The sequence below is a fragment of the Hyla sarda genome, chromosome 8 (genome assembly GCF_029499605.1).
Source record: "Hyla sarda isolate aHylSar1 chromosome 8, aHylSar1.hap1, whole genome shotgun sequence".
Taxonomy (NCBI): Eukaryota; Metazoa; Chordata; class Amphibia; order Anura; family Hylidae; genus Hyla; species Hyla sarda.
This window is the reverse complement of record NC_079196.1, coordinates 45,736,022-45,862,944: the sequence shown is the minus strand read 5'-3', so window position 1 is coordinate 45,862,944 and position 126,923 is coordinate 45,736,022. Positions and strand designations below refer to the sequence as shown.

At 42.8% G+C, this 126,923-nt stretch overlaps 1 protein-coding gene across 2 annotated transcripts; it reads left to right on the top strand.

Moving 5' to 3' along the window:
- Positions 1-11,103: 11,103 nt before the first annotated feature.
- GRB14 (growth factor receptor bound protein 14) lies at positions 11,104-89,096 on the top strand. Of its 2 annotated transcripts, XM_056534072.1 has the most exons (13): positions 11,105-11,281; positions 36,853-37,009; positions 39,238-39,359; positions 48,733-48,804; positions 50,146-50,283; positions 56,773-56,883; positions 58,021-58,116; positions 63,401-63,478; positions 65,700-65,816; positions 67,739-67,811; positions 78,829-78,916; positions 87,436-87,529; positions 88,661-89,096. In XM_056534072.1, exons 1-13 carry the CDS (start codon positions 11,219-11,221, stop codon positions 88,805-88,807), a joined length of 1,356 nt encoding a protein of 451 aa, XP_056390047.1. In that variant the 5' UTR covers positions 11,105-11,218; the 3' UTR covers positions 88,808-89,096. The 2 variants fall into 2 exon arrangements, with proteins under 2 accessions (XP_056390048.1, XP_056390047.1); XM_056534073.1 differs by lacking the exon at positions 58,021-58,116 and having other exon boundaries at positions 11,104-11,281.
- Positions 89,097-126,923: the final 37,827 nt, after the last annotated feature.

Genomic DNA, 126,923 nt, shown 5'->3' with positions numbered 1-126,923 from the left:
TTCAAAAAATTTCCAAACTCACAATTTTTCATGGACCAGTTCAGGTTTGAAGTGGATTTGAAGGGTCTTCATATTAGAAATACCCCACAAATGACCCCATTATAAAAACTGCACCCCCCAAAGTATTCAAAATGACATTCAGTCCGCGTTTCAACCCTTTAGGTGTTTCACAGGAATAACAGCAAAGTGAAGGAGAAAATTCTAAATTTTTTACACTCGCATGTTCTTGTAGACCCAATTTTTGAATTTTTACAAGGGGAAAAAGGAGAAAATGTATACTTATATTTGTAGCCCAATTTCTCTCGAGTAAGCACATACCTCATATGTCTATGTAAAGTGTTCGGCGGGCGCAGTAGAGGGCTCAGAAGCGAAGGAGCGACAAGGGGATTTTGGAGAGTACGTTTTTTTGAAATGGTTTTTGGGAGGCATGTTGCATTTAGGAAGCCCCTATGGTGCCAGAACAGCAAAAATCCCCCACATGACATAACATTTTGGAAACTAGACCCCTTGAGGTACGTAACAAGGAATGAAGTGAGCCTTAATACCCCACAGGGGTTTCACGACTTTTGCATATGTAAAAAAAATAAAAATAAAATTTCACTAAAATGTGTGTTTCCCCCCAAATTTCACATTTTTGCAAGGGTTAATAGCAGAAAATACCCCCCAAACATTGTAACCCCATCTCTTCTGAGTATGAAGGTACCCCATAAGTTGACCTGAGGTGTACTATGGGTGAACTACAATGCTCAGAAGAGAAGGAGTCATATTTGGCTTTTTGAGAGCAAATTTTGCTCGGGGGCATGTCGCATTTAGGAAGCCCCTATGGTGCCAGGACAGCAAAAAAAAAAACACATGGCATACCATTTTGGAAACTAGACCCCTTGTGGAACGTAACAAGAAATAAAGTGAGCCTTAATACCCCACAGGGGTTTCACGACTTTTGCATATGTAAAAAAAACAAAAAAAAAAATCACTAAAATGTGTGTTTCCCCCCAAATTTCACATTTTTGCAAGGGATAATAGCAGAAAATACCCCACAAAATTTGTAACCACATCTCTTCTGAGTATGGAGGTACCCCATAAGTTGACCTGAAGTGCACTACGGGCAAACTACAATGCTCAGAAGAGAAGGAGTCATATTTGGCTTTTTGAGAGCAAATTTTGCTCGGGGGGCATGTCGCATTTAGGAAGCCCATATGGTGCCAGGACAGCAAAATAACCCCCACATGGCATACCATTTTGGAAACTAGACCCCTTGAGGAACGTAACAAGGCATAAAATGAGCATTTACCCCCCCACTGGTGTCTGTCATATCTTTGGAACAGTGGGCTGTACAACATTTTTAATTTGCACAGCCCACTCTTCCAAAGATCTGTCAGACACCTGTGGGGTGTAAATTCTCACTGCACCCCTCATTACATTCCGTGAGGGGTGTAGTTTCTGAAATGGGGTCACATGTGGGGTTTTGTTTTTTTTGCGTTTGTCAAAACCGCTGTAACAATCAGCCACCCCTGTGCAAATCACCTCAAATGTACATGGCGCACTCTCCCTTCTGGGCCTTGTTGTGCGCCCCCAGAACACTTTACGCCCACATATGGGGTATCTCCGTAGTCGGGAGAAATTGCGTTACAAATTTTGTGGGGCTTTTTTCCCCTTTACCTCTTGTCAAAATGAAAAGTATAGGGCAACACCAGCATGTTAGTGTAAAAAGTTTATTTTTTTACACTAACATGCTGGTGTAGACCTCAACTTCACCTTTTTATAAGGGGTGAAAGGAGAAAAAGACCCCCAAGATTTGTTAGTCAATTTCTCCCGAGTACGGCGATACCCCATATGTGGCCCTAAACTGTTGCCTTGAAATACGACAGGGCTCCGAAGTGAGAGAGCTCCATGCGCATTTGAGGACTAAATTAGGGATTGCATAGGGGTGGACATAGGGGTATTCTACGCCAGTGATTCCCAAACAGGGTGCCTCCAGCTGTTGCAAAACTCCCAGCATGCCTGGACAGTCAACGGCTGTCTGGCAATACTGGGAGTTGTTGTTTTGCAACAGCTGGAGGCTCCATTTTGGAAAGAGTGGCGTACCAGGCGTTTTTCATTTTTATTGGGGAGGGAGGGGGGCTGTGTAGGGGTATGTGTATATGTAGTGTTTTTTACTTTTTATTTTATTTTGTGGTAGTGTAGTGTAGTGTAGTGTTTTTAGGATACAGTCACACGGGCGGGGGGTTACAGCGAGTTTGAGCTGCCGCGCAAAATTTGCTGCATCGCAAACTTGCAGCCCGATACTCACTGTAAGCCCCCTGCCCATGTGAATGTACCCTGTACATTCACAGGGGGGGGGACCTCCAGCTGTTGCAAAACTACTACTCCCAGCATGCCTGAGAATGTTTGGGAGTTGTGGTTTTGCAACAGCTGGAGGCACACGGGTTGGGAAACACTGAGTTAGGAAACAATGTTTCCCAACCAGTGTGCCTCCAGCTGTTGCAAAACCACAACTCCCAAACATTCTCAGGCATGCTGGGAGTAGTAGTTCGGCAACATCTTTAGAGCCAGATGTTGCCAAACTACAACTCCCAGCATGCTTGGAGTTGTAGTTTTGCAACATCTGGAGGACTACAGTTTGCAGACCACTAATACAGTGGTTCCCAATCTGTGCCCTTCCAGATGTTACATAGTTACATAGTTACATAGTTAGTATGGTTGAAAAAAGACATACGTCCATCAAGTCCAACCAGGGGATTGAAGGGAAGGATGTAAGGGGATAAGGGAAAGGGATGTAGTTTTATAATTCTGCATAAGCATTAATGTTATTTTGTTCCAGGAATGTATCTAACCCTGCTTTAAAGCTGTTAATTGTTCCTGCTGTGACCAGTTCCTGAGGTAGACCGTTCCATAAATTCACAGTCCTCACGGTAAAGAAGGCGTGCCGCCCCTTTAGACTAAACCTTTTCTTCTCCAGACGGAGGGAGTGCCCCCTCGTCCTTTGGGGGGGTTTAACCTGGAACAGTTTTTCTCCATATTTTTTGTATGGGCCATTTATATACTTATATACGTTTATCATATCCCCCCTTAAACGTCTCTTCTCAAGACTAAACAATTGTAACTCCTTTAATCGCTCCTCATAGCTAAGATGTTCCATGCCCCATATTAGTTTAGTCGCGCGTCTCTGCACCCTTTCCAACTCCGCAGTGTCCCTTTTATGAACAGGCGACCAAAACTGAACAGCATATTCCAGGTGAGGCCGTACCAATGCTTTATAAAGGGGGAGTATTATGTCCCTGCCCCTCGAGTCCATGCCTCTTTTTATACATGCTTTGGAAGCAGCAGCCTGACATTGCATGCTATTCTGTAGTCTGTGATCTACAAGTACACCCAGATCCTTCTCTACCAGTGACTCTGACAGTTTAATCCCCCCTAAGACATACGATGCATGCAGGTTATTAGTACCCAGATGCATAACTTTACATTTATCCACATTGAACCTCATTTGCCAAGTGGATGCCCAGACACTTAGTCTATCCAAGTCATCTTGTAACTTATGCACATCCTCTATAGACTGTACCGTGCTACAAAGCTTGGTGTCATCTGCAAAGATAGAAATAGAGCTGTTAATACCATCCTCTATATCATTGATAAATAAATTAAACAGCAGCGGGCCCAGTACTGAACCTTGGGGTACACCAGTAATAACCGGGGACCAATCAGAGTACGAATCATTGACCACCACTCTCTGGGTACGATCCATGAGCCAGTGTTCAATCCAGTTACAAACTAAAGTTTCCAAGCCCAAGGACCTTAACTTACCTGTCAGATGTCTGTGAGGGACAGTATCAAACGCTTTGGCAAAATCCAGAAACACTATATACACAGCCATTCCTCTGTCAAGGCTTCTACTCACCTCTTCATAAAAGCAAATTAGATTGGTTTGACAACTTCTATCCTTAGTAAACCCATGCTGGCTATCACTTATAATACTATTATCCCCTATGTATTCCTGTATGTAATCCCTTATAAGTCCTTCAAACAATTTACCCACAATGCACGTTAGACTTACCGGTCTATAATTGCCTGGCGAAGACCTAGAGCCCTTCTTGAAGATTGGTACCACATTAGCCTTGCGCCAGTCCCTTGGCACAATACCAGACACCAGAGAATCTCTAAATATCATGAACAAGGGTACAGATATTACTGAACTTACCTCTCTAAGAACTCTTGGGTGTAGTCCATCCGGCCCTGGAGATTTGCTTACATTTACTTTACTTAACTTACCTTGTACCATCTCTACATTAAGCCAGTTCAGTACATTACATGATGTGTTCCCAGCACTGACCTGTCCAATGTCAGCTCCTTCTTCCATAGTATATACAGAACTAAAGAACCCATTCAGTAGCTCCGCCTTCTCTTGATCGCCCGTGACAACCTCCCCATTATCATTATTAAGGGGTCCTACATGCTCTGTCCTTGGTTTTTTTGTATTTATATATCTAAAAAAATATTTAGGATTAGTTTTGCTTTCTTCGGCCACCTGTCTCTCATTTTGAATTTTTGCTGTTTTTATTACATTTTTACAGATTTTATTAAGCTCCTTGTACTGTTTAAATGTTATCGCTGACCCATCAGATTTGTATTTTTTGAAAGCTATTTTTTTGTTGTTTATTGCTCTTTTAACCTCATTTGTCAGCCATGTAGGATTTAGTTTTAATCGTTTATATTTGTTCCCCTTTGGTATATATTTAGCTGTATAGTTATTTAGAGTTGATTTAAAGATGTCCCATTTACCTTCTGTATCAGTATTTGAGAACACCTCCCCCCAGTCTATGTCCTGTAGTGCAGCCCTCAACCCAGGGAAGTTTGCCTTTTTAAAGTTATATGTTTTTGCTTTCCCCGTCTGTCTTTGTTTTCTACATTTTAAGTCAAAAGTAACTATATTGTGGTCGCTATTACCAAGGTTTTCCCTCACAGTTACATTACCAACCAGCTCTGCGTTGTTGGAAATGATCAGATCCAACAAGGCATCACTTCTTGTTGGGTCTTCCACAAACTGGCCCATAAAATTATCCTGCAATAAATTTAGGAATTGTCGCCCCTTTGTAGTTTTAGCCAACCCCGGACCCCAATCTATATCTGGATAGTTAAAATCTCCCATTATTACCACTGTACCTGCCCGGGCGGCCCTCTCTATTTGTTTATGCAGCCGACCTTCTATCTCTTCAGTGATATTAGGGGGTCTGTAGATTACCCCAAATATTATTTTTTCAGTATTTCCCTCCTTTTGTAATTCTACCCACAATGATTCCACCTCCTCAGAATCATCACACACTATGGCATCGTTCACACTGACTTTCATACCACTTCTTACATACAGACAGACTCCACCACCTTTTCTGTTCATTCTATCCTTGCGAAACAATGTAAACCCCTGCAGATTGACAGCCCAGTCATGCGAGGAGTCCAGCCATGTCTCAGTGACCCCAACTATATCAATATGTTCCTCCAGTATCAAGGCCTCAAGCTCCCCCATTTTATTTGCTAGGCTTCTGGCATTTGTGAACATACACTTTACATTTCCATTAAGTTTTACACATATAGTCTCACTAATGGGATTTTCAGAGTTATTGGGGTTAATGTCATTTTTTGAGTTATAAGGGCTAATTGTACTATTTAAGTTATTGGGGCCAATGGGATTTTTTGAGTTATTGGGTCTAACGTTATTATTTAAGTTATTGGGGCTAATGGGATTTTTTGCGTTATTGCGTCTAACGTTGTTATTTAAGTTATTGGGGCTAACGGTATTTTTTGAGTTAATGGGGCTTATTGTAGTTATTGAGTTATTGGGGCTAATGGAATTTTTTGAATTATTGGGATTACAATTTTTCGGGCTACATTTATTTTTACAGCTGGTTTGTAACGCATGAATCTCCTTATCCACTGTTCTTAACCTCCCCCCACAGGACTCATCTCCACCCGCCATTATGTCCTGACCCCTCTCTAACCTATCCATCCCACTGTCTGCTTTCTTTGCTTTATTATCCTCCCCCCACTCACCTAGTTTAAATACTCAGCCACCCCTTCCAGGATTCTCTCCCCCAGCACAGCGGACCCCCTTCCATTCAGGTGCAAATTATCCGTAGAATAGAGTTTGTACCCCAATGAAAAGTCAGCCCAGTGCTCTAAAAACCCAAACCCTTCCCCCTCACACCACGACTTAAGCCATGCATTTAACTCCCTAAGCTCCCGCTGTCTTTCCTGCGATGCGCATGGCACAGGAAGTATTCCAGAGAACACAACCTTAGAGGTCCTTCCCTTCAGCTTGGCACCTAGTTCCTTGTAATTATTCTTCAAGGACCTCCACCTACCATGTATTCTGTCGTTGGTTCCCACATGGACCACGACAGCTGGGTCATCCCCAGCCCCCCCTAGTAATTTGTCCACCCTTTCCACCACATGCCGAACCCTGGCACCAGGGAGACAGCAAACCATTCGGTTGAGGTGGTCTTGGCGACAAATTATTCTATCCGTCTTCCTGATTATAGAGTCCCCTACCACAACTAACTGTCTTGGCCTACCTGCGTTACCATCCCCCACACTACTAGTTGAGCTGTTCCCCCGGCTGTTAGGGAGACCAGTATCCACTAGGGTTGCCATCTCTGATACTGAGGCCCTCGCATCATCACCCAACTTGGCAATTTTACTTGGGAGATCAGAAGCAGAAGTGACCTTCCTTTTCCTTGCCCCCTTTCCAGTCCCTCTAACTACATTAACCCAACTCCCTATTTGGGCCTCCTGGCTAGTTTCTCCAACCTCCATTTCTACCCCAGATGTTGCAAAACTACAACTCCCAGTATGCCAAAACTGTCCAGGCATGCTGGGAGTTGTAGTTCTGCAACATCTGAAGGGCCAGATGTTACAGAACTACAACTCCCAGCATGCCTGGACAGTAAGGGCATGCTGAGGACGTGTAGTTTTGCAACATCTGGAAGGGCACAGTGGTCTCCAAACTGTGGACCTCCAGATGTTGCAAAACTGCAACTCCCAGCATGCCCATACGCCAAGGGCTGTCTGGGCATGCTGGGAGTTGTAGTTTACAGGGTCCTATTACAGCAATGCATGTCGCTTTACGGCGACATGCATTGCTGTAAAGGGCCCGACCGCGGCTGAAGATCTACTCACCTGTCGCCGCCGCCGCCGCCGCCATCTTCATCGTCTGGATCCGGGTCTTCAGGGACGAGGTAAGTACCGGGGCCGGTCCCCAGCACTCCCCCGTCGCGTCCTCCGGTCTTCCTCCCGTCCTCTCCGGACTTTCAGGGGCCGGGCAGGACGGGAGGAAGTAACCGCCCTCCCCCCTGCGATTGGTCGGTTAACTAACCGACAGATCGCAGGGTATAGGAGGAGGTGGCAGGTTTGCCACCTCGCTCCGATACTTCAGCATGGTCCTGGCTGTCTGTGACAGCCGGGATCATGCGAAATTACCGGGTGGTCGGGTCCCAGAGACCCGATCAGCCCGGTATCGCCGCAGATCGCAAGGGCGATTTCCCTACATGGCCCCCCTCAGCGTTTGCCCTGGATGCCTGCTGAAGGATTTCAGCAGGCATCCGGTTCCGATCTCTGCCCGGCGAGCGGCAGAGACCGGAAAACGCCATGACGTATGCATACGTCATGGGTCCTTAAGAGGTTAAAGCGTACTCGCCAGATCCAATAAAAAAGCATTTTTTTAAATATCACTTAGTACCCAATCCTGACCATGTACATCTATCACATTTTTATGTGTCTAGCACCTTAATTTATTTTTTTATCACACTTTTAATTTAGCTCACTAGTCTGAATTCCTCTCAAAGGGAGGGGCGTGGCCTCACTTTGCAGGTCTTTTGGACCTTGACATTTTTTTTTACATTTACGCTGTTCACCGTACGGGATCATTAACATTATATTTTTATAAATCGGACATTTACGCACGCGACAATACCAAAAACAATTTTTGCGCTTTTTGGGGGCAAAATGGGAAAAAGGGACAATTTTCGTTTTTATTTTGGGAAGGGATTTTTACTTTTTTTTTTTTACACCTTTTATGTCCCCATAGAGGACTATCAATAGCAATCAGTTGATTCCTAATACTGTTCAGTGCTATGCATAGGGCATAGCATTGATCAGTATTGTCGGCTATCTTCTGCTCTGGTCTGCTCGATCTCAGACCAGAGCAGAAGACGCCGCGAGATGGCAGGAGGCAGGTGAGGGGACATCCGGACGCCATTACAGATGATTGGATCCCTGTGGCAGCTCTGCGGGTGAGCCGATCATCTATTTTAACATGCGCATTGCCGCAGATGCCATGATCTGTATTGATCTGAGGGGTTAATGACAGACATCTGTGCGATCGCGGATGTCGGCATTACCGGCGGGTCCCCGGCTGCTGATAGCAGCTGGGACCTGCAGTGTATGACACGAGCACCGCTCCGATGCTCGCGGTCATACACAGGATGTAAATGTACGTCCTGGTGCGCTAATTACCACCGCACCAGGACGTACATTTACATCTGTGGTCATTAAGGGGTTAAGTGGGAGAACTTGCACAATTGGTGGCTGACTAAATAATTTTTTGTCCCACTGTATACACACACATCAGACCCCTCTGGGGGAGATTTATGAAAACCTGTCTATAGGAAAAGTTGCTGAGTTGCCCATAGCAACCAATCAGATTGTTTCTTTCATTTTTGAAAAGACCTCTAAAAAATGAAAGAAGTGATCTGATTGGTTGCTATGGGCAACTCAGCAACTTTTCCTCGCCACAGGTTTTGATACATCTCCCCCAGAAACCTCACCAGAAAAACTGTGATAAATAAAAGAAATATTGCAGAAATGTTCATGAAAATAATAAACCTTCTTCATAGTTTATGCTTTGTGGATTTTCTAAGGCAAATTTTATGTTGCCTAAATTAATATAAAGAACACTGCATACAATTAACAGCATAAAACCGGGGAAGCATAAAATCTACAGTATAAATTCTGCGGTGTCTACAGATTGCTTCTTTCATTTTTCAGAGGCCTTTTCAAAAATGAAAGAAGTGATCTGATTGGTTGCTATGGGCAACTCAGCAACTTTTCCTCTGCACAGGTCCTGAATAATCTCCCCCAGTGTTTTCATCAGTTCGGCTGTGTTCACACAGCAGACTTTTTGTGGCATGCCCATCGGGAAAACACATACAGACATTTTACAAATAGCGGGCATCAGCAGAACAATGCATTTCCGAGCAGATTCCGGCAAAAGAATTTACATAGAATTTCTTTTGGCAGAGGCCGGAATCAGGATTTTCCGTTGTGTGCACAGTGCAGCAGAATCCTATTGAAAGTAACAGAAATTCTGCTCCTAAGTTCCCTACTGTGAAAATTTCCACAAAGGCGTTTTTGGTTCAGAGCGGAAAGATCGCTGACAGCATGGACAGGTGAGAAGAATATCGATGAACGTTTTATGTATATATACTGTTGTATTATCATGTAATGTTAAGCCTGATGAAGGAGGTATGTTTAACCTTGAAACACGTGAATAAAAGAGTACTAGAGATGAGCGAACTTACAGTAAATTCGATTCGTCATGAACTTCTCGGCTCGGCAGTTGATGACTTATCCTGCATAAATGAGTTCAGCTTTCAGGTGCTCCGGTGGGCAGAAAAAGGTGGATACATTCCTAGGAAATAGTCTCCTAGGACTGTATCCACCTTTTCCAGCCCACGGGAGCATCTGAAAGCTGAACTAATTTATGCAGGAAAAGTCATCAACTGCCGAGCCGAGAAGTTTGTGACGAATCGAATTTTCTGTAAGTTCGCTCATCTCTGAAGAGTACCTACAACGCTTTCACTAGGCACTGAGGCAACAAGATCCGGCAACGACAGGAAGGGGAAGTGGGTTTAAATAGGCCTGGAGCAGAAGGAAGCTAATTACACTGATTGGGCCAGGCACCAATTAGTGGTGCACTGGCCCTTTAAATCTTAGAGAGCCGGCGCACGCACGCCCTAGAGAGCGGAGCCGCGCGCGCCAGGATGTGACAGCCGGGGAAGGGGACAGGTGAGTAGATTGACAGTGCAGCGCTCCCGGTCAGCGGGTAAACAACAGGGGAAGATCTTTTCTTTTTGAATGTCTTTTCTGTCTGACCACATTGCTCTCTGCTGACACATTGGTCAGTGTCAGGAACTGTCCAGAGCAGGATAAAATCCCCATAGGAAACCTCTCCTGCTCTGGACAGTTCCTGACATGGACAGAGGTGTCAGCAGAGAGCATTGTGGTCAGATAGAAAAGAAATTCAAAAAGAAAAGAACTTCCTCTGTATCATATAGCAGATAATAAGTACTGGAAGGATTAAGATTTTTTAATAGAAGTAATTTACAAATCTGTTTAATTTTCTGCCACCAGTTGATAAAAAAAGGTTTTCCACCAGAGTACCCCTTTAATGCGACCGCGGAGGCCTCTGTGCGCTACCCACAGCAGATTTTCACCAGTGGAATCTCCGCTGTTGAAAATCCACTGCAGACCCCATTGACTTCAATGGGGTCTGCCGCGGATTTTCAACAGCGGAGATTCTGCTGGCGAAAATCTGCTGCAGGTAGTGCACAGAGGCCCTGGCAAAATTCTGCTGCGGGTAGCACCCCTTTTCAAACTCGCAGCGTGAGATCCACTGGAGGTTTGAAAAGAAATCCGCTCCTGTGAACGAGCCCATAGTGAACGTTTACACGAGCAAATTACCTGCGGAAAGTCTGCAGCGGATTTTGCCACCTGGGTCCGAAGTAAAATCTGCAAATCTGCCTCTATTGCAGACTTTTTTGCTGACCCATTGAAGTCAATGGTAGCAAAATCTGCTGCAGATTTTCTGCAGCAAATACGCTGCGGAAATTCCTCAGGTAATCCGCCCGTGTGAACGTACCCTAAGGGTTAAAAGACCTGCATTTATCCCTTTGTCTCTTTCTCTTTGTGACAATCGAGTGTTTTTTTTTTTTCCTTAAGAATTACAAACAAATGTATCAGAATGTGCTTCCAAGGACAAAATAGGAACACCGAGACGCCTGTGATTGGCCGGGCGCTGGAGCTCTCCCACAGTTACTTGTAATTGGCTTCGAGTTAGACTTAGGGACTCCGAGTAGTTGAGTTAGTGCAGTGTTTAGTGCCCTATCTGGCGTGACCAGCACATCCTGGACTATTACTCCCAGTGTAAACTACTTTATGAAGCGCAAACATGAGTCTGTATACGAGGAGAGTGACGCTGCCAGCCATCACCCCCCTGGTGCTCCAGAAAAGGGTATGACAGCTCCTTGTTTGTCTTGGTTTAACTCTTATTTTACTAAAGGAACATAAAGTCATTATAATTGCACTTTATATATCAGTGTTTTCCAAGCAGTGTGTCTCCAGCTGTTGCAGTGTGTCTCCAGCTGTTGCAAAACTACAACTCCCGGCATGCCCGGACAGCCAAAGGCTGTCCGGGCATGCTGGGAGTTGTAGTTTTGCAACAGCTGGAGACAAAATACTTGGAAAATGCATGCTGGGAGTTGTAGTTTTGCAACAGCTGGAGACACAATACTTGGAAAACACTGCTATATATTATATTGTATTATTAATGTATTATTGTTGTAGTTTTGCAACAGCTGGAGACACAATACTTGGAAAACGCTGTTATATATTATATTGTATTATTAATGTATTGTTGTAGTTTTGCAACAGCTAGAGACACAGTACTTGGAAAACGGAGGCTGGGAGTTGTAGTTGTGTAACAACTGGAGACACGATACTTGGAAAATGCTGTTATATATTATATTGTATTATTAATGTATTATTGTTGTAGTTTTGCAACAGCTGGAGACACAATACTTGAAAAATGCTGTTAAATATTATATTGTATTATTAATGTATTATTGTTGTAGTTTTGCAACAGCTGAAGACACAATACTTGGAAAACGCAGTTATATATTATATTGTATTATTAATGTATTATTGTTGTAGTTTTGCAACAGCTGGAGACACAATACTTGGAAAACGCTGTTATATATTATATTGTATTATTAATGTATTATTGTTGTAGTTTTGCAACAGCTGAAGACACAATACTTGGAAAACACTGCTATATATTATATTGTATTATTAATGTATTATTGTTGTAGTTTTGCAACAGCTGGAGACACAATACTTGGAAAACGCTGTTATATATTATATTGTATTATTAATGTATTATTGTTGTAGTTTTGCAACAGCTGGAGACACAATACTTGGAAAACGCTGTTATATATTATATTGTATTATCATTGTATTCTGTTTCTGCGCTTACTAGCAAAATTCCAGGCAAGCATAGCAGAGCTGAGTTTGTCATTTTGAACCAATCTTCATCATATCAAAGGAATCCATGTAAATTTATTACCTAGATATCTAATCGCTTATCAGAACTCAAATTACTTTGTCGATGTAGCAGAGCAGAGTTTGTAGTTTTTTTTACCCAATCCTCATGATATCAAAGGATTGTATGTAAGTGTATTACATAGATATCTTATAGATATTTTTTGCCGATGTAGCAGAGCTGAATCTGTCATTTTGACCAGAAAGATGAACAGATTTGTAAATTACTTCTATAAAAAAAATCTTAATCCTTCCAGTACTTATTAGCTGCTGAATACTACAGAGCAAATTCTTTTCTTTTTGGAACACAGTGCTCTCTGCTGACATCTCTGCCCATTTTAGGAACTGTCCAGAGCAGCATATGTTTGCTATGGGGATTTTCTCCTACTCTGGACAGTTCTTAAAATGGACGGAGATGTCAGCAGAGAGTACTGTGGTCTTGATGTCAGCAGAGAGCTCTGTGTTCAAAAAAGGAAATAATTTCCTCTGTAGTATTCAGCAGCTAATATGTACTGGAAGGATTGAGATTTTTTAACCCCTTAAGGACTCAGGGTTTTTCAGTTTTTGCATTTTCGTTTTTTCCTCCTTACCTTTTTAAAATCATAACCCTTTCAATTTTCCACCTAAGAATCCATATTATGCCTTGTTTTTTGCGTCACCAATTCTACTTTGCAGTGACATTAGTCATTTTACCCAAAAATTCATGGCGAAACGAAAAAAAAAATCATTGTGCGACAAAATCGTAGAAAAAACGCCATTTTGTAACTTTTGGGGGCTTCCGTTTCTACGCAGTGCATATTTTGGTAAAAATTACACCTTATCATTATCCTGTAGGTCCATACGGTTAAAATGATACCCTACTTATATAGGTTTGATTTTGTCGCACTTCTGGAAAAAATCATAACTACATGCAGGAAAATTTATACGTTTAAAAATGCCCTCTTCTGACCCCTATAACTTTTTTATTTTTTCACGTACAGGGCGGTATGAGGGCTACGTTTTTTGCGCCGTAATCTGAAGTTTTCATTGGTACCATTTTTGTTTTGATCGGACTTTTTGATCCCTTTTTATTCATTATTTAATGCTATAAAAAGTGACCAAAAATACGCTTTTTTGAACTTTGGAATTTTTTTTACGTGTACGCCATTGACCGTGCGGTTTAAAAAAATGGACGGGGGGTGATTCAAACTTTTATTAGGGAAGGGGTTAAATGATCTTTATTAACACTTTTTTTTCACTTTTTTTTTGCAGTGTTATAGCTCCCATAGGGACCTATAACACTGCACACACTGATCTCCTATGCTGATCAATGGCGTGTATTAACACGCCTGTGATCAGAGTTATCGGCGCTTGACTGCTCCTGCCTGGATCTCAGGCACGGAGCAGTCATTTGCCGATCGGACACCGAGGAGAGAGGGAAGGGCCCTCCCGGTGTCCTGCAAGCTGTTCGGGACGCCACGATTTCACTGCGGCGGTCCCGAACACCCCGACTGAGCAGCCGGGATAGTTTCACTTTCGCTTCAGACGCGGCAGTCAGCTTTGATCGCCACGTCTGAAGGGTTAATACAGGGCATCACCGCGATCGGTGATGTACTGTATTAGCCGCGGGTCCCAGCCGTTGATGGACGCCGGGACCGACCCGATATGACGCGGGGACAGCGCGTGACCCCGCAGCATATCCCGGCAGAGGACATAACGTCCTTCATCGTTAAAGAGTTTATAGAAGTAATTTACAAATCTGTTCAACTTTCTGGTACCAGTTGATTTAAAAAAAAAAAGTTTTCCACCGGAGTACCCCTTTAACCCCTTAAGGACGCAGGACGTAAATGTACGTCCTGGTGCGGTGGTACTTAACGCACCAGGACGTACATTTACGTCCTGTGCATAACCGCGGGCATCGGAGCGATGCCCGTGACATGCGCGGCTGATCCCGGCTGCTGATCGCAGCCAGGGACCCGCCGGCAATGACCGACGCCCGCGATCTCGCGGGCGTCCGCCATTAACCCCTCAGGTGCCGGGATCAATACAGATCCCGGCATCTGCGGCAGTGCGCGATTTGAATGAATGATCGGATCGCCCGAAGCGCTGCTGCAGGGATCCGATCATTCAGAACGCCACACGGAGGTCCCCTCACCTTCCTCCGTCCGGCTCCCGGCGTCTCCTGTTCTGGTCTGTGATCGAGCAGACCAGAGCAGAAGATGACCGAAAACACTGATCTGTTCTATGTCCTATACATAGAACAGATCAGTATTAGCAATCATGGTATTGCTATGAATAGTTCCCTATGGGGACTATTCAAGTGTAAAAAAGTGTTAAAAAAAGTAAAAGTTAAATTTAAAAAAAAGTGAAAAATCCCCTCCCCCAATAAAAAGTAAAACGTCCGTTTTTTCCTATTTTACCCCCAAAAAGCGTAAAAAATTTATTTTATAGACATATTTGGTATCGCCGCGTGCGTAAATGTCCGAACTATTAAAATAAAATGTTAATGATCCCGTACGGTGAACGGCGTGAACGAAAAAATTTAAAAAAAGTCCAAAATTGCTACTTTTTTAATACATTTTATTTAAAAAAAAATTATAAAAAATGTATTAAAAGTTTTTTATATGCAAATGTGGTATCAAAAAAAGTACAGATCATGGCGCAAAAAATGAGCCCCCATAAAAAAGTTAGAGGTCATCAAAATAAAGGGATTATAAACGTACTAATTTGGTTAAAAAGTTTGTGATTTTTTTTAAGCGCAACAATAATAGAAAAGTAAGTAATAATGGGTATCATTTTAATCGTATTGACCCTCAGAATAAAGAGCACACATCATTTTTACCATAAATTGTACGGTGTGAAAACGAAACCTTCCAAAATTAGCAAAATTGCGTTTTTCGTTTTAATTTCCCCACAATAATAGTGTTTTTTGATTGTGCCATACATTTTATGATATAATGAGTGATGTCATTACAAAGAACAACTGGTCTCGCAAAAAACAAGCCCTCATACTAGTCTGTGGATGAAAATATAAAAGAGTTATGATTTTTAGAAGGCGAGGAGGAAAAAATGAAAAGGTAAAAATTAAATTGTCTGAGTCCTTAAGGCCAAAATGGGCCAAATTGTCTGAGTCCTTAAGGGGTTAAAACAACAAACTCACTCTGCTATGCACTGTATTTGCTGTTTTTCTATCTTGTTTTCTTAGTTTAGTATTCTTCTTCTGTTGTGTGATATCCCGCATTGTTCCGCATATGTGTTTGTATTTAGAAGCAAACTAGAATACTACGGAAGAAATACGGAAAAAGCAGCCAATGCGCCAAGCAACAAACAAAGGGGAGGATCTATATAGGAATTTGCTAGATGAAATGATGACAACTGGTAATAGTTAAAGATATCCGATAAATCCACTTGATGCAAATAAAAAAAAAAATTTATAAAATTATTTTATGTTTCTTTTTTTTTATTTTATTCTTTTGTTTTTTTCATTATTTATTTTTAGGTAGCATTTTTTTTATTTTTTACATTAATATGTCTCTGAATTTCTCTAGTGTTAAAAGACAGAATTGTGGAATTCTGGAATAAAAATAACTCAACATAAATTAATTCATTTCTTAACCTCTTCATGACCGCCGATTCGCCTTTTTCGGGCGGTCATTAAAGTTTCTTATTCTAGCCGCCATGTTTTTACGGCGGTGGTAGAATAAGGCAGTGCAGCTCTCCCGAGCAGGGACCGCAGGAGTGGAGAAACCTCCATCCCGGGTAGTTTAACCTTTCACATAAAAAAAAAATCTACATTAAATAAAATGTAACCCCCCCCCCCAGAAACAAACAAACATTTCTTTTATATCCTTTTTTGAAATAAAAAAATAAAAGTAAAAACACACGTATGATATGATATTGCCACAATCATAATGATCAGAATAATAAAATAACATTACCGTACGTTATTATGAGTACATTTTAAATGCAAAAAAAAAAATTATGATAAAATTGCTTTCATTTGACCAGCCAAAATAAAGTTAAACAAAAATTTACCAATAAACCGATAAAGCCCAAAATGGTGGCATTAAAAAGGACAACTTGTTCGGCAAAAAACAAGCCCTCATTTGGCTTTGGCGATAGAACAATAAAACAATGAAAACAGAATTTGAAAAGTGACAATTGAAAAAGAAAAAAAAGATAGCTTGAGCATTAAGCCCAAAAGGCATGCCAGGGGAGGAGCTTAAAGGGATTTCTTTCAAGTTTGGATTGACCAAGTCCATTTGACCCCCTCGAATTGTTTCTAGGGTATTTACGGAAAGGTGACCTTGGGTGCCTTCCCACACACGGGATTTGGCTGCGCGTTTAAACACTTTTGTTGTGTATCAAAAATACACAATTGCCTTGCAGATCCGTAATTGGGAATTTTACAACTTAAAATTGGCAGCAGATCCTGTGTATGAATGTACCCTCATACCATCACTCTCTTTTGAGAGCAATACAATGATTTTAATGTTTCTTTAGTTATTGTTTTTATTATTATTGATGATTACAGTGATTCCTCAACATACAATAGTTTCAACATACAATGGTCTTTTCTGGACCATTGTAACTTGAAACCAGACTCAACATACAATGCTATGGAATCTGCAAAACGTGTCAATAGCTGGAAGAACTGACCAATCAGAATGGACATTCACTGGTAAAACCCCTGTATTACTAAAGTGCATGTCTGGTGTCTGGTAGCGCCCCCTACAGTACAAGGAGGTATTACATGTTCTGCACTACTTTTAACCTATGCCATGATTAGCTGCTCCTTTGGACACCAAGTAAGGGCGGCTTCATTTTACTTTTTTTTTAGGACATTGCGTATACTGTACCAGACCCTGGAGAAGCTCCTGTCTAGAGATGAGCGAACTTACAGTAAATTCGATTTGTCACAAACTTCTCGGCTCGGCAGTTGATGACTTATCCTGCGTAAATTAGTTCAGCTTTCAGGTGCTCCGGTGGGCTGGAAAAGGTGGATACAGTCCTAGGAAAGAGTCTCCTAGGACTGTATCCACCTTTTCCAGCCCACGGGAGCACCTGAAAGCTGAACTAATTTATGCAGGATAAGTCATCAACTGCCGAGCCGAAAAGTTCGTGATGAATCGAATTTACTGTAAGTTCACTCATCTCTACTCCTGTCCTCTACATAGAGCAGTGTTTCCCAACGAGGAGGCCTTCAGCTGTTGCAAAACTACAACTTCCAGCATGCCTGGACAGCCAAAGGCTGTCCGGGCATGCTGGGAGTTGTAGTTTTGCAACAGCTGGAGCCACCCTGGTTGGGAAACACTAAAAGCAGATCTTTCTTACTTTTATATGTAAGGATTTGCTTTTTCTGTATTAGTCATCTACTTGTTTTTGTTTTAATTCTCACTTTTTCCTATTTTTGGGTGACATTTTGGTGGCTTCAGAACCAATTAATAGGGTTCCATAGAGTTATGGTCTCAACATACAATGGTTTCAACATACAATGGTCGTCCTGGAACCAATTAATATTGTAACTTGAGGGACCACTGTATATTATTATTATTATTATTATTATTATTGATGATTATATAATTATTATTATTTTCACCTTTTCATATCCAATCAGTACAAAGCTGCTTCATTCTAAGGATTGATAATGTTTTCGATTTTAGGCTTGTTTCTATTCATAGGGGCTGAATGTGTTAATTACTAATATGTAGCAATATGAATGATTCTGACCCTGGTTTAGCATTACCTTATAAATTAGAATCATTCACTGGTAAGTTCAATGCACCTTACAGATGAAAATCATTAAGAGCAGCTAAACCAGACATTATGTGGCCAAACACTGCGCAGCAAAACTGTAGAAATTCGTAGTAAAATGTGCTGGGTTTTGCAGCATGATAGTTGTACACATGGTACAACACTGTTTGGAAGCAACTAATGCATAAGAATTACATTACAAAAATCTGAATTTAAACAGAATGTGGAAACAATTATTTTAAGAAGTAACACTTTTGATTGATGATTTTACACACCTCACTTTTCTGTGATCAGAATTTTAAAGGGGTACTCCGGAGGGAATAAAAATCAGATCAACTTATGCCAGAAATGTATACAGATTGGTAAATTACATCTTTTTCAAGATCTTAATCCTTACCGTACTCATCAGCTGTTGTATACTCCAGAGGAAGTTGTGTAGTTCTTTCCAGTCTGACCACAGTGCTCTCTGCTGACACCTCTGTCCATGTTAGGAACTGTCCAGAGCAGGAGCAAATCCCAATAGCAAATCTATCCTGCTCTGGACAGTTCCTGATATGGACAGAGGTGGCAGCAGAGAGCGATGTGGTCAAACTGGAAAGAACTACACAACTTCTTCTAAAGCATACAGCAGCTGATTAGTACTGGAAGGATTAAGATTTTCCAATGGAAGTAATTTACATTTCTGTATTACTTTACAGTTCAGTAGAAAACCTGTTTCCTTCCTAATATTCATTTTGAGAAATTTGCTGCTTCTCTGGTTACAGTGATAGGTCAGTTTCAGATGGCTGTAATATGGCCATAAAGGTGATATACATTCAGTAAAAATGCAGGTAGTTTGGGTACTGCAGCTGTGATGCCAGAATTAAAATGCGGCCATATAGTATGTAAACCATCTGCGGTGTGGTCTGTAAGCATGATTTTATTATGTTCTTATCTAAGTAAACACAGCCGCCTCTGTTGTAGAATCTATGAAACTATTGACTAGAAACTATTGGACTAGATTAACCCTTGAAGGTTTGATATGACTGGCCTATGCTCTGATATGATATTGGTGTGGGTCTGCAGAGATCAGCTGACTTAACCCCTTAAGGACGAGGCCATTTTACACCTCAGGACCAGAGCGTTTTTTGCACATCTGACCACTGTCACTTTAAACATTAATAACTCTGGGATGCTTTTAGTTATCATTCTGATTCCGAGATTGTTTTTTCGTGACATATTCTACTTTAACATAGCGGTAAAATTTTATGGTAACTTGCATCCTTTCTTGGTGAAAAATCCCAAAATTTGATGAAAAATTCGAAAAATTTGCATTTTTCTAACTTTGAAGCTCTCTGCTTGTAAGGAAAATGGATATTCCAAATAAAAAAAATTTTGATTCACATATACAATATGTATACTTTATGTTTGCATCATAAAATTTATGAGTTTTTACTTTTGGAAGACACCAGAGGGCTTCAAAGTTCAGCAGCAATTTTCCAATTTTTCACAAAATTTTCAAACTCACTATTTTTCAGGGACCAGTTCAGGTTTGAAGTGGATTTGAAGGGTCTTCCCATTAGAAATACCCCACAAATGACCCCATTATAAAAACTTCACCCCCCAAAGTATTCAAAATGACATTCAGTCAGCGTTTTAACCCTTTAGGTGTTTCACAGGAATAGCAACAAAGTGAAGGAGAAAATTCACAATCTTCATTTTTTACACTCGCATGTTCTTGTAGACCCAATTTTTTTATTTTTACAAGGGGTAAAAGGAGAAAATGTATACTTATATTTGTAGCCCAATTTCTCTCGAGTAAGCACATACCTCATATGTCTATGTAAAGTGTTCGGTGGGCGCAGTAGAGGGCTCAGAAGGGAAGGAACGACAAGGGGATTTTGGAGAGTACGTTTTTCTGAAATGGTTTTTGGGGGGCATGTTGCATTTAGGAAGCCCCTATGGTGCCAGAACAGCAAAAAACCCTCACATGGCATACCATTTTGGAAACTAGACCCCTTGAGGAACGTAACAAGAAATTAAGTGAGCCTTAATACCCCACAGGTGTTTCACGACTTTTGCATATGTAAAAAAAAAAAAATTTTTTTCACTAAAATGTGTGTTTCCCCCCAAATTTCACATTTTTGCAAGGGTTAATAGCAAAAAAGACCCCCCAAAATTTGTAACCCCATCTCTTCTGAGTATGGAAATACCCCATGTGTGGACGTCAAGTGCTCTGCTGGCGCACTACAATGCTCAGAAGAGAAGGAGCGCCGTTGAGCTTTTGGGAAAAAAAATTGTTTGGAATGGAAGTCAGGGGCCATGTGCGTTTACAAAGCCCCCCGTGGTGCCAGAACAGTGGAACCCCCCACATGTGACCCTATTTTGGAAACTACACCCCTCACAGAATTTAATAAGGGGTGCAGTGAGTATTTACACCCCACTGGCGTTTGACAGATCTTTGGAACAGTGGGCTGTGCAAATGAAAAATAAAATTTTTCATTTTCACGGACCACTGTTCCAAAAATCTGTCAAACACCTGTGGGGCGTAAATGCTCACTGTACCCCTTATTACATTCCATGAGGGGTGTAGTTTCCAAAATGGGGTCACATGTGGGTATTTTTTTGGGGGGGTTTATGTCAGAACCGCTGTAAATTCAGCCACCCCTGTGCAAATCACCAATTTAGACCTCAAATGTACATGGTGCGCTCTCACTCCTGAGCCTTGTTGTGCGCCCGCAGAGCATTTTACACCCACATATGGGGTATGTCCGTACTCAGGAGAAATTGCGTTACAAATTTTGGGTGTCTTTTTTTTCCTTTTAACGCTTGTGAAAATAAAAAGTAAATGGCAACACCGGCATGTTAGTGTAATTTTTTTTTATTTTTTTACACTAACAAGCTGGTGTAGCCCCAACTTTTCCTTTTCCTAAGGGGTAAAAGGAGAAAAAGCCCCCCAAAATTAGTAGTGCAATTTCTCCCGAATACGGAGATACCCCATATGTGGCCCTAAACTGTTGCCTTGAAATACGACAGGGCTCCAAAGTGAGAGAGCGCCATGCGCATTTGAGGACTAAATTAGGGATTGCACAGGGGTGGACATAGGGGTATTATACGCCAGTGATTCCCAAACAGGGTGCCTCCAGCTGTTGCTAAATTCCCAGCATGCCTGGACAGTCAGTGGCTGTCCGGAAATGCTGGGAGTTGTTGTTTTGCAACAGCTGGAGGCTCAGTTTTGGAAACACTGCCATACAATACGTTTTTCATTTTTATTGGGGGGACAGTGTAAGGGGGTGTATATGTAGTGTTTTACTCTTTATTAGGTGTTAGTGTAGTGTAGTGTTTTTAGGGTACATTCACACTGGCGGGTTACGGTGAGTTTCTCGCTAGAAGTTTGAGCTACGGCGAAAAATTTGCCGCAGCCCAAACTTGAAGCAGGAAACTTACTGTAAGCCTGCCCGTGTGAATGTACCCTGTACGTTCACATGGGGGGGGGGGGCAAACCTCCAGCTGTTTCAAAACTACAACTCCCAGCATGTACTGACAGACCGTGCATGCTGGGAGTTGTACTTTTGCAACAGCTGGAGGCACACTGGTTGGAAAACCTTCAGTTAGGTTCTGTTACCTAACTCAGTATTTTCTAACCAGTGTGCCTCCAGCTGTTGCAAAACTACAACTCCCAGCATGTACTGATCGCCGAAGGGCATGCTGGGAGATGTAGTTATGCAATAGCTGGAGGTACGCAACTACAACTCCCAGCATGCCGAGACAGCTGATTGCTGTTTGGACATGCTGGGATTTGCAGTTTTGCATCTGGAGGGCTACAGTTTTAGAGAACACTGCAAAGTGATCTCCAAACTGTGGTCCTCCAGCTGTTGCAAAACTACAATTCCCAGCATGCCCTGACAGCAAACAGTTGTTTGAGCATGCTAGGAGTTGTAGTTTTGCAAGATCTGGAGGGCTACAGTTTAGGGACCACTATATAGTGGTCTCAAACTGTAGCCCTCCAGCTGTTGCAAAACTACATATTCCAGCATGCCCAAACAGCAGTCTGGGCATGCTGGGAGTTGTAGTTTTGCAACATCTGGAGGGCTACAGTTAGAGACCACTGTATAATGGTCTCAAACTGTACCCTCCAGATGTTGCTAGGCAACTCACCGGCTTCCGTCGGATCCAGCCGCACGTCATCGCCGCCCGCCGATCTCCGTCGCCTGCAGCCTCCGACGCCCGCCCGGATCGGTAAGTGGATCTTCGGCGCCGGTCCCCGTCGTTTCCCCGTCCTGCCCTGCCTATTGTGGGAGGGCAGGACGGTTAAAACGAAAGTAAACCCCCCCGCCCCAGATCTGCTATTGGTGGTCGCGTCTAGACCACCAATAGCAGGGATAGGAGGGGTGGCACCCGTGCCACCTCACTCCTATCGCTTCAGGGGGATCGTGGGTGTCTTAGACACCCGCGATCCCCCTTACATTCCGGGTCACCGGGTCACTATAGACCCGTAATGACCCGGAATCGCGCAAATCGCAAGTGTGAATTCACTTGCGATTTGCCGCGATCGCCGACATGGGGGGGTCTGATGACCCCCCTGGGCATTTGCACGGGATGCCTGCTGAATGATTTCAGCAGCCATCCCGCTCCGATCCCCGCCCGGCGCACGGCGGGGACTAAAACTGCCCATGACGTAAATGTACGTCCCTGGTCCTTAAGACCCAGGGTGTCGGGACGTACCGTTACGTCATGGGTCCTGTAGGGGTTAAAGGGCTCCACCGCTCCAAAGAGTGCTGTGTCCTTTTCACTGTTTAACACACATACATCATAGCATGCGGAATAATGTAAATAGAACATACGGTATAAGTAATCCTGCCATGGTGTATTAAACCTCTTTGGGACGTGCCATCAGGACAGGGCATATTTTTCCATTTTTGCTTCACCACACATGTAGAGCCTTCATTTTCTGAATTTATTTAGCTTATGTTAGTGTGTGAGCAGTGCTGGTGCTACCATAAGGCAGCTAAGGCAGCTGCCTTAGGGCGCCGATACCGCTGAGCAAGGGGTGGAAAAATATGAATCTTCAGCCACTCACTTGCAGGGGATTTAGGCACACCAAATTGTGGGCAGGCATGTTGGTCCGGTCTAGAACACCTTAGTGCTGAGGTGGCTGTGGTCCGGCAGCAGGGCTGAGCTGCGCATGATAGATATTATGGCCAGAGTAAAGAGGGGAGGGTCATTCACCTGCATGCATTAACTGTGCTGACACTTTCATGTGACTAGAGGGGCAGAGCAGCAGCAATGTCCCTTGAGTGACTGTAACATCATGATCAGAACTGTATTATGGAGGATCCTGGTCTGAGGGGTGCCTGACTTAAAGGGGTAGTCCAGTGGTGAAAAACGTATCCCCCTATCCTAAGGATAGGGGATAAGTTTGAGATCGCTGGGTCTCTCTGTACGGGGGCCAGGCTCTTCGGCCAGATAGCGGGTGTCGACCCCCGCATGAAGCGGCGGCCAACACGCCCCCTCAATACATCTCTATGGCAGAGCCGGAGATTGCCGAAGGCAGCGCTTCGGCTCTGCCATAGAGTTGGATTGAGGGGGCATGTCGGCCGCCGCTCCGTGCAGAGGTCGACAAGCCCCCTTCCCGCGGGGTGTCGGGGCTCCGTACAGGAGATCGCAGGGGGCCCCAGCGGTCGGACCCCCCGCGATCTCAAACTTATCCCCTATCCTTAGGATAGGGGATAAGTTGTTCACCACTGGGTCACCACTGGACTACTCCTTTAAGTTAGACTCAAGGAGTCAGTCAGGCTCAGGAGGAACTGGGGAGCACTGAGCAGCAGAGCAGAAGGAGAGGCCAAAGGTGCGCGAGTGGTGGGTGGATTAATGGGTGCATCGTGGTGCACATTCATTGAGTCACACTCATACAGAGTAGAACAAATGGGGGAAGATTTATCAAAACCTGTGCAGAGGAAAAGTTGCCCAGTTGCCCATAGCAACCAACAAGATTCTTAAATTTTGCACAGGTCCTTTTAAAAATAAAATAAGCAATCTGATTGGTTGCCATAGGCAGTTGGTTAACTTTTCTTCTGCACAGGTTTTGATAAATCTCCTCCTGGGTGTTTTGGTGCATGAATAAATTACGAAATTACTGGGAACACTGAAATTATGTCAAGGTAGCCCAGCATACCTAGCATCTAGCAGCAACATCACATGACCCCAGGTTAGTCAATCATTGCTTGCATTATGGGAAATGAGGAGACAGCATAGGGATGGGTTTAAGAGGCTGATAACCCCCTATGCCCTGCATTGTGGCCACCATCTTGCAGGAAAACCTGAGAGAGACAGTGTTTAGGAACTACTGATCCCAGAAAGCCTTCATCCAATATTAAGCAAGCTGAGCGAAGAATTGAGAAGTGGACTGACCTCAGAGAGTAACATCCTGTCACCTGCATTTCTATGTCCAGTTGTTGCACTACAGATCCCAGCAGTGTCACTGCCTGAGGAAGTAATTGAATTATTGTGAAACACGCTGCATTGTGGGAAATAAACCTATGGTTTTTACCTGAGTCTACCAGCTCCTGATTACCCTTCTGTCCTTAGAGGATTTTCTTGGTTTGATGTCCGTTGCTTGTGAATGGGAAGGCTGCAGCAGATTTACCTGTTTACATATTCCAAAGTTGTGCTTGGGATTGCACAATGCTATCTGGTAAGCGATATTCCATCTACACTTACCGGTGTCTTTTCTGTTGTTCCAAAACATAACAATAAGCTCTACCTTTTATTTTTATACAAAAAATATATATATGCCTGAAAAAGGAATTGTTGGATGGGGTAGAGGAAAGGAGACCCCAGCCATGTCCTCTGCCAGTAAGAATGTTGGTGGCAGTGCCAGCACCAGTACTGGTAGCAGCAGCAGCCGGGTGGTAGTAGTAGCAGCCATGTCAGTAAACTAAAGTGGATCAGTGGATTCCTCATCGTCTATACTTACATGGCGCAGTGAAAATGTCCATCCTAGATGCTCTTGTGGTGAACCAGGAGAGTAACAGTGACTGGGGTTCTGCAGTGTAGTGTAGGGTCTGGTGGTATTAACCCTTAAATGTCGTAACGCCAGGGTGAGGTTTCCTCAATAGTAATGTTCCTACCACCAACTGTCCCAGAAACGGCAGGGAAAAATAACGGAATGTCCACAGCAGATTTTAGGAATAAACTGAAGAAACTTTACTTGCAGATTTTATGAAGCAGTCTTTAACATAACAGTCTTTTCAAGAGTTGGAGCTTTGAGTAACTAACGTTTAGTGGCTGCAGGTTCTTTTACGCTTTGGCCTAGCTGACTTGAATTGATGCTCATGAGAGGGCTTAGATATGCTTGGCTTTGAAGTGCAGGACCAAGAGCAGGAACTAAGAGAGCGAATTGATTGACTACAGCCATTTATATAATAAGGGGCTGGACTAAGCTCATTGGCTGGCAAACCTGTAAGTCCTGAACCCAGTGAACTCTGGGTACATCACATGACCTCTAAGGTCCTTGAACATTTTATACATCACAACCGTACATCATGTGACCACTAAGGTCCTTTACATATATTTTCCATACATTAAACAAATATAAACACACTTTACATGAGGCGACCAAGGGCAAGCCCTGCAGGAGAGCCCTATATGAATGGAGGGACTCTAGCTGAGGGGACTTTAGACAAGGGACAGGACAAGGTCCTGTACCGGGACACCACACTCTGTTCCATTGTCTCCTTCTTTGCTTCCCCCCCCCCCCCCCTTGTGCTAAGCAGAAGGATAGCATTTGCCGCGAGAAGGTATTGAGTCACAGTCAGGCTTTGACGAGTGTTGCTGTTGCTGAGGTGAATGCAGTGGCCGAGCATAACAATAGTGGGACTGGTCGTGGTGAGACTAGAAGGCAACATGATGGATATGCTGGGGGGGGGGGGGGCAGGGAGGCTGATTATCAGACACTACAAGTTCATACTAAGAGGATGGTGTGGATGATAAAGAGAAGCTTAAAGGGTACTCCGCTGCTCATCGTTTGGAATTTTTTTTCTTCCAAACGCTGAGCAGCGGAGTACCCCTTTAAGCATGAGGATGTCAGCAGGCCTGTTGGTTTGAGCAGCTCAGGAGAAAGTGATGGCAATGCTGCCTCTGCAGGCTTCAGAAAGAGCCTTCCAGAGGAGGGCCACAGTCGGATAGTGGTGTACCTATCAATTTACAGTATCCTGCCATGTTGAAATTCTTTTCCACCTTACCAGATGCAGGAAACTGGACACAGTACCGTCTTGCAAAAAGAAATTAAGTTATAGGCAGCGTCAGAATTTAGGAATTACAGCTGTTCATAAGCACATGGATACAAGCACTAGTCCATCCATGCATGCTGTCCACTGGCTACTACGAGCACTAGTCACCATTGCCTGCTGTTCACATGGTTCCATGGTTCCAAAAAAAGGGAAATTTATTTTTGATTTTCCTACAATACCTTTTTCTGCTTTCCCATTTTTGGACACCAATCCTGTTGCAACTCCCAAAAGAGTGAATTTTTAGAATTCTAAGAAAAAAACCAATGCATCTTCTTCACTTGCCAGTCATAAAACCTGTTGCAACTCCCAAAAAGAGAGAATTTTAAATGTTTTTTTTCTACTTTACAATATTTAAAAAAGCAATTTCTTCACTTTTTAATGTTTCTTCACTACTTTGAGACATCTTCCAATACCATGTGCATTTTAACACATGCATTTTAGCAGGCATCTGCCAACAAAAAGGGATGCTTTATGCAGATTTGTTTTAGTGTTAAAAAACATGCAAAATCCACTTGCAAAGTGTGTTTTTAAACAAGCTGTTATCATGGGTTACTGAGTGTTGCCATAACTTAGACATTAACTTAGCCTTAAATGGGTACTCCGATGCTTAGACATCTTATCCCCTATCCAAAGGATAGGGGTTAAGATGCCTGATCGCGGGGGTCCCGCTGCTGAGGACCACGTGATCTTGCATGCCGCACCCCGTTAGAATCAGTCCCCAGAGCGTGTTCGCTCCGGGTCTGATTATTGTCGATCACGGGGACGGAGCATTGTGACGTCACGGCTCCGCCCCCGTGTGACATCATGTTCCGCCTCCCTCAATGCAAGCCTATGGGAGGGGGTGTGACAGCAGAGCTACTTTCCTTCCCCCCCCCTCTTGTCTGCTAAGGATAAGAGTAAGACCATTAATGTGAATAAGGGGAGCTGATGATAGTATTGTTAATTAGATTTTAAGGCAGCAGGAAGCCTTTCTCAGTCACAAAACAAGTCATGTCCACTGCTGTCTCATCTGGGAAAGGCTTCCTTGTACCTTAAAATGTAATGAGTGGTACTATGAACTCCCCCTCTTCACATCAATAGTCTGGTCCTCAGCAGATAGGTAGGGTAGTGGGAGAAGGTACAAGCCACACACAGCTACAAGCCCCACAACTCGACTGATAATGGCAGTATGACTAATAACATCACATTAGTAAGTTGCTTTATTCTACTCTTTGACACCATACACAGGTTGTTTATTTTGCTGAACAACCCCTTTAAAAATGGAAGGTGCAAATGAATACTGTTTCAAGCAGAAGCTGTTAGTATAATACACCAAAATAAGCATTGCAGGAAAGGCCCCTAGGTACAGTGTGTCGCCAGAATACAGTAAATGTTTGATCAGAACAGTATTGAATTGTAAACAATGGTAATGTAATGGAAAACTATATGGTGCTTTACTTTCCTTTTAAGTTTCCTGTCCATGCAACAGTTATCTGATATATGGGAGTTTATATACATGGGTGTTACTATTTTAGTGCTACCTATCTGGATGTACTATCTTCTTCAAATAATGTAATAATGTGATTTACTTTGCTTAACCGAGGAAAGACAAACAATGAGACAACACAGAAGTTTTGTACAGAAGTTTCTAATAGTTAAAATAAAACAAAAGCAGAAAAACAGAACAGGATGTTAAAGAAAGACCTTTAGCAATAAAAAGCATATAGTGTGTGCGGAGTATGAGTAATTATACCGTTCCCTGCTTGATACATGTCGCCCACAACTAAGACCAAACAAGGGCTGCATTGTGATGTTTTCAAGGAAATCCGTGGCAGTGACAGGGGTTGAGAAATGAGAACGTGAAGGTCAGAGAATGGAAGATGTTAATGGCAACTGGACACATTTTGTGAGGAGTAAATGGTGTTTGTATGTAGGATGGGATCTAACTAGAAGTCAGCTTTGATGAATTAATTATACTAATATAAATGTGTGTATAGGGATGGTGCAATCAGGAGTACTTAGCGGATGTAACATGCTAATATATAGAAATGAAAAGTTCCTGAAAGGATGTTTCCAGTTTGTGCCACCATTAAAGGGGAAATCTGGAGAGAAACAAAAAATCTAATTCACTGGTGCCAGACAATAATACAGATTTGTAAATTACTTCTATTGAAAAATATTTTAAGGGGTACACAGGTGGGAATTTTTTTTCTTCCAAATCAGCTGGTGTCAAAGTGATTAATATTTGTGAATTACTACTATTTAAAAATCTTAATCCTTTCATTACTTATTAGGTGCTGTATGCTCCAGAGGAAGTTGTGTAGAGCTTTTCTGTCTGACCTCAGAGCCCTCTGCTGCCAAATCTGTCCATCTGGAGCAGGAGAGGTTTGCTATGGGGATCTGTTCCTGACACAGACAGAGGTGTCAGTAGAGAGCACTGTGGTCAGACTTGAAGTACCCACTTTAAGCCTTCCAGTATGCTACAGAGGAAGTTGTGGTGTTCTTCCCAGTCTGATCACAGTGCTCTCTGTTGCCACCTCTGTCCCTGTCAAGAACTGCCCAGAGCAGGAAAAAAATCCCATAGTGATCCACAGTTCCTGACATAGACAGAGGTGGCAGCAGAGAGTGCTGTGGTCAGACTGGAAAGAACTACACAACTTCCTCTGGAGCATATACCAGCTGATAAGTGCTGGAAGGCTTAAAGTGTACCTGTCATTAACAAAACCTTTTTATGTAATGTAGATAATATTATTATATTTATATATGTGATGTATATTGGTTAAAAATATGTGTATATTTTTGGGTGAAAAAATGCTTTCCCTGCGGCTGTTGCCTGTGTGTCTCTGTGGGGAGACCAAATACAGGAAGTGTGGGTGGACAAGCAGGGCTCTGTGCACAGAGGACAAGCAGGGCTCTGTACACTAAAGACAAGCAGAGCTCTGTACACTGAGGACAAGCAGGGCTCTGTGCACTGAGGACAATCAGGGGTCTGTACACTGAGGATAAGCGGGGCTCTGTGCACTGAGGACCAACAGGGTTCTGTTACTGAGAACAAGCAGGGCTCTGTACACTGAGGACAAGCAGGGCTCTGTACAATGAGGACAAGCAGAGCTCTGTTCACTGAAGACAAGCAAAGCTCTGTGCACTGAGGACAAGTAGGGCTCTGTACACTGAGAACAAGCAGGGCTCTGTGCACTGGGGACAAGCAGGGCTCTGTACACCGAGGACAAGCAGGGCTTTGTGCACCGAGGACAAGCAGGGCTCTGTACACTGAGGACAAGCAGGGCTCTGTTCACTGAAGACAAGCAAATCTCTGTGCACTGAGGACAAGCAGGGCTCTGTACACTGAGAAAAAGCAGGACTCTGTGCACTGAGGACAAGCAGGGCTCTGTACACTGAGGACAGGCAGGGCTCTGTACACTGAGGACAAACAGGGCTCTGTACACTGAGGACAAGCAGGGATCTGTGCTCTGAGGACAAGCAGGGCTCTGTATACTGAGGACAAGCAGGGCTTTGTGAACAGAGGACAATCAGGGCTCTGGACACTGAGGACAAGCAGGGCTCTGTACACTGAGGACAAGCAGGGCTCTGTACACTGAGAACAAGCAGGGCTCTTTACACTAAGGACAAGCAGGGATCTGTGCTCTGAGGACAAGCAGGGCTCTGTATACTGAGGACAAGCAGGGCTTTGTGAACAGAGGACAATCAGGGCTCTGGACACTGAGGACAATCAGGGCTCTGTACACTGAGGACAAGCAGGGCTCTGTACACTGAGGACAAGCAGGGCTCTGTACACTGAGGACAAGCAGGGCTCTTTACACTAAGGACAAGCAGGGCTCTGTGCACCGAGGACAAGCAGGGCTCTGTACACTGAGGACAAGCAGGGCTCTGTACACTGAGGACAAGCAGGACTCTGTACACTGAGGACAAGCAGGGCTCTGTACACTGAGGAAAATCAGGGCTCTGTACACTGAGGACAAGCAGGGCTCTGTACACTGAAGATAAGAAGGGCTGTGTGCATTGAGGACAAGCAGGGCTCTGTACACTGAGGACAAGCAGGGCTCTGTACACTGAGGACAAGCAGGGCTCTGTACACTGAGGACAAGCAGGGCTCTGTACACTGAGGACAAGCAGGGCTCTGTACACTGAGGACAAGCAGGGCTCTGTACACTGAGGACAAGCAGGGGTCTGTACACTGAGGACAAACAGGGCTCTGTACACTGAGGACAAGCAGGGCTCTGTACACTGAGGACAAGCAGGACTCTGTACACTGAGGACAAGCAGGGCTCTGTACACTGAGGAAAATCAGGGCTCTGTACACTGAGGACAAGTAGGGCTCTGTACACTGAAGATAAGAAGGGCTGTGTGCATTGAGGACAAGCAGGGCTCTGTACACTGAGGACAAGCAGGGCTCTGTACACTGAGGACAAGCAGGGCTCTGTACACTGAGGACAAGCAGGGCTCTGTGCACTGAGGACAAGCAGGGCTCTGTACACTGAGGACAAGCAGGGCTCTGTACACTGAGGACAAGCAGGGCTCTGTACACTGAGGACAAGCAGGGGTCTGTACACTGAGGACAAACAGGGCTCTGTACACTGAGGACAAGCAGGGCTCTGTACACTGAGGACAATCTGGGCTCCGTACACTGAGGACAAGCAGGGCTCTGTACAATGAGGACAAGCAGGGCTCTGTACACTGAGGCTATTTTTCCTCCTCGCCTTCAAAAAATCATAACTCTTTTATATTTTCATCCACAGACTAGTATGAGGGCTTGTTTTTTGCAAACTTTTTAACCAAATCAGTAAGTTTAAAATCCCTCTATTTTGAAGACCTATAACTTTTTAATTTTTCCGTATAAGCAGCGGTATGAGGGCTCATTATTTGCGCCATGATCTGTACTTTTTATTGATACCATATTTGCTATATAAAACTTCTAATACATTTTTTATCAATTTTTTTTTTAATACAATGTTATAAAAAGTGCAATTTTGGACTTTTAAAAAAAAAAATTTATGTTCACGCCGTTCCCCGGACGAAAAATAAAAAAGTGACAGCTGTTGGAAAATGAATGGCAGAAAAAAATGTTTTCTCAGAAAAGGAAAAAGAACATAGAAAGCTATATAATATGGGTATTGTCATAATCATACTGAACCACAGAATAAATATGACATCACTTTTACCACACAGTGCACATCATAAAAAAATAATAAAAAAATACACCAGAAATTTTTCAGTTTTTCACAATATTCTGGAGTTTTTCACCAAAAATGCTGCATGTGTCAACAAATATGCACCACTTATATAAAATGCAATATGTCACAACAAAACAATCTCAGAATCGCTCCGCTCAGAAAAAGCCTTCTAAAGTTATTACCATTTAAAGAGACCCAGTCAAAAAAAAAAAAAAAAAGAGCCTGGTCATTAAGGTAAAAAATGGATCCGACCTTAAAGGGGTACCCCGCTGCTCATTGTTTGGAACAAACTGTTCCGAATGCTGGTGCCAATGCCAGGAGCTCGTGATGTCATAGCCCCCTCATGATGTCACGCCCCCTCTCATAGACTTGCATTGAGGGGGAGGGGTGTGACGTCATGAAGGGGTGGGGTTATGACATCACAAGCTTTCAGCGCCGGCTCCAGCGTTTGGAACAGTTTGTTCCAAACACTGGGCAGCGGAGTACCCCTTTAAGGGTTAACACTCATCCCCTATCCATAGTATAGGGCAGTGTTTCACATCCACGCTTCACACTGTAGTTTTCCAAAAGCTGGAAGGCTTTTGCAAAACTACAACCCCCAGCATGCCTGGACAGCCTTTTCCAGGCATGGTGGGAGTTGTTATTTTGCAACAGCTGGAGGCACGCTGGTTGGAAAACACTGATATAGTGTACAGTGGTCCCTCAACATACGATGGTAATCCGTTCCAAACGGACCATCGTTTGTTTAAACCATCGTATGTTGAGGGATCCGTGCAATGTAAAGTATAGGACAGTGGTCTACAACCTGCGGACCTCTAGATGTTGCAAAACTACAACACCCAGCATGCCCGGACAGCCAACGGCTATCCGGGCATGCTGGGTGTTGTAGTTTTGCAACATCTGGAGGTCCGCAGGTTGAAGACCACTGTTAGAGGAAGTTGTACTCACCTGTCCCCGCCGCCCTGGACCATCACCGCTCGTCACCGCTGCCCGGGATGTCGCCGTCCATCGCTGTCGCCGCATCCCCGGGGTGTCCCCGAAACTCCGATAAGGCCTCTGCTTCCCCGGCATCCGCTCTCTCCGACGCCGCCATCACGTCGCTATGCACGCCGCTCCTATTGGATGACAGGAAGGCGTGCGCAGCAACGTGATGACGTCGATGGAGAGCGCCGACGATGCAGGGGATCCCGAAGAGGACGCGCCAGAGCCCCGAGGACAGGTAGGAGACCATCACAGGAGCTCACGGGGCATCGTAAACGGCTATCCGGTGGCAGCTGAAGCAGTCAGCGCTGCCGGATAGCCGTTTATGCGATGGCCCCGACATAAAAAAGCATCGTATGTTGATGCTGTCTTCAACATGCGATGGCCTCTGAGAGGCCATCGCATGTTGAAATTATCGTTTCGGGGCCATCGTTAGGTCGAGGGGTCACTGTATAAGTATATAATTGCAGGGAAATGGCAGCTGAGACCCATTGAATCTGATCTTGAGATCAGTGGAGCTCCCATCTGAATAGAGTGGTGGTTGAGTAGGCACACAGCTTCATTGGTTGTCTATGGGACAGTCTGTACTGTCCTGACTGATACATTGTAGCAGAGAGTCTTCATATTTAGCTCTGTGATACCAATGTATCCATCTGAGAGCAGGGCTAGCTATGCAAAGGTTTGCAGCCTCTGAATGTAAATAAGACTGTTTTATTAACATCAGTCTTGCATTTTGTGATGCACTGAAACAAAGATTATAGTAGAAATCCATGTAATCTTTTTCAGTGATCCCTCATCTTACAATGGCCTCAACATACAATAGTTTCAACATACAATGGTCTTTTCTGGACTATTGTAACTTGAAACCAGACCAGACAGTCCAGATCTGCGAAACATGTCATTGGCTAGAAGAACCGACCAATCAGAATGGATATTCACTGGTAAAACCCATGTATTAGCGCGTGCACTGTAGTACTGAAGCGCATTCACTGAATTCCTGTCTGGTAGCGCCCCCTACAGTACAGGGACGTGTTACATGTCTATTCTTAACCTATGTCACAGCTGCTCCTTTGGACACCAAGTAAGGGCGGCTCCATTTAACTTTTTTAGGAAATTGCGTGTACTGTACAGGGCCCTGAAGAAGCTCCTGTCCTCATAGACAGTGATTTACAGCTTATTTTTCTTTAGTCCTCACTTTTTCCTATTTTTGGATGACATTTTGGTGGCTTCAGAACCAATTACCAGGTTTCCATAGAGTTATGGACTCAACATACAATGGTTTCAACATACAATGGTCGTCCTGGAACCAATTAATATTGTAACTTGAAGGATCACTGTACTTGAATAGCTAGTAAGGCTTCATACACATCTGTGTTGGAAGGTCTATTGCAGATTCCATTAAATAATGGGACAACAAGTTAAAGGGGTTATCCAGGAAAAACTTTTTTTTATATATCAACTGGCTCCAGAAAGGTAAACAGATTTGTAAATTACTTCTATTAAAAAATCTTAATCATTTCAGTAGTTATGAGTTTCTGAAGTTAAGGTTGTTCTTTTCTGTCTAAATCCTCTCTGATGACACCTGTCTCAGGAACCGCCCAGTTTAGAAGAGGTTTGCTATGGGGATTTGCTTCTAAACTGGGCGGTTCCCGAGACACGTGTCATCAGAGAGCACTTAGACAGAAAAGAACAACCTTAACTTCAGAAGCTCATAAGTACTGAAAGGATTAAGATTTTTTAATAGAAGTAATTTCAAATCTGTTTAACTTACTGGAGCCAGTTGATATATATAAAAAAGTTTTTTCCTGGATAACCCTTTTAAGCTGCATACAGTATTTTATTTTGTTCCGTTAGAATCCAGCAAAATAACTGACCACAGATGGAAACCGGACAGACCACATTAAAGTCAGTGGGGGTCTCTCTGTATCTGTTGGTGTCTGGCATGTAGTGGATGGTCTGGCTTTGTTTACTGCTGCAATGGAATCTGAACCTAGCCTAAGCTTTACTTACAGTGGGTGAAATAAATATTGAAGGTCAATGTTTGACTGAAACATTATCTATTTTTTTGGTTGCACATGAAATAAATCACACATTCGCAGTACTGAGCGCCAAGTTTTTCTGTCTTATGAGTTAAAGGAGTGGGATCCTACTTGTACACCAACATTTGATCAAGAGTGCCATACTCTACTACTGAATAAGTAGTGAACACGTCACCATTTTTCTCCCTAAACATATTTTCTGGGGCTATTGACATGAAATCTTTACCAGATGTTGGTAATAATCCAAGTAATCCGCACATACAAAGAAACATAAACAAATAAACACAGAAATAATGTTTTGTGTCATAATGTAAAATGACACAGGGAAAAATGATTGAACACTCTTCCTGATATTTATTTCTTTGCACAAAAGCCTTTGTTGGTAATGACATCTTTAAGATGCCTCTTGTATGGAGAAACTTAGTGGCATGTATTGCTCTGGTTTGATTTTGGCACATTCTTTTACATCAACAGTCTTTAAATCTTAAAGGTTCTGTGGGCCTCTTCTATGAATCATGATCTTCAGTTTTTTCCATAGATTTTCAATGGGATATAAGTCAGGTGATTTGTGGGGTCCTTCTAGCAGTTTTATTTTCTTTCTTGGAAACAATTAGAGTTTCCTTGGCTGTGTATTTGGGATCATTGCCTTGCATGTAACTTTACATGAGTTTCAATGTGCTTTTTATTCAGCAATGAAGTCTTGTGTGGTGAGCTGCATACAGACCATGGCGGCGGAGGGCATGACTTACTGTTTTTTTTTTTGAGACAGAAGTACTTGCTAATTCCAGGTCTTTTTGTAGATCTCCACACATGTCCTTGGCTCTTGGACAACTCTTCTGATTATTCTTCTCACTCCTCTTTCAGAAATCTTGTGACGCGCACCTGGTCAAGGCAAATTTATGGTGATAAGATTGTCTTTCCACTTCCATATTATGGCCGCAACAGTGCACACTGCTACTTCTAGAAACTTAGAAATGTCCCTGTAACCAACACCATTGTAATACTTTGTAAAAATTAGGTTCTTTAGGTCTATAGACAGCTTTTTGCTTTTACCCATCATGAGATGTGTCTTGTGTGACACTTTGGCAAGAAGACCTTTTTGTAGCCATCAGTTGGGACTTAACCAGCGGATTTTAATTTGCACTGACAAGGGAGCTGGATTGCTTTTTAATTACCTATACATATAAGCTGTTGTCTTGGGTTTCCATGCCTGTTTGCACATTCTTTTCTTAATGTGCTCAAAAGAAAGGCAATAAATGGTTTTAAAGAAAGAAATTAAAACCGTAAGAATGGTCCAGCTAATCATCTGACTTCCGATCATAATTCATAGAAGAAGCCCACAGAACTTTCAAGATTTGAAGAGTGTTGATGTAGAAGAATGGGCCACGTTTTTCCATATTGGAGGTGCTTTGAAGCTGTCATTTCCAACAAAGGCTTTTGTATAAAATATTAAATAAATATCAGTAAGGCTCCTTCAGGGGAGCCGGGGAGAATAGCCAGAGAAAAAATATTGCTTGTGCCGTCTTTTTCTTTCACTATTCCCATCAAAAAACAACAGCGCCCAACGGACTCCATAATAGTAAATGGGAGCCATCAGGACCTGTTGTTCCCCGTTGTGCCCCGTCACGAGAAAGGCTGTTAAAGGCACAAAAAAACTTTTTACATATGTCATTTCACATGATTACACACAGCTTAATTTCTGAATGCATTTGCTTTGGTTTCTTTCTATATATGAAATTACTTGGGTTGTAACCAACATCTGGTAAAAACTTCATGTCAATAACACCTTTGAAAATATTTATTAATTAAAAAAAATGGTGACATGTTCAATACTTATTTAAAGGAGTTATCCAGAAATAGAATAAACACAGCTAATTTCTTTCAAAAACAGCTCCCTTTCTGTCTCCAGGTTGGGTGTAGTTTTATAACTTGGCTCCATTCACTTCAATGGAACTAAGCTGCAGAACCACACCCAACCTGGAGACAGACAGGGCATGGTTTTTGAAAGTAAGTAGCTTTGTATTTCTATTCCTGGATAACTCCATTAATCTACCGAAATGACTAAATCGACCTGGAAAATAACAGATTTCTATATTGACACACCAGTTGGCCCGGAGGCATTAACCCAAATTTGTCAATTGCATAATAAAAGTCTATTACTAAAATTATTGATGATCTAGAGTGGACCATGAGTTATCTAGGATGAGGAAGTCTTTATTTGTAGTATCTGATTTGTAGGTATCACATAGAATGTTCACGTTTAGAGCAATACTATGTATCATATAATTGCAGGTGATTAAAGTTTTCAGTGAAGATGGAACCAGCAGAGCCCTGGAGGTGCCAAATGATACCACTGCTGTGAATGTGTGCCAACTTTTGATTCAAAAGAATCACTATATAGATGACCAAAACTGGACAATGTTTGAACAGCTGCCTGCATTGTGTTTAGGTTAGTGGTCATGTTCATCTATCTATCTATCTATCTATCTATCTATCTATCTATCTCTCTATCTATCTATCTTATATCTATCTAGAAGGTAGAAGAGCTCACTATGTCATTTGGCCCAACTTATTATGGATCTATCTAACTATTCATTTATCTATCTCATATCTATCTATTTATTTATCTATCTCATATCTATCCATATTTATCTATCTATCTATCTATCTATCTATCTATCTACAAGCAAGAGAATACAGCAGCACACTGCTAGCACAAATATATATGAAATATCAAATGCTATATTGAAAAGTGAAAATTGAGGTGCTTAGCTTACCATTTGGCAAAATAGTGTGTACCATCCCACCACGATAAGGTGACCTAATTGGCACTGACCCTACACTATGAATATGTCACTGAACAGTCAGTTACCAGGCTTGTAAGGTCTGGGACGTCCAGCACCTTATAAAATGGGTGGGGTGCAGGAACCAACATGGAGGTAGCCACTCCCCCCATATATGCAATACAAAAAAAAGGATAAGTTGGCCAGCACATACTGATACACAACTATTGCATGGACCCGGCATACAGGTGCACACTGCTAGGCTAAATATACACAAGCAGGAGAATGCAGCAGCACACTGCTAGCACAAATATATATATATGAAATATGAAATGCTTTATTGCTATTATGAAAAATGAAAATTGAGGTGCTTAGCTTACCATTGGCCAAATAGTGTGTACCATCCCACCACGATAAGGTGACCTCATTGGGTCGGACCCTACACTGTGAATATGCCTCTGAGCAGTCAATTATCAGACTTGTAAGGTCTTTGACATCCAGCACCTTATAAAATGGGTGGGGTGCAGGAACCAACATGGAGGTAGCCACTCCCCCCATTCTCCTGCTTGTGTATATTTATATATTATATATGCATTCTCCTGCTTGTGTATATTTAGCATGCACCTGTATGCTGGGTCCATGCAATAGTTGTGTATCAGTATGTGCTGACCAACTTATCCTTTTTTTGTATTGCACATATGAGGGGAGTGGCTACCTCCATGTTGGTTCCTGCACCCTACCCATTTTATAAGGTGCTGGATGTCCCAGACCTTGACTAGGGGAGCTTCTAGCTGCTTGGTCCTCACCAACCTTACCCACCAAACCTCAATCCCATTAATGACAGACACAATATGTTGGTGCAAAGGCCTCAGCAGCCCAATTTTATTTAACAGAACAACTAAAACATTGTAACCACAACTTTTGTTTGAACATCATACATCAATATAAACAAACATACTTCTTTCTGGAACGATACGTAGTATGTACGTAGCAGGAGAAGAACCCAGAGGCACCATCCACCTTTAATCTCCATAAACCAGTAAGTATAGGGCCTCCTACTTTACTCCAAGCCATACATCACCTAACCCAGGAGCACCAACTTCAGAGCCCCGAATCCATCCCTGGGGCCCATGGCCGCTGAGACTTTACCACCGAGCTGTGTACCATCCACGCCCACTTTTTCCCTCCAAATTCCATCAAGTCCACTGATGCCTCCAGATCACTCTTCTGCCCCCTCTGCTGTGACAAAAATCATACAACAGGGCGGGAGGGTGATAATCTTCTTCCTTGATTAACGTGCCGACTGACTCCTCCCCTTTTCCCTATAAATACCCTCCTAACTCCTCCTACTTCCCCCCTTCTCCTCGCTATGTGACTTAACCCCCATTAACCCATTCCTACCCATCTCATTATCCACCTGTCATGTGCCCCTCCAGTCCGAAATTCTTCCCTCCAGGGCTTTCTTACAAGCTTAGCAACTGACTGCTCAGAGGCACATCCACAGTGTAGGGTCCATCCCAATGAGGTCACCTTGCCATGGTGGGATGGTACACTCTATTTTGCCAAATGGTAAGCTAAGCACCTCAATTTTCATTTTTCATTATAGCAATATAACATTTTATATTTCATATATATCTTTGTGCTAGCAGTGTGCTGCTGTATTCACCTGCTTGTGTATATTTAGCCTAGCAGTGTGCACCTGTATGCCGGGTCCATGCAACAGTTGTGTATCAGTATCAGTATGAGCTGGCCAACTTATCCTTTCATCTATCTATCTATCTATCATCTATCTATCTATCAATCATCTATCCATCTATCTATCTATCTCATAAAATATCATGTGTACAGACCCATTAACAATGGAGTAAGTCAGCACTGTATTATGTATTTTCAGAAAGAATTATAGAAGATCATGAGCTGGTGATCGATGTGCAGTCAATGTGGGACATGGAGGAAGACTGCAGATTTTGCTTCAGAAAATATTATGCAAAATATGAATTTTTCAAAACTCCAGAGGTAGGGTCCTTACTTTTCCTTACTAAAATGCTTTATCACATTAGCAAATTGCTGATAACTTTACCCACTACCTATATTCTTTACCTTACCCAAGAAATAGATCACCATGTCACATGACCTAAAGTCGGTATGAAAGGGTAGATATTGGATTTTTGTCTTTAAAGGGAACCTGTCACACTAAAAAGTAATCTAATCTGCAGGCAGCATATTATTATGCAGGAGGAGCTGAGCAGCTTGATATATAGTTTTGTTGGAAAAATTCCAAAAATTTTAATGTAAACCTCTACTTGTTCTGAGTTGAGTAGTCAAGTGGGCAGTCTCATGAAATCATTGACCGCTCTCTTTATATGCATACTTATATACAGATAGCTGTCAATCACGGAGTAGGACCGCCCATTTCAGTGAGGCTCTGTACAGTTTTCAGTGTGGCTCTGTGCAGCTTTCAGTGAGGCTCTGTACAGTTTTCAGTGAGGCTCTGTACAGTTTTCAGTGAGACTTTGTGCAGCTTTCACTTTCTGTGCAGCTGTCAATCAAGCTCAGTGAAGAGAGAAACACTTCCTGAGTTTGGTCTCCTGCCAGGCTGGGAGGAGACTAAACTCACTGTATTAATTATGTGTCTGCTAATTACACAAGGAACACTATATCAAAAGTTTTATTTGGTGACAGGTACTCTTTAAATTACTAAAGATTTACATGAATAAATAAAATGTAAATTTGAGACTTTTTACACAAAACTATTTTTCAATCTTCTCAGCTCCTCCTGCTCAATAACATGATGTATGCAGACTGGACTGAACTTTCAATGGGACAGATTGCCTTTAACAGTGGGGCTGTCGACTAGAATTTAGATAGCTAGATGTGGATTTAAGAGCTTTTCCTTATCCTCCTCGCCTTCTAAAATTCATAACTCTTTTATATTTCCATTCCTGATGAGGGCTTGTTTTTTGCGTGACCAGTTGTACTTTGTAATGACATCGCTAATTTTACCCTAAAATGTATGGTAAACCCTAATTTTTTTTGGGTGTAAGGAAATTTAAACAGAAATCATAAGTTTGCAATTTTGGGGGGTTCGTTTTTGCACTGTACACTTTACTGTAAAAATGACATGTTTCCTTTATTTTCTGGGTCAATATGATTAAAATGATACCCATAGTTACATACATTTGTATTATTGTACTGCTTTTCAAAAATCTCAAACTTTTTTTTGCAAAATCAGTATGTTTAAAATTGCCCTATTTTGACCACCTCTAACTTCCTTATTTTTGTGTATTCAGGGATGTGGGCTTATTTATTGTGCCATGATCTGTAGTTGGTTTTGGTACCACGTTTGCGTATATGTGACTTTTTGATCTCTTTTTATTAAATTTTTTTTTTTATTATTTATCTTTTTTTAATGCTTTTTTTTTGTATTAATATGGAGAAAAGGGGTGATTTAAAACTTTATTGGGAGAGGGGCTTTTAAAAAATTTTTTTACTTACTTTAGGTACCTCAGACTCTTGAAAAAGCCGGGTCCCACCGGCGAAACGTTGATTTAGAGGAGAACAGATTTTAGCTCAATCCCGGCAGCAATATATGGATGGACCACGGAGCTCTGAGATGCTAAGTCAGTAGACGGCATTGAAGCAGAGCACTGCATACAGAGCCCCCTGGTCAGATACATCCAAGCATAAATATGCCATAAAACTAAAATAAATTCACACGGGATTGTAATTTTAATCTCACACTGCCACCTAGTGGGCAACTTTGAGCACGTTAATACAGATTATTATTTGAACAATTAAAAGTTAAGTTTTAGACTAGAGAGGGTCTTTATTCAGGGTTTACCCTGAGGGGAGTTGCATCCCCAAGGTTTTTTGTTTCTGATATAAGTGCCCGTAGACCCTTTAGGAGGTATTTTGGATATACATGTGACACATCAAACTTATTGGGAATTTCACAAGAAAAACAATGATGTGCTTTGTTTTAACGTAACTTTATTCTTTCATGAGTTATTTACAAGTTTCTGACCACTTATAAAATGTGATCAATGTGCTGCCCATTGTGTTGGATTGTCAATGCAACCTTCTTCTCACACTCTTCACACACTGATAGCAACACCGCAGGAGAAATGCTAGTACGGGCTTCCAATATCTATAATTTCAGGTGCTGCAGAATGGGCAAAACTAAAACTGGAACAGGACCCTCAGTTTAAGCAGAAGATTTCATTCAGTGATGAGGAAAACTTTTAAGTGAATGGTGAAGTAAACAAACAAAACCACCGCTATTGGTCTGACACTAACCCACATTGGATAGATCCCTCCAAGACTGTTGGAACACAAGAATTGATGGTATGGTGTGGTATATGGGATACAAAGATAGTGGGGCCATTCTTCATCAATGGAAACCTCAAGGACACTGGATATGCAAAATTACTACATGATGATGTGTTTCCCTCTTTATGCACTGAAGCTGGCTCGTTCCCTGAGTTTTCCAGCAAGATGGTGCACCACCACATTATGGGTGTCAGGTCCGAGCATTCCTAGATAAACAGTTTCCTGGGAAGGGGATTGGTCGTCGTGTGCCAGTTGAATGGCCTCCAAGGTCTCCCGATCTGACCCCCTTAGACTTTTATCTTTGGGGTCATCTGAAAGCAATTGTCTATGCTGTGAAGATACGAGATGTGCAGCACCTGAAACTACAGATACTGGAAGCCTGTGCTAGCATTTCTCCTGCGGTGTTGCTATCAGTGTGTGAAGAGTGGGAGAAGAGGGTTGCATTGACAATCCAACACAATGGGCAGCACATTGAACACATTTTATAAGTGGACAGAAACTTGTAAATAACTCATGAAAGAATAAAGTTACGTTAAAACCAAGCACATTATTGTTTTTCTTGTGAAATTCCCAATAAGTTTGATGTGTCACATAAACCTCTTCCTATTGAAAAAATTAAAGTTGGATTCAAAATGGCCAACTTCAAAACGGCCGCCATGGTCACCACCCATCTTGAAAAGTTTCCCCCCTCACATATACTAATGTGCCACAAACAGGAAGTTAATATCACCAACCATTCCCATTTTATTAAGGTGTATCCATAGAAATGGCCCACCCTGTACAGTGTCTGTAATGCAGCCTACGTTTCCCATGAATCCTTTGTCTTTGGGGGATCAGTTTGATCATTGAAGCTGGTAATATAGTTAAGTTACCAGTGCTGGAGATCATCCAGCTGAATTTATTAGACTCACAAGTGGGTTGGTGTCAGTTCAAATCATTGGAGTTTTGATGCGTTTTCTTTTATCCAAAGTGTGTTTTTAGAGAAATATTGCCACAACTATATTCACAATTACCCCTTAAAGGGGTACTAAACTGGAAAACTTTTTTTTTTAAATCAGCTGGTGCCAGAAAGTTAAACAGATTTCTAAATTACTTGTAAAAAATCTTAATCCTTCCAGTACTTATCAGCTGCTGTATGATCCAATGGAAGTTATTTTCTTTTTGAATTTCCATCATCACCTTCTAAAATGCTTTAAATTTTCCACCTACAGACCCATATGAGGGATTGTTTTTTGCGCAACCAATTTTACTTTGTTATGACATCAATCATTTCATAAAAAAAAAAAAATAGGCTAAAACTAGAAAAAATATATTTGTGGGGCAAAATAAAAAAAAACCCACAATTTTGTAACTTTTGGGGGCTTCTGATTCTACGCAGTACACTTTATTCTTTATTCTGTAGCTCCATACGGTTACAGCAATACCTAATTTATGTAGGTTTTATTTTATTTTACTCCCTAAAAAAAATAATAATAATAATAATAACTACATGCACCAAAATTAGTATTTTTAAAATTGTCCTCTTCTGACCCCTATAATTTTTTTATTTTCCATATAAGGGGATTAGAGATGAGCGAACTTACAGTAAATTCGATTCGTCACAAACTTCTCGGCTCAGCAGTTGATGACTTATCCTGCATAAATGAGTTCAGCTTTAAGGTACTCCTGTGAGCTGGAAAAGGTGGATACAGTCCTAGGAGACTCTTTCCTAGGACTGTATCCACCTTTTCCAGCCAACCGGAGCACCTGAAAGCTGAACTAATTTATGCAGGATAAGCCATCAACTGCCGAGCCGAGAAGTTCGTGACGAATCGAATTTACTGTAAGTTCGCTCATCTCTAAAGGGGATGTATGAAGACTCATTTTTTGCGCCGTGATCTGAAGTTTTTATCGGTACTATTTTTGTTTTGATGGGACTTTTTGGTCCCTTCCTATAAATTTTTTTAGTGTATACAAACTGACCCAAAAAAATTAAATTTTGGACTTTGGTAATTTTTTACGTGCGGTTTAATTAACTTCATATATTTTTATAGTTTGGACATTTGCGCACAAGGCGATAACACATATGTTTATTTTTATTATGTTTATCTATTTTTTATATGAAATTTGGGAAAAGGGGGGTGATTCAAACTTTTAATATGTGTGTTTTTTTTTTTTAAAGCATTTATTCACCTTTATTTTACACTTTATTAGTCCCTTAGAGGACTTTTAGGAGGAATCATTAGGAATCATTCCTAATACAGATCAATGTAGTACCATAGAACTACATTGATCTGTGTGCTCTGTGCTTGATTGATAAGATTTATCAATCTCAGAGCCGGGACCAACACAGGAAGAGAGGTAAGTCCTCCGGCTACCTCAGAAGTGGATCGCTCCCCTGCTGTGTGTGTGTGTGCGTGGGGGGGGGGTGTTGATCCACCTCACCGGACCACCAGGGACTGGTTAAAGGCCCCTTTAGACGTCGCTGTCAGCTTTGACAGCGGCATTCTAAAAGTTTAATAGCAGCCCGCGGCTGTCAGCTATTAACGGCAGCCTCAAGCTACAGGAATCAGCTTGGGGTCGGCCGGATTGGCTCATGCTCGAGTCAGGAGCCTGCTCCATACACTGCTTGCCATCTCAGGACCAGCCGGCTGGTCCTTAGACATCAGTCGATGAAGGTGTTTTATGAAGATTTTAAGTTTTTAGGCTGTGTTTGCATGTTGAATTTCTAAAGCTTTTTTCACAGATTTTTACAGCATTTTCCCCCCACCCCCCCTACAAAAAAATATAAATTGTGGTCAAATATTGCTATTTTTGCCACAATGTTTGGAAAATCATTGCACACAATGAAAAAAAAATGTAGCTAAAAATGCGTCAGCATAGCCTCGGGGGACTTATAACTACTATGTATCCTGATTCCATAGAGATAACAACAGCATACAGATCTGGGAGGGGAGGGGTCTGTGAGCTACTAGGAGGGGATCTAGTTGGTGATGTCATCCTGTATTTCAAAGGGAGTCAGCTGATCCAGGACAGACCACTTCCCCTGACACACATTAAGAATGGTAACATTCTGGTGATCACATGATCAAGTTACAGTAATAAAACACAGGGATACAGCTGTACTGGAATAAAACAAATGCCTCTGTAAGCATAGCAATGGTGACTGTGCATGATATTGGTGGAAACAGTGCGTCTTTAAAGCGCAACTGTAATCAGTTTTTAACCCCCCCCCAGATTATTACAATGTTGTTACTGATGACCATAAAGGGCATGTTGCCATACCTTTATTGCCGCTTTTCCTTCTTTTATAACTTATGAAATCATTTTTCCAGCATTCAGACACAGTCAAATAGGCCTGGCTTGGGGTTTGCAAAGCCCCGCCGCTGCCACGCCTATCCTCTCTTTCAGCGCTGGGACCGCTGTGTAGTAAGACACATCGGTTCACAGCGCATGCTCCCTTCCAAGCCAGCTCTGACGTGCGTGTCGCAGTGAATTGACAGAGCGAGCGGGCTATCCCTCACTCCGCAAGCGCTCGCTCCCGCCGTCTAAATGCTCGGTGCTAGAGGCAGGGAGTGAGTGCTCACTCTGTCAATTCATGGCGGTGCGCGCATGCCAGAGCCGGCAGGGAGGGGTGCATGTGCTGTGGACCGCTGTGTCTTACTGCACAACGGTCCCAGCGCTGAAAGAGAGGATAGGCGTGGCAGCGGACCCCAAGCCACGCCTATCCGACTATGCCTGACCGCTGGATAAAATCATTTTATAACTTAAAAGAGAAGGAAAAGCAGGGATAAACGTATGGCTGCATTCACTTTATGGTCATCAGGAACAACATTTTAGTAGTCTGGGGGGGGGGGGGGGTTAAAAAATTATGACAGTTGCTCTTTAAAGGGGCATTCCGGCCCTAAGACATCTTATCCCCCACAATCTTGCATTCGGCACCCACCTCTTTGAGCTGCACGCCTCGGCGTGCAGCTCAAAGAGGTGGGTGCCGAATGCAAGATCAGACATCTGATGTCTTAGGGCCGGAGTACCCCTTTAAAGTAGAGTATTAGAGCATTGAGACCCCAACCATAATAATGTCTCTAGGACATATCAAAGACAGGTACAGTTTCAATATGCTAAATGTACTTCTTATATATGCAGTTTAATTTATAGTTAGTTTTGTCTATTGCTAACAAACTATAGCCCTAATTATTCTGAACAAAGTGTAAAGGTGGATGTTAGAGATGAGCGAACTTACAGTAAATTCGATTCGTCACGAACTTCTCAGCTCGGCAGTTGATGACTTATCCTGCATAAATTAGTTCAGCCTTCAGGTGCTCCGGTGGGCTGGAAAACGGTGGATACATTCCTAGGAAAGAGTCTCCAGCCCACGGGAGCACCTGAAAGCTGAACTAATTTATGCAGGATAAGTCATCAACTGCCGAGCTGAGAAGTTCATGACGAATCAAATTTATTGTAAGTTCACTCATCTCTGGTGGATGTATAAAATTGATTACAAAAAAAAGGAAAACCATAATGGTTTACAATAAACATATTGGAGAATCAGTGTCACATTGGCCCTCATTTACTATTGTAAACCTGACATGTTTTGTCAGGTTGTGCACCAGATTCTGTTGCACTGCGCCAGAATGTGTGCCAGATTATGCGCCAGAATTGAAAAACCCCTGACTAACTCTCCATTTTGCTAAGAAAGCCCGGAAAAGGGGCGTGATTGCTGGGGAAAGGGGGCGTGGTCTCCAAAAAGGGGCGTGTTCCCGACATTTTCACACAAAAACAACATATTTACCAAGGTTTCCACATAAAATGTGGTGGATTTGAGCTGAGGAAAACCCTACAGATCAGAACATGTGTAAAAAAAAAAAAAAAGGAAAATGTAGGGAAACCTTAGTAAATACCATTAAAAATAAATTGTAGGGAATTAAAACCCACAAAGAAACCTACACAACACTCTTAGTAAATCAGGGCCATTGTGTACCATAAAAACCATCCTATTAATCAATATTGATAAATTCCTAATTATTTTTATTTCTTAAAACTCGGGACACTTCATTTCCTATACAAGGCAATACTTGCACCGCTGAGTGACCGTCTCATTTTGCCCGGTTTTATAGTCTGGCCGTATTGATTCCTGGTCATTTCATCCTATATAATTCAGGGTTTATGGACCAGAACGGTGATTTACTTACTGTATCCAAAGCAAAAAGGACGACATCGCATTTAGTTCAATCACCTAATTCCCGTTATAAGTTCATAAGTATTTTTCGAGATTTTCTTTCTCACTCGTTCCCATTACATTCTCTGGAGGAGATCAGGAGATTTTTTTGCTACGTTTGTCACATCTGCACCTGGAAGATTTTTCTTCTAATAATTTTTTCACTGCAAAGGTGACCTGGTTTATACAAAAAGTATTACTATAGAAAAAGTATAACATGAAGCCCAATTACCCGCACCTCCAAGGACAGGGAGAAGAAAGGTTATTATTCAAGGGAAGGTGGGAAGGCAATATGAAGGACGAGGCGAAGGATCAGATATTTTAACAGTCTGACAAAAAATATCACTGGTCCTAGGAACAAATACTAAAACATGATGTGTGCTGTTATAGTCAATGACACCATTTACTTTGTTGCCGCATGTAGCCCAATTACTTTTCTTATCGCTTAATTTAATAAACATAGAGGCATTCACATAGGCATAAGAGCGTTCACACGGGTATGGGGTATATAGGTGGTAAATAGGTGGGTCTATAGGTGGTTAAATAGGTGGGGTCTATAGGTGGTAAATAGGTGGGGTCTATAGGTGGGGTCTATAGGTGGTAAATAGGTGGGGTCCATAGGTGGTAAATAGGTGGGGTCTATAGGTGGTAAATAGGTGGGGTCTATAGGTGGTAAATAGGTGGGTTCTATAGGTGGTAAATAGGTGGTAAATAGGTGGGGTCTATAGGTGGTAAATAGGTGCAGCCTATAGGTGGGGTCTACAGGTGGTAAATAGGTGGGATCTATAGGTGGTAAATAGGTGGGGTCTATAGGTGGGGTCTGTAGGTGGTAAATAGGTGGGGTCTATAGGTGGTAAATAGGTGGGGTCTATAGGTGGGGTCTATAGGTGGTAAATAGGTGGGGTCTATAGGTGGGGTCTATAGGTGGTAAACAGGTGGGGTCTATAGGTGGGTCTATAGGTGGTAAATAGGTTTGGTCTATAGGTGGTAAATAGGTGGGGTCTATAGGTGGTAAATAGGTGGGGTCTATAGGTGGTAAATAGGTGGGGTCTATAGGTGGTAAATAAGCCATCTCCTTCACATGGATGAGAAATTACTGACTTAAAGGGGTACTCCGGTCCCATGGCATCTTATCCCCTATCAACCTGTAAGCACTGCTGGAAGCGCTGGAGGCTCTCAGTGTTATGCCTCTCGACCACGGGGACGGAGTATCGCCCCTTCCCATAGACTTGCATCGAGGGGAAGGGGCGTCACATAACACGGGGGTGGAGTCGTGACAGCACGATACTCCGTCCCTGTGGTCGGGAGGCGCATAACACTGAGAGCCTCCAGCGCTTCCAGCAGTGCTTACAGGTGGGTGCTGCATGCTAGATTGCGGGGGTCCCCAGTGGCAGGACCCCAGTGTCAAGACATCTTGTCCTCTATCCTTTGGATAGGGGATAAGATGTCTTGGGGCAGAGCACCCCTTTAATGTGCCTCCTTACAGGGTATGCTGGGTGCCAAGGAAGAAAAACTACCCTAACATTTTGGGTAAGAGAAAGGTCCGACATGCTGGATTTCAACTGCCCAACCCTTTAGTCCTCAGAGAGATAAGACATCTGGCAGTGGTGTACCCCTTCTATTGAGAACACTTGAACATTTGACCCTGGCAACATTCCTGTGTATAAGGAGATCCGCAGAGATAACCGGACGAATGTTCCATTGCCGACAGCTATTGAAGGTGTATGGCCACCTAAAGGCTACACTAAGACATTAGTTGAGGAGACATCCATAGCAGTAATAGGGCTACATTACATTTGATTACATACCCTTATAGCTGTGGTGACCTTACTGTATCTGCATTTAATGATTTCATGTTATTAGGACTATTTTCCAGATTTTATGCTGTCTTACAATGAAGTCAATGGTGCAGCCAACTCTTCGGATACATTAAAGGTAAGTAATGATCTCCCAGGAACCTATGGGGTAGATTTATAAAAACCTGTCCAGAGGAAAAGTTGCTGAGTTGCCCATAGCAACCAATCAGATCGCTGCTTTCATTTTCCAGAGGCCTTTTAAAAAAGGAAAAAAGCGATTTCATTGATCAACTTTTCCTCTGCCCAGGTTTTGATAAATCTCCCTATATATGTTTTTTTTTTTTTTTTTTTAAGTTTGAGGTTACGTGTACAATTCCATTTACATAACCCCTATTTGACAGTAATAAAATAACTTTTTGTACTTAAAGGGGTACTCCGGCCCTAAGACATCCAAAGGATAGGGGATAAGATGTCAGATCGCGGGGGTCCCCCACAATCTAGCATGCAGCACCCACCTGTGAGAACTGCAGGAAGCGCTGGAGGCTCCATGACTTATGCCTCCCAACCATGTGGACGGAGTATTGTGATGTCACGACTTCGCCCCCTGTGTGACGTCAATCCCCGCCCCCTCAATGCAAGTCTGTGGGAGGGGGCGTGACGGCTGTCACGCCCCCTCCCATAGACTTGCATTGAGGGGGCGGGGAATGACGTCACACGGAGACGGAGTCGCGACGTCTTGAGTCAATAAAGTTGGACGATTTTTATCTGCCATCGGGTGCGTGTAACCTACTTTTTTCTGCTTGCTGGTTATTTCGTGGTTCTTTAAAAGGGTATCCCGACCATTAAAGGGGTACTCTTATGAAAACATTTTTTTTTCAATCAACTGGTGCTAGAAAGTTAAACAGATTTGTAAATAACTTCTATTAAAAAATATTAATCCTTCCAATACTTATCAACTGATGTATGCTACAGAGGAAGTTGAGTTGTTCTTTTCCGTCTGACCACAGTGCTCTCTGCTGACACCTCTGTCCATATCAGGAACTGTCCGGAGCAGGAGAGGTTTGCTATGGGGATTTGCTTGTACTCTGGACAGTTCCTGACATGGACAGAGGTGTCAGCAGAGAGCACTGTGGTCAGACAATAAAGAACAACTCAACTTCCTCTCTAGTATACAGCAGCTGATTAGTACTGGAAGGATTAAGATTTTTTTTCATAGAAGTACTTTAAAAATCTTTTTAACTTTCTAGCAGCTGTTGATTTGAGCAAAATTGTATTCCACCAGAGTACCCTTTTAATTCTCCCTCCTTCCCCCCCTGCTCTCATTATCCAACACATTTTCTGACTTCCCAAACAGAAGAACCAATGGGACTGGTCTTGGGCTTCCAATGACAAGTTGGAATACCCCTTTAAAATGACTTTTATTTATGTGGTGGATGTGCCTACTCGTTATTACAGAGTTGATGGCTTATCTCTTATCTAGATGTTTCTTAGTACGAACACCTACCCTGAAGTCCACAGCTACCTGTATGTGTCAGAGAAAGGGAAGAAGTCCTGGAAGAAACTGTTTTTTGTGCTACGACGCTCTGGACTATACTTTTCCACAAAAGGAACATCTAAGGTAAAGTGGACGCTGACAATAAAAACCTAACTCTGTCATATTTGTATTCTATATCAGCTTTGTATTCTATTAATCGTTTAACCCCTTAATGACATTGGAGGTAAATGTAGGTCCTGGTGCCGTGATACTTAAAGGGGTACTTCGATGGAAAACTTATTTTTTTTTATTAACTGGTGCCAGAAAGTTAAACAGATTTGCAAATAACTTCTATTAAAAAATATTTTGCCCTTCCTGTACTTTTTAGCAGCTGTATGCTACAGAGGAAATTCTTTTCTTTTTTTTTTTTATTTCTTTTTTGTCCACAGTGCTCTCTGCTGACACTTGATGTCAGGAACTGTCCAGAGCAGAGAAAATCCCCACAGCAAACCTATGCTGCTCTGGACAGTTCTTGATACGGGCATCAGGTAGCAGCAGAGAGCACTGTGGACAAGACAAAAGAAATAAATATAAAATAAATAAAAAACATAATTTCCTCTGTATAAAACTGCTAAAAACTGAAGATTTTTTTAATAGAAGTAATTTACAAATCTTTTTAACTTTCTGGCACCAGTTGACTTATAAAGACCTAAAAAAAAAAGTTTTCCACCGGAGTACCCCTTTAATGCAACAGGACACACATTTACATCCTGTACATGAAGTGGATGCAGGAGCAGCAGTTGCTTCATGCACAGCGGATCCTACCAGTAGCCGGGGACCTGCTATTAAAGGGGTAAATCGCTGCTCAGCGTTTGGAACAAACTGTTCCGAACGCTGGAGCCGGCGCTGGGAGCTTGTGATGTCATAGCCCCGCCCCCTCATGACATCACACCCCACCCCCTCAATGCAAGTCTATGGGAGGGGGCATGACAAATGTCACGCCCCCTCCCATAGACTTGCATTGATGGGCGGGGCATGATGTCATGAGAGGGCGGGGCTACAACATCACATACTCCCAGCGCCGGCTCCAGCGTTCGGAACAGTTTGTTCCAAATGCTGAGCAGCGGAGTACCCCTTTAAGATATCAGCAATCCTGCTGATTTCCACCTTTAAATGCTTTGGCCAATACTGATCATGACACCTAAAGCAGTTGTGGTAAATGCTGAGACTTCTCGATTTGCTAACAGCAAGATGGCGGCCTGTGCTCACTTCACCAGCTCCATGGCCGGCTCTGGTGATCTTCTATGGTCTATCTTCTGGCAGATCATACCAGTATATTACCAATATCTCTAATTAGTGCTATGCCTATGCAAAGCACTGAACAGTAAAAACTATCAAAATATTGCTGTAAATGTTGCTATGGGAACTTAAAAAATTTGAAAAAAGTAGTAAAAATGTAAGAAGTAGTAAAATAAAATTTGTTAATCACTGGTTTTGCACGATGGAGATGGGACCCGACATACCCTGCATCCCCGCCTCATCCCCTCTGCTCCGATATGCCTGTCCACCTTATGAATATTTATGGCGGACCCTTCACCCATGAGAGTGAAAGGTGGGCAGGCATATCAGAGCAGAGACAACCCTTGATGAGACAACCATTTTAAAGGGGAGTACTCCGGAGGAAAATAAATGTTTTCAAATTAACTGGTACCAGAAAGTTACACAGATTTGTAGATTACTTTTATTGAAAAATCTTAACATTTACAGTATTTATCAGCTGCTGTATGCTACAGAGGAAGTTGTGTTGTTCTTTCCAGTCTGACCACAGTGCTCTCTGCTGACACCTCTGTCCGTATCAGGAACTGTCCAGAGCAGGAGAGGTTTGCTATGGGGGTTTGCTCCTGCTCCGGACAGTTCCTGACATGGACAGAGGTGTCAGCAGAGAGCACTGTGGTCAGACTGAAAATAACTACACAACTTACTCTGGAGTATACAGAAGCTGATAAGTACTAGAAGGGCTAAGATTTTTAAATGGATCTAATTTACAAATTCATATAACTTTTTTTTGCCCCTCCTGGGTGCCCCTTTAACTTAGATACATTGGATGGTTTTCTTGAGCTTTTCATTTCAGGCCCAGGTACAGAATCTCTACTGGATGGACAATTTTAAAACTTTATTAAAGGGGTTATCCAGGAAAAAAACTTTTTTTTATATATCAACTGGCTCCAGAAAGTTAAACAGATTTGTAAATTACTTCTATTAAAAAAATCTTAATCCTTTCAGTACTTATGAGCTTCTGAAGTCAAGGTTGTTCTTTTCTGTCTAAGTCCTCTCTGATGACATGTGTCTCGGGAACCGCCCAATTTAGAAGCAAATCCCCATAGCAAACCTCTTCTAAACTGGGTGGTTCCCAGGACACGTGTCATCAGAGAGCACTTAGACAGAAAAGAACAACCTTAACTTCAGAAGCTCATAAGTACTGAAAGGATTAAGATTTTTTAATAGAAGTAATTTACAAATATGTTTAACTCTCTGGAGCCAGTTGATATATATATATATAAAAAGTTTTTTCCTGGATAACCCCTTTAAATCTTCTGTTCCAATCCCCAATTATTTTTCTTGTACTTACAACTATTTTATGTTTGAACATGGCAGTCACATGATCATCTACCAAATGTACTATTTTTTTTGTTCCAATTTCTATGTACATAGTAGTAAGTTCCAGATGCAACACGAAATAAAAGCCACATATTGATCTTTTGTTTCTTGTCTTCGCCCCGCGAGGGTACAAGTTGAGTAAAAACATGACCACAAAACTTTATAAGTAAAACTTTAACATGAATACATAATACTGCGAGGGATGTTTTGCCCTATTACCATCCAAACTTGGCAGAAAACAATGCTTATTGCTTGTTTAATAATCCATGGAGTCGGGGTTATGCAAGAGTCAGCCAGCATTGTTTCCTCTATGACGGATGGAAATTCACCCGCATTCATCGCGCGTTCAGGAAAACTCAAGTTATTTCAACTAATAATCCATTTTTTTCAGTTACGCAAACATATAGATGCATAAGTACTTTATAAATTATGTATAGAATAGCATAGCTTCCCTATGTCTGCCTGAGATTGTGAAGGGTTGGTAATCTGGGAATTCTGGAATTTGCCTATATATATATATATATATTTTTTTTTTTTTTATTTGATTTTTTTTTTTTATTTATTCATTTTTTTTTATCTACCTAATGTGCCCAGAAAATGGCCAAAATGTTTTGTTTGAAGCCCATGTGGACTGTAAATTTTAATGAGGCTAGATCTATAATCAGATATGTAACACTATCCCTATATAAATTGATTAAAATAATTGTGCAATGTACAAATGACTACGTAAGGCAGTGTTTCCCAACAAGTATACTTCCATCTGTTGCAAAACTTCAACTCCCAGCATGCCCGGACAGCCAAAGGCATGAAGGGAGTTGTAGTTTTGCAACAGCTGAAGGCACACTGATTTGGAGACATTGTCTTACGTAGTCATTTGTACATTGCACAATTATTTTAATATATTTTTTTTTTTTTTTGCAATGCCTTATTTGCCCTGTAGAGGCACTGCAGAGGAATTGTTCTCTGTATTGTCACCCGGAGCTTCAGGCTATGACTGGCCGAGGCGGGACATCGCTGTGGCCGGTGATAGGCTGAAGCTCCGTGTGACGTGCCGGGCTAACAGGAAGTAAGAAGAATACAGCCCGGGGACCGAACACCTGTACCGGAGTGTACCGGAGCACCGGGGGAGCGTAGGCTGGTAAGAGAAAGTTTGTTTTCTTTTATTTTGCAGCCCGGAACGGATACAATAAGAAAAGTGAGCACCGGACATCTCCTTTAAAACACACCTGTGCTCCTTTTCATGCATAGATGAGTGTTTTTTCACCAGGGTGCCTCCAGCTGTTGCAAAACTTAAATTCCTTGCAGAATGATATCCCTCCCACCCAGTGGTAGCTCATCTGACTAGTGATGTAATGTCCCAGGCCGCACTGCAACAGGGGAAATCCTGAGGTGACACTCATTGTGTATGCTGTTAAAAATAAACTTTGGTGCAAAAGTCACAGAAGAATTGTGAGAAAACCGTCACACACAGGTACAGACACTATATTATGAACTACACTAACTTTACAGCCCCTGTAGCATAGTCAAATAAAAAGATCCACAGGATAGGGTATAAGTGTCTGTGGAGGCTTTGACCGATGGGACCCCTCAATCTCCTCTTCGACGTTCCGGCACTCTGAGAGGAGCACATGTACAGATGCCACATGCTCCATTCATTTCTATGGGCGAGCTGGAGATTTCCGAGTTTAGCGCTCGGGTCTCTTCGGTGCTCTCAGAGAGAATGAATGGAGTGCGTGCCTTCTGTAGCAAACACACCTTTCAGAGAGTCGTGTCTAGAGGTTTTTTTGTGTCTACGTTTGGCGCTAGTTTGGCACTCATACTGAATTTTGCACCTTTTGTGCGCCTTTTGATTTAGATGCTACACTCCGCTTTGCCATCCCTTACGTTTTTTTTTGATGATGTAGTAGTCATGATTTTATCAACTGCGCGTTTTGCGAAAAGACGCAAACATAGGTGCATTAGCCTGTTTAGAGCAAAAAACCTAAACCATGTCGAAGGTGCCTTGGGAAAACTTCCATAATGTAGCTTCACATCTTCCGATAAAGGGCGCCATGCACTTTCCTTTTCTGCTCCTATATATTCCCCACGCTTGCGACATTGCATTTTCCATCCCCTTCAGCACGTTAGTGACATTTCTTTATCCATCCAACATGCTTGTTCCCTTTCATTATCCTTTCCTTCCCCCCCTTGTTCCCTTAACCCCCCTCCCCCCCTTGTAACCTTAACCCTTACCCTTGGTCCTTTTCCTTAACACCCCCTCCCAACCTTGTTCCATTTCCTTAAAACCCTAAACCCATTGTGAAATTTCCTTCCCCCACACAAAGAAAAAAATCGCAAACATTGTCCATTTCATTCATCCTACCACTCCTGCCCATGTGACATTTAAAAAAAAAAAACCTTAATCGGCAGACTTACCTGTACACGCCTGGTCCCGGTTACAGACAGCCGCCATCTTGTCTTTTTCCCGCTGGCGGGTTTCGGAAGGTTAGGTGACGTACCCCTGAGCAATGTGAGGGGCGTCACGCACCATCTAAAGCCAACCAGCCACAACCCATCAAGGTGGAGAGTTAAAACGGTGAGTAGAGCTGCAATGCACAGGGCCGGGGTGGGGGGTGTTTGTTGAAGGGAAATGACCGTAACATTGATTCCCAGTGGGAGTAGTGGGAACATTTTTTTTAGTACATTATATTAACACATCATGGTTCATAACCATGATGGGGTAATACAAAGTGCAGCATCTAAAAAATTGGCCCACTGGGACTCATAGGAAGGCCAGACCTACACACAAAATCCAGATTACAGTATCAGGACTTTGAATGCTGAAATAAGGCAGACAGCAGACGGACGGCTTTATTTTGTATTGGGCTGCAAAATACAAGCCTGACGCAGCAGTGAAGGAGGTCGGAAAACATTACCCAAACTTGTTCTATAAAATATGGATACCACAATGTTAACAAGATTTAAATATATACTCAGACTAAATTATAAAGGAAAACACTAATTACCATATCAACTATTATTCTGGTCTCTCTTTCTGAAAAATTCCTTTGTTTTAAACCTCTACGTCACCCTCTGGTAGCCCTGGGAGAGGTATCCGTAAGGTCTTCCTCAACTTCATCCTCACAATTCTCGTCAGCAAGTGAGTCAACCTCCATACTATCATGGTTAGGATTTGCAGTTGAGGTTGTCGGTGTCGGCTGTGTACATCTTGCTCCAGACTGTGCCATAACCTTTTCAACAGTAACTAATATATATATATATTCACTAAGAAGATCCTAGGTAATCTTGTGGGCACTAATTTAATGAAAGAAAAAAAATGTGAGGAACTTGCTGCGCTCTCAGGGAGAAAAGGTGGTGTGAGGGACACTTTCCCACCAGACGTGTGGTGCGGAAATTTCAACAATTTTGTTGCGCCATAGTGATAGATGTGGTGCACAATGTGCAAAAAGAATAGCGCCAAAAAGGTGTAAAATAAAGAGTAGTAGAAATTCTGCTTGATAAATGCCAGCCATTAAGCACTAGATCGTGGGGGGTCCCAGTGGCCGGACTCCCCCCGCAATCAGACACTTATCCCCTATCCTTTGGATAGGGAATAAGTTGTTTTTCGACAGATTTCCCCTTTAAACTTTAGTCCGGCCCAGGCAGTTTAACCCTCTGCATGACACAAATAGAGATTGTGGCTTGCAGAGACTGAACTGACAAGTGTCGCACCAGTCAGCGGCCCAATTTACACTCTTGCGATGCAATCTTGGGCTGTCGATCAATTACTATGGCAGCCGAAGGCCTTCTGAAGACATTTGTGCCTTTTACAGAGATTTTGCTAATGGATTCTGGCCAGACAGGCTCTAGTAGCAGACTACAGATTGAACTGACCCATGCAATGCCATAGCACTGCATTGATCAGTATAAGCAAACAAACTCTGTGTTTAAATGAAGCCTCATACTGACTCTGAGGAGGTGTTTCCTTTTGTCTAGGACCCCAGACACCTGCAGTTCTTCAGTGACTTGAGCCAGAGTAACATATATATGCTACTATCTGCAAGGAAGATGTATGGAGCACCCACAGACTATGGGTTTTGCCTAAAGGTACATTATTATGCTTTTACCATTCTTATTATGGCTCGATCTTTACAGAAGAATTGTTTTCTATGTGAAAAAAATAATCCTACCAAACCTTTGTTTGTTGTTTTCCTCTGTTGGTATCCTTTATAGCTTTTTGGTTAATTAGGTCCTGTTTATTTAACTGTGGTCCATAGGGTGTGTGTGGTAGCCCAGCACAGCTTTTCCAGTTGCTACTCAGAGAGCAGTTAGGTGGCTGACATACTAAAGGTTTGCTGAAGGCCTAAATAACTTTATTTTCATTTTATGAAAACACTGGAGTCTACAGCTGCAGAAGGTTAATTTTGCTAAACATGTCCTGCATTGCATTGCATTTCATATACAGTTGAACCGGAATCTAGTCTCATGTTGGACTTCTAGCCAGACATTAGTTCTGTCCTGACCATAGCCAGGAGCATATGCCTCTCTCAGCTTAGAGGAGATCAAGTTAGTAAGGCTAGGTACTGCTAATGTCAGGCATAACTCCTATTAATAGGCCACATTGTCACTGGTCCTGTCTTCAACAAAGTTGTTCCTAAGTCCCACTGCAATAATAGTCTGCATTTATACATTTCTTCGATGGGTTCGTAAGGATAAGTTGTCTCTTTTCCGCTTACCATTGTTTTCAATGGGATTCCGCTACTCTGTTCACACGATGGAAGTTCTGTAGCAAAACGTTTGACATGGAATTGGATTCCATTATAAGAATGAACCTGCTCATTCTTTCTGCAGAATCCGCTCAGAAAAGCCTATTAGTCAAAAGTGCTTTTATTTCTGAAGCTTATTTCTACAGTACAATTTGGCGCAAGTTGAGCGGGATGAAGGGCGGCACAGACTTGCAGAGAGATTTTTCACTGAATTTCCTCTGTGTGCATGGGTCCTAAAGATGTATTCACACTTACAGGATGTGCTGCATATTTGGTGTTGTGTTCTATCATTTAGTTACATTGATATATCTGCAGCAGATCCTGTACATGTGAATGATGTACCCTAACACAAGATTCTGTTCAAAGAGAACGTTTATTTGTGTTTTGCCTGTTTAAATAGGAGGACTTTAGTAACTTTTATTTCAACAGGTTTTGCCTGCCAGACATACATTAATGACAATGTGCTGTGGCCTTCTAGCCTAACAAGACAGGAGCAGCCAAGGAAATGAAAATGCTGTGCACCGAGAGCGAAGAGAGGAGAAGCTGCTGGCTGACAGCAATAAGATTGTATAAGGTAACTTGTTTCTATAATATACAACCGAGTTAGGCTGGGTTCACACCACGTTTTCTTAAATACGGTTCCCGTATACGGTTTGGAGGAGGGGGCGGGGCTTAATCGCGGCGCCCGCACTCAGCCGTATTCGGGAACCGTATTTAATGCAAGTCTATGAGCCGACCGGAGTGAACCGCAGCCTCCGGTCGGCTTCGTTTTCGGCCGTATGCGGTTTCCCGACCCAGGCAAAAACGTGGTCGACCACGTTTTTGCCTGCGGTCGGGAAACCGCATACGGACGAAAACGAAGCCGACCGGAGGCTGCGGTTCACTCCGGTCGGCTCATAGACTTGCATTAAATACGGTTCCCGAATACGGCTGAGTGCGGGCGCCGCGATTAAGCCCCGCCCCTCTCCTCCAAACCGTATACGGGAACCGTATTTAAGAAAACGTGGTGTGAACCCAGCCTTATACGGATATGGCAGAGCTGGGTGTGTAAATGCTGTGAAGCTCAGCTGGCATTTGGAACAATGGTGGTATTGATGTATTGATGGTGATGGTGGTGGTATTGATGGTGATGGTGGTGGTATTGATGGTGGGGGAATTAATAAGCTAAAAGTGCTAGGGCTCTGTGCACCACATTTATGATGTGTGCATTGGACAAAAAGGGGGCACAGCTTAGGGAGAAGGGTGTGGCATATAATGTGTCAAAGTGCACCAAATTTGCACCCAAAATTTGTTGCAAAATTGTGCCACAAAGTAAGCCAACTAATACATGGTTTAAAGATAGTGGGGGAGGTTAATTAAAACCTGTGCAGAGGAAAACTGACCAGTTACCCATAACAGCCAATCAGATCGCTTCTTTTATTTATTAATTTTTTTCACAAATTAAATAAGCACTCTAAGGCTATGTTTACACAGTTGATTCTGTGTGCAATGTCCGCCTAAAAAAACATGGGCGAACATTCCGCATAAATGTATGTTCTGGTGGGCGCTAGGACTGCTCGTAAATGCATTTCTGAGAGGATTCTGCAGAAAGAATAGACATAACTTATCTTTCTGCGGATGCCGGAATTAGGATTTCTGCAGTAGAAACATTTGCGGTGGAAATTCCGCAGTGTGCACAGTGCAGCAGAATCTCATTGAAATCAATGGGAATTTGCTGCAGAATTTCTGAGAGGAATATTCCGGTGGAATTCTGCTCGGAATATTCCGGTGGAATTCTGCTCGGAAATTCCGCCGTGTGAACATACCCTAATTGGTTGCTATGGGCAACTGCTCCACTGTTTCCTTTGCACATGTTTTGATAAATCTCCCGAAGTATTTGTAGTAAAGGTACTTCTGTTCATTGGTGATAAATTGTACGAATCACCAATGAACAGAAGCATCAAATCCATTGGCATCATAGAACTCAATATCTGGACCACAGATGTGTGATATTCTAATGATATGTTAGCCACATTGTGCAGGAGGTCTCTCAACACTTTCTACTAATTTTTACTATGCCTTTATACAAATCTGCCATGAACACGGCCCAGTAGGCTATATTTGATCTGATTACATGTGTTACTTTGTTTTCACTAATGAATTCTACACCACCTTCTTGTTGGTGTCCATCTACTAACACTAATAAAAATGTATTACTAAATTCTATCTTGGACTTTGTGCTGTGGTTTCTCTCCTCTGTGTATAGTGTCCACCCTGCCCTACCACAAACAGCACAATGCAGCCCCATTACTTGTGTTATCAATGGATACCATGATGTCTTTGCAGCAGCATTACATGGTGTACAGTATGACCCTTAGCAGTGGTAGATAGTCTCTGATTTCAGCTTGGGATGACTGTACACCACCCCATTAGGCTTCATTGACTCTCTGGCGTCATATCCCTGTCATCTCCGAACTGCACAAATTAGGCTTTGACATTGTCTCATTAACTTGATAAGTGGTAGTCTCAACCATGAGCAAAGCTAGAAGTGGCTGATTATCTCAGGTGTAAGAACTCACGTCCGCGGCACTCGTCTTGAATCCAAACTTTATTGACAGCTACGACAGATCACATGCAACAATTGTTTCGCTCACAGAGCTTCTTCACAGCCTACAGCCTGAAGTAGGCTGTGAAGAAGCTCTGTGAGCGAAACAATTGTTGCCTGTGATCTGTCATAGCTGTCAATAAAGTTTGGATTCAAGACGAGTGCCGCGGACGTGTGTTCTTACACCTGAGATACTCACTTCTGCTGTTGCTGGTACGCCAGAGCACCGTCCGGATCCTGTCCGACGTTCCTCCGTGTACCTGCCAAGCCCCATTACAGACGATACATAAGCAAGGTAGTGCCATTGTTACTTCTTTCTTCGCAACTGTATCTAGAAGGGGCTGACCCTGAGTTGGTAGTGCCAATGGATGGCGGGGGGAGCAAATGGCCATTGGCAAGTATATTAAAGTGCAGGACTAAGGCAGCAAATCAATCGAAGGATGCATTTACACCATGTTTTTGTCCCCATTTCCACTTTAGTACATTTTATTTGGCTGTAGGAAAAAACAAAGTCAACCATGCTACTGTTACTAAACTTTCGGAAAGTATTCAGTTTGCAGCTCAACTTAACTCTTTTGTCATAGTAAACCAGTGAATCTGCTGGCTTACTGTAACATTTAGCTGTTGCAAAACGTCAACTCCCAAACACTACAAAAATATAGAAACTCAAAAATGACCTACAACTCACATGTTGGCCTATGTGTTACCATGGTAACAGACTACAAGCAAAAACCGTGTAGTCTGACTCTTCAGCTGTTTCAAAGCTACAACTACCAGCACGGGCATGCTGGGAGTTGTAGTTTTGAAACAGCTAAAGGCCCGCTGGTTGGAGAACACTGGTCTATACTGTTACATAGGGGATTAAATGGTTAGAAAATTCAGATTTGACAAACCCTTCCTGCATAAGTCTTGAACCTGTTGTCCTGTGAAATTTCAGCTCAGGCTCTTTTGTTATCGTGACCTCATCTGTGGGATTGATGGTCACTGGAATAGTTATTCACCTCCTGACATAGTTGTACTTGGCACAGTGCTGCCTCCTCTGGAATTCCATTTGTCAGACCCCACAGTCAGCTCAATGACATTCCTTTAATTTTTAACTGAAGGACATGAGATAGACTGTATACAGGAGGGTGTTGTGTCAGATACGTGTCAGAGACTTTCCCAAACGCAGTCATAAATGATAGGAATAACATATACCTGTCATTATGGTTTACCAGCTTAATATTCACCTTTATGTCACAGGACACTTTTAACCTGTGGTGGCACAGTACAGGAGTTGCACCCCTGTATCATTGCTGCCCTGTCAGGTGGACTCTATTTCAGTGACCCCTGGGCTCCCCCTATCTATGTTCCATAAACAGTACTAAATGCCTATGCTATCTAATATAATGTGTATATATTGTTATGAGCCTTTAAATACTGTTGTCGTGTGTTGTAACCAAGGAAGGTACCAGTGACCATGTGACCTATAGAGTGGCCTATGGGACCTCTCCAGAATCTCCCCCATATAAACCCTGGGAGGAGCTAGTTCCCTCCCTTGAGTTCCTAGTGCAATAAAGTCAAGTCCTGAGAGTGTCTGGTGTCATCCTACGCAGCCACGATTCTACTAATCCAGTGTCCCATAGGTGAAAGTCAAAACCTGGTAACCTACATATGGGATGAAGTCTGTCTAGTCAGTCCTAGTCAAGTCAGTCAGATCGGTCTGTATAAAGTCAGCGTGGGCCTGCAGCAAATTGTCCAAATCCACTACAAGTCCCAACGAGCCGTAAAGTCTCTGAAGTCACTGGTCACATCCTTGGGCCTAACTGAGCTGTCAAGACTATTCCACCTGTCTATCTCAATAAAGCTATCGTTGTTCCGTAACTTGACATCGGAGTCACTATTTGCCCTGTGCCTAGCCCAGTATCCAGCGGCCTACCTTCGGGTGGTGCAGAGGTTAAACCACACCCTGAAATCACAAATACAAGGGGTTAATGCCATATGCCCCTAGGGTAATAATATCTACCCTCACCACAATCCCCTTTCCCCCTTCCCGGGGTGATTTAGGCCATTTCCGCTGTACCTTCCAAAAGCTGTAGCTTATTTATGCTTCTGGTAACAAACCCTTATGAGGACATATTTGTTGATATTCAATACTGAATAATTCGAGATTTTTTAAATATTATGTTCCATCCTTCAGGGCAGGGTCACACGGGGCACATCCACAGCTTATTTTACGTTGCTGACGCGCCAACAGCAGTCACACAGGGACTGCAGAGCTAACTCCTGGCTGGGACTGGGTAGCTTTGTGTGTCTGCTTGTGGTAGCGGATTTCCAACTGTAGAAATCTTCCTGTGTGTATGCCTTCAGCGCATCCACAGCGTGAAATACGTTGCAGATGTGCCCCGTGTGACCCCGCCATAACCGTGATTTCCACAATGCTCCAACATCTCCATGCAGTTTCATTGTGTTGAGTGTGTGTGGGTATATATATATATATATTTCTATATACAAATACACATGTGCCTTCTTTGTTTTACTCTGTTGGCCTTGGTTACGACCACTTAGACGGGCAGGCATGCTCAGTTTAATTGAATGTTGCTCGTTAGTCTCTACTGTGTATACAAGCAAGGTGGGTTGTGGTAAAGTTTGTGCTCTGTTGCCTGGTAACTGCAGGGTCACAGTTCAGAGAGGAAAGCAGGAAGTAATCCAGGTGGGATAAAAACATGACAGAGTTGGAGATCATTTTACCTGAAAAAATAAATAAAAAATAAAAACAGCACATTCGTCTTCCTTTACAAATATGTATGCTGATTTTACCAATTTTGTTACCAACTTAGCTTCATGGGGAAAACTCCTTTAACCCCTAGGGTACATGCTTCCTACATGTACGGTGCTGCCGCTTGGGCCTTGGTACACAGCGACCTACATACACAGGGTTCAGTGAGTGAGTCTATGAAGCAATCACAGCGACCTACATACACAGGGTTCAGTGAGTGAGTCTATGAAGCAATTGCAGGAGCTATATTAGCTTCTTAGACGATGAGTGACGGCTGCTACCAGCAGCTGGCACTCACAGTCAATGACTGACATCAGGGATCACCGTGATGTTGGTCATTGACCACTTAAATGTGATCATTGACCTCCAAAACTGAGCAACAGTAAGTGTAACAGATATACATTAATGCATCCCCCGCTTATAGCTAATGAAAATGGCCTAAGCTGGACATTTGAAGTCCAGCATATGGGATCAAGAGCTCTTTCCTAGTAATAATGTATGTATGTTCGTTTTCAGCAAGGTCATCAGATCTACCAAAACTACCTCCGACCTCAGCAGAAAAATGATCTGAATGGACTCAATCTGTCAGCAATGGTATGTGTATAATACAGCGCAGAACTGCAACATAATGCTAACATCATGTGATTATTGAATGCTGACTATTATATTTTTAAAGTATCACTGTCACTTTAAAAAACTGACATGTCCAAGAACAGTGTTTCCTAACCAGGTTGCCTCCAGCTGTTGCAAAACTACAACTCCCAGAATGCTGTTTGTGTTTGCTGGGAGTTGTAGTTTTGAAACAGCTGGTTGGAGACTCTGTCCTAGAGCAGTGTTTCCCAACCCAGTCCTCAAGGCACACCAACATTCTGGGTTTTTTCAGTTACTCCATTGAAATAGAACAGGGGAAAATTAAAATCCTGGACTGTTGGTGTGCCTTGAGGACTGGGTTGGGAAACACTGTCCTAGAGACATGTCAAAAGATTTGATCCGCCAGGGTTCCTGTTGCAAAACTACAACTCCAAGCATGCCTAGACAGCCAAAGACCTGGGGGTTAGCAGCAAAGCTGTATATATTGCAGTGTCCACTCACTACATTTGCGGTCCCGGGTTCTCTGCACCCAGCCCAGTCACTCAGTGTTCTATACAGGAGCAGGGACTCCTGTCTTTGAAAGAAGTCCCTGTTCTTGTACATACTTTGCATGGTCGAGCACAGTGACATTGGGGCACCTCAGAATCTCCGGAGCTGAATCCAAAACAAGTCAGATTTGCTGAGATGGACCAAAAACAAATCTCTTTATTTTTAGATCAGAGGGTATCCCAGAGATTAGATCCACACCATCATAATGTAGCAATGTGCCATATCATTAACTAGTGCCAGAAAGTTAAGCAGATTTGTTAATTACTTCTATTAAAAAATCTGAATCCTTCCAGTACTTATTAGCAGCTGAATACTACAGAAGAAATTATTTTCTATTTGGAACAGAGAGCTCTCTGCTGACATCACAACCACAGTGCTCTCTTCTGACATCTCTGTCCATTTTAAGAACTGTCCAGAGCAGGAGAAAATCCCCATAGAAAACATATGCTGCTCTGAACAGTTCCTAAAATGTACAGAGATGTCAGCAGAGAGCACTGTGCTCGTGATATCAGCAGAGAGCTCTGTGCTCCAAAAAGAAAATAATTTCCTCTGTAGTATTCAGCAGCTAAGTAGTACTGGAAGGATTAAGATTTTTTAATAGAAGGAATTTACAAATCTGTTTAACTTTCTGGCACCAGTTGATTTAAAAATAAAATAAATTTAAAAAAAGTTTTCCACGGGAGTACCCCTTTAAGATGGAAATACCCTATATCTTTTAAGGTGTACAGAGTCCCTTACATCAGTGGTCTTAAAGGGGTACTCCCGTGGAAAACTTATTTTTTTAAATCAACTGGTGTCAGAAAGTTAAACAGATTTGTAAATCACTTCTATTAAAAAATCTTAATCCTTCCAGTACTTTTTAGGGGCTGTATACTAAAGAGAAATCCAAAAAAAGAAATGCATTTCCTCTGATGTCCTGACCATAGTGCTCTCTGCTGACCTCTGCTGTCCATTTTAGGAACTGTCTAGAGCCGCATATGTTTGCTATGGGGATTTTTCTTCTGCCCTGGACAGTTCCTAAAATGGACAGCAGAGGTCAGCAGAGAGCACTGTGGTCCCGACATCAGAGGAAATGCATTTCTTTTTTTGGAATTCTCTTTAGTATACAGCCCCTAAAAAGTACTGGAAGGATTAAGATTTTTTTAATGGAAGTGATTTACAAATCTGTTTAACTTTCCGGCACCAGTTGATTTTAAAAAAATCAAAGTTTTCCACGGGAGTACCCCTTTAAACCTGTAGACCTCAAGATAATGCAAAACTACAACTCCCAGCATGCCCGGACAGCCAACGGCTGTCCGGGCATGCTGGGAGTTGTAGTTTTGCAACCTCTGGAGGTTCACAGTTTGGACACCACTATAGTCCCATAAACCCTCTGTGGTATGATGCCTCCATACCTCCAAAAATGAATGCTTTTGAGGAATGTTCCTCCTATATTCTACATTTTTTTTTCTCATGGAAAATTATGAAAAATGCCAAAAACGCCATTTACATCTGTGTAGAATTGGAGAAATATGGAGCTATAGGTTCGGTGGTGGTGATAGAATCATGGTATGATGTTACATGCTGGTGTAATTCCGAGTATGCCTGTAATTGTCCGATTTACTCTATTGTGGTCCTGAAATACTAAGTTATTCAGATTGAAGGACATCCCTAACATATATGTCTGTATTTGTAGAGAAGCATATCAGAAAACTCACTTGTGGCCGTGGACTTCTCAGGCCATAAAACCAGAGTCATTGAAAATCCCACAGAAGCGTTGTCTATTGCTTTACAAGAAGGACTGTTATGGAGGGTATGTATAGTATTTACACTGCATACTGACTATCTACATATATTATTATTGGCTACTTAATATAAAATTCACCATCAACATCATCATCATATTTATTTTTTTAAATCATTCTCAAGGTTTACTCTTTAAAGGAGTATTCCGGTGGATCAACTGGCTCCAGGAACTTAAACAGATTTGAAAATGACTTCCATTTAATAATCTTAATCCTTCCAGTACTTGGCAGCTGTTGTGTAGTTGTGTAGTTCTTTTCGGTCTGCCCACAGTGCTCTCTGCTGACACCTCTGTCCATGTCAGGAACTGTCCAGAACAGGATAGATTTACTATGGGGATCTGCTCATGCTCTGGGCAGTTCCTGACATGGACAGAGGTGTCATCAGAAAGCACTGTGGTCAGACTGGAAAAAACTACACAACTTCCTCTGTAGTATACAGCGGCTGATAAGTACTCGAAGGATTAAGATTTTTTAATATAAGGAATTTACAAATCTTTCTAACTTTCTGTAGCCAGTTGATATGAATTTTTTTCCCCTACCAAAAAAAGCAATATGAATTGGGTATCTCCATAATCGGACTGACCCACAGAATAAAAATAACATAATTTTTTACCATGCAGTGAATGCCATAAACAAAACATTTAAAAAAATCAGAAATTTCCCAATTTTTCACAATATTTTGAGTTTTTCACAAAAATGCTGCTTGAATCAGAAAAGATTTACCACTAATATAAAGTACAATATGTCACAAAAAACTATCTCTGAATTACATTGCTAAGTAAAAGCATGTCAGAGGCAATACCACTTAAAGAGACACATGCCAGATTACAAAAATTGAACCCGGTAAGGGGTTAAGCATTGTATATTAAAAATACAGTGACCCCCCAACCTACGATGCCCTCGACATATGATCAAATCGACATACGATGGCCTCTCAGAGGCCATCGCATGTCGATGTCAGCATCGACATACGATGCTTTTTTATGTCGGGGCCATCGCATTAAGTGCTTTCCGGCAGCGCAAAATGCTTAAGCTGCTGCCGGATAGCAGCTTAATGTTCCCCATGTGGTGCGGTAAGTATTACTTACCCCTCCACGATGCTCCGGGGTGCCCTCCGGGTCCAGCGCTGGTCTTCCGGTGTCTTCTCGGCCCTCTCCGATGACGTCAATACGCTGCTGCGCACGTCATCCAATAGGAATGGCGTACGCAGCGGCGTAATGACATCGCTACACAGGCCCAGTAAGGCCTTGCGGAAGACAGCAGAGGACCGGAGAAGACGGCAGAGGACCGGAGAAGACCAGGAGAGCCCAGCAGAGGACCGGAAAAGACCAGGAGAGCCCAGCGGAGGCCCGGGGTCACCATCGGGAGTGGCGGGGACACCATCGCGAGCGGCGGGGACAGGTGAGTACAGCTTCCTATACTTTACATTGTACGAATCCCTCAACATACGATGGATTCGACAAACGATGGCTCGTTTGGAATGAATTACCATCATATGTTGAGGGACCACTGTATACCTATAATGTCATTATCTACGTTGTATAAAAAATAGTTTTGCAAATGACAGTGCCCATTTAAGAGAATGGGTCTGAACTGCAAACCAGGGAATATCCCATAGATAAGGGGGATAAAATGCATGCAATCCTTCAAAAATAGTGACAATTTGGCAACATGGCGCACATGGATTCATACATTTAGCAACCTTTGCAATTAATACTTTAACCCAAACTCTTTAAATTACATAGGGAAAGATTTACCCATAGCAACCAATCAGATTTCTTCTGACATTTTTTTAAAAGGCCTGTGAGAAATGAAAAAAGGAATCTGATTGGTTGCCATGGGTAACTGCACCGCTCTTGCACTACACAGGTTTTGATAAATCTCCCCCATCATATTTTTATTTTAAATTTTAATGTCCTATTTTATACAGAGAAAAAGCTGTGGACGGATCAGTACCCATGGTGGTAGCCCTACAAGTTCCCAAAATGCAAAGCTGAACATAGGTAAGTACAGATGTAACCAGCTTCATCTTGATCCCTGGAGATTTTAGATATTGTACTAAGATAAGTTGTAGAGATAAGCGAATTTTAGAAAAATTTGATTTGGCCGATTTGCCGAATTTTTACAAAAAAAATAGTTTTGATCCAAATAAATTCTCAGCAAATTTTTATTTGTAAAGTATTTTAATAATGTGTTTAATAAAGTGTGTTTCACTTTTTTTTCTCTATTTAGATTTTTTAGCTAGTACTATAGTACTACATGGAACAGACTGTTCTATGATGGGAGTAGTAGTACCTGTGCTAATCAACAGATCGCCCCGGGTGTCACTCCTGACACCCGTTGCAATCGTCCTGTATAATGTATAGATGCGGGTGGCTTTCTCGCATCTAGATTGGTTGATCGCATGAGGTGTCAGGAGTGGCACCTGCTGCGATCTGTCCTTAACTGCAGGTACTACTGCTTCCAACATGAAGCACACTCTGCTCCATGCTGGGAGCTGTAGTACCTGCATTAATAGACAGATTGCAGAGAGTGTCACTCCTGACACCCGCTGTGATCCTCCTGTATAATGTATAGATGTGGGCATGCGGGCGGGTGGCCGCTCTTCTTTGGTCCCCTGCACTGATGTATATATATACACCTATTCATATTTCCCACAGAGAGTTGTGATTGGCTGGAACCATCTGGCCATAGAAGAGCGGCCTGCCTCATCTATGCATTATACAGGAGGATCGCAACGGGTGTCTGAAGTGACATAGGTGATGTGTCAATTAGTACAGGTACTACTACTCCCATCATGGAACAGTGGGTTCCATGCTGGGAGTAGTAGTACCACCTAAAAAATGTTTTTTTAAAAAGTGAAAAAACACACACACACTACATTTTTATTATTGTTGGCTACATTTTTTGTGCCCTTCCTGCCCACATAAATTGATCCCTGTTTTAAAAGTAATTAAAATTTATTTTAATAAATATACATTTCGTTAAATACAATTTTTTCCATCACTACTGTATCTTTTTTAATATATTTTTTTAATTGTACCCTACAACATTTCATTAAAAAAGTATCTCCATCACTTTTTTGGATCGCTAAAATTCATATTTTCTCTCTTATTGCCACCTGACCGGACCATTCTATTAACAGATGCAAACTGATGCAAAGGTATGCCATTTAGTGGCATCCATTTGCATCAGTTTTTCATCCGTTAGGATCAGCCGTTTGCAAACTCCCACAGCCGGGACTACTACTACTACTACCATCATGGAACAGACTTCTTTCCATGATGGGGTAGTAGTACAGGGGATAACGGATTGATCGCATCGGGTCTCACTTGACCCGATGCGATCAACAGTTACAAAGCAGGGGAGCTGGCGGCATGCTCCGCTCCCCAGCAAGGTATGTACTACTGTATAAACTTTCATTTTTAACTCCCCCGCCAGGAGCCCCGAATGGCCGGCACCGAGGAGCCATTCAGGGCTCCCTACGGGGTTTTTAAACTACTACTTTGTCCCCCAAATGTATGCCCTCATGCATGTTTCTAATAATTCATTGGTCCCAGTGTGTTTCTAATAATTCATTGGCCCCAGTGTGATTAAAATAATTTATTGGCCCCAGTGTGCTTATAATAATGCATTGGCCCCAGTGAGCTTATAATAATTAATTGGCCCCAGTGTGCTTATAATAATGCATTGGCCCCAATGTGCTTATTCCCCCTCCCACTGCCTGCTTCTCTTCTTCTTGGAGGAGGGCAGCAGTGGGACATGTCGGGAACCGGTGGCGGTGAATGAATGAAGCTGACATGTCCCGCATGTAGGCTTCATTCATTCATTGATTCGCCGTCGCCATGTCCCCGCTGCTGCCCTGCTCCTAGCACAATCAGCGCACCACTGGGACATGTCCATTCTCTGCTGCTCATGACCGTCAGGTACAGAGATTAGCAGCAGAGAATAGATATGTCCCGGCTACAGAAGAAAAGTCTGTTCCATGATGGGAGTAGTAATAGTCCCGGCTGTGGGATTCTGCTAGGGCTGATACTAACGGATGAAAACTGATGCGAATGGATGCCAGTAAATGGCATCCCTTTGCATCAGTTTGCATCCGTTATTAGAATGGTCCCTTTTGGAGGCAATAACGGAGAAAATATGAACTTTAGCAATCCAAAAAAGTGATGGAGATATCTTTTTTAGTAAAATGTTGTAGTGTACCATTAAAAAAATATTTACAATACAGTAGTACAGATACAGTAGTGATGGAAAAAATTGTATGTAACAAAATGTATCTTTATTATAATGAAATTTTAATTAATTTTTAAACAGGTATCAATTTATGTGGGCAGGCAGGGCGCTAAAAATGTAACCAACAATAAGAAAAATGTGGACAGGAAACAAAGTAAGAATAGAGGTTGGCACTACAAGTGTAGAGAAAGAAATGATAGCCGTCCACTCACCAGTATGTTCCTTCTTTAAGCCTTTATTGCATCGGCATAATACTCACATAAACGGCGGGGGGGGGGGGGGGTGGGGGGGGGGGGCGGGTTACAGAGGCGACAAGCTCCGTTTTGCACACTCAGGTACTTTGTCCGGCCATGGTCGGCACAACTGACTCAAGCAGGGGTAATGTGGATAGGAGCTACAGGTGCGTGCTCTCGAAAATACTGTAATACACTAGGAGTGGGGCTCAATCTTAGGAACAAGCAATGATGTCCAAATGGTACCAAGGAAAAGGAAAAGATGGTACTTCACAATGTAGATACAAAAATGCAGATTTATTCACTCATATGAGTCGGCTGGTTACATAGGTACAGGGAGGGAGCAGATAGGAACAACGTCTGTTTCACGGCAAGCTGCCACTTCTACTGGTTCATGTAAGTTCACTGCAGGACACACCTCTTAAAGCTGTAGGTCACATAGAGGTGGGGGTTAATTAACCCTGAAGGGTGCAACTCGTGGAAGCTCCAGTTGCAACTTAACCAAAAGTATAAGGTAACACACAAAAAGTGGAGAAGAAAATACAACGTCCAGAAAAACTAAAAATATACAAATAGAGAGCATCACATTACATATATCATGTATATCACGTACAGTGCAGGTACAGATGGTGAATATAGATAGCGAGTCTTTAACTTGTCAATCATTAAACGCACTTATGTCACTTCTTTCGTTCAGTCTCAAGCGACCAAGCGCCTGGGTTCTAATAATTAGAAAGGTTTCTTGTTTCAATAAAGCTGCATTCACTTCACCACCGTCCGGCTGTGTGTGAATTCGGATCAACCCCATGAATCTCATTTGAGAGGTATCGCTGGCAGGGCATTCCCCATATGATGAATTAGATGCGGGGATCCCATGCCAGTGGTCACAGATCTCCCATGCTCAAAAACCTACATAAAGGCGTCTAATTGTCTTCCCAATATAGAATAGACCACAGCTACATTGTACGACGCATAATAATTTGTTTGACTGACCACTGCTCCGCTCCTAATTTAACTGATTTGCCTGTCAGCATCTGTTCACACCACTTGCAACTACCGCAGCGGTAGTAACCACACAAATTGGAACTATTTAACCAGCGTTTTTCCGTCTCTTCAGTAAAACCTAACCATCCCTTTACTAGAACATCTCTCAAGCTACAAGTATTTTTTTAAAGTCACAATTGGTTTCTTTTTGCAAATATCCCAAAGGATTTAATCTTGGGCCAAAATATACCAGTTCTTAAATATAGCGTTTCTCACTATATTTTCCATTGGACTAAAGGTAAAAGAAAAGACAAAACGTCTATCTTTATCTTTATTGGAGGAACCTTGCCCTCCCTGTTTTTCTTTCCCCTTTCTTTTTCTCAGAAGACTTTCACGATTCAAAGAATAGGCTTTTAGATAAGATTGCTGGATTAGTTCCTCCGGGTATTCCCGTTCCCGTAATCTATCCATTAGCTGGGTTGCCTGCAAATCAAAAGATGTCAGGTTATATAGTTGACTACGCAACCTGACAAATTGACCATAAGGGAGTGATTGCTTCACATACTGGGGATGATAACTTTGGAAGCTTAATAAGGAGTTAACTGCGGTATGTTTTTGGTATCCTCTAAACTCTAAGGTCCCTGAACTAGCATCCAGCTCAACGTCTAAAAAATTATATGTTTTACCCCCAAAGACACTGGTAAATTTCATACTATGGCCATTGTCATTAAGACATAGGGGTTGCTACTAGTGAACACCTTTTGTTCTTCAAAATCTGCTAGATATAAATTGGCAAAAGTAGGTGCGACGGGGGCGCCCATCGCCGTGCCAGCCCTTTGCACATACCATTTTTTGTTAAACTGAATGGCGTTGCCTTGAATACTACCTTTAATAGCAATGATTATGCTCCCTGGGCGATATTATGGTAAAGCCAGCCGACAAAGGGGGGCAATATTGCATTATTGCCCCTTGAGTATTATCTGGAAGAAGCCCATCGTCAACTCAATGATTTCCGTACTTACCAGCCTCTCAGCTCTAACCCCACAGGGGATTTTGCTAATAAACTTAGAACTGTGTTAAGACAGGGTGTAGAACAGGGACACATATCCAAAATATTTGCTGAAAAATTAATACTCACCCATCCGTTAACACCTTATTGGTATTAGCTCCCTAAGATACACAAATCGGCAGACTGACTCCCCCATTGTGGCAGGCAGGGGCTCGGTCACCGAACCAGCCTCTAAGTAGCTACATTGGTTGTTGCAACCTTTACTTAAAAAATGTACCTTCATATATTCAGGACATAGGTGATCTTCTGAGAGCTCTTGAGAATTTTGTATGGCACCCCTTTTTTTGCTAGCCAGGGTGGATGTGGAGAGCTTGTACACCCGCATCCCTCAAGATGCAGGTGTACAGGCGGTCCGCAATCAGTTGCAATATGCCACTGGCGTGGGTCCCAGCTTTTGGAATTTCATATGTGACCTATTAAAGGTAGTACTTCAATCCAACGCCTTTCAGGTTAACAAAAAAATGGTATGCCCAAAGGGCTGGCACGTCGATGGGCACGTACTTTTGCCAATTTATATCTAGCAGATTTTGAAGGACAAAAGGTGTTCACTAGTAGCAACCCCTATGTCAGTCACGTCAAGATGTACCTTAGGTACATCAATGATATGACTGTAGTTTGGGATGGGCCCGAAGAGACATTTAACCATTTTGTTAAATTTCTTAATGACAATGGCCATAGTATGAAATTTACCAGTGTCTTTGTGGGTAAAACATTTTGAATTTTTTAGACGTTGAGCTGGACACTAGTTCAGGGACCTTAGAGTTTAGAGGATCCCGAAAACCGACCACAGTTAAATTCTTATTAAGCTTCCAAAGTTATCATCCCCAACATGTGAAGCGATCACTCCCTTATGGGCAATTTGTCAGGTTGCGTATAGTCAACTATAATCTGACACATCTTTTGAGTTACAGGCAACTCAGCTAATGGATAGATTATGGGAATGGAAATATTTGGAGGAACTAATCCAGCAATCTTATCTAAAAGCCCGTTCTTTGAATCGTGAAAGTCTTCTGAGGAAAAGAAAGGGGAAAGAAAAACAGAGAGGACAAGGTTCCTCCAATAAAGATAAAGATAGACATTTTGTCTTTTCTTTTACCTTTAGTCCAATGGAAAAAATAGTGAGAAACGCTATAAGAACTGGTATTTCTTGATCCAAGATGAAATCCTTTGAGATATTTGCAAAAAGAAACCAATTGTGACTTTCAAAAAATACTCGTAGCTTGAGATATGTTCCAGTAAAAGGACGGTTAGATTTAACTGAAGGGATGGAAAAACGTTGGTTAAATAGTTCCAATTTGTGTGGTTACTACCGCTGCGGTAGTTGCAAGTGGTGTGAACAGATGCTGACAGGTAAATCAGTTAAATTAGGAGCAGTGGTCAGTCAAACAACTTATTATGTGTCATACAATGTAGCTGTGGTCTATTCTATATTGGGAAGACAATTAGACGCCTTTATGTACGGTTTTCTGAGCATGTGAGATCTGTGACCGCAGCGGATCCCCGTGTCTAATTCATCATATGCGGGAATGCCATGCCAGCGATACCTCTCAAATTAGATTCATGGGGTTGGTCCTCATTCACACACGGCCGGACAGCGTTGAAGTGAATGCAGCTTTATTGAAACAAGAAACCTTTCTAATTATTAAAACTCAGGGGCTTTGTAGCTTGGGGCTGAACGAAAGAAGTGTGTTTAATGATTGATGTTCAAGACTCGCTATCTATATTCACCATCTGCACCTGCACTTGTACGTGATATATGTAATGTGATGCTCTCTATTTGCATATTTTTAGTTTTTCTTGACATTGTATTTTCTTCTCCACTTTTTGTGTGTTAAAGGGGCATTCCAGCAAAAAACAATTTTTTTTAATATATTGATAAGGATCGACCAAGTGGGGGCTTTCAAATGTGATTGACTGTGCTGTTATATTGGTTGTTTGTTCAACTATTGGTTGTTCAACTATTGTCCATATATATTAGCATATCTAGTGTCCATTAATTTCTTGGCAAAAGTTCTCTGTTCGTCAGATATTTAGTCTTTTACTCCCGCATGCCGTCATGGCAAGGTCTTGGTCCAGAGTCGCGAGCAGATAGCATTCTGAGGTATATGGGTTAAAGGGTAGGGGAACAGATATTTTTTTCCAGCAGCGATGGAATAGTAATAGTAGTATATTGATCAGTCATTAGAAACATAAGGGTCATCAATATCAACTGGCTCCAGAATGTTAAACAGATTTGTAAATTACTTCTATTAAAAAATATTAATCCTTTCAATAATTATCAGCTGCTGAAGTTGAGTTGTTCTTTTCTGTCTGGCAACACTGCTCTCTGCTGACATCTCTGTCTGTCTCGGGAACTGCACAGAGCAGAATAGGTTTTCTATGGGGATTTGCTTCTACTCTGGACAGTTCCTGAGACAGGTGTCATCAGAGAGCACTTAGACAGAAAAGAACAACTCAACTTCAGCAGTGTCACGATTCGGCAGGCTGGAGGTGGATCCTCTGTGCCAGAGAGGGATTGGCGTGGACCGTGCCGGTGGACCGGTTCTAAGTTGCTACTGGTATTCACCAGAGCCTGCCGCAAAGCGGGATGGTCTTGCAGCGGCGGTAGCAACCAGGTCGTATCCACTGGCAACGGTTCAACCTCTCTGACTGCTGAGAATTGCGCGGTACAAGGGAGTAGACAAGAGCAAGGTCAGACGTAGCAGAAGGTCGGGGCAGGCGGCTAGGTTCGTAGTCAATGGTGATAGCAGATGGTCAAGAACACAGTAGAGGTAACACAGAGTAGCTTTCTCAAGGCACAAGGCAACAAGATCCGGCAAGGGAGTGCAGGGGAAGTGAGGTATAAGTAGGGAGTGCACAGGTGGAAACTAATCAGGAAGATTGGGCCAGGCACCATCATTGGTGCACTGGCCCTTTAAATCTCAGAGAGCTGGCGCGCGCGCGCCCTAGAGAGCGGAGCCGCGCGCGCCAGAGCATGACAGCCGGGGACCGGGACAGGTAAGTGACTTGGGATGCGATTCGCGAGCGGGCGCGTCCCGATATGCGAATCGCATCCCCGCCAGCAATGTCAGTGCAGCGCTCCCGGTCAGCGGGTCTGACCGGGGCGCTGCAGGGAGAGAAACGCCGCGAGCGCTTCGGGGAGGAGCAGGGACCCAGAGCGCTCAGCGTAACAGTACCCCCCCCCCCTTAGGTCTCCCCCTCTTTTTGTCGGGATGTCGCTCCACCTGGGACGAGGACATTGGGAGCGATTGTAGAGTCTCCTTCTGGGGGACAGTGAAGTCCTGGGCAGACCGGTCAGAAGGAGTGGGAATGGGGAGGGGGGGCACAGGGTGAGGCTTGGCACAGTCCTGATAGGCCTTGGGGAGACCAGGCACAGGGGGGGACACTGAGGCCCGACAGACGGGGCTGGGAGCAGACGTGAGGCATTTCTTGCGGCAAGCAGGACCCCAATTCTCGATCTCCCCGGTGGTCCAGTCAAGGGTGGGAGAATGGTGCTGGAGCCATGGCAGACCGAGAAGGACTTCAGATGTGCAGCCGGGCAAAACCAAAAATTCAATCTTTTCGAGATGTGGTCCAATGTTCATAAGCAGAGGCACTGTGCGATAACGCACAGTGCAGTTCAACTTGACTCCGTTGACTGAAGCAATGTAGAGCGGCTTGATGAGACGGGTTACCGGGATGCAGTACCTATCAAGCAAAGAGGCCAGAATAAAATTTCCAGAAGAACCAGAGTCCAAGACGGCCACTGCAGAGAAGGAGGAGTTGGCAGAAGGAGAAATCCGTACGGGCACAGTGAGACATGGAGAAGCAGACTCCGTACCCAGAGACACCAGACCCACATGAGCAGGTTGCGTGCGTGCATTTTCCAGACGTGGAGGACGAATCGGGCAATCCACCAAGAAATTTTCGGTACTAGCGCAGTACAGACATAGATTTTTATCCCTACGTCGAGACCTCTCTTCAATAGTCAGGCGAGACCGATCTACTTGCATAGGCTCCTCGGCGGGAGGCACAGGGGTAGATTGCAAGGGATACCGTGACAGAGGTGCCCAGGGATTAAGGTCTTTTTCCTGGCGGAGTTCCTGGTGTCTTTCAGAAAAACGCATGTCAATGCGGGTGGCCAAATGGATAAGTTCATGCAGATTGGCAGTAATCTCTCGTGCGGCCAGCACATCTTTGATGTTACTGGATAGGCCTTTTTTAAAGGTCGCGCAGAGAGCCTCGTTGTTCCAAGATAATTCGGAAGCGAGAGTACGAAATCGGATGGCGTACTCGCCTACAGAAGAATTACCCTGGACCAGGTTCAGCAGGGCAGTCTCGGCAGAAGAAGCTCGGGCTGGTTCCTCGAAGACACTGCGAACCTCAGAGAAGAAGGAGTGTACAGTGGTGGTGACAGGGTCATCGCAGTCCCAGAGCGGTGTGGCCCAAGCCAAAGCCTTCCCAGACAGGAGACTAACCACGAAAGCCACCTTCGACCGTTCAGTAGGAAATTGGTCCGACAACATCTCCAAATGTAGGGAACATTGTGACAGGAAACCTCGGCAGAGTCTAGAGTCCCCATCAAATTTGTCCGGCAGGGACAAGCGGAGGTTAGGAGCGGTCACTCGCTGCGGAAGAGGTGCAGGAGCCGGCGGAGGAGATGGTTGTTGCTGCTGTAGCTGTGACTGAAATTGCTGTAGCTGTGACTGAAGCTGCTGTAGCTGTGACTGAAGTTGCTGTGTCATGGTGGTCAAGTACGACAGCTGGTGATCTTTTTGGGCGATCTGTCGGGATTGCTGGGCGACCAGCGTAGTGAGGTCAGAGACAACTGGCAGGGGAACCTCAGCGGGATCCATGGCCGGATCTACTGTCACGATTCGGCAGGCTGGAGGTGGATCCTCTGTGCCAGAGAGGGATTGGCGTGGACCGTGCCGGTGGACCGGTTCTAAGTTGCTACTGGTATTCACCAGAGCCCGCCGCAAAGCGGGATGGTCTTGCAGCGGCGGTAGCAACCAGGTCGTATCCACTGGCAACGGTTCAACCTCTCTGACTGCTGAGAATTGCGCGGTACAAGGGAGTAGACAAGAGCAAGGTCAGACGTAGCAGAAGGTCGGGGCAGGCGGCTAGGTTCGTAGTCAATGGTGATAGCAGATGGTCAAGAACACAGTAGAGGTAACACAGAGTAGCTTTCTCAAGGCACAAGGCAACAAGATCCGGCAAGGGAGTGCAGGGGAAGTGAGGTATAAGTAGGGAGTGCACAGGTGGAAACTAATCAGGAAGATTGGGCCAGGCACCATCATTGGTGCACTGGCCCTTTAAATCTCAGAGAGCTGGCGCGCGCGCGCCCTAGAGAGCGGAGCCGCGCGCGCCAGAGCATGACAGCCGGGGACCGGGACAGGTAAGTGACTTGGGATGCGATTCGCGAGCGGGCGCGTCCCGCTATGCGAATCGCATCCCCGCCAGCAATGTCAGTGCAGCGCTCCCGGTCAGCGGGTCTGACCGGGGCGCTGCAGGGAGAGAAACGCCGCGAGCGCTTCGGGGAGGAGCAGGGACCCGGAGCTCTCAGCGTAACAAGCAGCTCATGAGTACTGAAAGGATTAAGATTTTTTAATAGAAGTATTTTACAAATCTGTTTAACTTTCTGGAGCCAGTTGATATATATATATATATATATATATATATATATATATAAAAGTTTTCCCTGGATAACCCCTTTAAAGGGGTATTCCAGGCCAAAACTTTTTTTTATATATCAACTGGCTCCATTGTAAACAAAAAAACACAACCAAGATTCAGTACTTTTTTTGGTGGCCAAAAATAGAACCAAAAGTTTTTTCTTTTTGAATTTCTTTTCTGTCTGTCCGCAGTGCTCTCTGCTGACACCTCTGTCCATTTCAGGAACTGTCCAGAGCAGGAGCAAATCCCCATAGCAAACCTCTCCTGCTCTGGGCAGTTCCTGATACGGACAGAGGAGTCAGCATAGAGCACTGTGGTCAGACAGAAAGGAAATTCAAAAAGAAAAGAACTTCCTGTGGAACATACAGCAGCTGATAAGTACTGGAAGGATTAAGATTTTTATATAGAAGTAATTTACAAATCTTTTTAACTTTCTGGCACCAGTTGATTAAAAAAATAAAATGTTTTCCACTGGAGTACCCCTTTAAATGACCTCCCACTATGAGATGTATATCATTCTATGCTAATTATCTCACCACGGATAATTGTTTAACACATGTGTTGCATTATTTTCAGAAGAAAGTTGTCATGGTTTTTAATCTTTGAAAGAGTTGTCCCAATATAGACACTTATCACCTATCCACAAGACAGGTGTTTGTTCTGTCGGAATCCTCTGCTGCTCCATTCAGTCTATATGGTACTGTCAGCGATAACAATAGTGTTTATCTTGGGATAACCCCCTAAATTAGATTAAGATAACTAATACAGATTGTTGAATACCGTATGCTAATTTGACTGCTTACCTGCTTTATCACTTTATAATATATTTATTATCATATACAGCAGTCCATATGTCACAACCTTGGTTCCACCATAATATATCAAGAGACGAAGCCCAGAAACTGATACATCAGCAAGGACTTGTGAATGGGTATGTTACTTCATACATGGATGTTGAGACTAAAGCTTTATGCACCTGGCAAGGCTTCATACAGAATCCAATGGAGCATGTCACAATTATGCCTCATGTAAAAATAGGAAAAAACAAAATGGTGTATAAGTTGGAGGCCCACATAGGTATCGTAAAGGCCTATACATTTTTCCATGTAGCTCAAAAGGGGAGATATTTCTCCTTGAGGAGACACTATTAATGGTGATTGGAGCTTTAAAGGGGTACTCTGCCCCTAGACAGCTTATCCCCTATCTTTTCAACACTTTTCCGTAACGATGGTGATTCCAAAAAAAAGAAAAAAATATATTTACTCATTTAATACATCTATCTTTATGTGTCTCCCTCCTTCCTCAGGTCCGAGTTACAGTGTGTGGATACAGTACATTATATATACATATTTCCATGAATACATTAACCCATTAAACATTTGAAGTTTGCCGGGTCTGAATGCCATTGGAGGCTGAGTATGACGTCAGCCTCCAGGGTCTATTGGTGGTGTATAGGAATGAATGGGCTACATCTATACAGTGAAATCAATGGGCCCATTGTGTTTTATGGAGATCTTGCAGCAAACAGGGAAGAAAGCTAAACAGCAGGGTCTTGGTAGTAATGTGGATGGGAGACCCTGCTGTAGGTTCAATTCCTGGGTTGATATACAGTGTTGGGATTATACTTTAATTAGGATAGACATATATGGGTCAATTGATAGTTAATAAAGTCTTTGAACTGTGGGAACTAGGTCAATTGGATACCATAAATGGGCAATTAGGTTATTTGAAACAGGAGGTAATGTGTTGTATCCAATTGACCTAGTTCTCACAATTCAAAAAATGATGTCTATCCTAATTAAAGTATAATCCGAACACTGTATATCAACCCCGGAATTGAACCAACACCTGGGTCTCCCATCAACTTCACTACCAGGACCCTGTTGTTTAGCATTCTACCCCATTTGCTGCAAAATCTCCATAGACCACAAAGATTTCAATGGGCAAAAAATCACAATGTTATAGATCTAGCTCATTCATTCCTATACCCCACCAATAGACCCTGGAGGCTGACGTCATACTCAGCCTACAATGGCATTCAGACCTGGAAAATTTCAAATGTTTAATGGGTTAATGTATTCATGGAAATATCTATATATAAAGTACTGTATCCACACAGTGTAACTCGGACCTGAGGAAGGAGGGAGACCCTCAGAAACGTGTAGCCCTACCATGTTTTGCCACTTTTTATGATTTTAAATAAAAAGCAAATACAAATCTATACCCGACTCCTGTGTCACCACGCCGGTGTAGTGCATTTCTCCTGCGGTGTTGCTATCAGTGTGTGAAGAGTGGGAGAAGAGGGTTGCATTGACAATCCAACACTATGGGCAGCACATTGAACACATTTTATAAGTGGTCAGAAACTTGTAGATAACTCATGAAAGAATAAAGTTACTTTAAAACCAAGCACATCATTGTTTTTCTTGTGAAATTCCCAATAAGTTTGATGTGTCACATGACCCTCTTCCTATTGAAAAAACAAAAGTTGGATTCAAAATGGCCGACTTCAAAATGGCCGCCATGGTCACCACCCATCTTGAAAAGTTCCCCCTCTCACATATACTAATGTGCCACAAACAGGAAGTTAATATCACCAACCATTCCCATTTTATTAAGGTGTATCCATATTAATGGCCCACCCTGTATTTACAAATCTTAATCCTTCCAGTTCTTATCAGCTTCTGTATACTCCAGAGGGAGTTCTTTTCTTTTTGAATTCATTTTCTGTCTGACCACAGTGCTCTCTGCTGACACCTCTGTCCATGTCAGGAACTAATAAATTCCAATTCCCTTCAGGGTTAACAACCCCTCCGGGACTAAGACCCCCAACTAGGGTCACCCTTTTAAAACTTCACTTTTATTTATTATTTGTTAAGAACAAAATGAGGTGCAAAAAAATAATACAAACGAAGGTGTTTAAAAACACAATATATAGGAATTGGATTGGTCCATTACTGGTTCCACTAATTCTGATTCACTAGGGCTTATATGTTAGGGACTCTTTATCATTGATCTGGATCCTAAGATTCCAATCTTCATAGTCCACCTAACATGCACCTCCTCTATCTAATTTACCAATTCCTATTATTGCTGTTTAAAAAGTGTTCCCTAGCATCCCCCCGACGTTTCGCTGGAAAGACCCAGCTTTATCAAGGTATAGGACACTAATGATTAGTGTCCTATACCTTGATAAAGCTGGGTCTTTCCAGCGAAACGTCGGGGGGATGCTAGGGAACACTTTTTAAACAGCAATAATAGGAATTGGTAAATTAGATAGAGGAGGTGCATGTTAGGTGGACTATGAAGATTGGAATCTTAGGATCCAGATCAATGATAAAGAGTCCCTAACATATAAGCCCTAGTGAATCAGAATTAGTGGAACCAGTAATGGACCAATCCAATTCCCATATATTGTGTTTTTAAACACCTTCGTTTGTATTATTTTTTTGCACCTCATTTTGTTCTTAACAAATAATAAATAAAAGTGAAGTTTTAAAAGGGTGACCCTAGTTGGGGGTCTTAGTCCCGGAGGGGTTGTTCACCCTGAAGGGAATTGGAATTTATGAATTAAATACCCCGGGTACCCCATGGGGGATTTTTGTGTATATGCATGTCAGGAACTGTCCAGAGCAGAAGAGGTTTCCTATGGGGATTTGCTCCTGTTCTGGACAGTTCCTGACATGGACAGAGGTGTCAGCAGAGAGCACCGTGGTCAGACAGAAAATAAATTCAAAAAGAAAATAACTTCCTGTGGAGCATAGAACAGCTGATAAGTACTGGAAGGATTAAGATTTTTAAATAGAAGTAATTTACAAATCTTTTTAACTTTCTGGCACCAGTTGATTTAAAAAAAATTAAAATAAAATAGTTTTCCCCAGGAGTACTCCTTTAACTATCTGGGACGCAAATGTCGCTATTTTTAATTTGAACAATTTTAACATTCTTACCCCATTGTTTTAAGAAGTTTTATGATATACACATACATAAAAGTATATTTTTTTCCACCACTTTTCCAGAAATAATAATTTCTTTTGTCAATGCCTTGCTGCTGGATAATATACTGTAAAAAATGTGTCCGGAAAGCGTCTGAGTTAATGTTTTCATTTCTGGGCCAGAGAGGCGTTTTGAAGTTCAGCTCTTATGCAGTGGAAGCCAGCTGGTGTACTACACAAACTTGACAGCTCGGACCTATAGAGATGAATCAATACTTCAGTCATTGAAGTTTCCCTGAAAGCATAATCATACTTTTCAGTATTATCTCCTTCCACTTCTAAGTGAAAGAAGTTCTATTTATAAACCCCCATCCGATTCTTTTAAAACTTTCGAAAAATGCCGTGTAGCGCGATTGAAAGCCGGTCCTGTATGCCAAGTAACAATTTTAAAAAAATGTCCTTAGAGGCATGGCATGCAAATTCTAGCTTTCATACACCACATAGGAAAAAATACAGTATATAAAAACTTTGATTTCTGTTTCCTAAAATAATAATAATTTATTTATTTATTTTTATAATTTTTTTGAGTGTAGAAAGACAAAAAAAAAAATAAAATATGGAAACCATCATTCTGTGATCTGAATATGTATCCTCATTGGTGTAATTCAGTCTTTCCTACCAGGGTGCCTCCAGCTGTTGTAGTTTTGCAACAGCTGAAGGCTCCCTGGTTGGGAAACACTGACATAGTTGAGAGAGGTTTGTCCGCCTTTTTTAGTGGTGGTAATGTGTATGTGCGCCAAATTTATTAAATTATCCCATCGGCATTAAATCATTTTGAGCAGGTACACATTTTCTGAAATTTTACTTTAGTACACCATTTTCTATGGTTTGCCCATTGCGCATAACATTGCGACATTTCTATGTACCAAAAAAGGCAAGCCACATCTGTGTTGGTGTAGAATTTGTGACTTTTGGGAGGCGTTTGCATGAAAATTTGGGACAATTTAAAAAATAAATTCAGAAATCAGCAACCACTGCAAAGTAAAGGGGCAAAAGTGTTCAGTCAAGCCACTTTCTAAAACCTTACCTCAATTGAAAAGTTTCCAATCTTTTGCGCAACAAAGCCAATGTGCAAAACTATACCACCACTATACAACATAAATATATGTATATGGAATATCTCTCTCTCTCTCTCTCTCTCTCTCTCTCTCTCTCTCTCTCTCTCTCTCTCTCTCTCTCTCTCTCTCTCTATATATATATTCCATTGCTTTGAATGTTGTTCTGCTGCATATGCATACTTTGACCACAAGGGTGTCTCATTGTACATCACATTTTGAGGTATATAGAAAATGACTATACCGGTGGTATCTGACCCCATATAAACTATCTATACAATTCCCAGGGCACTCAGATATATGTTGGCGGTGTAATGAGAATGTGGGTACTCTTCTTCACATATGGTGGGAATGTGAGGGGATTAGACCCCTATGGAACCAAGTGTATACTTTATTAAAGGGGTACTCCGCCCCTAGACATCTTATCCCCTATCCAAAGGATAGGGGATAAGATGTCTAGGGGCGGAGTACCCCTTTAAGTAACATCTTGACGCACTCAATCCATGGGGATCAGAAGTAGCCCTATTACATGTGAGTATGGAGGATATGTCAACCCCTGACATGACTATAAGGGTTCACCTTTTAACAGTTGTTAAATGTAATACAGCAGATGGAAAAGTTCAGAAATCCCAGTTATACAACAGTTAAAGGGGTATTCCAGGCAAAAATGTTTTATCCCCTATCCAAAGGATAGGGGATAAGATGTCTGATCGCAGGGGGCCTGCTGCTGAGACCCCCCGCAATTTCCCTGCAGCACCCATATTCTATGCAGAGACTGTGTCTCTAGTTTCGGAAACCTCCGGGTTTCCGGGACTGGGGACATCACGCCACGCCCCCTCCATTCATGTCTATGGGAGGGGGCGTGACGGCCGTCACGCCCCCTCCCATAGGCATGAATGGAGGGGGCATGGTGTGACGTCACGTCCCCAGTCCCGGAAACCTGGAGGTTTCCGATACTGGAGATTCAGCACCTGTATAGAATGCAGGTGCTGCAGGGAGATCTCGGGGGGTCTCAGCAGCAGGCCCCCCGTGATCAAACACCTTGTCCCCTATCCTTTGGATAGGGGATAAAACATTTTTGCCCGGAATACCCCTTTAATCAATAGTACACATTTAAATTGTTTGATGAAGCGCTCAATTGCTTCTGCGCACCATCGTCTTCCTCAATTCTCTTCGAAATGGGCCAAATGGCTTGAATTTAAATTGCCATAATTAATATGATTCCTGCAACCCCCATTTAAACTTAAAAAATTTGAATATAAATTAATTATGTAATGTAAATTTTATTTTTGCTCTACTTTTTATCTCTTTACTTTTCCTTTTTCTTTCTTTCCTTTTTCCTGTTTTCCCTGTGTGTAATGCAATGTATATTGTAATATTGTTAAAATTCAATTAAAAATAAAAAATAAAAGTGATTCTGCTGGACTGCGCACACAATTTTCTGCACCAGAAATCCTGTTTCCGGCCACTGCCGATAGATTTGGCATGTCAATTCTTCTGGCGGAATTCGCTCGAAAGTGCATTGCCATCTATGGAGCTAGAGCATTTCTGAGTGGTCCTAGCACTGGTGGCTATTAATGAAATGTCCGCCTGTGAAGACATTCTGCAGATATTCTGCCGTGTGAACTGAGCCTGACTTGGGCTCCTTTGGGTGGAGAAAACGGCCCCTTGTCATGTTGTCACTGGAAAAACTGATCTGGGATTGTTAAGACCCAGAAGTTCTGCCATGCTGTACAGTACCCGATCATGTGATCTCAAGGTCCAAAACAGACAGTGACATTGACATTGCCTCTATTGACTAGCTAGCACCATGTAGACTGCAAAAGAGTAGACAAAAGTGGTTACAAACCACTTTTGGGTCCCCATCTATCCGTAAAAGCTTTACACCTTACCTTTTCCAACTTGATGGCTGTAATGAGCATTAACTATGGCGTGGGCTTAAATCTCAGGATCACATGAAGTACAGATGTAGTGCATGCCAACATTATCAATACAATGCAACATTTAGTTAAAATAGTGTGTTGGGGTGCTGTGTTTAAAAGATGTCAGGCAGTAGTAAGGTGAGGCAGCAATGAATACAAGAGGCAGGCAATGGTGGCAATGCATACAGTACTGTGTGCATTGCTGCACACTCACTACATTCACTGGGCTGGTAGCATAAACAGATTGTCAGGTACCTTACATTTTACCCATTCCGTAGGCCACACCATAAGTCATGTATGGATCTGAAAGGTTTGTCTGCCCTTATAACAAAGTGGAATATTATGGGGCACATATTACAACTGTAGTCCCCTTGTCCTCCTCAAGGTGTCCTCCTATCAGTCCCACAGCAGTGTGAATCACCTAATTACATACAAATACACAAAATTTACATAATAACACAAACTGTTGCATGTATGTATATGTTGTTCCCCACCTCCCAGGACTGCCTATATGCCCAGGCTTACTCTGGTACATCTGGCGCTTGAATGTGGAAAAATATTAAAGCGTACTTGTCATATCACAGAAAAAGAAAAAAATCTTCTATATGTTACTCACTAGGTCATGCAGATGTTTTACATGTATTTTAATGTGTCTAGCTTCTGTATTTGGCTCACAGATCCCTCTTTTCTGCTGCTCACTCATTCCGACATCCACTGCTCAGGAAGGGGCGTGTACCCCCGTCTGTGTGAATTTACCCTGAAAGCACTACACTAAACAAAATAAAGGGTAAAACTATACATATCCACATCCCCTCTCCTACCGCCCCCCCCCCCCCCCAATAAGAATGAAAAAACTTCTGGTACGGCACTGTTGCAAAACAACAACTCCCAGTATTGCCGGACAGACATTGAAATCAGTTGCTTCCATTAACCATCAATAAGCTTCTTACACCTCTCAGCCGGAATGTTGGACCATTCTTCCTTTGCAAACTGCTCCAGGTCTCTCTTATTGGAAGGCACCTTTTCCTAACAGCTATTTTTAGATCTCTTCACAGGTGTTTAATGGGATTTAGATCTGGACTCATTGCTGGCCACTTTTCTGACACTGGGCTGTACAGAGCGACCCACAATCCATTGGTAATCCTCAGATTTAATGATGCCTTACACACATTCAAGGCACCCAGTGCCAGAGGCAGCAAAACAACCCCAAAACATCATTGAGCCTCCACCATATTTCACTGTAGGTACTGTGTTCTTGTCTTTGTAGGCCTCATTCCATTTTTGGGAAAACAGTAGAATGATATGCTTAACCAAAAAGCTCTATCTTGGTCTTACTCATGTTCGCTTTGAAAGATTTTGTCTTACTCAAGTTCATTTTGGTAAAATGTAGTCTTGCTTTTTTATGTCTCTGTGTCAGCAGTGTTGTCCTCCTTGGTCTCCTGCCATAGCGTTTCATTTCATTTAAATGTTGATGGGTAGTTCGCGCTGACACTGATGCTCCCTGAGCCTGCAGGACAGCTTAAATATCTTTGGAACTTGTTTGGGGCTGCTTATCCACCATCCTGACTATCCTGCATTGACACTTTTCATAAATTTTTCTCTTCCGTCCACACCCAGGGAGATTAGCTACAGTGTCATGGGTTGCAAACTTCTTGATGTTGCGCACTGTGGACAAAGGCAAATCTAGATCTCTGGAGATGGACTTGTAACCTTGAAATTGTTGATATTTTTCAACAATTTTGGTTCTCAAGTCGTCAGACAGTTCTCTTTTCCTCTTTCTGCTGTCCATGCTTAGTGTGGCACACACAGACACACAATGCAAAGATTAAGTGAACTTCTCTCCTTTTTATCTGCTTTCAGGTGTGATTTTTATATTGCCCACACCTGTTACTTGCCCCGGGTGAGTTTAAAGAAGCATCACATGCTTGAAAGAATGTTTTTTCCCCAATTTTGAAAGGGTGCCAATAATTTTGTCCAGACCATTTTGGGAGTTTGGTGACATTATGTCCAATTTGCTTTTTTTTCCTCCCTTTTTTGGTTTAGTTCCAATACACACAAAGGGAATAAACACGTGTATAGCAAAACATGTGTTACTGCAATCCTTTTATGTGAGAAATACTTCATTTTCTTGAAAAATTTCAGGGGTACCAACATTTACAGCCATGACTGCATAAAAAGGAAAATGATTTATATAAAAAGGAAAAAAAAAATGTTGTGACGCATATTAGAAAGGTTAATGTTTTACAACCTACAGTATAAAAAGTTTTGGAATCTGATGCCCATTTACGTTGTGATGAACATACCTGATTTCTCTGCTGTTATCTGGAAGCACTTAATGACAGGTTCTGTTTAGTTAAAGTAGAATTTCATTCATAAATGCAATAGTGTGAAGGGATTATAAGGTCAGACCGATTTAAGTTATTTAAAGTATGTTTTACTTTACTATGTATTAACCTTATAAAACTTCTTTTTTTTTAGAGTATTTTTGGTCAGGGACAGCCAAAGTACTCCAAAATCATTTGTCCTTTCTTTGTGCTATGGGCAGAAGATAAAGCATTTCCAGATTCTACCAGTAAGTCATGTTTGCCACCTCCTGTTCTATCCATGGATTAGAAAATGTAATTTCCCTTATTGTAAGGCATAAATACAGTAAACCATGGTAACAGAAATGTTCATGCTTGCTACCCTTTTTGTTTTTCAAAATTAAAGTTTATTGAATTTTAACAATAGAACAAGTAATACCGTATTTTTCGTCCTATAGGACGCACCCAATTTATAGGTGCAAAATCAAAAAAATTAAAGATTTTGAACCCAATAGTGGTCTTCAACCTGCGGACCTCCAGATGAAATCTACAGAGGAAATTCTTATCTTTTTGGAACACAGTGCTCTCTGCTGACATCTCTGTCCATTTTAGGAACTGTCCAGAGCAGCATATATTTGCTATGGGGAGTTGTAGATTTGCTACAGCTGGAGGATCAGACTACACAATGTTCATTTGTAGTCTGTTACCATGGAGGCACATAGGTCAGCATGTGAGTTATAGGTAAGGCTGCATTCACATCTCGTTTTGTACATACGGGTGCCAGATTCGGCGGGGGGAGGGGCAAACCGGGCGCTCCTGTACCCCAGCCGGATCAGCCCGTAAGTCCATATACTTTAACGAGCCGTCAGTAGCCGACCGGAGTCAAACGGTGACTCCGGTAGGCTCAGTTTTGACCCGTATGCGGTTTCCTGACCGGACCTCAAACCGTAGTATACTACGGTTTTAGGTCCGGTCCAAAACCGCATACGGGTCAAAACTGAGCTGACCGGAGTCACCGTTTGACTACGGTCGGCTCATTAAAGTAAATGGACTTACGGGCTGATTCGGCTGGGGTACGGGAGCGCCCGGTTTGCCCCTCCCCCCGCCGGATCCGGCACCCGTATGTACAAAACGAGATGTGAATGCAGCCTAATTTTTGTTGAGAGTTTGCAGAGTTTCTCTATTTTTGGAGTCCATTTTTATAGACTGTTACCACTCCCAACATGCTGTTGGCTGTCCGGGCATGCTGGGAGTTGTAATTTTGCAACAGCTGGAGGCGGACTGGTTGGGAAACATTGTGCAGAACCTAAAAGTGACATGTAAAAGAGAATGTAGTAGCCTCTAAGCCACCCACTTTCATAAAATGTTTAACTATGTTGTTTTTTCCCTCCATCTAACAGACTGAAGGTGGTGGAGAGCTGTTTTATTCTTTAGATGAGGGACACACCAGGTTTACAGATCTCACACAACTTGTCGAGTTCCATCAGCTGAACAGGGGAATCCTGCCCTGCACCCTGAAGCACTACTGCACCCGGGTTACCTTCTAACTCTGTTCATGAACTACTGTAAATAAATAAAAAATCACTGTATTTAGATGTTATGGTCGGTGTATATACACAGTGCCAAAAAAGATCTGCAATTAAAAAAATAAACAATGTCACAAAATATGGAGAAGCTTTTGTTTGTGACCAAAATGTGATGACGGGTGAGACCCGAATAAGGCCCCAAGTGTTCCTCCTGTATACTCATGATTACACTAGAGGACGTGTGTCAAAAAGTCAACGCTGAAAAATGTATGGACTAATATTGTAATAAAAATGTCAGCTGCTTTGTATGATGGACTATTTCACACTTGTTCTAAGTTTATTGTCAGGATAGAGCACCTGTTCCCAACCAGCATGCCTACTGTGGCAACAGCTGGAGGCCCGCTGTTTGGGGCCAACAAGGTGGCATCCCTACCAAGGCAAGGACCTGGGGTTGCAGAGAAGTGAGGAACCTAATGGCCAACAGAAGGGGCAACCAAAAGGGCACCGCACCCTGATCAATGTTAGTGACGCACAACACACACGAGTGGCGCAGTGACAAAAAACATAAAATAAATAGAGGATGTAGTAAATTACTGCCAGTCATCTGGCCGGATCTATGATCATTTCTTCGATACTAGCCAGAAGGCCAAGAATTAAGGCTAAAGGTGAGAGTTTGTAGAGTCTGTGCCAATCTTCAGTGGGAACCACCACCCAGTGAGATCAGACACCTCAGAGTGTTTCCCCAAACCCTTCCAGTGTTTACTGCTGCTTGTACCCGCATCGCTATATTCTTAGTAGTGATGAGCGGCAGGGGCCATATTCAAATTCACAATATTTCACGAATATATGGACAAATATTCATCCTATATTCGCAGTTATTTTTGCTTTGAGTAAATGCGCATATGTATATGTGGATAACTATCTACCTACCTATTTATATTATCTATCTACAATAAACAAAACGTGTAGTAGATACAGCAATAAAAAGCCGGAGGCTTCACTCTTTGGGGAGCGAATAAAGTCTCACTCCATCAAGATTTGAGTCTCCGGCTTTTTGGTGCTGTATCTACTACACGTTCTGTACGCTTCTCCGGGATGATTACTAGCACAGCTGTGATGTCCAGTGCTGTCTCTTCAACACAATTTATTTTTATTTTTTTGATCTATCTATCTCATATCTATCTTTCTATCTATCTTTCTATCTATCTATCAATATTATCTATCTATCTATCTCATATCTATCTTTCTATCTATCTATCTATCTATCTATCAATATTATCTATCTATCTATCTCATATCTATCTATCTCATATCTATCTATCTCATATCTATCTATCTATCTATCTATCTATCTATCTATCAATATTATCTATCTATCTATCTCATATCTATCTATCTATCTCATATCTACCTATCTCATATCTATCTATCTATCTATCTCATATCTATCTATCTATCTATCTATCTCATATCTATCTATCTATCTATCTCATATCTATCTATCTATCTATCTATCTCATATCTATCTATCTATCTATCTATCTATCTCATATCTATCTATCTATCTATCTATCTCATATCTATCTTTCTATCTATCTTTCTATCTATCTATCAATATTATCTATCTATCTATCTCATATCTATCTTTCTATCTATCTATCTATCTATCTATCTATCAATATTATCTATCTATCTATCTATCTATCTATCTCATATCTATCTATCTATCTCATATCTATCTATCTCATATCTATCTATCTATCTATCTATCAATATTATCTATCTATCTATCTCATATCTATCTATCTATCTCATATCTATCTATCTCATATCTATCTATCTATCTATCTATCTATCTCATATATATCTATCTATCTATCTATCTATCTCATATCTATCTATCTCATATCTATCTATCTATCTATCTATCTATCTCATATCTATCTATCTATCTCATATCTATCTATCTATATATCTATCTATCTCATATCTATCTCATACAAGGGTCAAGTCCTGGAAAAAAAAAGTGTGGGAACTCACCCAAGATTTCTAATACACAGTATTTGCACACAAAAAAAATATCCAAGCTAAAACTTGACATCCTGCACGGTTCCAGGATTCTTACAGGCCACAGGCATACAGCTGCCTACGAAGTATAAGAGTGACACACTGTAACAAACCTACTCCTCATGTAATCTCCTAACTACAGGGGTGACACACTGTAACAAACCTACTCCTATTGTAATCTCCTTACTACTGGGGTGACACACTGTAACAAACCCCCTCCTCATGTAATCACCTTACTACTGGGGTGACACACTGTAACAAACCTCCTCCTCATGTAATCACCTTACTACTGGGGTGACACACTGTAACAACCTACTCCTCATGTAATCTCCTTACTACTGGGGTGACACACTGTAACAAACCTCCTCCTCATGTAATCACCTTACTACTGGGGTGACACACTGTAACAACCTACTCCTCATGTAATCTCCTTACTACAGGGGTGACACACTGTAACAAACCTACTCCTATTGTAATCTCCTTACTACTGGGGTGACACACTGTAACAAACCCCCTCCTCATGTAATCACCTTACTACTGGGGTGACACACTGTAACAAACCTCCTCTTCATGTAATCACCTTACTACTGGGGTGACACACTGTAACAAACCCCCTCCTCATGTAATCACCTTACTACTGGGGTGACACACTGTAACAAACCCCCTCCTCATGTAATCACCTTAATACTGGGGTGACACACTGTAACAAACCTCCTCCTCATGTAATCTCCTTACTACTGTGGTGACACACTGTAACAAACCTCCTCTTCATGTAATCTCCTTACTACTGGGGTAACAAACTGTAACAAACCTCCTCCTCATGTAATCTCCACACTACTGGGGTGACACACTGTAACAAACCCTCTCCTCATGTAATATCCTTACTACTGGGGTGACACACTGTAACATACCCCCTCCTCATGTAATCTCCTTACTACTGGGATGACACACTGTATCAAACCTCCTCCTCATGTAATCTCCTTACTACTGGGGTGACACACTGTAACAAACCTCCTCCTCATGTAATCTCCTTACTACTGGGGTTAAACACTGTAACAAACCTCCTCCTCATGTAATCACCTTACTACTGGGGTGACACACTGTAACAACCTACTCCTCATGTAATCTCCTTACTACAGGGGTGACACACTGTAACAAACTTACTCCTATTGTAATCTCCTTACTACTGGGGTGACACACTGTAACAAACCCCCTCCTCATGTAATCACCTTACTACTGGGATGACACACTGTAACAAACCTCCTCCTCATGTAATCACCTTACTACTGGGGTGACACACTGTAACAAACCCCCTCCTCATGTAATCACCTTACTACTGGGGTGACACACTGTAACAAACCCCCTCCTCATGTAATCACCTTACTACTGGGGTGACACACTGTAACAAACTCCCTCCTCATGTAATCACCTTACTACTGGGGTGACACACTGTAACAAACCTCCTCCTCATGTAATCTCCTTACTACTGGGGTAACACACTGCAACAAACCTCCTCCTTATGTAATCTCCTCACTACTGGGGTGACACACTGTAACAAACCCTCTCCTCATGTAATATCCTTACTACTGGGGTGACACACTGTAACATACCCCCTCCTCATGTAATCTCCTTACTACTGGGATGACACACTATAACAAACCTCCTCCTCATGTAATCTCCTTACTACTGGGGTGACACACTGTAACAAACCTCCTCCTCATGTAATCTCCTTACTACTGGGGTTAAACACTGTAACAAACCCCCTCCTCATGTAATCACCTCACTACTGGGGTGACACACTGTAACAAACCCCCTCCTTATGTAATTACCTTACTACTGGGGTGACACACTGTAACAAACCTCCTCCTCATGTAATCTTCTTACTATTGGGGTGACACACTGCAACAAGCCCCCTTCTCATGTAATTATCTTACTACTGTGGTGACACACTGTAACAAACCTCCTCCTCATGTCATCTCCTTACTACTGTGGTGACACACTGTAACATACCTCCTCCTCATGTCATCTCTTACTACTGTGGTGACACACTGTAACAAACCTCCTCCCCATGTCATCTCCTTACTACTGTGGTGACACACTGTAACAAGCCTCATCCCCATGTCATCTCCTTACTACTGTGGTGACACACTGTAACAAACCCTCACATTATGTAATCTCCTTACTACTGTGGTGACACATTGTAACAAATCTCCTTCCATGTAATTACCTTACTGGGGTGACATGTGACATGTCTCCTCCAGCTCAGCTCTGCCTCCTCCACAGTATCACACAGGTCCTTCAGCCACAATCTCTCCTTTTCCTCCACAACTAAGCTCCGTCCCCAACATGTGATTGTGACATAATCACAGGTCCTACATCTCCAGCATCTAGCAGTCAGGGCCGGGGGAGGAGACGGAGGGAGGGTAAGAATAATTCATAGGTCGGTCCTGGAGGATTAATGTAACAGGGACGGCATTCCTCCTCTGGAAAAAGTAAAGGAACGCTGTTCCTGTGCGTTCCTGCAGGACTCGAACCCTGATCTCATATCTATCTATCTATCTATCTATCTATCTCATATCTATATCATATCTATCTATCTATCTATCTATCTATCTATCTATCTCATATCTATCTCATATCTATCTATTTATCTATCTATCTATCTCATATCTATCTCATATCTATCTATTAATCTCATATATATCTATCAATATTATCTATCTATCTATCTATCTAGTATCTATCGATCTCATATCGATCTCATATCTATCTATCTATATATCTATCTCATATCTATCTATTTCATATCTATCTCATATCTATCTATCAATCAATATTATCTATCTATCTATCTATCTATCTAGTATCTATCTCATATCTATCTATCTATCTCATATTTATCTATCTATCTATCGATCTCATATCTAATATCTAATATATAACCAAAGAATAAGTTGGCCAGCACTATTGATTCCAAACTATTGTAAAAACCTGGCTTGCAGGTGCAGGCTCCTGGGCTAAATATACAGCAACAGGAGAATACAGCAGCACACTGCTAGCACAAAGATATAGATAAAACATGAGTATATAGATAAACATGAGTATATAGATAGAACATGAAAAGCTATACAGCTGTAGTGCAATAAATGAAAATATGAAACTATGAAATTATGAGGTACTTAGCTTGCGAATTTAGCGGCCAAATGGCGTCCGTCCCAGCAATGAGGTCACCTTACCGTGGTGGGACGGTCCACGCTATTTGGCGCCAAATTTGCAAGCTAAGTACATCATATTTTCATAGTCTTATATTTTCATTTATTGCACTACAGCTGTATAGCTTTTCATGTTCTATCTATATACTCATGTTTTATCTATATACTCCTGTTTTATCTATATCTTTGTGCTAGCAGTGTGCTGCTGTATTCTCCTGTTGCTATCTATCTATCTATCTATCTATCTATCTATCTATCTATCTATCTATCTATCTATCTATCCATCCATCCATCCGTCCATTCATCTATCTATCTATCTATCTATCTATCTATCCATCAATCTCCTAATATTCTTGGTCTATACAGAAGTGATAATGGGTCTATGATATTTTTCATTTTGAATATTGTTATGTCATATTCGCGAATATCATCACTAGCTATCTACCTATCTAATTTTAGTGACGATATTCCTGAATATTCGCGAGGGATGAGATCACTGTGCTGTGTTCTGTGGGAAATTTGTTTTTTTACGAATATCCGTAATTGCGAATATATAGCGCTATATTCGCCATATTCACAAATATGCAAAATTCGTAATAAAAATTTGAATTGCGAATATTCGCACTCAACACTAATTCTTAGTACATGAGTGCAATGTACTACAGTGTCTATTCTAGTGAACTAGGCAAAGCTGCAGCACATTGCACCACCTCACTACTAAAAGCCCAGCAATGCAGGTACAAGTGCTGATAAACAATGAGGAGTACTGTGGCCCCTTCAGGCATCTGATCAGCAGGTGTTGGGGTGTCGGAGCGGGGCCAGTATAATATTAATAGTGTATTCTGAGGATAGGCCATCAGTTTTACTAAGCAGGATATTCTCTAAATGTATGAAATATTCCTATTTATAGCAAAACTATAGAAAAAGGGTCGAGAACAAGATATAGTAACCTCCAGGAAACACAATAAAAGCATAAAATTCGTACCTAAACTATAATAATTTCACTTTTTACCTCTGTGACTTTAATATCCGGAGAAACAAGTACCAGATTACCCAAATTTCCGGACAATCGGACGCCAGGATGAGAGAATTTTACAGCGCTATACTTTGCAGACGTTTTCGAAAGGCTTTGCTAGAATTCCTATAATAACCTCCAGCGCGCAGTGTCATTACTGTCCTGCTTTCATGCAGTTTAATCCCCATTGTACCTGCTCTACCATACAAACTAGGAAATATTATCATGTTCCGCAGCCTTTGTCCCTTATTAAAGATTCACACGGCAAATGCAAACGAATTCCAATTAATGCTAATTTAAGGGAAGAGATTTCGTGAATTTCTCCCGGCTGGTGAGGTCTGTAAATAGAAGGAGCGGAGCATGTCTAGCGTCGGCCTCTGGATGTCAGCAGCGTACCATAAAGCAGCGTCCGTCCCCTCGGTCCGGGCTGCTTCTGGCATCATTATAGGCGCGCTCTCTGCGCACCTTTTAAACAGCCATGCTTTCTTCTAATTGTATAAATTATTTACTTATTCTGTACCAATTAGTTCTACCAATTGCCAGGTTTGTTATCAAGTTAGGCTTTAAGATAAAAAACCCCAACTTGAACAATGATTAAAAATTCATCAGCGCGGAGGATTAAATATGCACATATTCCGCTTGTGAAGCTTGTTCTTAAAACCATTATGTTAACTTTTTATTCTAATGATTTCTATAATTAATATAAAGGAGCCTGAAAAGACTTTTGAAAGCATAATGAGACTTTTCAAAAGGGGTGAGATGCAAATAAGGCAGCTAAGATATTGCCAAGAAACCCCATTTAAATTGAAGTCGACACAGCTGACCACCCTCTCCTCCCTAACATACTTTATCCTGCCGGACCTGTGACATCTCTACCGGCCTTAGTTTGCTTCCAATTGTCATTTTCGATCTTTAATATGGAGCGTTGTAATGTGTTCACTCTGGTTAATGAGATGACTCTGAAGTGGACTGAAGACCTGATTCCCAATCCTCCTGGGAACTTAATTCCCAAACCTCGAGATAGGGACCGTCTGTGTATTAACCAAACCAATGCTTTAATTTGTAAGTATTTTTTTTTCATCAGGGATGAGGGGACCAAGATAATTCTTTAAATAGGATCCAGTTTTCCTCTGTCTATCTCCGGTCCAGGTTTCATTTAAGGATTCGCACTGACGTTCCTTAGAAAAATGTTTGAATTTCACCGAGATGAAGTAACATACACAACAATGTGAAGCGCAAGTCAAATAGGTTCCATCTGCAGCCGTCCTGTAGAGAAATGTACGGAACAATGAGGACTTCGGAAATATAGAGAATCACCTGGCGCTCATTGGAACAAGAAGATCAGGATAATGGAGCCTTTAGATGAATATATTTATTGGTCCAGAATGCAACATGTTTCTCTGCGCATGCGCAGCGAAACGTGTTGCCTTCTGGACCAATAAAGATACTCACCTGAAGGCTCCGTTGTCCTACTCTTCTTGTTCCAATCAGCGCCGGGTGATCTTGTATATTTCCGAAGTCTTCCATGTTCCGTAAGTATGGTTGGGAAGGCAAGAAGATCAAAGGGTTCTCCGGTGGAAAAATGTTTTCCAATGAACTGGTGCCAAAAAGTTTTGTAAATTACTTCCAATGCTTTGGAACCAATGCTTTAAATTGTAAGTATTTTTTTTCATCAGGGATGAGGGGACCAAGAAAATTCTTTAATTAGGATCCAGGTTTCCTCTGTCTATCTCCGGTCCAGGTTTCATTTAAGGATTCGCACTGACGTTCCTTAGAAAAATGTTTGAATTTCACTGAGATGATGGAGTCTAAAAGAGACGTGTGAGTAAGGTTGAAAGGGGAGAAGGCACTCTCATGTGCAAAGTTGGTTGTGTAACATACACAACAATGTGAAGCATAAGTCAAATAGGTTCCATCTGCAGCCGTCCTGTAGAGAAATGTATGGAACAAGGAGGACTTCGGAAATATAGAGAATCACCTGGTGCTCATTGGAACAAGAAGAGCAGGACAATGGAGCCTTTAGATGAATATCTTTACTGGTCCAGAATGCAACACGTTTCGCTGCGCATGCGCAGCGAAACGCGTTGCATTCTGGACCAATAAAGATACTCACCTGAAGGCTCCGTTGTCCTGCTCTTCTTGTTCCAATCAGCGTCGGGTGATCCTGTATATTTCCGAAGTCCTCCTTGTTCCGTAAGTATGGTTGGGAAAGCAAGAAGAACAAAGGGGTACTCTGGTGGAAAAATGTTTTCCAATCAACTGGTGCCAAAAAGTTAAACAGATTTGTAAATTACTTCCAATGCTTTGGAACCAATGCTTTAATTTGTAAGTATTTTTTTTAATCAGGGATGAGGGGACCAAGAAAATTCTTTAATTAGGATCCAGTTTTCCTCTGTCTATCTCCGGTCCAGGTTTCATTTAAGGATTCGCACTGACGTTCCTTAGAAAAATGTTTGAATTTCACCTAGATGATGGAGTCTAAAAGAGACGTGTGAGTAAGGTTGAAAGGGGAGAAGGCACTCTCATGTGCAAAGTTGGTTGTGTAACATACACAACAATGTGAAGCATAAGTCAAATAGGTTCCATCTGCAGCCGTCCTGTAGAGAAATGTATGGAACAAGGAGGACTTCGGAAATATAGAGAATCACCTGGTGCTCATTGGAACAAGAAGAGCAGGACAATGGAGCCTTTAGATGAATATCTTTACTGATCCAGAATGCAACACGTTTCGCTGCGCATGCGCAGCGAAACGCGTTGCATTCTGGACCAATAAAGATACTCACCTGAAGGCTCCGTTGTCCTGCTCTTCTTGTTCCAATCAGCGCCGGGTGATCCTGTATATTTCCGAAGTCCTCCTTGTTCCGTAAGTATGGTTGGGAAGGCAAGAAGAACAAAGGGGTACTCTGGTGGAAAAATGTTTTCCAATCAACTGGTGCCAAAAAGTTAAACAGATTTGTAAATTACTTCCAATGCTTTGGAACCAATGCTTTAATTTGTAAGTATTTTTTTTCATCAGGGATGAGGGGACCAAGAAAATTCTTTAATTAGGATCCAGTTTTCCTCTGTCTATCTCCGGTCCAGGTTTCATTTAAGGATTCGCACTGACGTTCCTTAGAAAAATGTTTGAATTTCACTGAGATGATGGAGTCTAAAAGAGACGTGTGAGTAAGGTTGAAAAGAGAGAAAGGGGAGAAGGCGCTCTCATGTACAAAGTTGGTTGAGTAACATACACAACAATGTGAAGCATAAGTCAAATAGGTTCCATCTGCAGCCGTCCTGTAGAGAAATATATGGAACAAGGAGGACTTCGGAAATATAGAGAATCACCTGGCGCTCATTGGAACAAGAAGAGCAGGACAATGGAGCCTTTAGATGAATATCTTTACTGGTTCAGAATGCAACACGTTTCTCTGCGCATGCGCAGCGAAACGCGTTGCATTCTGGACCACTAAAGATACTCAACTGAAGGCTCCGTTGTCCTGCTCTTCTTGTTCCAATCAGCACCGGGTGATCCTGTATATTACCAAAGTCCTCCTTGTTCCGTAAGTATGGTTGGGAAGGCAAGAAGATCAAAGGGGTACTCCGGTGGAAAAATGTTTTCCAATCAACTGGTGCCAAAAAGTTAAACAGATTTGTAAATTACTTCCAATGCTTTGGAACCAATGCTTTAATTTGTAAGTATTTTTTTTCTCATCAGGGATGAGGGGACCAAGATAATTCTTTAATTAGGATCCAGTTTTCCTCCATCTATCTCCAGTCCAGGTTTCATTTAAGGATTCGCACTGACGTTCCTTAGAAATTTTTTTGAATTTCACAGAGATGATGGAGTCTAAAAGAGTAAGGTTGAGAAGAGAGAAAGGGGAGAAGGCGCTCTCATGTGCAAAGTTGGTTGTGTAACATACACAACAACGTAAAGCGTAAGTCAAATAGGTTCCATCTGCAGCCATCCTGTAGAGAAATGTATGGAACAAGGAGGACTTCGGAAATATACAGGATCACCCGACGCTGGTTGGGACAAGAAGAGCAGGACAACGGAGCCTTCAGATGAGTATCTTTATTGGTCCAGAATGCAACACGTTTTGCTGCGCATGCGCAGCGAAACACGTTTCATTCTGGACCAATAAAGATACTAACCTGAAGGCTTTGTTGTCCTGCTCTTCTTGTTCCAATCAGCACCGGGTGATCCTGTATATTTCCGAAGTCCTCCTTGTTCCGTAAGGCTGTAAAACTAGTTCTGTTATGAACTCCCGTTATGAAATCGGCAGTTGTACCGCCAGTACTAAATCACTAACGACCGTTAGAAAATCCCATTATAGTCTATGGGATTTTTCTGATAGCCGTTTTAACCCGTTATCGCCCGTTATTAATAACGGCCGTTATTTTGTGACGGGCGAATGAACGGGAGAAATAGTGCATGCACTAATTCTCCCGTTACTATGGGATTTTCTAACGCCCGTTAGTTATTTAGTACCGGACGTATAACTTCCAATTTCCTAACGAGTGTTCATAATGGAACTTGTTTTACAGTGTGAAAGAAGCCTAAGTATGGTTGGGAAGGCAAGAAGATCAAAGGTGTACTCCGGTGGAAAAATATTTTCCAATTAACTGGGGCCAAAAAGTTAAACAGATTTCTAAATTACTTCTATTAAAATATCTTAATTCTTCCAGTACTTATCAGCTGCTGCATACTATAGAGGAAGACGTGTTGCTATTTTCTGTCTGACCACAGTGCTCTCTGCTGACACCTCTGTCGATGTCAGGAAGTGTCCAGAGCAGGAGAGGTTTGCTATTGGGATTTGCTACTATTCTAGACAGTTCCTGACATGGACAGAGGTGTCAGCAGAGAGCACTGTGGTCAGACAGAAAAGGACAATACAACTTCCTCTGCAGCATACAGCAGCTGATAAGTACTGGAAGGATTAAGATTTTTAAATAGAAGTAATTTACAAATCTTTTTAACTTTTTGGCACCAGTTGATTTAAAAAAAATTCCACCGGAGTACCCTTTTAAAGGGGTTTTGTAGCTCTTTTTCTGGTAGGGAAAAAAAACAAACAAACAAACAACAAACATACTCATCACTCCACTTGCTTCCGGTCCCATATCTCTGCACCTGACTTCAAGAGGAATAAAAGTGACCTATAAGACTAGTGAATGGTTTCAGTGGCCTGTGCATAGTTAAAGGGGTTCTCCACAATAAGGTGATTTTAGTACGTACCTGGCAGACAGTAATGGACATGCTTAGGAAGAGTCTGCACTTGTCTTGGGGCTATATGACTATGTTGTGAGATTACCATAATACTGTGGCTAGCTTTTTTGTGAACTGGTATTTCCTGTTTGAATTTTTTTTCTTTGCCTACAAATCTCCTAATTCCATTTTCCTCGCTCTTACACATCAGCCACCCCATCCATTGAAGCATAAATGAGCTGCATCCATTCAAAAGACCTCTGGTTTTTAATCAGGGTGCCTACAGCTGTTGAATTAGTTGCAGATTGATCTCTCTCCCACCAAGCGATCGCTCCACTCATTGAAGCAGACAGGCTCCCTGTCATCAGCTGACTAGTGAGTTAGGTCTCGGCCGCATTGCAACCTGGGAAAAATCTGAGACAACAGTCATTTTGTATGCTGGTCAAAATAAATATTGGGGTAAAAATTCACATAAGAATTGTGAGAAAACCATCACACACAGGTACAGACACCATATTATGAACTACACTAACTTTACCGCCCCTGTAGCATAGTCAAATAAAAAAAATCCTGGAATACCCCGTTAAACTTACATCACCATTGCACTTCTAGCAGGCTGTCCAGTGCAGAAAAAGGCCAGAAAATAGGTGGGTCATGGAAAGGTATCTTTTTTGCAATGTTTTTGGGAAAACATCTTATCCTTTCTGTTCACACATTTTATCAGGAGTTTGGGCCATTAGGGCATCTATCATCAGGGAAAGAATTCATCTTTGCCTAGTGACAGCCAAGAGTTGTAGAGATCTTTTGGCTCTCTGACATGTAGCTTATAATTTAAAGGAAAGTTTTATGAAATGCTAATTATCTTGGACAACCCCATTATGTTTATAGATTGCTTCCATTAGTAATGTAATGTTAGCATCTATACTAATGAATACAGTGCAGTATAGGGTAATTGTTCTATAGATAAAGTATTGGAATGTAAATATAGATAAAGGTTAGGGCTTCACACAACACTGTTAAAGAAACATTATCACTTGATTTAGCATTATAATTGGATGGGTTAAAAGGGCCAAGGTCAATGTAATTGCTATAAAGCCTAAGGGTAAACTCCAACCTACTGAGCCTTCCCTAATGAAAGGACAATGGATAGAAGATGTAGAGATGATATTCTCTTTATCTTCCACTTGAGTATCCATCAGCAAATAACAGACAGCTCTTCATATCATTCTGTAGTTTACATATAGGATGCCGGTAACAGATGACGTGAACCAATTGCTTACAAGTTAAAGAAAAACTCTAAGAAATATAAATTCTCCGTACTGTATGCCAGGATTGCTTACATTAGTGATGTTATGTTAGCATCTATACTAATGAATACAGTGTAGTATAGGGTTATTGTTCTATAGATAAAGTATTGGAATGTAAATGTGGATTAATGGTTAGGGCTTCACACAACACTGTTAAAGAAACATTATCACTTGATTTAGCATTATAATTAGATGGGCTTAAAGGGCCAAGGTTATTGCAATGGCTATGAAGTCTAAAGAACTCAAAGGGTCATCTTTAACTTACTGACCCTACAATGATAAAAAAACAAGAGAACTTGACCTCCAACGTGTTGACGGAATTCAAGGCGCTGGACACACAAGTAAAGGGATCTGACGTTTAATAAACCATTATGCAACGCGTTTCACAGTAGGACTGCTTTAATGCCTGATGAAGCAGTCCTACTGTGAAACGCGTTGCATCATGGGTGAATAAATGTCAGATCCCTTTACTTGTGTGTCCAGCGTCTTGAATCCCGTCAACATGTTGGAGGTCAAGGTCTTTTGTTTGTATCGATTTGGACGTGGAGCGGCTGCAGTCGCCTCGCTAACATTGCCTTAATCCATTGTTGCACTTGGTGGAGTGTAACCACTTGTGGTAAGCGCCACCTCTGCCTGAGCGCCCTTTGTGTGACGACGGTATCTTTTGTTTCAGTACCCTGATAAAAGGACCAATGATAAAAGAAATAGAGATGACATTCTCTGTCTCTGTATGTCTACAACACAACACTGCAAGAGCTGGTGTGGGGGTAAGGCTGGGTTCACATCACGTTTTCAGCCAAACGGGACTGCATACAGCTGGGGGGATCTAAAACCGGGCCCTCCCGTTTCCCTGCCGTATGCCGCCCGTATGTAATTTATTTCAATGAGCCAACCGGAGTGAAACGCTGACTCTGCTTTCAGTATGGCTGCCAACACTGTAGTCTTTCATGAATGGCAAACAGTGTAAGGTAAATAGCCATCTTCTGCTACAAGACAGATGATACACTGAGTTGTCCCTAAAGCATTCACATCATCATGTAGAAATTTACTGAACAATTACCGAGGAAGGTAAACTAATGATAAAGAATAATGGGAAATCTGTAAGACCAATAGAAAAAACATAACATATACAGCGGTCCCTCAACATACGATGGTAATCCGTTCCAAATGGACCATCGTTCGTTGAAACCATCGTATGTTGAGGGATCCGTGCAATGCAAAGTATAGGACAGTTGTCTACTACAAATGCAAAGCTACCAACGGCTGTCCGGGCATGCTGGGAGTTGTAGTTTTGCAACATCTGGAGGTCCGCAGGTTGAAGACTACTGGTATTAAAGGTTGTACTCACCTGTCCCCGTAGCTCCGGACTGTCACCGCTCGTCACCGCTGGATGTCGCCGTCCATCGCTGTTGCCACGTCCCCGGGGTGTCCCCGACGCTCCGGCAAGGCCTCTGCTTCCCCGGCATCCTCGCTCTGTCGCTGCCATCACGTCACTACGCACGCAGCTCCTATTGGATGACGGGACGACGTGCGCAGCGACATAATGACGTTGGAGGAGAGCGCAGACGATGCAGGGGATCCCGAAGAGGACGCGCCGGAGCCCCGAGGACAGGTAAGTGATCGTCAGCGGACCACACGGGGCACCGTAAACGGCTATCCGGTGGCAGCTGAAGAAGTCAGCGCTGCCGGATAGCCGTTTATGCGATGGCCCCGACATACAAAAGCATCGTATGTTGATGCTGCCTTCAACATGCGATGGCCTCTGAGAGGCCATCGTATCTTGAAATGATCGTATGTCGGGGCCATCGTAGGTCGGGGGGGGGGGGGTCACTGTACAGTATATATACCCCAGCATATAATGGCAATGTTTTATTTCATTTGCTTTTTTTATTTTTAAATGTACAATTGATTTAAGTTAATATCTGATGAAATGTGTATGTTTTGCAACACTCATCTCATATCTGTTAAAAAGTAAGTGCCCCTCAGACATAATAACTGGTTGCACTGTCTTATAAAGTATAAATTCCAAACATGATTTTTTTTTCTTAGCCATTGAGGAACTTTAACAGAATTGCTATAACTCAGACTGATGTTTGAGCTGCTTGTTTCAGGCCCCAATGAGATGAGACAAAGATTGTGAAATTTAACAACATGGATACAAAACAATTTCTAGGACTTTGGAACTCCATCGAATCAGGGTGAGAGCCATTATCTCCAAAGAGCTGCCGACCTCCAGCCTTGGCTAAGGTCAGTACTCGTGATTCTACAGTAAAACATGGACTGGGATAAATGGGAGAGCAACAAAGCATTTCTAGACTATTTCATTTCTTGAAAAAGAAAAAAACTGTCAAAGATTCAAAATAATTCCTGTTGTTTAAATAAAAATTTAAAACTTGCCTGACCTGGTTAGATTAACCATTTAGAGTGGTGATGAGGTGATTTAAGTACTGTCAATACAATACTTAGAGTCCCCTCAATGGTGCACAGATTTTTTTCATCATATACATTTAAGAGGACAGAACCAGCACTGAGCTGTTTGCCAGTAGTACACCCACAGGGACTTCCTCCCTTATTTGCTTAGCCAATCATAATCTACTCTATGCCATGGCATGGTGCTTGAGAAAGTGCACTGCACAGGCTGGCACTGTGCTGGGCTGATAATTTACAAAGTCGATTACTTTAGATGGCATATGGGGGGGGGAGGAAATTTTTGTTGCAATGGCTTTGCAATGTGCTATTTATGCAGAAAGGAAATAAACTGCAGCTGCACAGCAAGGAAACAGTTACACTAAGCACTGAATACAAGCCTGCAGACACTATATTTTGGCAGCACACACTTGCACCCATCCCTGCCCCCTGGGATGTGATATAGCACCTCTAAGACGGTGCTGGCATGCTGCATTTGTATACTATGGTCATGTTCACACAACACATTTTTTTCATTAAAACAATTTGTGCAGGAATCTTCAGAACAAATTTGAGCCATGCCATCAGATTACTGCTGTGGATTCGGCTTCTACTTTGGTCATGGATTAGCCCTGAACAAAGGGACTCAGGCTAACCAATTTAAAGGGGTACCCTGCTGCCCCCAGTGTTCAGAACATTTAGATACGAACGCTGGGTGCGGGCTGCAGGGGTCGTGATGTCACAGCCACGCCCCTTGTGACTTGACACCACGCCCCCTCAATGCAAGTCTATGGGAGGGGCGTCACACCCCCTCCCATAGACTTGCATTGAGGGGGCATGGTGTGACGTCATGAGGGAGTGTGGACCGACGTCACAACACCCGCAGCCCGCACCCAGCGTTCAGAACTAAATGTTCCGAACACTGGGGCAGCGTAGTACCCCTTTAAGAAGATTCTGCTTGGAAGAAATGACATGCCACATTTCTTTTCAGCAACATGGATTTCAAATCAATGGAACTTGGATTCTATAAGATTTGTCCCATCTGGTGTCCAGGGAACAGTGGAGGTGGCCACTTTAGGAGGAATGGGGTAAGATGGTCATGATAGGTCCTCTAGAGTAGATGTTACTCTTCCTGTGGCTCTTTTTTCTAACACAGGAGGGTCCAAAGTATCTCTTCTATGGCATATCTTTCTAATTAAGGAATTGCTATGACTCACGAAAGGTGAACCTGAGCTTTAGGCACCATTTAGTGAAGATGCCGCTGTGAGGTTTATACATATGCATGCTTGATTTTTTTTTTCAAATATTTGATCATATATCTTTGCAAAATGACCCATTCATCCTATTATTCTCCTCACACGGTGTCCTGCTTATCTTCTATGGGTATTCAAGATGCACACATGCTTCTCCAGATAATATAATTACTTACCGCTATGAAAATTACAACCTCCTCCAAGAAGACAGACCATTTTCATATCACTAGAATCATTTTCAGAATAATCTTCGCAATAGAAAATGCCACAGGGAGAATTACAATTAGAACGGACTGTGTGTTGATTACTTTGTACTGTTGAGATTGAACGTGCAATCACTTTATTACGGTTATCATTATGGGTAATACTTGGCAATATGGCTTTCATAAAACTTCAGGCTTAATTACTGCTGTCGCTTTCTGTACAGCACAAATAATGGCAAGAACTCCTTACATCGAAATGGACTGTTTATAGAAAAAGATGGATAAATACAATAAATCGAACATCTCTAGCTGCATTGTTATGTCCATCCTTATCTCCCACTGTGGACCTCGAGAACTAAAATATTCTGAATAAAGCTTAAATATATATATATATATATATATATATATATATATATATATATATTAATTATTATTATTATTTTTTGTTGTTGGTGCTTGAACTACTGCTATTATATTATTATTATTTTTTCATAGCAGTTATATATTATTATCATTAATATTATTATTGTTAATAATAATTATAATAATATATTTAAAATAACAAAACATTTTTATAAAATTCCTCTTAACATGGGTTGTGTATGACATTGCAGCTCAACACCATCCACTTGAAAGCAGCTGAGGTACAATACCAGTTATACTCTATGGGTCAAAGTAATGCTGTTACCTGTGTAATTTTAGTATTAATTACTGTTATACCTAGTAATATGAACAACAAAATTTTTTACAAAAATTTAAATGTCGTATTTGGCTAATAATTTGGGTTTTATGCATCCGAAAGCCTTTCTGAAGATTCTTTATAAGGGCAGGGGCACACGTAGCGCATCCGTAGTGTATTTTATGCTGCAGATACGTCAGGGGCAGTTACAGAGCGACGGCGAAGCAAACCCCCTGCAGCGGCTGGCTAGCTCTGTGTGTCTGCTCGTGACTGCCGGGGTAAAAAACTGCCACAACGAATGGACACACAGCTACACATGCGCAACAGGGAGCTCTGCCATCGCTCTGTGAATGATATTGGCGCATCCACATGTAAAAATACACTACAGATGGGCTGTGTGTTACCCAATGGCTGCATGTCATACATGTTATTATTATTATTATATTTTTTTTTTTTACCTAAAACAAAAATTTTGATTTTTTTTAGCGCATTTTGTCTGGTGTTTTTTTAATGTTTGTAGAAATTGCTGATTATGAGCATTTTGAAGTGGAAAAAAAAGTGTGCCTTACCTCCTTCAGGACGTAGGGAGTACCTGTACGCCCTACGCCCGGACCCGGTGTTTAAAACACCATGACCCCGCATCACACCGGGTCAGTCCTGGCTGCTAACGATGATCGGTGCCGCACGCTATTAACTCTTTAGACGCGGTGATCAAAGTTGATTGGTGCGTCTAAAATGAAAGTAAACGGTTCCTGGCAGCTCAGTCGGGCTGATCGGGACTATCGTGATAAAATCGCGATGTCCCAATCAGCTAGGACGCGAGCGGAGACCCCCTTACCTTGCTCCGACGCATCTGATCGGCGTTTGATTGCTCCAATCCTGAGCTACAGGCTTGAGCAATCAAGCCCCTATCTCGCTGATCCATGCAAAGCTATGGATTTGCAGGGATCAGGGTAAGAGATCAGTGTGTTTAGTGTTATAGGTCCCTATGGGAGCTATAACACTGCAAAAAAAAAGTTAAAAAAAAAGTTACCAAAGGTCATTTAACCCCTTCCCTAATAAAAGTTAGAATCACCCCCCTTTTCCCATAAAAAAAAAAAACTGTGTAAAGAAAATTAACAGATGTGGTATCGCTGTGTGCGGAAATGTCAGAACTATAAAAATATATTGTTAATTAAACCGCGCGGTCAATGGCGTATGCGGAAAATAATTCCAAATTCCAACATAGCGTATTTTTGGTCACTTTTTACATCATGAAAAAATGAATAAAAAGCGATCAAAAAGTCTGATCAATACAAACATGGTACGGGCGCAAAAAATGAGCCCTCTTACCGGCCCGTATGCAGAAAAATAAAAAAGTTATAGGGGTTAGAAGATGAGAATTTTTAACATATACATTTTCCTGCATGTAGTTATGATTTTTTTCCGAAGTACGACAATATCCAACCTATATAAGTAGGGTATCATTTTAACCGTATGGACCTACAGAATAAAGATAAGGTGTTATTTTTACCAAAAAATGCACTGCGTAGAAACGGAAGCCCCCAAAATTTACAAAATGAAATGTTTTCTTCAATTTTGTTGCACAATGAATTTTTTTTCTGTTTCGCCGTGGATTTTTTGGTAAAATGACTAATGTCACTGCAATGTAGAACTGGTGGCGTAAAAAATAAGCCATAATAGGGTATTTTATGTTCAATATTGAAATTGTTATGATTTTTAGAAGGTGATGAGGAAAAAATTAAAATGCAAAAACGGAAAAACCCTGCATCCTTAAGGGGTTAAAAGCCCTCGCTCGTGCCCTCCTGATATTGTCCCTTACACTCTGCAGAAGGCCAGTGATTGGCTCCAGAGTGTTCTTTTCACAATCAGGAATGCAGGGAGAGTGTCATCAGGGGAACTAGATAGAGCCAGAGTGGTGTCACTGGATTCAGAAGATGGTGAGTATAGTATATTTTGTTATTTTAGAACTCTACTATGCTGTACTTTTGATTTATTTAATGCATCCCCCTGCGACAGACCTGCAGTGTGAGTGTAACCACCCTCATGCCCTTGGAGCCAGAGCCATGGAGTCAAATTGTATTGTTATTGCTTTCAACAACTTCCCTCACACTGATAGCTTTTGTAATTCTTTACATATTTGTAAATCACTTCATTTACCAAAAAGGACTCCTTCATCTAGATGTCACTTGGTATCTCCCTTCCCTGTAGTTTGCTGTCCGTTTCTTGTAGGCTTAGCCACCTCTAGGAACAGACACTTGAAAGATCATTGGAATCGGTGGCTTAGTCTATGTTCATTCACACTACAGAATGTCTGCATGGAGAATCTTCGTGCGGACATTCCGGACACCACGAGGACCGCGCGGGAATGCACCATCTCACAGACGGCCATGCATTCCGTGCAGACTTAGCACAAAGAATAAACATGTTCATTCTTTGTGCGGACATGGAAAATGGAATTTTCGTGCCGGAAACATCCGGTACGGAAAATCTGATGTGTGAATCCAGCCTCAGTTTATGTTATCTGCAAAAGAGCCTAGACTACGTCCCTGCAGTCTGTGAGCCTGCCTTCCCCAGGTGGTCAACACTGGGGGAGATTTATCAAAACCTGTGCAGAGGAAAACTTGCCCAGTTGCCCATAGCAACCAATCAGATTGCTTCTTTCATTTTTCACAGGCCTTCATGAAAATGAAAGAAGCAAGCTGATTGGTTGCTATGGGCAACTGGGCAAGTTTTCCTCTGCAAAGGTTTTGATTAATCTCCCCCACTGTGTCTGAAAGGTAAATCAAAGCTTTTTTTTCTCATTTCTGACCAACCATAACGTTCTGGGCAACTGTCCCCTGTATCCTCCTCCTCCAGTTCCTCTCCTCCTCCCTTAAAAAGTGCCTGTCATGATCTTATTACATTTTATATTCCTCCCAGATCACTGCCCCCCATCATGATAAACCATCCCCTGCCTTTATTTTTATTATTTTTTAGTTTTCTACCTTGATATTGCTCTGTATTTTCTGCTCAGTCTGCTCAGAAGGGGTGTTACCCAGCAGGAGTGACATCATCTGAAGCCATACAGGGGAGAACTTCCTCCCTCACTCTGCTACACACAGTCCCGAGAAGTTCAATGTGAAATGAGCTATGGTTGGCTAAGGCTGCACACACCCCCCTCAGCACTCCAGACTGCATTTCCTGATTTTGGACTTCTGCCAGGCCAGCAGGAGTCCAAAGTCTCTGCAAGAGATGGGGGGAAATGTGCTCTGGACAAGTTGCGAGACACCTAGTGGCAGCTTTTTCGAAAACACAAATAAAACATAGAAAACTTCATTTTTTTAAACAAAATATATTAGAAAGATGCTTTATTTACCATAAGGAGCGCAATAGCAAAAACAAATTTCATGATAGTGCCCATTGAAGTCTACAGCAGTGTTTTACATTTAAGTCTACTGGAGTGTTTTCCAACCAGTGTGCCTGCAGCTGTTGCAGATACCCAAGCACTGTAATAATTTCTGTAACTGCATTGATGATGTGAGCTGCATTCACAGCTTTGCTTTAGGTGCCTTCTGTGCCCATGTGTGTGTATATGTGGTAGTTTATGAATGTAATCATATGAATTGTGCGTAGTATGGCAATATTTTACATAATGAATATTGACATAATCTGAGATTTCATGGGCCAGTATTATGTTATTAAAGAACATGTTGGAATTACATTTCTAAATAGCATTTAGCAACATATGACAGTGTTCTTTATGCATTCATCATACAGTATATTGTCATTGTTTGTGTGTACAGTATTTATTTCATCCATGCTAAGAACAAAACTGAAATCCCATTAGTCTTGTGGTATGGGATACATTATGTTTATCCTTTTATTAGATATTCAGCTATGATTTTTAGATCCTCCTTTTCCTGTTGTATTTACTCAGATCTCTAATTCAATGTTACCCAACCAGGGTGCCTCCAGCTGTGACCAAAACTACAACTCCTAGCATGCCCGGACAGCCAAAGGCTGTCCGGGCATGCTGAGAATTGTAGTTTGGCTACAGCTGGAGGCACCCTGGTTGGGAAACACTGCTCTAATTTCTATATTGTGTTGTGCTGTAGCTACCCTTTTCATTGTGTTGAGCCATAGCATAGTCACTGTTAGGCTATGGTCACACAGTGTATTCCAGACATATTTAAAATTGCTTCTGCAATTATGCTCTGCATGTAAATCTAAGTGGTTTCTTGTGCGCACAACATCTAAAATATCTACAATATTTTATAATTTTATGTTTTTTTTGATTGTTCACACATTGAGAAGGATTTCATGACAAACAAATAACAAAACACCACCAAAGGTGGTGTCCCAGTACGGGATATGCTCCTACAGTCCTGTAAGGTTGAGTCCCTGTACTTCCTCAGGGCTCTCCTGCAGTGTTCCCCCATAATGTGAATAGGTTATATATTAAGTGTAAAGGACCTTTGACGTTGGTCACATGATTGTCACATGTTTTAAGTCATGTTTGTTACCCAGAGAGCACCAGGTGACCCGCTGGTAGCCTATGGGCTCCTTGCACAGCCCCACTTTATAAGATAGGGAGGAGCTGCAATTTCTCATTTGTAATTCTTTCTTGCTGAGGTTCAGTCCAGTCCAGACGTCTCAGAGCCAGTGTCCAGCACATCTGGAGGCCTCAACCTAAATTGCAGCCACAAGTCAGTAAGTCAAGTCGTCTTCATCATCTGTTATCATCTTCAGTCAAGTCAATTGTAGTCAGTGAGGTCTGCACCTATAGTTTGTCAAGTCACTGCAAGTCCCAGCATGCTGCGAGGTCTCCTGTGTCACCTCTATGGGATCCTAGCAGAACTGAATAGACTGTACCATCTGTCTACCTCATTAAAAGCTACCACTAACCTTAATCTGGCCTTGGACTATTATTTGCCCCTGCCTAATCTAGGACTAGTGGTGCTACCTTCGGGTGATTAGGGTTAAATCACACCCTGGTGTCTCAAACACTAAGGGGTTAATACCACCTACCCCTGGGCAACACTATCTGCCCTTTACACCTTGCCTCACTCCCTGTGGCTCACCACACGAAAGACAGGTGTTTTGTTAAAATTATGACTAAATCAGACCCCCTGGTCAATTAAACCTCCCTCCCCCCATCACCCCACACTCCCAGCCATTATTATAAAGTCAACACCCCAAACATTCTGGAAGCATGAAGGAGCTTTATTAAAACCTGTGCAGAGATAAAGTTGACCAATTTCCCATAGCAACCAATCATATTGTTTCTTTTAATTTTCAGAGGACTTTTTAAAAATAAAAGAAGTGATCTGATTGGTTGCTATGAACAACAGGGCAATTTTTCCTCTGCACAGGCTTTCATAAATCTCCCCCCATGGTGCCGGAATGTTTGGGGTGTTGACTTCATAATGATGGTGGGGAGTGGGTGAGGTGTAATTGACCAGTGGGCCAGGTTTAGGCATGATTTTAACTAAAGACTCCTTTAAAGCATAGATAAAAAGTTACATAAGGAAAAGTTTACACATTTTTTCTGTGACTCTCTGCAGCTAATTTTCCTATCCATTGAAGGAAGCAGCTAGGAAAAATAGCAGCATAATACACAAGTATGAACTCACTCTTTACACAATGAAAATTGCACCAGGAAACATGTTTTGTGGACCCAGACTTATATTCATTGTTTACCTAATTTTCTTAAACTTTTGTACTACTATTCAACCTATAAAAAAAAAACTTCCCACTAAAAGTTGTCTTGTCCCTGCAACTATTGCCTGTGTGTCGGCAGACACAAAATACAGAAAATGTGGGCAGGACAAGAAGGGCTCTGTACACTGAGGACAAGCAAGGCTCTGTACACTGAGGACAAGCAGGGCTCTGTACACTAAGGACAAGCAGGGCTCTGTGCACTGAGGACAAGCAGGGCTCTGTGCACTGAGGACAATCAGGGCTTTGTGCACTGAGGACAAGCAGGGCTCTGTACACTCAGGACAAGCAGGGCTCTGTACACTGAGGACAAGCAGGGCTCTGTACACTGAGGACAAGCATGGCTCTGTACACTGAGGACAATCAGGGCTTTGTACACTGAGGACAATCAGGGCTTTGTGCACTGAGGACAAGCAGTGTTCTGTGCACTGAGGACAAGTGGGTCTCTGTGCAGTTAGTACAAGCAGGGCTCTGTGCACTGAGGACAAGCAAGTGTGGTGTCCCGGTACTGGACTTGGTCCCGTACCTTTGTCGTAAGTCCCCACAGTCAGAGTTCTGTCATGCTGGTAGGGCTTTCCTGGTGGGTTAACCCCTAGTCGCCTCATAGTTCTATTTTGAAATGTATATATTTAATGTATTTTGCTATTGTGTAAATACATGTACAGGACATTAGGTCATGTGATCGTAAATAATTGTGTTATGCTAAGGTTCAAGGACCTTTAGGTCATGTGATAGGTCATGTGATGTAACCATAATGCCTTGGTTTAGGACTGACAGGTTTGGGGACCAATAAGCTTTGATGCTGCCCCTTCTGTATATAAGGGCGCTGCATCCAATAATCTCACTCTTAGCAAAAACAAAATACAGAAAATGTGGGCAGAACAAGCAGGGCTCTGTACACTGAGGACAAGCAGGGCTCTGTACACTGAGGACAAGCAGGGCTCTGTACACTGAGGACAAGCAGGGCTATGTACACTGAGGGCAAGCAGGGCTCTGTACACTGAGTACAAGCAGGGCTCTGTACACTGAGGACAAGCAGGGCTCTGTACACTGAGGACAAGCAGGGTTCTGTGCACTGAGGACAAGCAGGGCTCTGTACACTGAGGACAAACATAGCTCTGTACACTGATGACAATCAGGGCTCTGCACACTGAAGACAAGCAGGGCTCTGTACACTGAGGACAAGCAGGGCTCTGTACATTGAGGACAAGCAGGGCTCTGTACACTGAGGACAATCATGGCTCTGTACACTAAGGACAATCAGGGCTCTATACACTGAAGAAAAGCAGGGCTCTGTACACTGATGACAAGCAGGGCTCTGTACACTGAGGACAATCGGGCTCTGAACACTGATGACAATCGGGCTCTGAACACTGATGACAATCAGGGCTCTGCACACTGAAGACAAGCAGGGCTCTGCACACTGAGGACAAGCAGGGCTCTGTACACTAAGGACAAGCAGGGCTCTGTACACTGAGGACAATCATGGCTCTGTTCACTAAGGACAATCATGGCTCTATACACTGAAGAAAAGCAGGGCTCTGTACACTGATGACAAGCAGGGCTCTGTACACTGAGGACAAGTAGGGCTCTGTACACTGAGGACAAGCAGGGCTCTGTGCACTGAGGACAGGCAGGGCTCTGTGCACTGAGGACAATCAGGGCTCTGTACACTGAGGACAATCAGGGCTCTGTACACTGAGGACAAGCAGGGCTCTGTACGCTGAAGACAAGCAGGGCTCTGTACACTGAGGACAAGCAGGGCTCTGTACACTGAGGGCAAGCAGGGCTCTGCACTGAGGACAAGCAGGGCTCTGTACACTGAGGGAAAGCAGGGCTCTGCACTGAGGACAAGCAGGGCTCTGTACATTAAAGACAATCAGGGCTCTGTACACTGAAGACAAGCAGGGCTCTGTACACTGAGGACAAGCAGGGCTCTGTACACTGAGGACAAGCAGGGCTCTGTACACTGAGGATGTTCATGGCTCTGTACACTGAGGACAAGACAGGCTCTGTAAACTGAGGGCAAGCAGGGCTCTGCACTGAGGACAAGCAGGGCTCTGTACACTGAGGACAAGCAGGGCTCTGTACACTGAGGACAAGCAGGGCTCTGTACATTGAGGACAAGCAGGGCTCTGTACACTGAGGACAAGCAGGGCTCTGTACACTGAGGACAAGCAGGGCTCTGTACACTGAGGACAAGCAGGGCTCTGTACACTGGGGACAAGCAGGGCTCTGTACACTGGGGACAAGCAGGGCTCTGTACACTGAGGACAAGCAGGTCTCTGTGCACTGAGGGCAAGCAGGGTTCTGTATACTGAGGACAAGCGGGGCTCTGTACACTGAGGACAAGCGGGGCTCTGTGCAGTGAGGACAACTGGGGCTCTCTGCACTGAGGGCAAGCAGGGCTCTGTGCAGTGAGGACAAGCAGGGCTCTGTGCACTGAGGACATGCAGAGCTCTATGCACTGAGGGCAAGCAGGGCTCTGTGCAGTGAGGACAAGCAGGGCTCTGTGCACTGGGGACAAGCAAGGATCTGCACATTGAGGACAAGCAGGGCTCTGTACATTGAGGACAATCAGGCCTCTGTGTACTGAAGACAATCAGGGCTCTGTACACTGAGGACAATCAGGGCTCTGTACACTGAGGACAAGCAGGGCTCTTTACACCAAGGAAAGCAGGGCTTTGTGAACTAAGGAAAAGCCGGGCTCTGTACACTGAGGACAAGCATGGCTCTGTGCACTGAGGACAAGCAGGGCTCTGTACACTGAGGAAAAGGAGGACTCTTTACACAAAGGACAAGCAGGGCTCTGTGAACTAAGGACAAGCAGAGCTTTGTACAATGAGAACAAGCAGGGCTCTGTACACTGAGGACAAGCAGGGCTCTGTACACTGAGGACAAGCAGGGCTCTGTACACGGAGGACAAGCAGAGCTCTGTATACTGAGGATATGCAGGGCTCTGTACACTGAGGACAAAACAGGCTCTGTAAACTAAGGGCAAGCAGGGCTCTGCACTGAGGGCAAGCAGGGCTCTGTACACTGAGGACAAGCAGGGCTCTGTGCAGTGAGGGCAAGCAGGGCTCTGTGCACTGAGGACAAGTGGGGCTCTGTACACTGAGGACAAGCAGGGCTCTCTGCAATGGAGACAAGCAAGGCTCTGTACACTGAGGACAAGTATGGTGTCCTAGCACCAAAGGCTCCTCGGGCGTGCCTGCTGCTATTTTGATGGGCCCACTGTTCTATAGTTCATTATGTTTATACACTTTGCTATATTTAATGTATTCTTTTATTGTATGCATACTGTACCCTTAAGGTTGGGTTCACATTACGTTTTTACCAATACGTGACCGCATACGGCTGGTTTTCCACCGCACCTCAAACCGTTGTTGACTACTGTTTGAGGTGCGGTAGGAAAACCACATATGGGGCAAAAATGAGCCGACCGGAGTCAGCGTTTCACTCTGGCTGGCTCATTGAAATGAATTACATACGGGCGGCATATGGCAGGGATAGGGGAGCGCAAGGTTTTAGCACCCCCCCAGCCGTATGCGGTTCCGAATTGGTAAAAACGTGATGTGAACCCAGCCTAAGAAAGGAGATGCAGAGTAACCAGGTGACCCTGTTACCCGATGGGAGCCCCCAAATTGCCCTTTATATAGTGTGTGTTTGTGGGGGGGGGGGGGGGGGGGAGTTGCTCCAGTCTTTGTGCAGAACTCCATGTGAGCTGCAGTGTGGAAAGAGGTGGAAGGAGTTTGAGGTGATATTGAGGGATGCCTGAAGAAGAGCTCAAATCAAGTCAGCCATGCCATTCTGCAAGTGTTCCTCCGTAGAGGAGTTGTTGTGTCATATCCTGGCAGTGTCAGTGAAATTGGACTTTAGCAGGACCTAAGTCATATCTCCTAACCTCCAAGTCTCAAGTCTATCTAATTCAAGTGGGTGCAAAGCACCATAAGTCCCAGCAGGGTAACAGGACTCCCTAGAGTTACACTGCATCCCTTATACTCTGCTCCTTACTGCGATTGTTGTACCCTCTATTCCTGCCTCAGTAAAGGACAGTTATCCGTAACCTGGTGTCAGTGTGATTATTACTCCCCGTGCTTGGCCCAGGAGAAGCTGTCTCCACCTTAGACTGTGTATAGGCTAGGGGTGCCCTGACGTCACAACCTGACAAGTATATCTTTATTTAATATGTTATGTTTTTTAATGGTTGAATGTGTTGTTTTGAAGCTTAAAGACAAGTTTAAAGGATGCCTTGAAATGTGAAGGTCTGGTTATGACTAGTTATTTGGTGTCCTAACATGTAAATATGTTGTTGTTTTTGTTAAGATGAAAGGAAATGAATAGCGAAACATTTGAAATGGTAAAGAAATTAGTCAGTCTGAGCCTCTTGTGCGGAGATTCTTCACAATTAGTGCATTTACCTTGACTGGTTTTGACCTTAGATTTTTTTTTTTTGTAACATAAATGCATAGTGTTTTGTTTTTCTTGTTGAGGTTAACACACACACTGTAAATATTATGTGCTTATTTTAATGTCAAATGATGAGAAAGTCTAAAAAAAAAAAAGTTTAAAGTGTATCTGCCATCATCAAAAACATTTTATATAATGTATATAATACCATTATATGTATATTTTTGTCCCTGCAGCTATTGCCTATGTGTCTCTTTGAGGAAATCAAAGAAAGGAAGTGTGGGTGGAAAAGCAAGGCTCTGTACACTGAGGACAAGCAGGGCTCTGTGCACTGAGGACAAGCATGGCTCTGTACACTGAGGACCAGCAGGGCTCTGTACACTGAGGACAAGCAGGGCTCTGTACACTGAGGACAATCAGGGCTCTGTGCACTGAGGACAAGCAGGGCTCTGTACACTGAGGACAAGCAGGGCTCTGTACACTGAGGACAAGCAGGGCTCTGTACACTGAGGACCAGCAGGGCTCTGTGCACTGAGGACAAGCAGGGCTCTGTACACTGAGGACAAGCAGGGCTCTGTACACTGAGGACAATCAGGGCTCTGTGCACTGATGACAAGCAGGGCTCTGTACACTGAGGACAAGCAGGGTTCTGTACACTGAGGACAAGCAGGGCTCTGTACACTGAGGACAAGCAGGGCTCTGTACACTGAGGACAAGCAGGGCTCTGTACACTGAGGACAAGCAGGCCTCTGTACACTGAGGACAAGCAGGCCTCTGTACACTGAGGACAAGCAGGGCTCTGTACACTGAGGACAAGCAGGGCTCTGTACACTGAGGACAAGCAGGGCTCTGTACACTGAGGACAAGCAGGGCTCTGTACACTGAGGACAAGCATGGCTCTGTACACTGAGGACAAGCAGGGCTCTGTACACTGAGGACCAGCAGGGCTCTGTGCACTGAGGACAAGCAGGGCTCTGTACACTGAGGACAAGCAGGGCTCTGTACACTGAGGACAATCAGGGCTCTGTGCACTGAGGACAAGCAGGGCTCTGTACACTGAGGACAAGCAGGGTTCTGTACACTGAGGACAAGCAGGGCTCTGTACACTGAGGACAAGCAGGGCTCTGTACACTGAGGACAAGCAGGGCTCTGTACACTGAGGACAAGCAGGACTCTGTACACTGAGGACAAGCAGGGCTCTTTCCACTGAGAACAAGCAGGGCTCTGTACACTGAGGACAAGCAGGGCTCTGTACACTGAGGACAAGCAGGGTTCTGTACACCGAGGACAAGCAGGGCTCTGTACACTGAGGACAAGCAGGGCTCTGTGCACTGAGGACAAGAAGGGCTCTGTACACTGAGGACAAGCAGGGCTCTGTACACTGAGGACAAGCAGGGCTCTGTACACTGAGGACAAGCAGGGCTCTTTACACCAAGGAAAGCAGGGCTCTGTGAACTAAGGACAAGCCGGGCTCTGTACACTGAGGACAAGCATGGCTCTGTGCACTGAGGACAAGCAGGGCTCTGTACACTGAGGAAAAGGAGGGCTCTTTACACAAAGGACAAGCAGGGATCTGTGAACTAAGGACAAGCAGAGCTTTGTACAATGAGAACAAGCAGGGCTCTGTACACTGAGGACAAGCATGGCTCTGTACACTGAGGACAATCAGGGCTCTGTACACTGAGGACAAGCAGAGCTCTGTATACTGAGGATATGCAGGGCTCTGTACACTGAGGACAAGACAGGCTCTGTAAACTAAGGGCAAGCAGGGCTCTGCACTGAGGACAAGCAGGGCTCTGTACACTGAGGACAAGCAGGGCTCTGTGCAGTGAGGGCAAGCAGGGCTCTGTGCACTGAGGACAAGTGGGGCTCTGTACACTGAGGACAAGCAGGGCTCTCTGCAATGGAGACAAGCAAGGCTCTGTACACTGAGGACAAGTGTGGTGTCCTAGCACCAAAGGCTCCTCGGGCGTGCCTGCTGCTATTTTGATGGGCCCACTGTTCTATAGTTCATTATGTTTATACACTTTGCTATATTTAATGTATTCTTTTATTGTATGCATACTGTACCCTTAAGGTTGGGTTCACATTACGTTTTTACCAATACGTGACCGCATACGGCTGGTTTTCCACCGCACCTCAAACCGTTGTTGACTACTGTTTGAGGTGCGGTAGGAAAACCACATATGGGGCAAAAATGAGCCGACCGGAGTCAGCGTTTCACTCTGGCTGGCTCATTGAAATGAATTACATACGGGCGGCATATGGCAGGGATAGGGGAGCGCAAGTTTTTAGCACCCCCCCCAGCCGTATGCGGTTCCGAATTGGTAAAAACGTGATGTGAACCCAGCCTAAGAAAGGAGATGCAGAGTAACCAGGTGACCCTGTTACCTGATGGGAGCCCCCAAATTGCCCTTTATATAGTGTGTGTTTGTGGGGGGGGGGGAGTTGCTCCAGTCTTTGTGCAGAACTCCATGTGAGCTGCAGTGTGGAAAGAGGTGGAAGGAGTTTGAAAGTCTAAAAAAAAAAAAAGTTTAAAGTGTACCTGCCATCATCAAAAACATTTTATATAATGTAGATAATACCATTATATGTATATTTTTGTCCCTGCAGCTATTGCCTATGTGTCTCTTTGAGGAAATCAAAGAAAGGAAGTGTGGGTGGAAAAGCAAGGCTCTGTACACTGAGGACAAGCAGGGCTCTGTGCACTGAGGACAAGCAGGGCTCTGTACACTGAGGACAAGCAGGGCTCTGTACACTGAGGACAAGCAGGGCTCTGTACACTGAGGACAATCAGGGCTCTGTGCACTGAGGACAAGCAGGGCTCTGTACACTGAGGACAAGCAGGGCTCTGTACACTGAGGACAAGCAGGGCTCTGTACACTGAGGACCAGCAGGGCTCTGTACACTGAGGACAAGCAGGGCTCTGTGCACTGAGGACAAGCAGGGCTAAGGACAAGAAGAGTTCTGTACACTGAGGACAAGCAGGGTTCTGTACACTGAGGATAAGCAGGGCTCTGTACACTGAGGACAAGCAGGGCTCTGTACACTGAGGACAAGCAGGGCTCTGTACACTGAGGACAAGCAGGACTCTGTACACTGAGGACAAGCAGGGCTCTTTCCACTGAGAACAAGCAGGGCTCTGTACACTGAGGACAAGCAGGGCTCTGTACATTGAGGACAAGCAGGGCTCTGTAAACTGAGGACAAGCAGGGCTCTGTGCACTGAGGACAAGAAGGGCTCTGTACACTGAGGACAAGCAGGGCTCTGTACACTGAGGACAAGCAGGGCTCTGTACACTGAGAACAAGCAGGGCTCTGTACACTGAGGACAAGCAGGGCTTTGTACACTGAGGACAAGCAGGGCTCTGTACACTTAGGACAAGCAGGACTCTGTACACTGAGGACAAGCAGGGCTCTTTCCACTGAGAACAAGCAGGGCTCTGTACACTGAGGACAAGCAGGGCTCTGTACACTGAGGACAAGCAGGGCTCTGTACACTGAGGACAAGCAGGGCTCTGTGCACTGAGGACAAGCAGGGCTCTGTACACTGAGAACAAGCAGGGCTCTGTACACTGAGGACAAGCAGGGCTTTGTACACTGAGGACAAGCAGGGCTCTGTACACTTAGGACAAGCAGGGCTCTGTATAATGAGGAAAACCAGGGCTCTGTACAGTGAGGCTCCATGACATGCCCCCAGCTCACACAGCAGGATGAGTGGCAATCTAGGAGCCTGCAGAGTCCTGTTTGTCCCACCTTCACTTTCTGTATTTGGACTCCTCATAGAGACACACAGGCAATAGCTGCAGGGACAGCTTTTTTTTTTACCCAAAAATATATAAAAAAAAAATTAACCAATGTATATCACAAATATACATATAATGGTATTATATATGTTATATGAAAAGTTTTTGTTAATGACATGTACACTTTAATGGCTCCAAAATATTTTTAAAGTATGTATATATTTATATATATATATATATATATATATATATATATATATATATATATATATATAGTGGCAGTGTGGCAAGGAAAGGGTGTATTTCCTTGGCTCACCCTCAGAAGCTCCCACCTGCTTCTTAAGTAATGAGGCAGGAGGGAAGGGAGGTGTATATGAGATGGAGACTCAGTGTAATGGGGGCTCTTCCTAGGAGACAGCATGTGGGCTGTAGGGAAGAGACAGAGCCTGCTGAGGAGTACACAGCCCGAGCTATGAGGGGCTCAAAGAAAGTGATAAGAAATGTGAGTAGAAGGTTGCAGGGGACATATGTTTAACCGGCTGAGGGAAGCTCAGCGGTTGTTAGTCAGGACAAGCTGATCTGTTTAGTCAGTGACCAGACGGTCTAGGATTTTGTTTGTTCCTGCTTTTTTTTGTTTATTTCTTTCCCTGCAACCTGTCTAATAAAACTGGCAAGGTGCCAGATTTGCATTATAAGCGTTTGTTTGCTGGTTTATTGAGAAGAAGCGCATCCTGTGGCGTGGTCCAGGACGATCCCAGAGCTAATCCCCAAGACGGATCGTCACAATATATATAATATATATACACATATATATATACACACAGTGGTCCCTCAACATACGATGGTAATCCGTTCCAAATGAACCATCGTTTGTTGAAACCATCGTATGTTGAGGGATCCGTGCAATGGAAAGAATAGGAAGTCATACTCACCTGTCCTTGCTGCTCCGGACCCGTCACCGCTCATCACCGCTGCCCTGGATGTCACCCTCCATCGATGTCGCCGCGTGCCCGGGGTGTCCCCGTCGCTCCGGACGTCTCTGCTTCCCCGGGATCCTCGCTCTCCATCGCCGCCATCACGTCACTACGCATGCAGCTCCAATTGGATGACGGGACGGCGTGCGCGACGACGTGATGACGACGAAGGAGAGCGCCGGCAATGCAGGGGATCCCGAAGAGGACCTCCGGAGCCCCGAGGACAGGTGAGTGATCATCATTGCAGCACACGGGGCACCGTAAATGGCTATCCGGTGGCAGCTGAAGCAGTCTGCGCTGCCGGATAGCTGTTTATGCGATGGCCCCGACATATAAAAGCATCGTATGTTGATGCTGCCTTCAACATGCGATGGCCTCTTCGTATGTCGGGGCCATCGTAGGTCGGGGGGGTGGGGTCACTGGACGCGAAATAGGATCCATCGTCTCGAGCTCCCCCCGCCACATCTAGCCCTCCCTGCACACCCGTTCCCGTTGTTACGTGCCAGCTGTACGCTAACCCCTGGGAATTCCAGTCCCCGCTGCTAGCCGGTTGGGGACCAGATCGGGATGCCTGCTGAAATCATTCAGCAGGCACCCCGACACATCGTCCAGGGGGGTCCTGAGACTCCCTCATGTCGGCGATCGCAGAAAATTGCATGTCAATTCAGACATGCGATTTTCTGCTATTCCGGGCTGATCGGGTCTCTGGTGACCCGATCACCCGGAAAATAGCGATGATCGGAGCTGTCAGGGACAGCCCGATCATCTTGAGGGCTAGGAGTGAGGTCACAGAGCTGCGATCTCCTCCTATCCCCTGCCATTGGTCAGAACTGATTCTGACCAATTTCAGAGCAGGACACCCCTGGATGTCGAGGGGAACTTGGGGAGAAGATGGAGGTCGGTACCTGCAGGAGAAGATGCCTGGGGACCCTGGATCTTCGCTGGATACTGGATCAGGTAGGGAAGCGACGGCGGGGGGGGGGTTAAGTGAAAGTAAAAGGCCCCTAGGAAGGCCAAACTGCAACTCCCAGCATGCACAGACAGCCAAAGGCTGCCTGGGCATGTTGGGAGTTGTAGTTTTGCAACATCTGGAGGGTCACAGTTTGTAGACCACTGTTACAGTGGTGCCCAAATGGTAGCCCTCCAGATGTTACCAAACTACAACTCTCAGCATGCCTGGACTGCCCAGGCATGCTGGGAGTTGTAGTTCTGTAACATCTGTTGCTTCAGATTTAGCAATTTTCATGAATTTTTTGAAAATTGCTGCTATACTTTGAAGCCCTCTAACCTTTTTCAAAAAGCAAAAATATGTCAATTTTATGATGCCAACATAAAGTGGACATATTGGGGGAGATTTATCAAAGGATTTAGACTGGTTTTTCTTGTCTAAATTTGTCGCACAGAAAGTCGCAGTCTAAATCTGTGCGACTTTTCTGTGACTTTTGCTCTAGAGGATTTTTAGAACATGATGCATTCTAGTCTATTTTAGACTGAAATGCATTGAAAAATTCATTGGTGCTGAATTTATCAAGTGCGACTTTTCAGCGACAAGTCGCATAGGCTGAAAGTACGCCGAAATGTCAGACCATGTTGGAGCAGGTTTAAATATAGACTAAAGCATAGATGATGCAGTCTGTGCACAGAATTTATCAAGAGCTGTGCGCCATTTGATAAATTAGGTGCACAATAGACCAGACCAACCCTCTGGAGTTTGGTCTATATTGATGCGGGACATAGACAACTTTGATAAATCTCCCCCATTGTATTTGTGAATACAAATAAAATGTATTGTGAATATCCATTTTCCTCACAAGTAGAAAGCTTCAAAGTTAGAAAAATGCAAAATTTTCAAAATTTTCATGAAATTTTGGGATTTTTCACCAAAAAAGGATGCAAGTAACGCCGAAAATTTACCACCAAAATAAAGTAGAATATGTCACGAAAAAACATTCTCAGAATCAGAATATTCAGTAAAAGCGTTTTCGCGTTATTAATTCGCAAAGCGACGGTGGTCAGAATTGCGAAAAAGGGCTCAGTCCTTAAGGTGAAAAAGGGCTGCATCCTTAAGGGGTTAAAGGGGTACTCCGGCAAATGTTTTCCTAAGCTTCATATGTCCCAGCTGCTACAAAAAAAAACACAAAAAAACCTTGACTTACCTCCTAGTGCTGCCGGTATCGCTGTCCAGTCCTCCATTGCTGTCTTCTTTCGGGTGCCCGAGCACGATAAGCCACACTGCTGCTCAGCCTTTGACTGGTGAAGTGGACCCAGTGATTAGCTAAGAAGCAGGAAGATTAGCTGAGAGGCATCGGTGGACAGGGAGCAGGATAACAGTGGCACCGGATCAGCAGGAGGTAAATTAAGAATTATTTTTCATAATCTCATACTATACAAAGGGTACCAGTGATGGGCACTAAACCTATTTGCAGCGGTCCATGTGGAAAAAGAGCCAAAGCTCCCAATGCCATCCAAAATGCTTCTTTATTTGTTCATCAAAATAGTCGTACACCGGATGTGTTTCAGCTCGTCCTGAGCCATTTCAATTTACATTGTCATTAAAAAGGCTCAGGACAGGCAAAAAGCGTCCTCTGTATGACTATTTGGAAGCTCATGGAAAAATTGCTAAGATTGTTCGTTGTTGCATAATTTTGTGTTGTGAAGAAAAATAAAATGATATACAAAAAGATATTGAAATAATGAAATATAAAAAGATATTTGAGGAATGGGATTTGGGATTCTTCAGAAGTAATAAGTAGTTTCCCAATTGAAAAAATAAATAATTAGTAATAACTAGGGATGCACCGATATATCGGCGGCCGATATATATCGGCCGAAAATAGCTGTCACGGGGAAATGCCAAAACAACAAAAAATATGCCGATAATGACCCACCTCCCCTGCCCGCCCACAGCACAAGTTGCAAACACTGCCAGTGACAGAGGCATAGCGTGGGGGGTGCAGGGGGGGCCGGGCGCAAAGTCTGGGGGGGCGCCCTCTCCGGGATAGGAATACTTCTTTTTATGTGCCCGGGCCGGCTCCCGTGTGTGGCTGCAGGCGGGGGCCGGTCAGCGCATATAAAACCTAATACTGTATACTAAAAACCAGGGGACCTCCAGCTGTTGTGAAACTACAACTCCCAGCATGCCCGGACCGGCAAAGTCTGTCCGGACATGCTGGGAGTTGTAGTTTCACAACAGCTGGAGGCCCCCTGGTTTTTAGTATACAGTACAGTATTCGTTTTTATATGCTCTGGTCGGCCCCCGCCTGCAGCCACACACGGGAGCCGGCCCGGGCACATAAAAAGAAGTATTCCTATCCCGGACATCCCTGTGTCCCGAAAAAATTTTTTCGGGACATAAGGATGTCCGCCGGTCACTCACCATTCCCCGGCGTCCTCCTGCGATCCTCCTTCGGTCCCTCGCTTCTCCGCCTCTATGGTCTTACGCACGGGACGTCACTGACGTCCCATGCGTACAACCATAGAGATGCAGGAGGACCGCAGGATCGTCGCAGGAGACCGGGGCCGGGGCCTGGTAAGTGACCGCGTCATCTTCTTCAGTGTTCCGGTCACCGCTCCTCCGGTCCCGGCACCTACTGCTATGGTCCATATGCCATAGCAGTAGATGTGACCCTGGGCCGGAGGAGCGGTGACCGGAACACTGTGGGGGCAGCAATACAGACATACAGCCTTTAGCCATACACTGTATCTTTTACCAGAAGACGGGGAGAAGTCATTTTCGGTTTCGGTATCGGTTTCGGACGGACATTTTTTTTTATTTCGGTTTCGTTTCGGTTCTGAAATTTCCATTTCGGTGCACCTCTAGTAATAACTGGTATAAGAATCATGAATAGTTAGGTTAATCAGAAGCCATCCCTCAGTCAGTGACTACAGAGATCATTGATTTTTCCCTTTGTTTTTTTTTTGTCAAAAAGTCTCACATTTCCGCGCAAAGAGTGACACGATGCAAAAAACTAACACAGTTTTGCACATTGTCACACGAGCCCAGGATACACTTAGAAACTTGTCTATATCTAAGATACTTTGCTGTTAAAGGGGTACTCCGGTGGGAAAAAAAATGTTCTAATCAACTGGTGCCAGAAAGTTAAACAGATTTGTAAATTACTTTAAAAAGCTTAATCCTTCCAGTACTTATCAGCTGCTGTATACTACAGAGGAAGTTGTGTAGTTCTTTTCTGTGCTCTCTGCTGTACACATGAATACACATGATGTGCACCCAGACAAATGGGTGTAAAAAGAACTTGATTTGCACATTCAATTCCCTTTGAATGCAGAGCACACCCCCACAGCAAAAAAAAAAATCATACTTAGAAATTTAGATTTTGAATATTTTTGACCATGTATATAATTTACCCCCGATTTCAGATTTGAAGGGGTTATCCAGGAATACAAAAACAGAGGTAATTTCTTTTAAAATCCGCTTCCTGTCTGTCTCCAGGTTGGGTGTGGTTCTCAGTTCCATTGATGTGAATGGAGCCAAGTTGTGATACCACATCCAACCTGGGGACAGACGTGGATCGTTTTTTGAAAGAAATCAGCTCTGTTTTTCTATTCCAGGATAACCCTTTTTAGGAATGATGGCACATTGTTTTCCAATATAACTTTTAATTGGGACACAGACACACACACACACACACACACACACACACACATATATACACACATATATATATATATATATATATATATATATATATATATTTTTTTTTTTTTTATATTGAAAACAGCATTTAGAAGAATAATACTTTTTGTACTGGAGGCTATTTGTTACTTCAGTTTTTCTAAATGTTAACTTGTAATAATGTTAATCGGAAAACAAAGCATTTCCATCGTCTTTCTTGTATTATGCACTTTGGAGCCAGTTGTTTGATGAGAAGTAGAGAAAACATGCCTGACTTTGCTTGACACAGCTTGACATTTTTAACCTTATGGAAATGTTTATTAAGTTATTTATTTATAGCAGGCTCAAATATATCTTATCCGAGACAAGATGTCTTGTGAGGTCTTGGTCACACTATAATAAAATACAGGGGCAAAATAAATTATGGACACAATATATCACGAAACCAAAGTAGTAACAAGTGTAGGTTAAAAAGAATTGGAGCACGTTGAAGCAATGGAGAGAGGTCTCTGAAACCTTCACTTTGAGGATGACCAATAAAATCTATGAAAATGTCACAAATAAAATGGAAATAAAGATGAACCTATAAGACTGTTTTGGAAAATGAATTATAAGTCACTTTAAAGGGGTTCTCCTCTGGAAAACATTTATTTTTTTAAATCAATGCCAGAAAGTTAAACATATTTTTAAATTACTTCTATTTAAAAATCTTAATCCTTCCAGTACTTATCAGCTGCTGTATACTACAGAGGAAGTTCTTTTTTCATTTATTTTCTGTCTGACCACAGTGCTCTCTGCTGATACCTCTGTCCATTTTAGGAACTGTCCAGAGTAGGAGCAAATCCCCATAGCAAACCTCTCCATCTCTGGACAGTTCCTGACATGGACAGAGGTGTCAGCACTGTGGTCAGACAGAAAGGAGGTTCAAAAAGAAAAGAACTTCCTCTGTAGTATACAGCAGCTGATAAGTCCTGGAAGGATTAAGATTTTTAAATAGAAGTAATTTACAAATATGTTTAACTTTCTGGCACCAGTTGATTTAAAAAAAATAAATGTTTTCCAGAGGAGTACCCCTTTAAAGGGGTATTCTATGATTTTTTTTTTTATTTGACTATGCAACAGGGGCTGTAAAGTTGAATTTACTAAAACTTTTGCCTGCATATAAAGCATACATTGTAGCTAAAATCTATGTTAGCTTGTGGATGGAATAGATCGCTCGCTCTAGAATCAGGAAATTAATGTTACTGGTGCATTAAGTGCAAGGGAACCAGGATGTACATTTGCATTCAATGTTGTTAAGGGGTTGAAAAAACACCCTTCCATGGGAGTACTTCTTTAAAGCTGG

What these genes read in the sequence shown, in the direction of transcription:
- GRB14 (XM_056534072.1), top strand. Translation starts at nt 11,219, where the DNA reads ATGAGTCTGTATACGAGGAGAGTGACGCTGCCAGCCATCACCCCCCTG. An exon ending in CAGCAATAAGATTGTATAAG is followed by an intron (nt 58,117 to 63,400) that starts GTAACTTGTTTC and finishes GTTCGTTTTCAG; the next exon opens with CAAGGTCATCAGATCTACCA. An exon ending in AAGAAGGACTGTTATGGAGG is followed by an intron (nt 65,817 to 67,738) that starts GTATGTATAGTA and finishes TATTTTATACAG; the next exon opens with AGAAAAAGCTGTGGACGGAT.